Source organism: Culex pipiens, chromosome 2 (assembly GCF_016801865.2).
Source record: "Culex pipiens pallens isolate TS chromosome 2, TS_CPP_V2, whole genome shotgun sequence".
In the NCBI taxonomy this organism is placed as follows: domain Eukaryota; kingdom Metazoa; phylum Arthropoda; class Insecta; order Diptera; family Culicidae; genus Culex; species Culex pipiens.
In genome coordinates, this window is record NC_068938.1 from 118,434,024 (window position 1) to 118,560,309 (window position 126,286).

Sequence of the window (126,286 nt, forward strand, 5' to 3'; positions counted from 1 at the left end):
TACAACACTTAATTTTATAAAACATATTAAAAATAGAAGCTGAAAACTTGGTGAAAACTTTGCTCGGTTTCTATTTTTAAGGATTTCACGAGAAATTTGTAATATTTGTTTTGATCCTTTTTAACATTAGTACAAAACTCAGCATTAATTTGTGAGTCATTATCAAAAAATTTACTGAAAATTCAGTAAAAATATTGCTAACAACAGCTAATTATTGACTACATGTACGAATATTTTTCTGTATTCAAGTAAGAAATTAGTTAAAATAAAGCTAGAAAATCGGCCCAGCCTATATCGTTAGATTATTAAAGAAAATATATATCAACACATACATAAATTATGCCTAATTAAGAAATATTTTGTTATAAACCACTAATAATTTGCTGCATGCAAAAATATTTCGGTTGATACAACGAAAAAAAAATGGTTAAAAAATAGTTGAAAAATATGTCCCAGCCAGTTTTTAACAGAATATTCCACAATATTTCAGCTGAAAACAAGAATTTTTTAGTTAATTTTCGGAAAAAAATATTCTAGCAGTCGACTGCTAGAATTTTTTTCAGCCATTTAACCAACAAAAATGGCAATTCCAACTTTTTTTTAGTTAATTTTAGTAACTGGCGTTCAACAATTTCGGGTTAACAAAATCAACAATCGATTGTTGAAAAAAAGCTGTGTAAAAAATTAACCCATACTTGTAGTTAAATTAACCAAAATTTTCTTAGATTTGCCCCGGCCGGTCTCTCCGTGTGGTTGGTTTTTCCTCGGTTGCTGTCTGAAGCCAGGAGGTGTTGTGTTCTCTGCAACTTTTTGTCGCTGATTCAACGGCAATGGCTGCAGATTTGGAACCACTCGAACAGATCCCGCTCCAGGTGACGCCAAAGCAGGAAAATCCACGTCCGTGAAAGTTGGTAGTGTTTTGCGACGATTTGGTTGGTGCCTCGTCGTCGCCTGCTGCCGAATTTTTACAAACTCAGCTCGTTTTGGGCAGCTACGATTCTTGGTAGAATGGTCGCCGCCGCAATTGAAGCATTTCGCTTCGATGTTCTCGTTGATTGTGTTGCAAGCTTGAGTTTTGTTCTCACCTCCGCAGGTTGCACAACGACTCTTGATGAAACAGTTCCTTCCACCATGTCCAAACTGCAAACAGTTCGAACACTATGTCACGTCACGGTGCACTAGACGATAACGTTCCCAAGACACGATGATGTTGAAAATTGCCCGAACTGCCTTCAGCTCCGACGGCGTTGTCGATCCTTTCTCGAAATGAACCAGGTACAGTTGATCACGATACTTGATGTCCTTGTTGTGTCTCGTCATCTTGAAGACTTCAATCACGTTCAACTTCAGAGATGTGAGCTCTTCTTTCAAAACATTCACATCCATGTCGTACAGACCTCGGAGGACCAGTTTCATGGGGCGTTTACCTGGATCGTCATGGCTGTAGTATTCGATCTTTGTGTTGTTCAGGAAATCCCGAACGTAGTTGTAATCCTTTCTGTCAGGTAGCAGAATTTTGAGTCCATCAGCACACAAGTGAATGGAAGCTCGTAAAGCACCAGATTTGATAAATCCGGTCAGCCACTTTCGCACCGAGTCCGATGACGATGTTTTCACAAAAATAAGTGGCAAATTTTCCCGTCGTTCAAATTCTTCCTTTTCGCTCACGTCCACATGGAGGGTAGCAAACTGGTTTCCAGACGAATTTTGAGCGTCCTTGCCCAAACTGCCTGGCTTTGCAGGTAGCGCTTCGGCATTCTTTAGCTTTTTCAAATCTGCCGATCCTGCTGGTGAGGACCGCCTCTTTTTCTTGCCCTGAGGCATTTTTGCACTTTTTAGCATTTTTCTGGTGTGCGAGGGACGCACGTCTGACTCGCTGCTCTGTCAACCACAGACTTAATTCATGCGTTCCAAACTGTCAAAATTCCAAAACCGTCATTGCCAATCTTCGGTTCGCTGCTTTTGTTCGTGTTTGAAGTTTCGGACCGAGACTCTGCGTTTGACGGATGACGCAGTATTCCAGGGCCTTCGGCCCGAGTTTTTAGGAATGGCACCCCAGTACCTTCGAGTAAGACGTAGTCTACGTCAAAACACTGTGATTTTTTAAATAAATGGTAGGGGAACTATACCCTTTTCGGCCTATTTCTTTTATCGGCCTATCAGCACTTTGATCATGAATTACAGCTTTCATAAAGCGTTTTTGACGGTTCCAAAGTAATAAATAGCTCAAATAAAAGTGAGCAAGTAATTCTCCATTGTAAATACATCTGAAAATATTGATTTAATAGCGGAAAACGGCAAAAGTGATGAGAATTGGTCGAACGGCTTAGAGTGATTAAAAAAGGTATATTTCCCCTACATGAATCTTGTAGGGGGACAGTTTTCAAAATATGTTTTTTTTAATCAAATTATTGATGAAGGTTTTCTAGAATACATACTGGACGTGGACACTTTATGAGGGGGGGGGGGATCCAAGGGAAAGGGGGGGGGGGGAGGTTGAGATTACCAAAAAAAAAGTGTCCGCGTGGTTATTATTTTTTATCAATCAACATATTTTTTAGCCATAGCTGATAATATCCAAAACATTCTGTCACTATTTACTGATGTGCTTAAGTGGTACAGCAGGGGGATTTCAAGTCAGTCAACATTATAATTATACATTTGAATATCGCCATTTCATAAGTATAGTGATAACAGCATATCATTAATGTGTTGCTTTTTGTTTTGGCAGTGAGATAAAACGAAAGCCGTGCAAAACGACCCCGAGTGCTGTACGTGATAAATTATGACTCGCTTCTTTCCACCTATTCATAGAAAAACTTTTATTTGCTTGTCCTTGACTCTGGAAAGTACATTGTTACTTCTGCCAGCTGTCGGATAGATAAAATTCAAAAAGATACCAACACTACTTTTCCGTCGCATGTGTGGGAAACATTTGGTCAGGTGAAAGTTTTGCTTTTCTAATTGAAATGGGGACACTTTAATGTAAATTTGATCTATTTAGCATATGCCCTTTCGATCGCAATGAATGGAGGCTTCTAAATTGTTCTCACTTATAGCTCTTTTCCACTCATTTCTGGTTTACCTACAGAAAATTTCCCGTAGCCGTAAATCATATGTGCTTATGAATTTTATAATCGCCCAAAATATTTTTAGGCTGTGCTTCGATGGTTTCGGTTGTAATCTTAAATTCAGGTACCGTAAAACGGGGTGATTTTGATAGGTTTGAATTTTTTCCGCAAAATGAAGAGTTCGAGTTAAATTGCAGGCCAAGGGTGCACATGATACTGATGATACTCGTCGGTTGACACACCTAGGCGAGGAACATCCCGGAAAGAGCCCAACTACATCCGTAGTGCTGTTTGGACAAAACAGCATGGCTCTGGTTCCTTGCAAGTGTCCTATTTTCTTACCTCCACGTTGGCTTGGTTTAGTCATCATGATGACAAGGTGTAACCTAGCTGGTGGCCTGTGGAAACGACTCGTAAACCTTTGACCAGCGAGGGTCAGAGTAGAGACGGCTAGAAGAAAGGGGCGCGTCAATGTGGGAAAGGGAAGTAATTTGTGATTGTAGACGGTATTGTTTTGATTCGCAGTATGTTGAGTCAACTGCTGTGGATGTACCTGAGCATCGCAGAACGGGGTTTCTCTTCTTTCCATTTCAGCTAACAGCTATCTTCTGTTTATTTTGTTTCACTGTTTTTCTAAAAAGGCTTCTGTTTACTATCCTCCATTTGATTTTGATTTTACGCATTTGATTCTCTTATTTCTCAACGCTTTTCCACTCTATTTTACCAATTGATGCTGCTGTAACAAACTATCTGCTTTCCCTTAATTTGGCAGCGATGTCAATTTTGTTTATCATGTGCCTTTTCTTTATGTATCTATTTGAATAATTTCTCATCTTCCCTGTAAATTGCCCATCATAACAATAATCTAAGCTTGTTTGTTACCTCTTTTTATTAACTTTTGTTAATTTCTATATCTACTTCATAAATTACTATCTTCCTTTTACTATTGATACTTTACAAAGTATGTTTCCTTCACTGTCCATTGTTTTGAAACTTCACCTTTTTCTTAAGCAAGTGAGGTTCGAGCCCTTGCTCAATTTATGGAATGATTAAAGGATTAACACAAATATTACTATTGTACTTTTGAAAAACTTTTCTAAGATGCTTAGGACCAAAATATTGTAACAAAACACCGCGACAAAAGAAATAGCAACAGATAAACACGACTCAACAATAGGGAAGATTTCAGGAGAAAACAATACACAGTAAAATAACAACTAGTTTTTGAATTCAAACTAAAAATAAAACAGTTTTTGCTTTAAAGAAAGTTGATAGGCACACTTTAAATGGTTAGGCGCTTATACTTACATCAAACCCTACGTAATGTACCACCCCCGGCCGAGTTAAAATGCGTAACCGGAAAAGAAGGTGTGCATGCCTGGCACGAACACTCAAAGCGTGTTCTAGCGTGCTGCTCGTACTGACTCAGAGCAAGGGTGAGATGTAGGTGTAAGGGCAGTGCGTGTTCGTCGGGAACCTGGTGCATAAGATCGGTCAAGGCCCGTTCTTACACTGAAAATTGCGAATTGCGAATTGCGAAAATGAAGAGTTCGAGTTAAATTCGTACAGAATGGTATTGAATCATATTGACCGTAGTAGAGAAGTGTTAAAAGTACCTTACTAAGAACTTTTCATAAAATTATGAAAAGTTTAAATAGATAGTTCCGGGACCGTGGTCATCCGGGACCGTGGTGTAGGGGTAAGCGTGGTTGCTTCTCACCCAGTCGGCATGGGTTCGATCCCAGACGGTCCCGGTGGCATTTTTCGAGACGAGATTTGTCTGACCACGCCTTCCGTCGGACGGGGAAGTAAATGTTGGCCCCGGTCTAACCTAGAAGGTTAGGTCGTTAGCTCAATCCAGGTGTAGGAGTCGTCTCCCTGGGTCCTGCCTCGGTGGAGTCGCTGGTAGGCAGTTGGACTAACAATCCAAAGGTCATCAGTTCGAATCCCGGGGTGGATGGAAGCTTAGGTGTAAAAAGAGGTTTGCAATTGCCTCAACAATCAAGCCTTCGGACACCTAGTTTCGAGTAGGAATCTCGCAATCGAGAACGCCAAGGCAATGCTGTAGAGCGAATAATTTGATTTTTTTTTTGAAATAGATAGTTAGGGACCATCCATAAACCACGTGGACACTTTTTTGGGAATCTGTTACCCCCCCCCCCTTCGTGGACAATTATCCATACAAAAAAAATCTTTTTTGTATGGATCGTGGACATTCGCCATACCCCCCCCCCCCTAAAGTGTCCACGTGGTTTATGGATGGTCCCTTATCGATAATTAAGAAAATTTTGGTGAATAGCAAAGTGTCATGAACATGATTTTGAATCGGAAAACGGAATGCAAAATTCTTTGGTCAATTTTCACTAGGAGAAGCTAAAATAAGTTTGTAAATAATAAATAATATGGGTTTCTGAAACATAGTTCAAAAAAATCTTCAATTAATAGACATCTAAATGTTTGACCTAACTTTTGATTCGTGCTTCAAATTCAGTTTAAAATGCAATATAAATCGATAATTTTATAAACCAAACTAGTTTTAAACGAATTTCAGGCAAAATTCTTACTTTTCAACAATTTTACCTAACATTTTTATATATTTTGTTAAAAAGCTCATAAACCTAGTTAACTAAATAAAAACATTGAGTTTTCTTCTTAAAAACTATACCAGCAACCTTGATACATTTGACGTAAAAATAAAGTTAGAACACCTTAAATCTGTTTTTACAAAGAAAAACTATCCCGAAATTTAAACTAAGAATTTTTAACGTAACTGTAACTAGTGCTTGGACTTTGAATAGCCTACTCTAGTACATGTTTAAAAATAATAATCTTGAGAAAAACCTTATCAGTTTAAAAAATATTCCAAAAATAAATTGAAATCCTATCAATGTCACCCCGGTTTACGGTATCTATTTTCCAAAAAAAAACAATCAAGCACTCATTCCAAAAATATATTTCACGGTGTTTTCACAAACTCCTCGTGAACTCAAATATACGCGAAAGCAGGGTGAGAACAACCGGTAGAATATGCATGAATTGCCTCGAGGATGCTTTCGATCTTCCTTTGAAACATTGTATTAATCATCCGGTTAGGAGAGATGTTCATTTTGTCGCCATACAAATATTGTGCAGAAACTCTTGATAACGTATTTCGTCAGTTCTGATCGTAGTATCAATTTCAAATCATCTTACAGTAATTTGTATTTGATATTTCGGTTATTATAGTTTTCGTCACCAATTTGGTGACGATAAGTATTTCAATCAGTAGCCACAAGTTCAGGACGATGGGACATAGGAGTCCTGAAGAAGGGGGTTGAGGATCGCTGGGAAAACCCCGCCATTACAACGGTCACTTTGCCTGGTATTTTGAAGAGGACGGTCGATACCCGTGAAAATCGCCGTTACGTACGTTAAGTTTTGTGGAAGTGAAGAGGAAGATCTGGTAGACGCCATCCCGGAGGAAAGCCGTCCGACGATCTGGAGATCCGGACGCAAGCAGGAGGATCCTGCGTTGATTTGTGGACATCCAGGTAAATGTCGTCGCTTCCCCGATCTAGCGCCGTCTAACCTCCCTCCGCCATCGCTAATTTCCGTCCCATTGTGACCACAGAACCCCTCGGTGTTCGTACGCTTCGCGTACAGGCCGGCACAGACGCATCCGTCCGCCGTAAGCCACCCGACACCCGCGGTATTCCCCGCGCGGTACATCGTACCGCCGAGCACGATCGCTCACGCACGAGGATCGCCCGCGACACCGTTCCGGTGTGGGAACCGCCCTCGCGACGCCGCCATTTTGGTCTGCGGACCAACCGTCGCAAGATAAGACGCCAGCCTCGCCATCCGTTACAACAACCGACGCCGGAAACCAGGCAGACCGGTGGATTCATCCGCCGTAGTCCCAGAGTCCGTCAACATACTCGGGAGCGTCGAGGCAGGTGGCGCAGAAGAGGGTCGAGTACGAGAACAGCAGCTGACCGCCCATAGTTGTCGCCGAACGTGAGAGGAAGACGTGTCCCGCCCCGGTTGACCGAGTCCCGGAGGTCGGTGGAGGCGTGTAGCCGTTGTTCCAGGAACGCGAGCTGAGAGTGGAGAGAAAGCGGAAGCAGCAGTTCCGGAAAGGGCCCGAAGAAGAAGGAAGAAGGACGTGTGAGGTAGGAGTAGATAGTAAGAAAGTGGGAGATCGAGGTACGAAGAACGCGCAGCTTTATGGTATGTTCGTTTGATGGCTAGTGCCACACTGAGTGCCGTACTCAGAGCTGTCAAAGTGTTTCTTTGAAGAAACTCGCGCTAGTTCCGCACGAGTTTCGCCGCCATCCTGGAACTGAAACTCTAGTGCCGCACTCGATATTTTTTCAGTTTCATGCGAGTTCCACGCGCACTGACAAATGACGTTCGATTGAACCAAAACTGACACCGACTAGTGCGGCACTCAGTGCCGTACCGGCTCTTCAAACGAACGTACCATTAGTCTGCCGAATAAAATACGAGTTTTCGGAATAAAGTGGGTTTGTTTTGTCCGTAGGTCCAATCGAGTGTTTCCCTTTCCGATTCCGGATTAACATGCCGACCCTGAAGCAAAAAGAGGGGGGTCTCACTAATGCTGGAGTAGCCCACCATTTGTTACATGTTGGAGACGGTGGAGCCGAGTCTCGGCGGAGCTAGAGTCAGAGTCAGAGTCGACGTAACTAAATCTCTAGAAGCCAGAGTCGGATTCGGTGTCACAAAATCGGAGTCGGAGTAACTTCACTGTAAGAGGTACCCGACTCCACTGTCCTCATAGGAATCATACTGAACATGGTAAAAAAGGTGTTCATTGGAAAATAGTGTACAAGTTGCCGGACTGTGATGTCACGCAACGTACAGTATAAAAAAGTATTTTAATATTCACTTTTTTACAGAGGCACCTAACTTTTTTACAAGATGCAAAAAAACAGAAAATATTTCAAATAACAGGTAAGGTTCCTTGGTATTTAATAGGAGTCTTGGTGTGTGATTTAAGAAAATGTTCTATGTTTGAAATATGCCAAATTTAAGAATTAAATTTCAACCTGATGATGCTACAGCCCACAGATTCTGCACTTAACGATGTCAGCAAGATGATGGCTGGTTTCTGGTAAAACGATAAAAAACAAGGGACTAGTTCTTCAAACTCTCTTTCATTGTTAGTCGGAGAAACGGCGGTCGTTAATAATTAAAGTTGGCTAGTGACTTTTTTTTTCTCGAATTTGCCACTTTCCTCGCTTTTTTCTAGCGCATGGTGGTAAAATTGACATTCATTCATTTACTGCTGTTGTTCTTTTACATTCACGGGCAGTGTTGAAAATCCGATGTCTATGATCAATTTTGCAAATAATCGCTGCCATTTACTGCCCACGAATAAGACTGCTGAGAATAGTCTTTATTTTCAAATTGCCACGACTAGCCGACTGCTGACTGTTGGCGGTAAATGGGGAAAATTCGGGAAATGGGAAAAATCACTCAAATTTTTATTCGAGAGATCAAAGCATACTCAGGGGAATTTCTTCAGGCAATCATTATTCGCTTGAAGAGATTTTTTTTCAGCCTTGTTCACGGGTACCCTCCATGTGCAACAGGACTGCTGTTTCATCCGTTACGAAAAGAAGTTGCTAATAATGGCCGGCGGAAGTACGACATGTTCGGCCCATACCGGTGTCGGCGCCGGAATAAGACAGAGGAGAGCAGATAGCTCACAATGCACAGATAAAACATAGTTTCAGCTTTTGTTTACCAAGACATTTGAACTAAGTTATAATTCTAGTGTTGCTTTCATTTACATGTGGCAAACAAAATAATTCATTGAGATAACTTCTACATAAAATGCATATTTGACAATATCATTTAACTCAAACAAGTGCAAAAATACTTTTTTTTTTTGCAGTGGGAAAAGTTGCGCATGACACCCACTGGTTCGGGGTGACGAAAATGTGGTTGGGCTTGAACTTGGTGTAAAAACTCACCGTTCCAAAGTGGTTGTCCTCATTCGGTTCATCAGCTCCAGGGAACGTTGTTGGCTCCCACAACTTGCAAAGAAATATATCAACGTTGACGAAAACGGCAGTTGATCACAGAATTTCCAAGTGCTCGTGGCCTCGAGGCATTTTCAAAAGTCGTTTTGTCTGAGAGCCGTTTTCTTTTAGACCGGTAAGTATTGTTCCCAACTTTCTAAGAATAGACAACCCTGAAGTGTTAAAATTAGATGACAACGGTGCAAGTTTTCCAGTGAAGAACTTTTTTGAAAAGTGTAGTTTAAAAAATTGCTGAAGAAATCTAGATTAAATTTCAAAAGGTCCTATCTGCATAGGAAACCCATAGGTTGTTATGAAAATTTACTCTATAAATAATATATGGTTTTTGTGTAAATTGCTTAACATTCCAACGCCCAAGGCTCCAAAAAAGTTGGAACGGTAACTTCAACTCAATGGTTCTCGGGCATAACTCAACCAATCAAGATGATTCTTCTTTCCAGTGATTTGTAAGGATGTCTAGATGATTCTAGACCTTTGCAGAACTTAATTTGATCAAATCTGTAATTTTTGCGATCAAAAAGATCGTTCCAACTTTTTTTTGCGTGTAAAAAAAAATTCGCCGAAAATTCCGCGGGCAGTCGTTTAAAAAAAGTTGGACGATGTTTTCGGTCGCAGAAATTACAGATTTGTTCAAATCAAGTTCTGCAAAATTTTAGGATCTTCTAGACATTCTTACAAATCACTGGGAACAAGAATCGTCCCGATTGGTTGAGTTATGCCCGAGAACGGGCGTGTTGAAGTTACCGTTCCAACTTTTTTGGGAGGCTTGGGCGTCCGTGTAAGTTGGACATGCGTTGGGCGTTCCAGTGTTAATCATTACAAATCGTAAAGGACTGGTGCATAGATGTTTGCTAAATAAAAACTAAAGTTGTTTAAAATTGCAAAAAATCCGTTACGATTCTCATTTAGTACATATTGCCTCTTTTAGAGTATGTGAGTAAATTGATGTTATTTGGATGTAGTGTGGCCCGCGAGGTGATTTTTTGTGGCCCGCGGAGCCAGTTTAAATGATAATGTAAAATGGCTCTTTGACGCATTTGTAAGTGATTTTATAATTCCTAAAAATTAAGATTATTCATTCAGCAATTCCATTTGAAAAGAGCCTAAACCGAAAAAAAAAGTTTTCCGATCGGGCTCAAAAAATTTCTGGGGGTTCCTTGGCCAAAATAATTAGACCCGTATTTTTTTGTTTGGCCATTAGGGTGACCTACGCCGTATTAGGGTGGTCTGAAAAATTGCCATTTTCGTCATTTTTTTGCAAAAACCTCTTTTTTTCGAAAAATCATATCTCCGCGCCATTTCATCCGATTTTAGCTGTCTTAGACGCAAAAGAAAGGTGATGAGTTTGGCTATTTGGGAAAAATAGTAAGAAGTTTCAAAAATCTAGCTTAACATTTGAAAAAGTCGTATGAAAACTTAAAATGGCGTTTTGACCGTGTCTGGACCAAAGAGCCTATGTCTCAAAATATTTTTATCGGATTCCTCGGAAAATTTCACATAACATATCAAAAAATGGCGATGTCAAACCGTACGTTTCAGAGATATGATTTTTTGAGAACAAAAATTCATATCTCTGAAACGTACGTTTCGACATAGCCATTTTTTTTTACATGTTACGTGAAATTTTCCGAGGAATCCGATAAAAATATTCCCAGACATAGGCTCTTTGGTCCAGACACGGTTAAAACGACATTTTAAATTTTCATGCGACTTTTTCAAATGGTAAGCTAGATTTTTGAAACTTCTTACTATTTTTTCCAAATAGCCAAACTCATCACTTTTCTTTTGCGTCTAAGACAGCTGAAATCGGATGAAATGGCGTGGAGATATGATTTTTCGAAAAAAGAGGTTTTTGTAAAAAAAATAACGAAAATGGCAATTTTTCAGACCACCCTAATACGGCGTAGGTCAACAAAAAAATACGGGTCTAATTATTTTGGCCAAGGAACCCCCAGAAAATTTTAGGTATTTTTTGTGGCCCCCGGACCCATTTTGAATGATCATGAAAATGGCTCTGTGGACCACCTGTAATGTGATTTTATAATTCTTGAGCAATTCTCTACCAAAACCGGAAATGGATTTTATTTGTATTTTTTGATTTGGCTCAAACTTTGTGGGGGCCTTCCCAAAATAACCAAATAAGCTATTTTGCGTCATTGGTTCACCCATACAAGTCTCCATACAATTGTGGCTGCTGTCCATACAAAAATTGTACGTAAATATTCAAAAAACTGTAACTTTTGAGTGAATTTTCTGATCAATTTGGTTTCGTCGGCAAAGTTGTAGGTATTGTTGAGGACTTTTGAGAAAAAAATAGGTATACGAAAAAAAAATTGCAGTTTTTTTAATCAACTTTTTTTTTCATTAAAACTCAATTTCTCAAAATACGTATTTTTTTTTATTTTCGAGATTTTTTTTATATGTTTTAGGGGACAAAAATCCGCAACTTTTGAGCCATAGAGAAACATGGTCAAAAAATCTGCCGCCGAGTTATGAATTTTTGAAAAAATAGTGATTTTTGGAAAAAATGGAAGTTTCATGCAAAAACAAATTTGACATTATTTTTTAATGCAAAATTGAATTTGCAATCGAAAAGTACTTTACAGATTTTTTGATAAAGGGCTCCGTTTTCAAGATATAGCCACCGAAAGTTTGATTTTAGCGAAATATTTGCAGCTTTTTAATTTTTAAAAATAGTGACCATAAGTGACCATTTCTAAAAATATTGTTTTTGAGAAGTTCAGAAAATTTGCAATAAAGTTGTCTAAGAGACATTGAAGATTGAACCTCGGGTTGCTGAGATAGAACCGCTTTGAGAAAAAGAAACAGGAAAATTGAAGTTTAAATGGGCCTAATATTCAATGTTTGGCCCTTTTTAAAATGTTAGTCTTGATTTAAAAATGTTCAAAATATTTTTTTTTCGAAAAGATCGGAAAATTTTACGAATGTTTTGCCTTCCTCACTGAGGTAAGGCTATAATCCTGCTCTAAAAATGAACTTTGTATAAAAACGTCGTAGACCCACCTTCATGTATACCTATCGACTCAGAATCGAAAACTGAACAAATGTGTGTGTGTATGTGTGTGTGTGTATATATGTATGCGACCAACAAACTAGCTCATGTTTCTCGGTACTGGCTGAACCGATTTGACCCGAACCTGTTGCATTCGACTTGGTTTACGGTCCCATTTTGAAAACTTTTCATTTTTTTTGACTTGGTTTAGGGTCCCATTTTGAAAACTTTTCATTTTTTTGGGACGGTCTACTGCACAAGCGTGTTTATATTTTAATTATTGAACAAGTGTCATCAAATTTGGTCAATTGTTCTCATTTTGATCAAAAAACTATTGTTCAACATGGTTGTGTAACACAAATGCCAAATCTAGCAACAGATTACGAATAGTTCATTTCGAAGTTTATTCTGACTCAAATGGAACATGCTTGTAGAACTCGAAAAGTAAAATGACATTTGCAGACATGATGTTTCATTTCAGTTTGCTAAACATGATAACATAGTACACTCAACCCCCGGTGGTTGGTCACTTTTTCGTTTGACACTTTTTTAGTTTGTACCCCGTTGGTTGGTCAAAGTCAAACTAAAAAGTGACGAACTGTCACTTTTTACACGGCGCTCACGCACACTATCAAAACAAACGTTTGGTAGTGTGTGTGAACTCCGTGTAGAAGGGGTGTCAAACTAAAAAGTGACCCCGTTCGTTTGACAACAGTTGGTGTCAAACCATCGGGGTTTGAGTGTAGAATTGACCTCTGGCTTCGGATGGGATTTTACGTAACCAAGTTGTTTATGTGTAGTTCGCGTTCGTGTTTTAAAAATCGAGCAAGAACATGTTGACGAAACAAGCACAGATAGTTCTAAAAATAGAAACAGCTTATGTTCAAAAGAAGTTTTGGCAAATAGTTAGTGAACTTCTTATTGACGTTAAGGCTTGCTCATCCAATATAACCCCTCGTGGAAAGTAGCGGACGCGCGCCCGGACTTGACATTTGGAGTGATCTTGGGTTCGATACTTGCCCTGAGCATTCTTCATCAAAAAGGAAAACTGAAAATGCAGAACCGGAAACCAGCAGCAGTAGTAGAGTAGTAGTAGCAAGCGATGTTAATTAGCACTTAAACATAATTGAAAAAAATCCCCAAAGGCATAATTAGGAAATTGAATGATTTTTATGGTTGATAATTTTTATTCTCCATCATTCATATTATTATCATTCATAAATTGCGTATCCCTGTCCAACTAATAAATTACAATAAACTAGTAGTTAAAGTATCGTAAAGCGACATTACTCACAAATAAAGGATTAAATTAAGAAAAAGAAAACTTTTGAGCGAACACCTTGAACATATTTAATGAAAAGCCTGTTTAACATTCTTATCTGCCACGATATGTTCTTGGACGGTTATAAAAACGTTTGCCTAACTCCCTCCTGAATCTTAAAGGCAGAATGTTTTTAAACGGTTCTAACGACGTCATCCAACCCGGTTCAGAATCTTATAGTCAAGAGTTCTTATGACATGTTCAACAAACGTTATCTATGCAAGAAGGACGTGCGCTGGTAAAACCACGCACGTTTCTAACAGGTTAAGAGATGTTCAACAACAGAAAAACGTGCGCTTTTTCCAGCGTTCAAGAGTTCTCAGGGACGTTGGCAAACATAGTAAATGAGTTGAACAACAAGTTCGGAAATCTTTTGGCGAACAAAGTGTGCTACTTGGGAAGCTAACTAATTGACACTTTGGCCACTCTGGAATCAATTCCGGAGCATCGGCAAATTGTATGGAGAAAGTTACGTAAAATCATATTTTGATCACAGGAGGCTGAAAAAACGTCAACAAACGAAAAAAGGCAGAACGAATTTCGTCGGGTACGGCTTGTTTTGTATAAGAATCGATCAATTTACCACCTTTTTTTTTTAAAATCATAACTCCGCACCATTTCAACCAATTTTAGCTGTCTTAGATGCAAATGAAAGGTGGTTAGTTGGCCTTTCAAGGAAAAATTATTTGAGGACCGATAAAACTACCCAAAAATTTTAATAACTCGTATTAAAACTTCAAACGGCATTTTGACCGTGTCTGAACCAAAAAGCCTATGTCTGAAAACATTTTTATCGTATTGCGTCTTTTAAGTACCCAAAAATGTATAGGTCGTCACTTAAAAAAAAATCCCGTCCCGTGCGCGGCGCGCCGAAAATCCCACTTTTCATTTTCCAAAAATCATATCTCGGAATCATGTAAATGAACACCTCCAGTTTTTGAGTATGTTACGTAATTTTTTTTTGAGAAATCCGATAAAAATATTTTCAGACATAGGTTCTTTGGTTCAGACACGGTCAAAACACCATTTAAAGTTTTCGTAAGACTTTTTCAAATATTTGGCTAGTTTCATCGGTCATCAAATTATTTTTCTTGAAAGGCCAACTAACCACCTTTCATTTGCATCTAAGACAGCTAAAATCGGTTGAAATGGAGCGGAGTTGTAATTTTTTGAAAGAGGAGGTTTTTGCGAAAATTGACGAAAATTACAATTTTTGGGACCACCTTATTTCAAGGGCACCGACCGGGATTTGATCCCTGAACCTTTCGCTTGTGAGACAGAAACCGCAACTATTAAACCACTATGCTAGTTCAAGAAATGAAATATGTATAATATCTGAAAATAAATTAAAAAAAATAACTTTTAAAATGAAATGTTTGCTTTTTTATAAATATCTATGAAAAAAAAACAAAACTATCAAAACTAGGTTTGCACATTTATCACAAAAATACAACAATAAAATATGAAATATCAGACTCTATAGGGCAGCGAATGACCAAGAAGGTTAAAGCTGCCAGAAATAAATGAATTAATAACAACAACATCAGACTCTGCCCAGAAAGTATTTAAAAATGTATGCAAAGAAAAAATAATCTCCTCCTCCCCTACGTTTTTGATTGTAAAGCATAAGCTTGGGAAAATATAATTCTATTATAAATTGCGACCCTGATCTATTATTGTGCCTGCAATTCCAATGATATGCAGTTTTAATACTGAGCAATAAATTGATATCGATGCAAGACTTGTTTATTTATACTTTTCGATTTATTTTTTTTAAGTTGTCGACATTTTTCTAGAGCAAACAAACGTCGAACGTGACTATGGAAGGATTATCGGAAACGAAATTAAAATTAAATACAACGAGTAAATTGTTTCATGGACGCTTGTTTAATAAACACAATCACTGTGAAAATTGTTCGAAATTTATACCTAGCCTTTATTGGTGGAAAGCAAAAATCCTCAGAGAAATTGTACAATAGAAAGAATTCATTCATGCATTTTAAATGATTTAAACACGAAGAACAAACGTAAACATTGCCCTATATGGGCCATCAATAAATCATGTGTTAGCAAAAGACTCTTTAAAAAGAATTAGGTGTATTTACCTCATTTACACTCTCCATTTAAATCCGGCTTCAAAATTTTATAAATTAAAAAACGTTTTAGCAATTTGATTGTTTTACGTGCAAATGTTTTGAAAACAAAAACAGAGTTTTGTCGTGTTTTTTACTAACATAATGCATATGCATACATGCAACTAAAAATATTTAAATGAGAGAAAAAAACAATACTAGGAGCTACAGAAAATGTCTAAAATCACCAAGCCAGGAAACATGTATACCTTTTTCTTTGGTCCTGATTATCGTGGTATAAAACATGTATTTCTAATCATATTTAAAAAAAAAAATCTTCCAGAAAATGAATCCGTTAGGCTTGTTTGTAACAATATGCAGCTTGCATATAATTTTGGCCATTCCTGAAAGTTTTGATGCAGTTGATCCAGAGGTAATTGATTGTTACATTTCTTCAAGCCTATAAAAAAATGCTTTGTTTAAAATGCAGGACACTTACGCGAAAAAAATTGCAGCGGAATATCCAGGCTTTTTGTTTAAACGAGCTCCTTCTGGCTTTTTCGGAATGAGAGGCAAGAAACAAAACAACGAAGGAATAAAACGTGCTCCATATGGCTTTACAGGTAAATAAAAAATATAATTAAATTCATGCTTCAGATATTTTGGTACTACCGTTAATTCTTTATTTGGACAGGTTAAAATTTTATTATTTTTTTCTACAATAAAATAGTAGCATCAAAAATTCATTGCTGTAATTCCAAATTATTGTTTTTTTTTATAATATTTGGAACAGTTTACATTCAATTTTAACAATTTCAATTGTTTTCAGGCATGCGTGGTAAAAAAGCCGAAACATTTGAGGAAGGTTATCATTATCCTACTAATGAAGCGGATTTTTATGAGTTACTGATGAAATGGCAAAACCAATTGAATTTAATTAGCTATGCAAACCAGCCCTACGATACTGAATCAGACACAATCGGAAAACGTGCACCATCTGGTTTTATGGGAATGCGTGGCAAAAAGACATACGATTGAAATAAAAATGTTAAATAATAATGAAGAGTAGGCGGGTAGGTTGGAGGCAAAATGAATAATTAAACATGAATTACTGCAGTGGGTGCAATTTATTTCTAATTTAAAATATTTGTTTAAAAAACATTCCAGCCTTTAGAGTGTAAAAATGTATCAGTAATTTTGATTTGTACCAGTTGAAATAACAGAAATATTAACATAACAGAAAAAGAGAAAAACGTAAAAAAATAATTCCATCGAATAATTCTTACAAGAATGCACGAGAATATTTCGCAATGGAGCACCCGATTCGAGTAGAGACCCTAAATAGGGAGTTTGCTAAATATATCTGGCAACGTATGTTTTGAGCTTGGCAACACTGATAAGTTTTGCTGGGCGTAAAGGCAAATGCTCGTTTGGATACGTCAAACTCGTGTCTGTTTGGGTACGTCAAATTCACTTCGACCAGTCTCCCAGGTTCTCCCGTAAGAAATACATTGTAGAAAAAAGAAAAAAAACTGCTCGAATGGAAATGCTCCATTGTCCTAGTTAAAAAATGATGTCACATATCAGAATAATTTACTATCTATTATTTGCAATACAACATACCATAAGGATCTAGATACAATGTTTATAGTTTTTGAACTGTTTGTAGTCCTGATAATAATCACCAATTGTCAATAACATTTCAGAATAAAAATAAACGAATATAAAAAAAAACAGTCCTCCTAAGCACCAGACATATTTTAACTGCAAAAATGTGTTCGACAACCATAATTTTGAATTTCCGATGATCCCTTTTCTAATCTAATCTAATCTAATCTAATCAGACCCTAGCGCAGCCAATCTTTCGAAGGGATCCTGGAGAATGCCTTAGGTTAGATGAAGCCTAGCACTCTTTTTGTCATTTATTAACATTTGTAGTGCGCCATTGCATCGGAATGCATTAAAACATTATAAGCGTTAAAGCGGCCAGGCCTACTGCGTAAAGCCGTATCGCAGAGATGATTCGTAATTGGATTGAGTTTGAGCATTGAGTGTTCGAACAACAACACAAATCTGAATCGACAGGGGAGGAAGAAGCGTGGGGACACACCACCATACGCTCCGAGATTTGGTTGTAGTCGTTCGTTGGGAGCACCATGCTAAGAAGGTTTGGTACTCCGGGACCCTCTGGGATGGGACATTGTACTTCCACGAATGCCTTGGACACTATATGCCGTGGTTATAGCGCCACATCTCGTTCGAATTTCCGATGATCCCTTTTCTAAAATTTAAAAGTCATATCTCCAGTTAGTTTTTAAAAGGAAGCAAGAGACATCCTGACCTCTTCGTTAAAATCCCAACAGCGGTCAGTATGATTCCATACCAATCCGTACGTATTTCATTGGAGTTTTTCGAAGGTTCGAGACGGAATTAACTTGAGAATAACATTTTTTTACATTGAATAATAACCTAGAAATGTCGGTCCTTGTTTTTGCAAAATCATCGACTCTATAGTTTTTTTTAAAGGTTCCATAGCAGCTGGCTACTTTTGTGGCTAAGTTGTTGAACGGTGAAGTCGACTCTCCGAATCTGCTCTCTCTTATCAACTTCCGCACACCACAAAGAACGCTTCGTGACTCAACGCTACTAGCCCACAGATTCCATCGTATAGCCTATGGTTTCAACGAACCAGTTTCCAGCATGGTCCGAGCCTTCACAGCAGTAGAAGATTTGTTTGAATTTGGTGAATCGTCTGTCCGTTTTCGTGATAAAATCAACCGTACTCAAACTTTTATTCATTAAGACAAACATTGTCAGATGAATGTAAATAAACAATTAAACAATTAATCTAACACAAACGCAGCCAGTCCGATGAAAGCATGATGGAAAGTCTTGTGATTAGATTATGCCCCAAGCACTTTTCTTGTCATTATTGATAATTGCAGTACATCCGAGAAAAAAATTATAAATAATATTACAATTTTAGCAAATATTAAAACGAAAAAAGTGCGGAGCAGAATTCATAAACGTAAACACGCGCGCGCTCGATCTCCGTTTTTTAAAGGTCCTATATGAACACATTTGTTATGATGGTGTGAGTTCATAGCATTATTCTTTCGATTTTATCACTGAGCACTCAACATTTTTTTGAGGGAACGACTCTGAATTTTGGGTGTATAAGCGGTATACGCACTTCGGAAGAAACCGGTCAAGAAAAAAATCAAATGGGCAGCAGCAGCAGCGCAAGCGAGTCAGAGAGGGTGAAGAAAAGCCCCAAGAAATTGCTCCCTCTCTTTGTTCTGCTGTTCGTAAAGCTGTTTCTCGGCCCCTTTCCTTCCGATCTGCATACTAGCCTATAAACATATTAAATACAATACCGTCTGTGGGGGTGACATTGGGTCTGGGGGGTGAGATTGAGTCAAAGTATTTTTTACGGATTTTACCATTTCTCAGGTACTTCTCAATAAAACTAAATTATGTTAAAAAGGTTGTGCAAGGGACATCTTAAGATGACTTTTCTGAAAAAAATCTCGTTCCTAGATCAAAATCTGTCATTTTAGTAGCTGTCTAAAGTTGAGGTACAATTTTGGCCAAAAATGACCTCTCGAAAAATCAACTTTTTAAATTTTTTGTTGGAATTGATCAAAAAGTACCCAAATGTTTGAAAATCTCTACTTCAAATATTTTAGCATGTCAATACGATTCCCTCGAACAAGAAACACTGTTGGATGACTTGTTTTTACTATATCTTTGTATTTGAGCATCATTTTAGTTACATTTGACCCAATGTCACCCCCTCAAAGGGGTGTTATTTTCCCGAGGCCATCGAATAATCGTGTCTGGACTGCATTCGCACATTTTATTGTAAAATAAGTTTGTAGTTTTTTTCTCGTGAAATCAACTATGACTTAACATTATTCTTGGAAAGCTATTATTTACAAATTAAAGCAAAAAAGCTGAAATCGATAAAGGAGAAAACTAAATTAAACATGTTTAACGGTTAATGGAAAATTAAACAAGTAAAATACTTTATCTCAGGCTCAAGTTCTACTTACCTTCTACATTCACAGATCCCTTGGGACTTTAAATAACACTCATAACCTAGCTCATAACTCATAACGCTCATAACTTTGATAGGATTTCAGATCTTTATCCTTTTTAAAAATGTAGAACAAATATGATGGGTTATACTCTTACGAAATTAGGCGAAATCATTTTAAACAAAACTTTTCAAAAACTTTGCTCAGAATTTGAGTTTTTCGAGGGATGTTCGGAAAAAGGTGTTTCAATAGCAAAATTTATATATATATGGGTAAGGCTACCAACCGTACGGATTTTCGACCCTCTCCGCGGATTTTAAACAGGCCGGATTTTTTGTACGGAATTTTTCGCATAATACGGATTTGTACGGAATTTTCCCAACTTTAAAAAAAAATCATTGCTTGTATGATTGGGTCAAAGCTTTTGCTAATTAGACATTTTTATTTAACTGTCAGTTTGATTTTAAAGAGATAACTTACATAACTTTCCTCAGTGCAAACTTGATTGTCCATAATTGTTCTTTTCAAATTCCTTACAAAACTTATTTATCAAATTAAATAAAAGATCAAAAGGCTTTCTAAAGCTTGTGGAAAACCTTCCCTGATAGACTGGAGTCCCGCGGTCGTGCGATTCGAAGCGTGATCTGCTCGATGTCGATTGAGTCCTGCCATTTTCGAGCGATTGTCGTGCGTTTTTCAGCGTTTGCCAAAAACTAGGCAAGCGATGACACAGTTATGACCTTGACAGTTCATTATATATGGGTTGCCATTGTGATGAGTTTTTTTTTCGGTGTGACATTGTTTCAATTTTATTATAAAATGAGTGCAGCTTTGCGGAATACACTCAAACCCCGATGGTTTGACACCAACTGTTGTCAAACGAACGGGGTCACTTTTTAGTTTGACACCCCTTCTACACGGAGTTCACACACACTACCAAACGTTTGTTTTGATAGTGTGCGTGAGCGCCGTGTAAAAAGAGACAGTTCGTCACTTTTCAGTTTGACTTTGACCAACCAACGGGGTACAAACTAAAAAAGTGTCAAACGAAAAAGTGACCAACCACCGGGGGTTGAGTGTAATGGAAGAGGTAAATCAGCGTACAATTTTTGATTACATTTTCCTCAATCAACATTCTCTTTCAGACAAAATCAAAACATGCAACTTTTGTCACCGAAGACAAATTCTGAGTAGTCTGAGATCTTGAAGGCACGCCTCTGCACTTATAACGCCTATTATAATGTTGACAATTAATTGTTTAATTTATGATGAGAAATAAAAAAAAAATGCTGTTGTAAAATGTAAATGTATATCTGTTTTGTAAACATCTAATTATCGCAAAAATTCGAAAATCGAACGTCAGACAATGGCAGGACAATCTGAATAACAAAGTCACCCGAAAACGGCCCGTCAACGTCGATTTTCTCAAACGTCGATTTCGACGATCGTCGAAAAAAGTGTTGCAAATACGCACGAAAAGGGCCCGAATTCCGTCGGACAAACCGTCGGCATTCGGGCCGTTTTGTCGAGCCGTCGGCCGGATTTCACTATGGTACATTGGGTGGCCAAGTTTCAAAAAAGTGACCTTCTCCAAATATTTTTTGGTATTTTTTTCTCGAAAGTAAACATTCTAACTAAGAAAAATCCAAATTTTCAAAGCTCTAAGTTTGTTCATTACGGAGATACGCAAGCTGAAAGTCAAAAAATGGAGTAAAAAACTAGCGTTTTTCGTAAAAAGGCTGATTGTTTAATTTTAACATAGCTCAGCATTTTAAATATTTTATTAGGACAATTATACATCGTTGGAAAGGTAATGAGATAAGCTTAAAAAATGTTAATAGATAAAATGTTGTTTGCAAACCAAAAACTGAAGTTTTCATCGAATAACTGGAGCATTTTTTTGTCAAAACTTATTTTTTTGTGTTTGTTAATCGAGTACTTTTTTTTGCTAACCGATGCTAAACATGAAACTAAGATCACTTGAAAGATTGGATCATAATCTAACATTGCTGAAATTTCCAACCTGCGATTTTTTGCGTTTTCGGAGATATGCCATTTTGAACATTTACGTTTTATCAAAATTTGCTGCAATCTACATATGCGCCCGTTTATTTCACTTGCTTTGCTACCTACTCCGTGGGCATCGTCGCTTCAAAAATCAATACCTGGTTTCAAGAAGTTCGAAATCACTTTATTGGAATTTTCTGTTGCCTATATTTAAAATTGAGTAACTTAGTCAAAATAAGGTATTCGTACCGAAGTTTCTCAAGCGAAACTGGAGAATCTCAGTTTGATACCGAAAAAAGTATTCAGCAAAATATTGACTTAGCATGATGAATTTCTGCGATCAATCCATGAAACTGATCCACATTTAAGTTCTATGTTGGTTAGTACAAAACATCATAAAAAGTACCTTTAACATATCCTAAAGCCGTCAGAAACTCTAAAATCAAATGAATTTCCATGAACAAGAACATTAGGATTATTAAGAATATGTTTTGTATTTTATCGTTTTACTTCATAATTAATATTTTAAATAAAATTAATTTTTCTGTTATTTGATTTAACAATTAAAATTTTCGCAATTTATGCCCGTAAAGGCCCCCCCCCCGTAATGGGTCTCAAATTACATGGCATGGACTCACAAAAAGAAACACACAGCAGTAAATAATAAATATTTGACTTAAAATGAATTTATTACGCTAAACAAAATTTTGTTGGAGGGGAGGAGGGGAGGGGGGGGGGAGGGGTGAAAGAAAGAGGAGGGAGGGGTTGTGTCCTTAAAGTGGCGATGTATTAGCTTATCCATAATTTAATAATATAAACTTGCAATACAATGTATACGCAATTCTGTCGTACTTGCAAATATATGAAAAGACTATTTATTATAAACAATCAACTATTGAAAAACATGAAAAGTCATAAAAATCGACGTATATCATTTCAATACCATACAATTACCCAAATTTGTATGAAAAAAACATTTAAAAAGCAAAAAAATAATTTGGCCGCCTGTTTGTATGGAGATGGCCCATAGTGCGTTGTCGGCCCTGTCCTAGAGATCCTAAATAGGGAGACTGGACGAAGTGAGTCTCCCTATTTAGGGTCTCTACCCTGTCCGTCTGTCAGGGTTGTGATGTGCTTGTATTTAAAGGACCTTTCCAATAAAATCTCTAGAAATGTTTTCGTGAAAACACTGACAACGATATTATTCGTAAAAGCAAACTTGATATTTCGTAAGCTTTTGAACGTTTGACAAAAATATTTCTATTTCTAAAATTCCAAATTTATCTAAATAATTCCTTGACATTTTTTGTTATAAACGGTGTATGCATTTCGGAAGGAATCGGTCAAGAAAAATTTCAAATGGGCAGCAGCGGCAGCGGAAGCAAGCCAGAGAGGGTGAAGAAAAGCCCCAAGAAAACGCTTCCCCTCCTTTGCTCTGCTGTTCGTAAAGCTGTTTCTTGACCCCTTTCCTTCCGATCTCCATACTAGCCTATACCATAGTGTCATGTCGGTAAAGTATACGGATTTTTGCTCAACAAGAGTTGGTAGCCTTATATATGGGCATTACAAGCAATATTTTACTGTTGATTTAATAGTCACGATTTATTCATCTTATAGCGATTCACAATGGTTTCCTTACTTAAAGTATATTTGTTAAAGATATTCACATTTATGGCCCTACAGCTTAATTCGAGATTGCAACGAAGCCCTACCTTTAGTACATATGAGGATCAATTCTTAAAATCAACTTAATAATTTACAAAACACAGACACAAATACTTAGCCAAATCACACCAGCTGAGCTATTCAGCAGTATTCCTATATGACTACATTGGGTATAACTCCCGCGCCCACACCGCCTCCATGATGACGCATCGGTGCTACAAAAGTCCATGTATCCGTTTTCGGGTCATAAACCTGAAAAAAACAACGACATTGAATCAATTTAATAGTTTCCGATGGTCCAATAAATCTTCCGAATTGTGGCATTTTTGGCGAATCCTACTTTAATAACACTGATTACTTACTTCTACTGTAGATAAGTTCGATTCTCCATCGTATCCTCCAATAGCCCAAAGTTTACCTACACAGAAATAATGAAACTTGAATTCTCGAATAATACAGACAATATTTATTTATTTATTTATCTATTTATTTATTAAAAATCATCCGACCACATGGTCGCCATAGCATACCCATGTTGGCGGCCAAAGCAACTCTGCTGCGTTTCACGTTCATCGGAGCTATAAGCTGCCACTGATCGTTTTCTGGAGTGTAAACTTCAACAGATCGTAGGAAACAGCTACCATCGTATCCTGCAAAAAGAAAGCAAATCTTATATTCTTGTTTCTCTGAAGCAGACCAACCGCAAAGCTACCTCCACACGCGTACAGCTTTCCGTTAAGAGTTGCAACACCAAGGCGACACCGTCGGCTTAACATAGAACGAACCTGCAGGTGAAAGTAAGAAGTTATAATAAAAGCAATTTTGTCAATAATTTTACAATTACCTTGGTCCATGTGTTGTTCGCTACGTCATATCGTTCCACAGAATCAAAAATTGACAGTCCATCATGTCCACCTTTAAACAAATAATTTGTTAAAATATCAATTACAAAAATTACAAAAAAAAACGGAGCTATTACCTAACGCATAGACATACCCACCAAGTGGAGCTACCCCGCCTGAAAAAAATAGAACTTTTGTAAATTATTTTTAACATGTATAAATACCCTTGGCCCTCACCTGCAGACCGGTATTTCATCATGGGTGCAACTGTCGTCCACGAGTCCGTTTTTGGAGAGTAGCATTCAACCTAAGTTGTAAAGAATTGAAAAAAAGAGACAAAATGCAATAGCCGTTTTATGCATAATTAGGGTAGGGTAGTCATCAATGACACACGTTTGGTTTTCAACTTTCAACGATTTTTGTATTTTATTTCATCAGCTTTTTGTTGCATTTTCTTTCTTTTAATGTGTTCTAACATTGACCAAAATATGAGATCGATCCGATCTGTACAGCCAGAGCTATTCAACTATCTCGCACTTGACAGGAACAACGAGACAGCTGGGGAACAATGAGACACTCTACGAAAATCAATACTTTTCTACAAAACATCATATTTTTGCAATGTTCCAATGCAGGTGACTTGCCTTGAACATTTTAAAGCAATTTTGCCAACATTTAACTTTAATTAATAAAAGTTACACTAAAAAGTATTGGTTTTTTTTTTTAAATCCATATATTTATACCATTTTTTATATATTTTTGGTTAAATGAATTTAAAATTCAATAAATATGCCAAAAATCACTTCCAGTTCATGTTTTGAAAGTTTTCAAATGATTTTAAAAAAGTTTAATGAAGCAAAATCATTGAGTGTCTCATTGTTACCCATGGGCTGAAATGAGTGGAGAACATTGAGACAGCCCTGGATTCTGGGTACATTCTAAATTTTGGGTCAAACCTTATAAAAGCCCACCTCATTCCCTGTGGAACGTCGAAAGAAATTTGAAGAAATGTTGGTTTTGGTGTTAATGGCAGACTACGGGTGAAAAAGTTATGTTTGTCCATAATTGACTTTTACACCCCAGAATCAAACATCTCATTGATGACTACTCTGAATTTCATAGAATGGGACACTCATAATTACCGTGCTCAAGCTAGTAACTCCGTCATATCCTCCGCACACATACACCAAGTCATCAAGCCCAGCCACTCCGACGGCACTACGCTTGCATCGCATTGCCTTCCCTGAAAACAAAAATTATTTATTTTAAAAACGCAAATTAAATTTACTGCAACATGCTTATAACCTTGGCTCCACTTTTTCTGCATGGGATCGTACACTTCAACAGTAGACAATCTGTAAAATTGTATTAAATTATAGTACAATATCCAGGTTTTTAAGCGAAGATGGCGTTTGAATGGTGAACATCCGAAATGTCAAAATCACGCAGTGGTACCATTATTCCGAAAAAGTGTGCCATGGCATGACAGCCACATTTGTTTTCTAATGTTGGTGCTACTGCGCGACTTTGACATTTTGGCTGTTTGCCATTCGAACGCCATCTTTGCTTAAAAACCTGGATAGCTCACCCGCTTGACAGCCGATTTGACTCACCGCTCTGTTCCGTTAAATCCTCCGAATGCATACAGCTTGCCATCCATCACAGCTACTCCTACCCTGGATCGTAACATTGACATTGCCTCTCCCATTTTCCACTCTTTGGTGATAGGATCGTAGATTTCCACTGTGCTTACCGATTCACCATTTTTGGTCAATCCTGTAAATAGTTTTGAGGTGGAAAATGTTTCAAAACTACAACATTTTAAAACGTTCAATTGTTTGATAGAACTAGGGAACATCCACAAACCACGTGGACACTTTTTTGGAATTCTCAACCCCCCCCCCCCCCCCATCGTGGACAATTTCCATACAAATAAAATCTTTTTTGTATGGAGCGTGGACAATCGCCGAACCCCCCCCCCCCTAAGTTGTCCACGTGGTTTATGGATGGTCCCCTATAGTTTAAGAAAAAAAATATGCGTCGGCGGCGTCGGTCCTTTTTGGATAGCTGGAGCTGTAATCGAATTCACTAAATCTTCAGCAGCCGGAATCGAAGTTTGAGTCGACTAATTATGTATTGAAATTTGGAAGTAGTTTTTGGAGTCGGAGTCGAGTCTTTTTTAGTAGCTGGAGAGTAGCAGTATCAGAAGCCGGAGTCAATGTAGGAGTCAGCTAGGCCCCAAAAATTCTATGCATTTATATGGACTGGATTTTCAATATGGAATCAACTTTGTACGGGAGTCATTGTTGGAGGTGGTATATCATAAAGCTGGAGTCGGAATCACATTTTTTCAAAAGCCGGAGTCGATGTCGCTACAAAAGCTACCCGACAAAATCAAGAACCTACCTCCTACGGCGTATATTTGCCCCACGACATAATCACAGCAGCGCGGCCTGGTTCGGCAAGCCGACACGAGTGCCCTGCGCTCCGGCATCAGGTGAAAATCGCGAGCCTCGTCCAGCAAATCCCGACATTTGTGCGAAGTCCGTATAAGCTCTTCGGTGGCGACATTATCTGCTAGAAACTGGGGCGGCAACAGGGGCAAACGTACGTTTGCCAGAATGTTTGGCAAATATCCAGAGCGAGTCTCTTGGTCTACTTTAACCCACTTCATACAGGCTTCAAAAATGCGCTCTTCGGAATCGTTGAGCTCGTCACGCCGCACAATGTCGATAAGCTCCTCAAATTTGAGCGCGAGAAACTCGTCCGAAGTGGCAACCTTGGAAAAATACTGATGAATGTAGCGGTCGGCCGAGGTCATCAATTGGGAGCAGCCAAGGGTATCGGCAAAGTGTCGTATTCCGAGTACGTTTTGCGGATGGAATCTAAAAAAATAAGAAAACAATTTTATATGTATTCTTCTTTTCTATGTGGCATGTCTCCTGGTCATAAATTCCAACCGAAACACATGACCGAGGCACATCCATCCTCTCTTTCGATAGTTTTGCACCTCCCAAATCATAGATCTCCATTTTATAACCGATCTTTGCCAGTGACCCTATAGAGTTATCTAAGACCGATCTCACGCACACTAGAACGCCATTTGTTTTTGCTGGCGGGTACAAATTTTAACCTAAAAACCCTTCGTATACAAACACGCAATACATGCGCACGTAGATAACTCTATTGTTCTTCAGTTTCCTGGTCTCCATCTTCATTTAAACTTAGCTTGTTGCGATGTCCCGTTGACCAAACCGTGACAAGTTGACCTTCTTGTAGAACTTCCACGTTTCGTTCCAATCAACACACCTGCACAACTCCGGCAGAATATCCATCTTCTTACTTGCACTTCTTCAGCGTTAACTTTCGTACCATATGGTAGCCGAAATACCAACTCACCTGCTCTTCAGGAAATCCGCACACGCGTCACGGACTTTACTTAGCTGCAGAAAGGATGCTCCAACCATAAGACCTTGAACGTTTTGGTTGTCGATTTTGACCACCCCGCTGTAGGCAAAATTTATCAAACTTTCTAAAGCACTGAGAAACGGAAAAAAGGGTTTAATTGTAAAATAACATATTATTATGAAAGTTGAATACTTACTGTGGCTCAATTTCTTTCATTGTGATTTCTTTGATCCTGCTTTCAGCCATGTTGTGAGTAAACATTGCATAAAAGTAAGGAATTGTAGCTGCCAACACAATTCGGTGGGCGGAGAAGGAATGATTATCAACCTATTGGAATTAATATTAACATTAAATGTATTGCTTAATTTTTTTAAACTAGGCATAAGTTTATTTTGCTATTTAAATTTTAGAGGAATTTCCTCTGCAAACTTGAGCTGTTATTCAAATACTGCTTTTTAACGTGGAGGTACCCCATATAATAAAACAAACCTGAGTTTATTAATACAATACTAAAACAATTAATATTCACATTCTCACCTTCAGAGTAACATCACACAGTTTTCCCTGACGTCGGATCTCCTTCATCAAAGGAAAACTTTCCGCAAACAGACTGTCCTGCTTGAACAGGACATAATTTTCCTCCGGAGATACATCGCAAGCAGTGTCCATTGCTGTAGGCTCGAATATATCTAACTCTCCTTGATTTTACTCCATACAAAAGCCAGAAATTGTCATTGCTCAACTAAATTTATTCACAATCGATCTTTGAAAGTTTCAGCCAAACATGACGGCCAAGGTGACAGAGCACGAGCACTGAAAAAACTTGGCGCGTTTGCTTTACGTAATGCTACACTTCTATATCTCACGCATTGAAGGAGCAGCGTTTCCAGTGAAAGTTGAGAGATAATTCAACCCCATTGGTTTTAACTATACTCCTCAAGATCGAGAAACAATAGAGCTTTATGACGTTTCGCGTACGCACACTAGCGCACCATTTGGTTTTGCTGGCTGACAAAATTTAACCTCACTTTATTTTCGTGTACGTACACGCAATACATACGCACGTAGAATGCTCTATTGCCACGCTTGAATTCTTTTTTGGTGCGGTATATCCACGCATCGTTCCCTCTTTGAAATGTAATCCTTTCACAAAACATCATGCAGAAAAATGTTTTGTAGAATCAGCCTGTTCGAGGTTTGATTGAACAAAATATTTTATTGAATATAATCAACAAAATGTTTGCATTGAATCAACCCTCAAATTTTGTTGTTTCAAATAGGGGTACTTTGTTGAACCTATTCTAATTTTTTTTTATTAAAATTTGACAGAAATCGCATTTAAATCAGATTTAGAAAAAAAGTGTGGCTGTCATGCTTTGTTCATATTGACTATTTGTATACAACATTTTAAGTCGTAGGGGCGCTTCCAGTCAAATTTCCATATTGACAAATTGTAAACATTTTTTTAAGTCGCGCCCAGTCAAACTTAAAAAAAAAACAGCTCTCAGGTTGGCTTTCCAGAAAAGTACAAATGACTTTAAACAATTTAAAAGGGCGCTTCATCATTGAGACAAGAAGTTGCTGGTGCAAGCGCTTTTCTGGTCAAAAATATTTTTTAATTTGTTTTTTTTTCCTTAAAAAATAAATAAAATAAAGCAAACAGCTAGGTACAGTCATCCCACACATTCGAAACACCCACATATACGGAACACTTTTGTGGTAATTTCAAGCAAAACAATGTAAAAGGTTCTAAGTCAAAAATGTAAACGAATCGGATTATTGAATAAAATACATAAGAATAAACATCCTTTACACATAAAAAATACAACATCCCTCAATACTTCACAAAATTTGTATGGTATTTAATTTTTTGATAAGGGCCATATTCGTTGTTGGTTTGTTGTTGTTTATTACTTCGTGTTAGTCTTCCACCACAAGAGGCCGAATACGTAAATAAACACCATCATTAGGTCAACTGAGTTAGGGCTAACTTGGTTAGGGCTTTGTGTTCTGAGGACCTATATGGAAAATGAAACGGCTGCTGTCAAAAAAGTGTTTTGCACCTTATGTAAACTGTCATTTGAGGGAAAGGGATACACTATTGTTTACAAAAGTTATGTGCCCTTTTGAAATGTTAGGCTCCATTTAGCAATTTTGATTTGCTGCCATAGCTGCTTATAGTGGCTTCCGAAGTATCTACCTAAAGATTACTGCGGATGACGACAAAGATCCTAAAATTATCAAGGTGTTCCGGATTGTGCACCGGAACCAAGGTTCGTCGATCGCCCGAAAAGTTAATTTTAACGTGTGAAGTCGAAATGTGATGTGAAAAAGTGAAATGTTGGTTTAGGAGACCTAAAATATAATTTGCATTTAAAAAATAAAAGCTAACAATGTATGTACTGTATGAAACGTATTTTTCTTCAAAAAAAAAACAATCCGCTCTTTTTTAACTATTCACTTGAAAAACAAAAGAAAATCATTAGATTTGAATGTGAAATCCATTTAATTTTCATCAGCATTTCATGTGATAATCATGTGCGATGACAAATGAAGCTAACATGATTTTCACTTGGTTTGAATATGTATCATGGTTGAAATTTTCTATGTGATTTGCACATGACATTCACATGCTAAACCGTATGGGGCAGATTCACGTGTGAGACATGTGATATTACTATGTGCCTTTCTTTCAGTGTACTAGGTAAGATTAGAGATCCTAAATAGGGAGACTGGACTAGAGATCCTAAATAGGGAGACTGGACGAAGTGAATTTGACGTACACTCAGCCAAAACACTTCATACCAGCCATAAGGATACCTTATAGATTTTTTCCATACACAAACCATATAGATTTTATAGGATCAATAAATGGATTATTTTCATATGATAATCTTATAAATGTAATATATGGTAAATTGTTGCTTTCATATGAAAACCGTATATAATTTAAATATGAGAGCCCATATAGTTTTTGGTGGATATATGGCAAACTTATGATTTTATCCACGTTTAAATGTTACAAAATTTAATTTGCCACAGTTTCAAAATTTATTTAAATGAAATTAACTATAATACATAACAGCATTCGCTGCATCTCTTCTGGCTAGGTTTCGTGGTCGTAACAGCTTTTTTCAGGCAGGACAGCGTAGGCAGGACGGCCGGTTTGCGTCCCGGGAACACTCGCCGCGACTGGCTCAAGTGAAGACTGAACTTCGTGGTCAAAGTTGCCTTCCTAGCGGGTGATGCATTCCGCGCCGGATGCCGCCTTTGCAGCCCTCCAACCTTCATCGGCTTTGATGTCGTGCACTTTTTTCACGCTGTTGGGCAGCTAGCGGCGATGTCGGCAGTGCTGTTTTCTGCGTTTTCAACGACTGCCTGTCCGCAGCCCCATGAGAAAGGTTTCTGAAGTGGTGGTTTAGGGGCTTGAGATGCTACCGATGACTGTAAATAAATGAAAAGAAACGGTAATTTAAAAGTTCTAAGCTAATTTGATTGAACTCACCGATCTACTTTTCCGCACTCTGCTACTGCAGCTCTTTCTTCCAACAAACTTGAAGCTCATCCCGGGTGACGTTGGTACCAGCGGCCGTGGACACACTGACTCTCCACCAGATTTGACTGTCGCATTTGTACACTGTTCCGGTGGGTCATGGGTTGAGCCGTCTGATGTGTAACGAAGACTTCCGGTGAGGCACGACCTTGGGCACGACGATCATCGAACATCCTCCGCGACGGACTGAACTTTCTTGAAAGCTTGGTCAAGTTGATGCTTTAATCGGTGGATTTCGGACACCACTCGACCGCCGGCCCGGGAACAACGGCGAACGATTTTTGATGCTGCTACAGATGATTTTTCTCGCATTCCCCGACGAACTTTCAACCGGTCCACTTCCAGGCGGAGGTGTTTATTTCTGAAAACTTGAAAACAAACCGAATTGAAAATTAAAAACAAACGAAGAACATAAAAACTTTTCAACAAACCTGAGATATGCTGAAACCTGCTTTGCCAACTGTTTGATGTGCTCCGCCATAGTACATTTACTGTTTATATGGTTTACCATATGACTTTTTCACATAAACAACATTAATAAATGTCATATGTGAACCTTATAAATTAAATAAAATCTCTCATATGCCATATGTTAAGCATATGAAATGTAAAAATGACAATGTTTTTGGCGTATATATGGTTTGCCATATGAATTTCAAAAGATATTTTGGCTGAGTGTACCCAAACAGACGCGAGTTTGACGTATCCAAACGAGCATTTGCCTTTACGCCCAGCAAAACTTATCAGTGTTGCCAAGCTCAAAACATACGTTGCCAGATCGATTTAGGAAGCTTAGACCAGTCTCCCTATTTAGGATCTCTAGTTGTCATCCACTCAAATCTAGAGACCCTAAATAGGGAGACTGGTCTAAGCTTCCTAAATCGATCTGGCAACGTATGTTTTGAGCTTGGCAACACTGATAAGTTTTGCTGGGCGTAAAGGCAAATGCTCGTTTGGATACGTCAAACTCGCGTCTGTTTGGGTACGTCAAATTCACTTCGTCCAGTCTCCCTATTTAGGATCTCTACTCAAATCTCCCAAAAGCACACCCCTGCTCTATAAATATACTTTTTGCAATTCCGCTGTGAAACTGTCAACTTTTCCTGTCCTTCTGAAGAAATGAAACGGCCTACTTTTTCCTACCAAAAATAACACTTTTCAAAATAAATGCTGAAAAGTTCTACTTTTCAGCACTGAAATGAGTGCTGAAAAGTTGAACTTTTCAGCACTTGTTTCGAAAATTAAAACTTTTCAACATTTTTTTTATTTAAACGATTTATTGGAAAAATACATGAAAATTTTACATAAAATTTCACTCAATGGGTGTTTTTCGGAATTGCAAAAAAATTGCATGGAACTCGTTGCAAAACTTGATTTTTCAACACTCGTCGTATTTATCCAACTCGGTGAACCTCGTTGGATAAATGTACGACTCGTGCTGAAAAAATCCTCTTTTTGCAACTTGTTGCATAAACTACTATTTCACCACGCAGAAAAATAAGGCATATTTGAATCAACAGAACATTTTGTTGAACCATATGGAATTGAGAAAATCAAGATTTGTTTCAACGCAAAATCGGCGTTGATTATATTCAACAAAAATTTTGTTGAATCAAACCTCGTACCCAGTCACGACGTTCTAGCAGGATTCTAGCAGAGTTCTCACAGAGCTGGATATTCTTACAGTATTCTAGAAAAAATGTTCAACCGTTCTAGCAGGATTCTGGCAGAACCAGCTCTGCTAGAATATTTCGTGACTGGGACAGGCTGATCGTACAAAATATTTTTCAGCATGACCTTACGTCTCTTCATTGCGTAACGTAGTCTGTGAATTGTTAGCCTGTCTCTTATAAAAACTGACAGAATATATTCTGTCAGTTTTTTGTCAGCGTTGCTTTTCGCGGGTGTTTGTAAACATGCGTTGAGACGAGGTTCAAAATTAGCTTGGTGATTGATTTCCATGATTGGCAATAGTTATTGATTTAATGCAGAAAATATGATTTTTTGTCGCGTTTTTGTCTTTACGATTTGTCTAGCGTTTTCTGATGCACTTTTTGATCCATTTTCGTTGGCTGCCATTGGCGGGGCAGTTGGAGCCGGGTGGTTCAAATATGATTATTTGAAGGAAAATACATATTGCCGCTTTCGTGAGTGTTGCATTGCTCCGTACTTGAAGCACGATGTTTCCGGTAAGTGAGATTACGTGGTTTTGTTAGATGACTTAATTATTAAGCTCAATTGCAAATTTCAGAACTGCAGCGTTTGCTGAGTGCTAACCTTTATGGTCAGCACATTGTGCAAACAGTGCTTTTTAATGCAATCGGTGCCCACTTGAAGAACATCCAATCGTCACGAAAACCACTTGTAATGAGGTAATAAAATAAATAATATTGTTTGAATTATAGATATACAGAGTTTTTAATAGTCTGATTGAATTATTTTTGTTGGTTTCAGTTTCCATGGAACATCGGGTAAGTTGATCATTTTACAAGTTAAATTTATTTAATTTGTATCTTTCTGATTTAGAAGAGTTAGCCAAAAATGTAATACTTTTATTCTAACACAGGTACTGGCAAAAACTTTGTTTCTGACTTCGTTGCTCAGGCCCTCTATCAAAAAGGGATTGAAAGTAACTATGTGCACAAATTCACTGCCGACATAATCATATTCGACGAGCTTGTGATGAACCAAGTATGTAACATACTTCGACAATTTCGTTACGTTTTTTTTTTCAATCTGATTACAACATTTCAGTTCTCACTGGCTGCGGGAATAAAGAAAGCCATCAAGGATTGTCCTTACTCTCTATTTATTTTCGATGAAATTGAAAAGTTAAAACCCGGAGTGTTTGATGCTATCGTCAATCTGTTGGATCATCATTCATCACTCAAAGGATACGACTTTTCAAAGGCCATATTCATATTTCTTTCCAACAGTGCAGGTAGTTTGCTCTGTAATTGCTAGTTACTCACGAAAAACTAATATATAATTTTGTTTCAGGCACTGAAATTGCAGTAAAGTTGAAATCAATCACCGATTCGGGCCGCTTTCGAGATGAAACAACCTTGGTGGACTTTGAACGTATTGCTGAGTTGGGTGCTTATAATGTGGTCGGAGGGTTACAAGATAGCAAACTAATCGAATCGCATGTGATCGACCATTTTGTACCATTTTTACCACTGGAACAAAGACATGTTGAACAGTGCATCAAGAAAGAGTTTAACAAAATATGTCACAGAAGCACAAGCGATAAAATCATAAGGTAAAATATTAACATGCACGTATATGTTGAATATTACTCATTCATCTAAATTTTGAAACCATTTTCAGTGATATTATGAAAGCGGCTGTTACATTTGATGAAACTCACGTGTATTCGAATAATGGGTGTAAACGGTTGAGCAAAAAAGTTGAGGCCTATTGTTATATGAACACGTGATAAATAAAAAGAAGTCATGTATTTTGACACAATAAATAATCATCTTTTTAAGCAGGGAGTCCGTTTGTCTGTAAAAGGAAGATGTTCGATCGGTCCTCGATAATTTTACTTTTTGGCGTGTTTTTCGCGGATTTAAATGTTTTCATTGTGAAGTAAGGATTTAAATTGACATAAAGAAGAAAAATCAAGTGAAATCTAGAGCAAACAGTTGACATTTTACTATTTTTAACTGGACCTGGACATCATTATCATATATGGCAGAAAAACTAGAGGAAGCTGCTTCACGAATTCGGAAAGATCAGTCCATATTGGACATTTTGTAACTAGATATATTTTTTCTTGCTATTTACTAAATACGCGCCAATAAATGTTTGCCTGATGGGAAAGGAAGTTTAAAGACAGGTCGAGGACCCGTCTGGTTAGAGCGAGTTGTGGCGCTGTGGCCACGGCATTTGTGGTAATACAATGTCCCATCCTCGAGGGTCCCGGAGCACCAAAACTTCTTAGCATGGTGCCATACATGGCTTTCCTTGGGTGCCATAGACTACCCAGTGGGCACTGAACCATGACTCAACAATTTTAAGACTTCTTGGCACGATCGGTTCACTGTCACTGTTCACTTAACTGATACTTATTTGACATTGTGCTTTTTTGTTTTCGAAAATCTAAACAAAAACTCAAAGTGACCTTGCAAATTTCGAAAAAAAAAATCCACGGCCAATTTGTCCTCTTACGATCCCCGGAGGAAACTTACAACCCACGTCTGAAGGACCGAGGTTGAAAGCTCAAGCTGGAGGAACGACCATAGAAGTGGATGTATCGTGACTGGAACTTAATCCGCCTGGCCAGAACGAGACATGACCTTAAGAGACTCGGACGTGGATTTATGAAGAAGGTGCTGCGGAGAATTGGACATTTCATGGAGAACGTCGACATAGTCGATTTGCTGTCTGTTTTGGGATTAAGGTTAGATTATTTTGTCTTTCGTCAAATTTTATTGATTTGCTTTCTCCCCTTTTCCGAGTGCTGACACCGGGATCGAAGCCGCCCCTCATCCTCATAATCGTCATGCAGGTTGGGACAAACATACCCATCCCTGCCCTCAACAAACCAACATCCTGAGTGTGGTCCTGCTACCGCTTCCGGAATTATAAAGCGCAATGATGCAACTTTGAGTACAGCATCAAGAAACTACTGCAGTGCTATCGTGACGGCGTGTCGTTGCAACAAATCTTGGAGATCATGATGATCGAATATTACGCCATCCAGAGTGCGGCCGTCACGACGTGGCCAAGAAAAATCCGGCTTTACAGGATGTAGTCAAAAATAAATATTAAACATTGAATTCAACGAAGTTTTTATTTTACGAAATGTAAAGAAAATTACGTCTACAACTGAATTGCTAACTGTATTATTTGAAAACATTTCAGTGATAATGATACGAAATATATTTTTATTTTTGTTTTGTTGAGGCGACCGGAATTGCGGGTTGTAAAATGTTTCATATTTAAGATGAGCTTTGTTGCAGGCCAAGGATTGATACCTAAGAGCATGCAATGGCACTGATCTTGTTGCGTGCTCTTTGGTTGACGTCCAGGTAAGGAACATCCTGGATGGAGCGCAACTAACTACATCCGTAGTTCTGTTAGATCATCCGAATTATCTTGATCAGAACAGTATGTTGATCAGAAGCAGTATGTTGAGTTAACTGCTGTGGATGTACCTGAAACATCGCACAACGGGGTTTCTTTACTTTTCATTCTCAGCTCCTATTTTTATTTTGCTCTACTGATTCTCACTTCTTCACTGATTCTTCTATTTAATATCCATCATTTGATTTTGATTTTACTAACTTTTGATTCTCTTATCTCTCAAAGCTTTCCACTCTTTTTTACAAACTGATACTGCTGTAACAAACTTAGTTTTTTTTTCCTTAAAAATATACTTTTCCTTAATGTACTAATAATATCAAGTCTATTTATCATTTACCTAATCTTTTTTGATTTCATTGCAAATATTATTTATTTATTTAAATAATTCTTTATCTGTCCTATAAATTACCACTACTATAATCTAAGCTTGTTTTTTATCTCTATTTATTATTGTCTAATTTTACATCTAATACATCCAGCTTCTAATTTTTATTCTTTAAAATACAATCATCATTCTATTGATTCTTGATTTTTTTATAAAATATATTCTCTTTTACGGTCTATTGTTCACCCTTTTTTAAACAAGTGATGTTTGAGCCCATACCTACTCAATTTATGGAATAGTTAAAGGATTAACACGGGAACCTGGTGCATAAGACCGGTCAAGGCCCGTTCTTACAATGAAAATTGCGAATTTTGCTGAACTTAAATCAGCCAAATTGTGAAAAATATGGTCTTATTTTGAGCTTCTTTGAAATAGGAATTATTTTAACACTGAAACATATACCTTTCTTTTGAAATTTGGACATTCTGGAGTTTAAAAAAATGGCCTTTGAAATATTTTCAGCACGATTTCCACTTTTAAGCAACTTCATGCATTTAAATTTACATGCGCTTTTTCAAAATACTACAGTTTTAAAATAGGAAAACTGCTGTAAATTTTCACCAACATGACCAATATTATTACAGAACACAAGTTGTTCTGAACATCACTTTTTTAGTTTTAGCTTAACCGGTGTTGTTAACTTTTTAAATTCAAACAAAAAAAAATTATATTAATATTTTAGGTTGAAAACAGGTTTGCTTTATGCAAAAAACAATTTACTAGAAATTAAAATTTAATTTAACAAATTAAGAATAAATAAACAAAAATACTGATGAACAAAAATGCAAAACATAAAAAAAATCAAAACATAAAATTATGAAAAATATTCTCAAGCATCGTATGGGCAAATCACTAAAAATGATTGAAAATGTCTTATCTTCATATTTTTGTACCAAATGTAATGCTCTTATTATTATGATTAAAATATGTTTCATAATGAATTGCGCTAGATTTTTAATGATCTTCATTGTTCTGACGAAATGTGGCTGCATGTTGAAAAATTGTACTTCGATGCCGGGATGCTCTTTTGTACTAAGCTTGCTGGGATCTAGATCTAGATCTAGATCTAGATCTAGATAGATAGATAGAACAAGAGAGCACACGGGCATCGACTTATTTTTTTAATTTTGAAGAGGATTTTTTTTTCTTTTTTCTTATTCACTGAAATCAAAACAAAATCAGCTAATTATTTTACAAATCTGGGAATGTTCTTTGTTTATACAATTAAATTAATACTAGATCATATCAAATTAAGCAGGCCGAAAATATAAAATTTGTTAACAAGTTATAGCAAAATTTATCATGATTGAGCATTCTGTGCATGTATCTGAAAAATAAATTAAAGAAAAAAACAAAACCCTGATATAATCATCGATTTTATGAAATCTGAGAAAATATTCTGCCAACTTAATTCCTACAATAATTTTCAATTCAACCTATCTCATATTATTTGAAAAAAAAATTGTGTTTCTGAATTTATCCATAAGGTCTCCAAATCCAATACAAAATCAAAACTCATTGAAGCAATCATTGAAAATTAACTTGTAAATTTGGGAGGGGCGCCAAATTGATGTTTCGCCAAGTTCGCCGTGGACCCAATGTACGGCTCTGCCCAAACATCTAGGTTTTCTATAAAACCCACGTTTTTAAATACCTGAGCAAAAAGTAAGTTTGATCCACGAGAACAAAAATTACGAAATTCCATACATTTTTGGCAGGTTGCTCAAACGAAACCATAACAACGTTTTTACCTAGGTATTTAAAAACGGGGGTTTTAAAGAAAACCTAGATGTTTGGGTATCAAAAGAACGAAAATTTTGGGCACTTTCCGATTCCACCTTCTTTGACCGAGTTATTTTTGAATTTATTTACTTACTTTTTTAAGGCAGGAAAAACCACCAAATCAGTGGCACCAAAAACCTACTTCTTTTTGTAAACACATAATACAAAACATAAATACATGAGTAACAAAATACAAATAACACGGCTGGACCCAAAGCTCCATCTTCACGAGGAGCTCGGTTGATGTTTTATGCTAAAAACTGATAAATTTGAAAATTCGTCACTTTTTGTTTACTAAAATGCAAAATATCTCGGCTTTGCGTGGACATAATATGAATGTTAAAAAAAGAAAAAAGAACTCCGTAAAATTTCCTATAAGCTGAATGCAAAATTTTTTTGGCTCGTTTTGGGGAGTAATTTTTGACATTATTTAGCTAAAAAATACAATTTTTTTCTCACTAAAACGCCCTACCATGCCCCAACACAAGCTATTATGGACTTTGTTTGTACAAGAATTTGTTCAGGGGACATTAAACTATAACTTGAAGCCCAAGGCGACCAAATTTGAAAGACTTTAGTATGATTGTTAAGGTAAGAACAAGATTGTCCGTCAGACCTGGACGCAAACGCAAAATTTTGCGCCTGTCATCATAGCCTGCCAGTCATCGACCATTGAACAAAGCAACCCCTGCAGATTGTTCGACTGACAGCTGATGGAAAAATCGAACTGGCACAGCGTTCTGCGTTCACCACTGCGTCGAACGGACAATCTTGTTTTTATTTGTAGACAACCCCTACCCCTTCGTATCAAATTTTCCATACAAATTTTGATTTTTTTTTATTGTCGTAACATGGCATCCGACCCCCCCTCCCCAACTGCGTTACGTAATAAAAGAACGCTCCCTATATATAGTTCGAAGCGAAGCAAAGTAATCCACTTTAACGACCCCCGGGTCTTTTATGGTCTCTGTTGCAAGTTTCTGCTCATTTCTAGGCGTCCGAAGGTTATGTGTGGTGAGTCACCCAAAACCTCTTTTACGTTAATGGACCGACGTTTTACTTCCCCATCCGATAGAAGGCGTGGTCAGGCCAATCTCGTCTCGAAAAATGCCACCGGGTCCGTCTGGGATTGAACCCAGGTCATATTGGGGTGAGAGGCTACCACGCTAACCACTGCGCCACCAGACCCGGCGAAGCGCCAACGCGTAAAAAAGTTTAACAAAAAGTTTAGTGTTTTATTTTTTTTCTCTTTTATGCAAACATAAATTACTATATACAAAAAACAACCCAAATAAAAAAAACAACTAAGTTTTTCTTGTTATGCTTCAAGGACGTGGTTTAAATATGCAATGTAACATATAGCAAGTTTCAAGATTTCGATCTTCGAAAGCTTTTTATCGGGAGGTAAGGTTGGTAACAATTTCCTTAGTTCTGTGAACGCCACGTTGAACGCTTCCACTCGAACACGCTCTCCTACAATAAACAAATAGGTTTTATTCTGAAACAAAGCCACAAATATTTCAACTTACTGGTCGCATGTGCTGTTCGGTATTTTAAAGTTGCTCTCCGGCGTCTTCTTCGTTCCTCACGGGACAGCGTCGCAAGCTCTGGTTGGGTGGAGCTGTTTTGTTTCCGTTTGTTGCCACTGCTAACCACGTTTGGTGCAGCCATTATACTCATCGACTCACAAGACAGCTCAGCTAACGAATCCATATCGATTCCAAGCGAGTTGTGTTCATTTCCATACACCATCTAGAATACGAGCATAATTCAAACATAAATAGAGAGTTTATCCAAAATATATGGGTCAAAATCGCGAATCAGGCCTATACAACTAAAAATGGAACTGGACAAAATTCATTAACAAATGTTACATTGCTTACAGCAGCGGTTCTCAACCTGGGATACATGTACTCCTGGGGGTACCACGAGCGGTCTCAGAGAAGAAAGACAAACACTGTAATGACGGACATTTGAAAAATATCCACAACACATTTTTTCAACTATGGGTGATTCCATCTGAAACGGAACAGCACGAAACATATTCCTTTTTGTCGATACCGTAATCTGGGGTGAATCGGGACTACAGTCTGAATAGGGACAACAGTTTTTAGATCACTTAAAGCTTTTTAATTTGGAAATGGATGTACACATTTTGTTGGCCTGAGTCTGCTCTAACCGAAACCAACCAGAAAAATCAAAATATTGTGCTCCAACATGGTTAAAACTGCTGTCCCAATTCGCCCATGTGTCCCGATTGACCCCAGTTTACGGTAAGTGATTCTTATGTAAAATTGGCCGGGAATACGATGGTGAGGTCAAATTTGAAAAATGAATAGGGCTGTTTTGAGCTACGGCCATTTAAAGTTTTCAATTGCGCAATACAGGTAGAACAAATATTTTAATCTAAATTTTGATCACGGAAATGGATTCTACGTCCAATTTCCTTCAAAATTGAGTCTAAGACCGACCCTCTAAGATTTGTGGTTCCTGAGTTATCGTCGTTTGAAGATAGGGGTTTCGCTCAAAAATCGCCAAAAAGTCTATTTTTTGGGAGGGTACAAAAATAGAGGGGGTGGTCCAATTTGGATGAAATTCGGGATTTTTTCATGTTTTGATAGTCTCAACAGCTCTGCAAAATTTGAGCAGAGTCGGAGATGGTAATTATCAAATTTGCATTTTTTCTTGCACACTTCAGGTGGAATGACCCCTATGCATTTAATTCTTTTAATTCTTCAAACTTTGCCAGCAAATCTCGAAGGTTTTTTTTTATTTTTTCCTTCTCTTGCCGCATCCATTGTTAGAATATCCAATTACATCTAAATGAATTATAGTGTAAACCATAGTTGAAAGGAACACCAAAACTCTATTAGGTTATAAGAAACACGAAATTGTTTTTAATTCAATGCATTTCTGTTTATTTCTTCAGTTGTCGGTTAACAATAGTTTTTGTAAGTGCAGTAGGTACAGAGTTTTGGAGGATCCTTACAGCTGTGACTAATACATTTATCTCAATGGACGGAAATAAAGTTGGTTGAAAAATCGAAATGGAAAACAGGAAAACACTCGCAAAAAACCTGTTGCTATTGCTGGCATACCTAGTAAGGGAGGAGGAAAGTATTTCTTAAAAAACTATATCACAGTATCACGGCACCAAACTCGATATCAGATCGTTTTCCGACATCGTGCAACTAGTCCAAAATCGTTGTAGCAGCTTGCTGGTCCAGGTGTCCAGCGATTCCGTGTTAGCCACCTCCTCGAGCTCGTCCGTCGGGAAGTTAAACGGCAAGTCCAGCATCATTTTAAGGATCTTGTTTTGGCGCGTCTGCAGCTTTTTGCGGCGAGTGGAAACAACACGAAATTGTAAATTCTAGAGTACTTTTTCAAAAGGTCCTATGTGCAAAAACCTCGATCTGAGAAATTTGGAGATAAAGTTTTGGTGCACATTTTTAAATCCCATTTAAACACGCTTGGGTATTTTTCGATTCTGAAAACGCCCAAATGGGTCTGGAGTAATGCTTTTCAAGTATACATTTCGGAATTATATGAAAGACAAGATGACACTTAGTTCTGACGCAATTTGGTTCATACAACCTGTGAGTGCACATAGAACACGTTGATAGAACAATTTTTGCACATAAGACTTAACGCATTGGACTATATTCATATGGCATTGCGCATAAAACTTTATCAAATAAAATTTAAATCTTGATTAAAAAAAAAACAACATTTTTGTGATAATAATGTATGTCCAACTCTCTCGCAACGTGTAGGCAACAGCTGACGAAGAGCATGAAATATTTCAATGCTTCCAGCGCGAGAGGAGAGAGAAGCCGTTATTTCCCAATGAGCCTTCTGTCAGATGGGTGGCGGGTAGGATAATTTACGATGCCAAATTAACCAATGCGCCAATGTAAACAATCATTATTGTTTACTTTGGCGCATAGGATAATTTGACATGGTAAATTATCTTATCCGCCTATCGTGCTGTTAGCGCACATACTACATTTTTTAATCTATCGTTTTTTAAAGTTTTCGGTAAAAATATTATTTAACGGTTATAAACAAGTGTTTCGATAGCCCCCCAGCAGCACTGCATGCGCACAACTTTTATTCCAAAGTGGCGGATTATCTGGAGGCGGGCTAGCGCGGATTCCCGGAGATGTACATCATGCGCGAGCGGGACCGCACCGAGGACGCGTATGGGTTGCTGAACGAATATGCCGACGATGGAAGGAATACTATTGCCGACGCCGGCTCTCTGTTTGATCGTTTTTTTGTGAGGGAAGCAAAAACGTTCGTGATCATCTTCAACCGGCGATTAAATAACAGACTGGAACGCAAGAGCGTCATCACCTAACGGGAAGTAGTCTGGTGAGAAGGTTACTGCTAAAGAGGTTGAGACAAAGGTTGGAGAGGAGAAAAGTGCAGCAAAGGACGGGAAAGGTTCGCAGAAGGAACCGGAACCGGAGGATGTTCAAAACCCATAAGATGATGCTGTCCCGAATGAAAAGGCTTAGTCTGAGCAAATATATTCACCATTTTTGACTGTATTTTTCGTAAGGTTATGATTTACAAAATGTATAACTAAATTTATTGACTTTATTTCATGTTGACGCAACATATTGTACATGTGTTGTCGCCATTTTTGCACTGGAAATCTGAAAGAGACCCGTTGGATGTTTCAGCCGGACTTCCGCTTCCTTTTGACACGAGATGGTCATTCCCAGCTTTGAAGATGTCCAGACGAGTTTCGGTGACCGCGTTCGGGTTGGTTGCGTTGTATCTGCTCTTCGCCAAAGAATTATTCCGGTCTCAGGGGTTGGATCTTCGAACGGGTTCTACGGCTGTTGCTTGGCCGACGGGTGAGGTCAGCTGGGGATTTGAAGAGCGCGAGTCGCACAAAACTGGAATCAATTGCGTTGATCGAGGAGCTTATGCGGCGTTCCGAATCGCGCGCATTTACCACCTCCAGCATCTTCGAGTTGACGAACGCCTCGTAGTCATGTCTCCGAGCAAGTCCAGGATCTCGTCCGAGTACTGGGTAAGTGCTCGTATGAATCGAACGCCGCAAACTGCCAGGGCGCATGAACGAGTCTGTTAGGTTGCCGACTTGATGCCGTTTGGGAGGAGTCTAGAAAAACGGAAAACATCGGGTCACAAAGAAAACAGGCGCAGAAGAAAATCACTTGTAACGTGCTGTGCTGTGGATGTGCTGTTGGTAGCAAGAATTGGAAGTCTATCAGCGGGACTTTTTACGGAGGGCCTCGCGGCGCGGTGGTTAGCGGCTTCGGCTGCCGATCCCTAAGTTGCTATGGGGCGCGGGTTAGATTCCCGCCTTATCCTCCTGGCCTTCTATCGGATGGGGAAGTAAAACGTCGGTCCATTTGCGAAAAGAGGTTTTGGGTGACTCACCACACATAACCTTCGGACGCCTACAAATGAGTTGAAACTTGCAACAGAGCCCACAAAAGACCCAGGGGTTGTTAAAGTGGATTGCTTTGCTTTACAGCGAGACTTTGCCGGACACCTCCAGATGCTGCAGGCAGGTCAAATCATACGACGAGTACGCCCAATGGACGTAATCCTAAAGCGTAGCATTGCAAACTGCACGATAAGAGAGGTAGAAAGGTAGTCGTGCGGAATATCCAAGTTTTGAACATCCGAAAAGATCAACCACTGCAGAACCACTGTGGAAGTCGTGCTCTCAGACAGACAGATGGACTTTATCTGGTTGTAGGGGCAGTGGGGGTAGAATGGCCCATGGGGGCAGAATGGGCCACCCTTGGTTTTGGGCTTTAGAATGGATTTTAACCAAACTGAAGGCAAGGGTCTAATAAAGGACGTTAAATAACATCACCACACCGAAAACCACGTTTGAATTCATTGTATTTTTCGAATTATGAGCAAAAATGTAAATTTATTGACAAAACCACGCAAATGTTGTTAATTTCAAGTTTCTTAAATAAGTTTTCCCGAAAGTTAGATTGTTTGAAAAAGTTTTTCAATGTTTATAATGTTACCAGGAGCTATTACGAAGGTAATCAAACAACATCGGAACCTCAAATCAATTTAGAGGCTTGGTGGTGGAAGTGTTAAATTAAAATCCACTTAAGGACAGAATGGACCACCCTTTTCCTGCCTTATAAAAACAATCAAAAGTTATGAAATTTTGGTTAAATGGATTATGTCGCTCCTGATAGGTTCACAAATCACGCTAAATGCAATATAGTTGATTTTTTAGTTGTTTTGATGCTTATTTAAAAAATAGTGTCTTATTTCAACATATTATGATGATGATGATGATGGTCCCACCTCTTACCCCTACAATGGTTTGAGCTGGACGAGTTATCGTTATGATAATTTTGATTGAACATTTGAATCAGTTATGCAAAGAAAAACGAACTGATTTTCCATAGCAGATATAAAATAGCCTTCAGGTAACTCCGTTCTTCAGATTTCTATTGACGATTACTAGTTCATAAGCCTGTAACAGTATTAGCTACGCATCTGGTACTAACTTTCTTTCGGTGCACATATAGTTTTACTTGTATCTATCTGAACTGGGTCTCTACTAAGTGACTACTTTGGCATTGCACGAGATCGCACCCTACTGTTTTAGCTGACAGAGTGTACGTCACGACCTTTGACTACAAACATAGTACGTTTCGAGACCCTATCATTCGACCGCCAAAACCTACTAGATTAGCTTTCCCTTTTGCCTTCCGAGCTCTCCCGTCTTCAGAGCAACTACCAATTTTCATCATACTTAGAAATAACTATTACATATCTTCATCATCACCTTTTAAGGCACATATATTTGCATACCGCGCGCGATTCTCAAACCTTTGTAGACTACTCATTTATCTTTTTTTAACTTTACTTTAAACCAACATTTGAAAACAAAAAAAAATCCATCATCATCACGTGGTCAAACTGAGCAATTAACTTGTGCGTTCATTTCAGAAATCTGTCAAAATATAGCTATACAAAGTAAACTTAAAATACTAATTTAATGTGCGAGCAACACTGTCTTTTAAACTCTGCTATTGTCGTTGACTGTTTGATTTGTGAGGGCATCGAGTTAAATATATTCACACCTTTATAAAACAGGGAATTCTGGGCAGCTCCAAATAAAAAATTCGGAGTGCGAGGTTCATTTGCATTTCTCGTAAAGTGGTCATGAAGATCACTGCCTCTTAAAATTCGATCACATAAGTATCTTGGCAACAGACCATTGACTAATTTAAATACAAAAATCATAGTCGAAAAAATTATTCTTTGCTTCACAGATAGCCATTGCAGAACATCTAACATCCAGGTCGATGAAGTGAATCTGTTACATTTTAAAATTAAACGCATGATTTTATTTTGTAAGCGTTGAAGCCTAGATAATTGTGTTTCATTAGCCAAAAATAATATAGATGAACAAAAGTCCAGGTGTGGTGAGATTATAGATTTATAAAGTTGAATTTTGCTTTGAAAGTTAAGGTCATTTCTCAAACGACACATAACTCCATATTTTTTTGCAATTTTTTTAATTGTGTTATCAATATGAATATTAAATTTCAAGTTTTCGTCTATAGTTACCCCTAAATATTTTATTGACTTAACCCTATCAATTTGCTCACCATCAATTGAAATTTGTACATCTTGTATGTTTTGATGTTTTGATGAGATAATCATGTATTTGGTTTTTTTTATATTTAATTTTAACTGTTTGAATTTAAGCCATTTGGATAAAGCATCTAAATCCTCATTCAATCGCTGCACAGCGTCAATCGGGTTTTTCGCTGCTACAAAAATAACAGTGTCATCTGCGAAAAGATTTATGTCACAATGTTTCAAAACTAGTTTCATATCGTTAGGGGAGCTGGGGGTAAGACGGCCAGGCGGGGTAAGACGGCCACCCCACTGTTTTACTAAGTATACTAATGAATATTACTAAAATGTTTAGCTATACTGTTCCTCATGCTAAATAATGCATATGGAGTCACCTTTGCAAAAAATATTGTTTGAAATAGTATAAAAATAGCTCAAAATAAACAAATAATTTTTGAACTTGAAACTGGATGTAATTTTCATGAATTACAACTTAGGCATTTTTGTTAGATAACAATATGTTTTCCTGTCTTCAAATATTTTTTCATGTTAAATTGAAGTTTTCCCTAGATTATGTCCCTCGAAAAAGTTTAAAAAATGCGATGAGCTATTTACAAAAAATGTTTAAAAAAATAATTTATTTGGGGGCAAGACGGCCACCTCCTCCGGGGGTAAGACGGCCACCCGTAATTTGTAAATTTTATTTGATATAGGTTATATTTTTGACGGTTTTTGACTATTAAGACATATTTGTAGATAAGGAAAAGCATTTTCAATAAAACTATCCATTTTTAATCAAAATGCTGTTAACTACCGTTTCGACAACATTCTTTACTGTGATATAGCAAAACTCATTGAATAGTATGAAATGCTATCAAACTTTTCATGAAAATCGCTAATTTAATATTGTTTAAATAATTTTGATTTACTTATTTTAATCGAAATACACAAACTAATTATTTTGCATCAAATTGTGTTTGTTTTGTAGTAAAAATTCACAGTTTTTCATAAAATGTGGTCGCAATAATATGAAATTCACTGAGCCAAAATATGAAATTTTTTAAACAGCATTTTTCTTCACATTTGAAACCTGATTTTTTTCAACCAAAATAGTTATGATGTTCAGAGAAGTCTGTTCAACCAACCATGTAGGTATTTGGGTGGATTTAGCAAAGTTATTAAGTTAATTTATAGCACTGGCCGTCTTACCCCACATGGGTGGCCGTCTTACCCCGCGTATTTCATATATATACGATTTCAATTATTTTTTTAAAATTGCTGAAAAGTATTGATAATTGGTTTTTAGACCAACTAATTTATGTCATTTCTATAATGGACTAGTAGTAGAACAATATGTACGTAATTTGAGATCAAAATAATCTGTTGTGTAAATTTTATTAGACTTCTCCCTTAGGGTGGCCGTCTTACCCCCATCTCCCCTAATGTACATTATAAACAATATAGGCCCTAGTACACTTCCCTGAGGAACACCAAGGTTGTTTTCCCTAGACTCTGAAAAAGATTCATTGAAAATCGTACGCTGAGTTCTACCATTCAAATAGTTTTTAAACCAATTGAAAGCTGCACCCCCGATACCAAAATGTTGTAGTGTCTGTAACAGTAAGGGCCTAGAAATTGTCTCGAATGCTCGTTTTAAGTCCAAAAATACTGCCAGCGTCGAGTTTCTGATTTCAAAATATTGCTTCCTTTTTGCCAGAACCAAATTCAATGCTGTTTCACAAGAGTGGCCTTCTCGATATCCCGACTGTTCTGATATTAATAATTTATTAATGTTCAAATATTCAAGCAATTGAGATTTCACAACTGTTTCTAACACTTTTTCTAACGTATGTAGCATGTTGATAGGACGAAATTCTTCTGATTTTTTAGTACCAGTAACTTTTTGAATTGGAATAACTAAAGATTCTTTCCAGATTTTTGGAATTTGACCTGACAAAAGTGATGCATTTATAATTTCGAGCAAAGTGTGACCAATGACATGATAACAATCTTTTAAAACTTTTGCATTAACGTTGTCAATCCCGGCAGAATTTCCTAAATCAAAACAATTTTTTTTAAGTTGAACATAGGTTATAGGATTGAAGATTTCTAGTCTGCAGTTTACTTTCCTCATATTCCTGATTTCAACAGGTTCGTCAGTTTTCTGTATGCTTTCGTTTATTTCAACTACACTCTCAATAAAATATTCATTAAATTTACTGGCAATTACATTTTCGGTACATTCTTCAATATCTCCAAAAAGAATAGTTCTTGGAAGACTATCTTTAGATTTCATTAATTTTTTCAATATTTTCCAAAGTTCTTTGCTATTATTTTTATTTAATTCAATATTGTTTTGAATGTGAGAACTCCGGGTTGTTTTTAAACATTTTGTATACTTGTTTCTAATAACTGTGTATTTATTCCAATGTCTAGGATTATTAGTTCTGCAGAATTTGTTGTAAACTATTTTCAAAAATGTTTGTTTTGGTAAGTGACTATTTTCATAAAAGTAGTCTAACTTCATGGAAACTATGTTAGAAAGGTCCCTTTAATCGTTTATTATCTCCCTTCAACGTTTTATTAGACAAAATGGCTTGTTTTCTAAGGTGGCCCATTCTGCCCCGCACCCAGAAAAGTGTGGCTAAAATTAGTTTTTAACTAAACATTTTCATCAACCAGGTATACAACATTGAAGGGAACATCCCAAAGCATAAGCCTACTACTCTGAATTCATAAATTTGTATGTTTTTCTATGGTTTTAGGGGCATTTTACTTAGGCGGGCCATTCTGCCCCCCCTTCCCTGCCCCTAACGCAGTTCTTAAGCTGGCTGATGAGCAGCTATTAGGACCTGTAGAGCGCGGAGAGTCACAAGCGATTCTTCAGCGAGGTAATTTCGCTCAGATCACCAGCCAAATCTTCCGTAAAACCAGGTTGTTTGTGGCTGGCTGTAAGAAAAGATCGTCCCGACGACGAAGCCGCAACGCACTTGTCGTAGTGTCCATTCTGGAACTGAAAAAAACAACGGCGTGCACGGCCGCCATGCGACCGCGTATTCCGTTACGGTGGCGCTGCTCCAGCAGGACGATGCCCTGCGTAGTCAGGAACAACACGTCGTGATCGGAGCGCTTCTGCAGAGCCTTTGTAACCCAGAATAATGTACGGTTTGTCCGACTGGATCCACTTGGTGATCAATTCTTCATGAAACTGATCGTCTCCTGCGTGACCAGATATTTCTGCGTCGTACGGAAATCACCACGAATCGAGAGTTCCTTGAGTGCAATTTGTAAGGTTTCGCCCCACAAGAAACAATGACCAAATTGGGAATCAGCAAGCTCGTTCAGTTTACTGGAAGCGGCCACACTGGAGTGCCCCGCACCTTAGACCAACTTCATTACAAAAATCAACGAACCAGGCACTTCAACTTGCACCTCGACGGAAATGCGCCGGGAACTAAACCGCCGCAACCTATATGTTTCCGCCCGCTCCGGCGGCCCCAGAAACACTAGTCTCAGCAGCTCGTGCATTTTTGGATTCTCGTACACCTTGTCCCAAGCGGCCCGGACGATCTGCACCTGCGTGCGTCATTGTGAGCTCGTCGTTGGCGAAGTTGTTGATAGCCGATCCGCCCGGCAATCTTAATGTATTTAACGTTCGTCTTGAGGATCTCTGACGAGACCATGACCACGAAGCAAATGGCTTTTTTAAGGTTTCTAAAAGCGTCCTCTGTACCACGTCCGCCGCCGTTTGGTTGGTCGTTGTCGGGGGACCAGGTACCGTAAAACAGTGCTGCGGGTGATTAAAAAAATAGTTTAAGGTTAAGGTTTATGAAATTTAACAGGATAACATTTCCCTCCTGGCCAAAAGGGGGGATGTTTTCTGGCCTTCCGGATGTTTTTGTCGGTTCCGTGGCCATCCGGAAGGCTTCCCTGCGCAAGAGGATGATGCTTTTTGGCCATCCGGATGGCCACGAAACCGTCAAAATTCATCCAGGCGGCCAAAAAGCATCCTCCCTTTTGCACAGGGACACCTTCCAGATAGCCACGGAACCAAGAAAACCCATCCGGAAAGCCAAATAATAACAAATAATAATAATAGGCCAACCAAATATTCGCCCTCTTGCACACGCCCTCTTGGGACGCCTTTCGGAGCCGATCCCATGGTCCAGGAATCATCTTTGGGAATCACGGTAATTTTCCACCCTACTTACCTTTTTTTTTTGTTGCCGCAATCCTTCGCCCTCCGACACTTTTCTTTTAAAACTCAAACAGTCCACAACAATGATCTGTCCGCGATCCTATGAACCAAAACAAAAAACATATTTTATGCTGTTTTATGAGTTGTTTTGGTATGTCATGCTGGGAGTCGTATCCGCCAGATTCGGGAGAGAGAGCTCATTTGTTAAATTTCGCTCTTCTCTTTTGCTGTGTCAGGCATTGAAACATTTCATACTCTCTTACAGCTGACGTCTACACGTTAACCGGATCCTAGACAAACATTATTTTTAAAAAGATATATGGATATAAAAAAAAATCTATCATTAATTTCTAATTATTCAATAAAATGCGTACATACGTCGTTATTATATTAGCGTATGTGCATAATGATTGAAATATATTTAAAATTGTACATAGGTTGATTTGTTATTGTCGTATGTGCATCATTTTACTGAATGCACATAGGACACTGAGAGGTAAAACGACGTAAATTATTTTGTATAAAAATTTAAGAGAATGCTCATAGGTTATTTTGCATTTCGCAGATATTTTTAAAAATTAAATACTTAGAAGAAATCGGGTTTGAGGATAGTGTAGTTTCGGATATGCAGAACGTCATGCATTGAATAACTCAGTTTGTTTACTTTTGGCGCATAGGACCTTTTGAAAAAGTACTCTAGAATTGATTATTTACAAATAAAAACTAATTGAATTGATATTGAATTGAACTTTGCCTATCGATTTCAAAGGCCCAAATTAGCTATTTTGCATAATTGCTTACTGCATAAAACATTTGGGCTGTTCCCCACGACATGTTTAAGGGTTATTTTTATCGAACTTTCATGAACAGCACTAATTCTCCCTTGGAGCTTGTTGGGGGGACTGTCTCGAGTCAGGGAAACTGTTTTTCAAAATCATCTATCGGTGAAAATTGTTTTTTTTTTTCATTTCAAAGTTTTTGTACCATATGTATTAGCTAAAATCTCCAAAAAGTATCTCATACCTTACTGAAATTAAGATATTGTTTGGTCTTATTTCATCAAAACATTAGAAAAAAATATACCTTGGTCGTCAGGTTTGATAATAGCTGCAAAATAGGTCAATAATAAGCATACGTTGATAACCAGAATTTGGAAGTTTTAGTTTAGAAAATCTCCCTGTATCTTCACCCAAAGCAAATATTTTTATCAAAATCTGCAACAGTGGATTTGCTGCAGAAAATGTTACATTTTATTAAAAAATTGCAGCAAATCCGTAAATCATTTTTGCGCGTGCGTAAACATGTCAGCGATCTGCATTTCTCACCAACACAAATAATGCTGGTGCGTCCCCGAGCAACACTTCAGAAAGTAAAATATATTGGCGCTCTGTCCCTCGAAATTCATCTAGCGTCCATGGCGCGGTGGTAGCGTTTTGGATCAGCAACCAAGAAGTTGATGGTTCAATCCTCGTTTCGGAAGATTTTTTTTGCAATAGGGGCAGTGGGGGCAGAATGGACCATGGGGGCAGAATGGACCACCCTTGGTTTTGGGCTTTCGAATGGATTTGGACTAAGGCTACCAACTGTACGGATTTTTTCCTTACCGTACGGATTTTCGACCCTCTCCGCGGATTTTAAACAGGCCGGATTTTTTGTACGGAATTTTTCGCATAATACGGACTTGTACGGAATTTCAACAACATTTAAAAAAAAACATTGCTTTTTTGATTGGGTCAAAGCTTTTGCTAATTAGACATTTTTATTTAACTGTCAGTTTGATTTTAAAGAGATAATTTAGATAATCTACATAATTTTCCGGGTTTTCCTCAGTTCAAACTTGATTGTCAACAATTGTTCTTTTCAAATTCCTTACAAAACATATTTATCAAATAAAAGATCAAAAGGCTTTGTAAAGCTTGTGAAAACCTAGTGTTGAGCTTGTATTTATAGGACCTTTCCAATAAAAGCTCTTGAAATATTTTCGTGAAAACACTGACAACGATATTATTCGTAAAAGCAAACTTGATATTTCGTAATTTTTTAAACGTTTAACAAAAATATTTCTATTTCTAAAATTCCAAATTTATCTAAATAATTCCTTGACATTTTTTGTTATACCATGGTGTCATGTCGGTAAAGTATACGGATTTTTTCTCAGCAAGAGTTGGTAGCCTTAATTTAGACCAACTGTAAGGCAAGGGTCTTATAAAGGACGTCAAATAACATCACCATATCGAAAACGACGTTTGAATTCATTGTATTTTTCGAATAATTATGAGCAAAAATGTAAATTTATTGAAAAACCACGCAATTGTTGTTTATTTCGAGGTTCTTAAATAAGCTTTCTCGAAAGTTAGATTGTTTGAAAAAGTTTGTTCAATGTTTATAATGTTACCAGGAGCTATTACAAAGGTAATCAAACAAAAACGGAACCTTCAAATCATTTAGTGGTTGGTAGTGGAAGTGTTAAATTAAAATCCACTAGGGGGCAGAATGGACCACCCTTTTCCTGCCTTATAAAAACAATCAAATGTAGCGAAATTTGAGCTAAATGGATTATTTCACTCCTGGTAGATTCAAAATCACGTTTAATGCAACATTAGTTGAATTTTGAATTGTTTTGACGCTTATTTGTAAAAATAGTGTCTTATTTCGACATATTTACACTATTTTCAAAAATGTGTGTTTTGTTAAGTGACTATTTTTACAAAAGTGATCAAACTTCATGGAAACTATGTTGGAAAGGTTACTTAAGCCATTTCTTATCAACCTTCGACGTTGTATTAGACGGAATGGCTTGTTTTCTAAGGTGGCCCATTCTGCCCCGCAGAGTGGTCCATTTAGCCCCGAACCTTGGAAAAAGTAGTCGAAAAACACATTTTTTTTAAATAGCAACAAAATAGTTTTAAGCTGAAAATTTTTATCAATCAGGTATACAATATTGAAGGGAACATCCCAAAGCATAAGCCTACTAGACTGGATTCATATATTTGAAAGTTTTTGTTAGGTTTTCGGTACATTTTACTTAGGCGGACCATTCTGCCAAAGTTTTGCGATTTTCGTCATTTTTTCAAAAAAAAAACTCTTTTCTCGAATGGCCATATCTCAGGAACAAAGAATAATAGAGCAAAACATGAAAATTATGTTTAAAGGAAATTTGACTCTGCATCGAATGGCGTCATTAGATTTTCGATTGGAATCAAACTATGATGCACTTTGCGCAATTGAAAACTTTACACACAATTTTCTCAATAAACATGCGATTCAATTTTGAATTAAACTTTACCATCGTGTTCCCCAGACAATTTTACATAAGAATCAATTTTTCGAATGTTGAGCGAATTGAAATCTCTTGAATTTTTAAAGCTTGCAGTTTCACCTACCACGCGATGAATTTTGAGCTGAAATGTGAATAAAACGTACCTGGCGCATGGTGTTAGGTAAACATGGGACGATGTGCTTGATCGTTTTTTAGCCAAAATGCATCGCGTTTTTGTACGGCGTGCGTGCGTTTCGATTATTCGACTGTATTAGATTTTTGTACAAAAGTTAAAATTGTTTATATCAAACAACGATACAAAACCGCATTTACAATCTTTTCCTATGAGGCAACCATAAATATTAAGTGAAAGAATATATAAATACTGGAGTAAAATAACATAAAGCCATTTGAAAACGGAACCGACGTAACACCGTATAATGTGGCCCTCTTAAACCTTGTGGTTTCGTGTATCGTTCTTTTTGCGACAAGACTCCGCCTCCCGGGTCTCCTAAGTGTGAAGGTATGGCACGGGGAGAGGGCACCGAAAACCTATATTTACACTTAGAATTTTTGCGTCCGCCTCGGGATTCGAACCGGCGACCTCTGGATTGTAAGTCCAGTGCGCGATCCGATTGATCCACACAGGCAGAGCCATTTGAAACATTCAATAATTTTTTTTTAATTCCTCTTTTAAAAACAGAAAAATATTTTTATCTTTTGTTTTCAAATACACTTTTTGAAAATCGTCTTTCGTCATGCACCGGTTTAATGAGTCTTCACAAAAATTTTGTGCCGATTTCGTCTAAGCAGTGTTGAGATATCGTGTCACCCGCAGTGGTGTCACGGTTCGCTCACTCGAATCGTGGTTCAAACGATACGTCATGACGCTCAAGCGTGGTTCGCTCATGATTGCGAACCAAGCACGAGCGAACCACGATCCGAACGTCTGCCGTGGTTCGCATGAACCTTTGCTCTCTCATCGCGAATGAGAGTGAGAGGGACCATCAATGAGCGGTTCGCAAGAAGAGCTAAAAAACAGCACTCAGAGAAAAACATTTCATGATTTTGTCAACAGATGGTGACTATGGAGGGCTACAGAGCATGGCTTCAACAACTCATTGGGATGTCCTGGGTCTTCCAATGACTCCCTGGATTTATTATCCCTGGATTTATTATCCCTGGATTTATTATCGTAACAAGCAAGAGGTCTGCGGTTTATGACTGCAGATCATACCCGCATAGCTCCAGTGAGTATGGTAGACTTTTTTATACTATGTTTTTATGTCCTGGGTCAACAGAGGACTCCCTGGTTCCTTGGGGACCATCCACAAACGTGGACACTTTTTTGGAAATCTCACCCCCCCCCCCCCCCCCATCGTGGACAATTTCCATTCAAATTAAATCTTTTTTCTATGGAGCGTGGTTAATCGCCATAGACCCCCCCCCCACTCCTTACCCTAAGGTTACCACGTAGTTTATGGATGGTTCCTTGATAACTTTATCGTTAACAAATTTGAACAATTTTTCATGGAGTGAAGAATAAAAACAAATAAGTTTTTCTATCAGTGCCTACATTCTCCGTTGGCGAACCGTTCGCTGAACGCTCTCTTTACTCCGTTCAGAGCGGAGCGGCAAGCGAGCAGAGAAATGATGATCGAAATTTTGGTTCGCGAACCGTTCAAACCCGCCGCTCTGAGCGTTCGATAAGCGCTCACCCGATAGGTTTGTCGATTGAGTGGCTATGATACGCTCAAAAGCGAACCGTGACACCACTGGTCACCCGTTTTTTGAAACTGCTAACTTCAAATAAATATATCTCTGCAATGATGCAACCAAAATCAAATCAAATTCAAATTCTCCGCTCTACAGCATTGCCTTGATTGTTGACCAAACCTCTTTTTATACCTAAGCTTCCATCCACCCCGGAATTCGAACTGACGACTTTTGGATTGTGAGTTAAACTGCCTACTGTGGGGCATAATATTGAGCAATCACTGTGAGGGCTCTACTGTTGTGTGCCAGGAGCGAGCTCTACTGCCTAATGTCACAACTGAGTGACACTCACTGTGAGAGCCAGTCTTTGGCTCTCAGCAAACGGTGGCTCTCACTCAACCGCGACGTGTGTCGGGCGAGCAAGCAATCGGCCTCTTTCGTACGACGGTGCTCGCGAGGTAAGCACACGCGCTGGGAGCTTCTCGTCTCGAGCCGGAAGCACAAATGGCGACCGTGACAGTGTTTTCTTTTTCGTTGACCATTCAGCGTAAAAGATTGTATCTTTACGAGAAGCTCCCACCTAAAAGAAAATCGTGTTGATTTAGTGTTGTGCCCAGAGAAAGCAGTGAAAATTAAGTGCCTGGAAAAAGGGGGACAGCTAATTCGTTTTCTTCAACCTCTTCCGAGGGTTTGTGTGCGCCTGTGTGCGTGTCAGGAAATCAAAGGATACTGCGGCCGAGTACAAATTCAATTTCTGCAATTTTAAACATGTGAGTGTGTGAGTGTGTATAAGGGTGTGTGCGTGCGTATGTGTGCGTGTTAGGGACGCTGCGGCCGAGTACAAATTCAATTTGTAACTTTAATATGTGTGTGTGTATGAGGGTGTGTGTGTGTGTGTGTGTGTGTGCGTGTTAGGAGATCAAGGGACGCTGCGGCCGAGTACAAATTCAATTTCTGCAACTTTTAACATGTGTGTGTATGAGGGAGTGTGTGTGGGCGCGATTTTGTTGCGCAAGCTTGACCAAAACGATGAGCAAAATTCCGCAAACTCCAACGCTTGGGGCACGTTTAGCTTGTGCAACAAGCAGAAAACGGGTGGAATCCCGCAAACCCCAAGTGAGACGCTTGGGGCAGATCCTGCTTGTGTGGCGTTCCTCGGAGGAACGCCAACAAGTAGAAAACGGGTGAAATCCCGCAAACCCCAAGTGAGACGCTTGGGGCAGATCCTGCTTGTGTGGCGTTCCTCGGAGGAACGCCAACAAGTAGAAAACGGGTGGAATCCCGCAAACCCCAAGTGAGACGCTTGGGGCAGATCCTGCTTGTGTGGCGTTCCTCGGAGGAACGCCAACAAGTAGAAAACGGGTGGAATCCCGTAAACCCCAAGTGAGACGCTTGGGGCAGATCCTACTTGTGTGGCGTTCCTCGGAGGAACGCCAACAAGTAGAAAACTGATGGAATCCTGAAATTTCCAGGCGAATATGAAAGGATGTCCTTAAGCACAAGTGCGTTGATTTTCAATGATTCTCTGGACAGGCACATCTACCACGGAAGAGTTTGTTTAAGGGTCTTAACAAATCTTTCTTACTTTGCCACAGAAAATGTCTGGCCGGTACGTACGTGTCCGCCCCGTGGACGATGAAGACGGCGCTTCCGTCTCGTCCCGGTCGTCAGACTCGGACACTGACGATTACTTCTCGCAATTCGATGATGACGAGGACTATCAGGAAACGTCCGAGAGTGACAGAAGTGGGGCCGAAGAGGAGATCATTGCGCCGCCAGGAGTGGTAAGCGCAAGCGGAAGTGACCAAAACTCGCCCGGGGTCAACGCTGATGCTAATGGAGGAGAAACTTTGAAGGCGGTTGGCGACAACGAACATGACCAAGGCAATCATCGCAATCCACCAACGGACCTGGAGTCCAGGATCACCCAGATGGAAAAGACGCTGGCGACCATCGCAGCCGCGTTAGGCAGCCCTCGTCCAACAGAGCAACGCGTCCTCCCAGGCGCACCACTGCAACCGCCGGCAAGTCCCGTCGTGCCAGCTGACGCAGGCCGTTCGAGGGCCCCGCAGGGAGCGCCTATCAGTCTGGAACACATTCCAAAGTTTCCGGACAACGTGCCAGCCAGCAAAATGTGGGCTGAACTCTTCACATACCTCGACCAGTTCAACATGGCGCTGTCGCTGAACAATGTGGAGGAGCCAAGGAAGAAGACTGAGCTGCTGTACCTGGCGCTGGGATCACAAACCCAAGAAGTGATCAGGGCGGCGGGTCTCCGCCCGAGTAATTATGATGATCCGAATTGCTACAACACGTTCGTGACTGAAATCGAGGCTTACTTTAAGTCTATGACTGACCCTACCGCTGAACTGCTGGAATTCAGTTCCCTGAAGCAAAGACCAGGCGAGTCTACAATACAGTTTTTCTCAAGAGTGACGGCTCGTGCCCGGCTTTGTGGTCACTCTGCCGACGAGGAGAAGCGTTACGTTCGAGTGCAGCTGCTTAAAGGAATGACCAACCAGGAACTCGCTGGTCAAGCCAGGACGCTGGGTTACGCAACAGAGCTTGTACTGCAAGCGGCTACCAGGAGCGAAGCCTTCGCAGCCACGCCGACGGCTGGGCCATCTAACGCTGTTATGGAGGTCAAAGGAAGTAAGCGTCCAGGACACCGAAGCTCGGACAGATCTAGCAGTGGAAAGGGCGATCGAGGTGGAAAGGGCGATCGTGGTGGAAAGTACGAACGCGGTGGAGGGAGCGATCGAGGTCGGCCGCCCCCGGCCAAGCGATATCGCAACATGAAGTTCGAAGCAATTCCGAAGTGCTCCCGATGCGGCCGTCGTAATCACAACGGTCTGGGGTGCCCGGCAATTGGACGCAAGTGCATCAAATGTGGACAGCCGGATCACTTCGCGGTCGTCTGCCGGGAGAAGGAAATCAGCAACGTCGATGACGATGTCGACGCCAACAAAGAACAGAAAGAAGAGGTATGAATTCTTAAAATATTCATTCTTATTCGGTTGAACTGTTATCATACTATTGTTTTGTCTTAATTTCTAATAAAATGGATAAAGTTATCCTTTGGTTTTGTTGAACTCTGGAATTGCATTTTGTTTTCCTTCCTTTCTGACAGATGGTCAACACCCTGACCATGGAAGATGTGTTGGTTGATTGCCAGATCGGCTCATCCAGACCAATCCGGTTCCTAATAGACACGGGAGCCGACGCAAACATCATCGGTGGCAAAGACTGGCTTGAGTTACAGAGCGATTCGGAAAAGGGACTGGTTGTGTTCAACGGGTTGAAGACGACGGGCTGGACAAGCTTGCGAGCGTACGCCGCCGAGAACCCCCTGAAGGTCGAATGTCGGTTCCGCGCGATTATTTCTACCTGTGACCGTGATAATAACACCCAGGCTGAACCCGAATTTGTCGTGGTGCCAAGAGGACAGCGTTCGCTCATGGGGCGAAGCACCGCAGCTGACCTATCCTTGTTAAGAATCGCGCCAACTGTGAACGCTTGTGAATCTGCTTACTCGGAAGGTATCTTCCCGAAAATGCCAGGTGTGAAAGTCAGATTCAGTTTGGACGAGTCGGTACCGCCGGAAAGGAACGCATACTACAACGTTCCGGCGGCGTTTCGCGACGCGGCAAGATTAAGACTGCAGGAGATGGAAAACCGTGGGATCATCGAAAAGGTCACCACCGCGCCGAACTGGATAAGCGGCATGTCCGCCGTTGCTAAAGGTAACACAGCTAGTTCTTGGATTGGGCGGCCCGTCCTTCAACACCGTTCCTTTTTTTTCTTTTATTTAAAGGGAAGGATGACTTCCGTCTTGTGGTCAACATGAAGGGCCCCAATAAGGCCATCAAGCGGGAGTATTTCCGACTTCCTCTGATCCAGGAAATGAAGTCCAAACTAAGCGGAGCTAAAGTCTTCACGAAGCTTGATCTGACCAGCGCCTTTTATCATCTCGAGTTGGCCAAGGAGTCCAGGGACCTAACCACTTTTCTGTCGGAATGTGGGATGTACAGATTCACTCGTTTGATGTTTGGCGTCAACTGCGCCCCGGAGGTTTTCCAGCGTGAAATGGTGCGGATATTCAAAGAGATTTGCAACGTAATTATCTATATCGACGATATTTTGATTTACGGCGAGAGTCTGGAGGAGCTGCACAAGACGGTTTCGGAGGTGCTTCGAGTGCTAAGGGCGAACAACTTGACTCTCAACGAGGCCAAGTGCGAATTTGATAAGGTGCGTGTGAAGTTCTTGGGTCATGAGTTGGACGAAAATGGCTTTCACATTGATGAGGCCAAGATCAAGCACATCAACCAGTTCCGTCAGCCAAAAACCTCATCTGAGCTCCGAAGCTTCCTTGGTCTAGCCTCGTTTGATAGCCCTTACATTCAAAACTTCGCTGAATTGACAAGCTCGCTGTGGAAGGTCGCGACAACGAAGACCTGGAAGTGGGAAGCGGAGCAATCTGAGGCTTTTGAGGCAACGAAATCGCGCATCGCCGACTGTACGCTAGCGCTGGGCTACTTTTGCGAATCGGACAGAACCGTTCTCTACACGGACGCATCCCCGGTAGCGCTTGGGGCGGTTTTAGTGCAGGAGAATTCGGAACGAACCCCACGGATCATCAGTTTTGCATCGAAAGCGTTGACGCCAGCAGAAAAACGATACGCCCAGAATCAACGAGAAGCATTGGGCGCGGTCTGGGCGGTTGAATACTTCTCGTATTATCTGCTGGGAAGAAGTTTCACCTTGCGTACAGACGCAAAAGGTGTCGCTTTCATACTGAACAGGTCAAGGGAAGACTCGAAGCGAGCACTAACGCGTGCGGACGGCTGGGCGTTGCGTCTCAGCCCATACAGAATCACGGTCGAGTACGTCGAGGGTAAGTTTAACATCGCTGATCCGTCATCTCGATTATACGAAGGCCTAGACGATCCCTTTGACGGGTCCGCCAATCCCTGGGAAATCGCAGCAATCGAATCCAGCAACGCCGGATTTCTGACAGAAGATGCGATTAAGATCGCAACCGCACAGGATCCTACGTTGACCAAGGTGATGCGTGCTCTCGAGACCGGAGATTGGCCTAAACAGTTGCGCAGATTTCAAGCAGTCGGTGATGACCTTCACGTGAAGAATGGTTTGCTAATCAAGACAGGATGCGTCGTCATGCCGGAGTCACTGCGGAATCAAACTCTGGAAGTGGCGCACGAGGGTCATCCATCATCAGCAAAGCTGAAAAGCATTTTGCGAGCTCGCGTCTGGTGGCCAGGGATGGCAAAGGAGGCTGAGGATTGGGCCGAGTCATGTGCAACATGCGTGACCAACGGACGACCAGAAAAACCTACACCGATGGAGAGAATCGCTATTCCATCTGCCGTGTGGGACACAGTTGCCCTCGACTTCAATGGACCGTATCTGAAATTTGGAGGTATCTACATACTTCTGCTAGTCGACTACAGATCGCGGTACTTGATCGCTCGAGGTGTTAGATCGACCAGCTTCGACTACACCAAAAAGGTCCTCGACGAGATTTTCGACAGAGAGGGGTTTCCAAAGAACATCAAGTCGGACAACGGCCCCCCCTTCAATGGCGAAGATTATAAACGTTACTGCACGGACCACGGAATCAATGCCATCTTCTCAACACCGCTGTTCCCTCAGCAAAATGGTATGGTGGAATGCTATATGAAACTCGTGAATAAGGCCATGGCCTCCGCTGTAGCGAACCAAACGAACTACATGGTTGAGCTGCAGGCCGCGATTAATGCTCACAACTCCGCTCAGCACGCCGTGACAAAGGTTCCTCCAGAGGAGGTTATGAATGGACGCAAGATACGCCGGGGTCTACCATTGCTGGACAGCACCGTTGCGCGCAACGATGAGCTCATCGAGGAGCGCGATCAAAGAGCGAAGCAGATGGCGAAACATCGTGAGGACAACCGTAGGGGTGCCAGGGAGTGCCGCGTAATGCCTGGTGATACCGTGGTCGTCGAAAGGCAAAACCGTGCCAAAGGCGACAGTCGGTTCGATCCGACCAGATACACTGTCCACAAGCAGTCAAACGGGAACCTCGTGTTGTCGGACGAGAAAGGTAAGCTCCTTAAGCGACATGTATCGCTCACTCGGAAGGTGAAGGTCTGGCGGGATCCGAAGTCTGGTTCTAGGTTGTCAGGACCGGTGCCACAGGAACCGACCGTACAGTTGCAGCCTTCTGAAACGCTAGAAGAACAGGCGGATGTCCAGACGCGCTCAAAACGAGCCACAAAAGTTCCAGCTTATCTCCAGGATTACGTCCGCCTGATCGAAATGGAATACGGGAAGTAATTATTTCGCACCAATTTCTATCCTCTTTGAATTATATTATACTTTGATTGAACTTTTCTTACATTTCCCTGGTTGACCGACAGAATTCCTTCATTTTTTTTAATAAATACATAAATAGCAAGCCGTGAGTTTATTTTTAAATGACGAAGGGGGATGTGGGGCATAATATTGAGCAATCACTGTGAGGGCTCTACTGTTGTGTGCCAGGAGCGAGCTCTACTGCCTAATGTCACAACTGAGTGACACTCACTGTGAGAGCCAGTCTTTGGCTCTCAGCAAACGGTGGCTCTCACTCAACCGCGACGTGTGTCGGGCGAGCAAGCAATCGGCCTCTTTCGTACGACGGTGCTCGCGAGGTAAGCACACGCGCTGGGAGCTTCTCGTCTCGAGCCGGAAGCACACCTACCAGCGACTCCACCGAGGCAGCACCCAGGGAGACGACTCCTACACCTGGATTGAGCTAACGACCTAACCTCTAGGTTAGACCGGGGCCAACGTTTACTTCCCCGTCCGCGGGAGGCTTGATCAGACAAATCTCGTCTCTTAAAATGCCACCGGAACCGTCTGGAATTTAACCCAAGCCAACTGGGTGAGAGACAACCACGCTTACCCCTACACAACGGGTCCCAGCAATGATGCAACCAAATGTCTTCAAATTCATGTTGGTAATAATTGAAAATGTTTATTTTAATGCCCTGAAAACAAGTTTGAGTGTGTGCTCATACCAACCCTTGACATTTTTGTCCCTTTAAACAAAATTTTACCATTTCTGTGAAGTGAAGTCAGTTTGTTTAGGTGATAAAATCCTAAACAAACTGAATTCACTTTCCCTTTCTATTACTTATTTCGAAAATTCTTTGTGTAAATATGGGTATTCGGCGCCGTCGCTCCGTGCCATATTTTCATACACTTAGGAGCCCAGGGCGGCGAAGTCCTTGTAGATAAAAAAGAAGACACTGGTTGGTCGACAGCTATAAAGTTAACTTCGACTTATTTCGAAATCCACTGCACAACACTTTTCCTAAATATTTTTCAGTAAAATTTCAGAACACAATTGGTCATGAATCTGCATTAGGGACCATCCATAAACCACATGGACGCTTTAGGGGGGGGGGGGGGGTGGTTATGGCGATTGTCCACGATCCATACAAAAAAGTTTTTTTTTTGTATGGACAATTGTCCACGAGGGGGAGGGGGGGGGTTAACAGATTCCCAAAAAGTGTCCACGTGGTTTATGGATGGTCCCTTACCCAAATTCAAATCGATAACTTTCTTGGTTAAAGCTGAGTACAAATGCACCACAGATTTTAAAAACATCAACTGAGAGCACATCTGGTTTTTACCTTCAGTCACTAGCACTGGAAATATATATATTTCCTTATCCTTTTCCATGAGCAAATTTTCGCTGGAGTATTTGGAAAGAACTTCGCACTTTCACGTTCTCCTGCAGACTGATGTAAAAACGAAAAAGGGAAGATAAAACTGGCTGATAGCTATCGAGCCAGACCACGCCTTCTGATTTTACCATCCAATCAGCGAATACGTTGGTTGAATGGCGTCGAATAATGCCATGTAACGTAAAAAATAGGGTGTATCATTATTTACCATATGCTACTTTATAACTTATTGATGAATAACTACATGTTGTCAAGAGTTTCGAAGAAATTATGTACCTAATTGATTTCATAAGAATTTTTATTGTAGACTGGATTATTTCACAATGAAATAAAAATTTAGTTTATCACAACCTCTACCATCTAATTTTATACAGACTCCATTATCCGAAACCTCGATTATCAAAAGTTACGATTATCCGATAGCTTGTATGGAACTTCAAATAATCGAATCATGAACATTTATTTTTACTTTTAACATCAAATTTGAGTTTTGCAACTTCATTTAAGTCAAATTATACTGGTCAATTGCCTACACCCGAAATTCAGAGTCGAGAGAATCGTTCCCTCAAAATTTATTGAGGGCTCAGTACCAAAATCGAAAGAATAATGCTAACAACTCACACCATCATAACAAATGTGTTCTTTCGTTAATTGATACAATAAATCTCCAATAAGTGTCATACATCGCCATCTGACCACACCTTAGTCACCAAGCTGAGATGGCCGATGCAGATAGGTAAGTCTGTCAAAGGTCTCTAGTTCGATTCCCGTAGGCGAAATTTTTGGTTTTATTGTTTTGACGGATTAAACCTTTTTTTCAAGAACATAATTCTTTCGCCCATTCTCTGTGTCCGTAAATGGTACCACTATTCTCTTGACTCAAAACCATTATTCTCTCGGGCGAGCCCTGCCCGACACTTTTTTTTTGAAATTAAATAAGTCTTTATTGAACTTTCTTATAATAATTACATTTTTTTAGCATGCTAAGTGGTATGGCCTAATGCTCTTAATATTTGTTGTATTTTTCGTTTTATTATTAACTGATCACATTTATTTTATTAACTTCAAATTGTTGTACATTATTGCATTGAATCGAATACATTTGGGTAAAAAAGAAAAAAAATCACTTTAACAACTAATCCTAACTTAAAACTAAAAAAAAAACAAAATCATTGAAATATTCAAAATCACTAGAACGAGTAAACTACGAACTGTATTTTAAGATAAATCCTCCAAGCGTTCTTACTTGTTCCTGGCGAGTTTTGCAACCACGCAGTGTTGTTGTCATCTCGATGAAAATGTTCAGAAGTTCTTGTGGTGAAAACAGGTCACTGCTGCCTTCATCCGTTGGTGCTGGTTGGTTTTCCCTCGGTTGCTGACTGAAGCCTGGAGGTGTTGTATTCTCTGCAACTTTTTGCCGCTGATTCAACGGCAATGGCTGCAGATTTGGAACCACTCGAACAGAACCTGCTACTGGCGACGCCAAAGCAGAAAAATCCGCGTCCGTGTATGCTGGTGGTGTTTTGCGACGATTTGGTTGGTGCCTCGTCGTCGCTTGCTGCCGAATTTTTACTAACTCAGCACGTTTTGGGCAGATTCGATTCTTGGTAGAATGGTCGCCGCCGCAATTGAAGCATTTCGCTTCGATGTTCTCGTTGATTGTTTCGCAAGCTTGAGTTTTGTGCTCACCTCCGCAGGTTGCACAACGACTCTTGATGAAACAGTTCCTTCCACCATGTCCAAACTGCAAACAGTTTGAACATTGTGTCACGTCACGGTGCACTGGACGATAACGTTCCCAAGTCACGATGATGTTGAAAATTGCCCGAACTGCTTTCAGCTCAGACGGCGTTGTCGATCCTTTCTCGAGATGAACCAGGTACAGTTGATCACGATACTTGATGTCCTTGTTGTGTCTCGTCATCTTGAAGACTTCGATCACGTTCAACTTAAGAGTTTTGAGCTCTTCTTTCAGCACACTCACATCCATGTCGTACAGGCCTCGGAGGACCTGTTTCATGGGGCGTTTACCTGGATCGTCATGGCTGTAGTATGCAATCTTTGTGTTGTTCAGGAAATCCCGAACGTAGTTGTAATCCTTTCTGGTAGGTAGCATAATTTTGAGTCCATCAACACACAAGCGAATGGAAGCTCGTAAAGCACCAGATTTGATGAACCCGGTTAGCCATTGTCGCACCAAATCCGATGACGATGTTTTCACAAAAAATGGGTGGCAACTTTACCCGTCGTTCAAATTCTTCCTTCTCGCTCACGTCCACAGGGAGGGTAGCGAACTGGTTTCCAGACAATTTTTGAGCGTCCTTGCTCAAACTGCCTGGCTTTGCAGGTAGCGCTTCGGCATTCTTTAGCTTCTTCAAATCTGCCGATCCTGCTGGTGAGGACCGCCTCTTTTTCTTGCCGTGAGGCATTTTTTGCACTTTTAAAGCACTTTTCAGGAGCTAATATCCAGGAGTACCTCACTGATCGGTGGTCCACAAGGGAATCTTGGCGAGCCCTGCCTAGTTTTGGGTAAGCAAAGCAATCCACTTTAACGACCCCCGGGTCTTTTGTGGTCTCTGTTGCAAGTTTCTGCTAATTTCTAAGCGTCCGAAGGTTATGTGAGGTGAGTCACTCAAAACCTCTTTTACGCTAATGGACCGACCGCCTAGTTTATTTTAGGGAGCGTTCTTTTATTACGTAACGCAAAATTTGGGATTTTTGACCCCCCCCCCCCCTTCTTAACAAATCGTAACAGATGAGCGATACCCCCTACCCCCTGTAACGAGTAACACAAGGTTTTTTGCAAATTTTTATAAGTGCTTATATGCAAATTGTGCGTTACGTGACATGATTTTCATGATAACGAATTTTCATAATAACGAATTTTCAGCCACGAATTCCCACCCTACACTGAAAGAAAGGCACATAGCAATATCACATGTTTTACACATGAATCTACCCCATTCGACTTAGCATGTGAATGTCATGTGCAAATCACATAGAAAATTTTAATCCCGCTGCATATTCAAACCAAGTGAAAATCACGTTAGCTTCATGTGTCATCGCACATGATTATCACATGAAATACTGATGAAAATGAAATGGATTGCACATTCAAATCAAATGATTTTCTATTCCTTTTCAAATGAATAGTTAAAAAAAGTGATTTTCTTTGTTGAAGAAAAATTCTTTTTATATATTCTATATCGTTTATTGCAACAAAAAAAAATCACGAATACACCAATACATCACATTTTCGAGACCAGAACTTCGGGTGATCAGCGAACCGTGGCTACAATAACACAATCCGGAACTATTGCGAGGTCTCCATGGAAATTTTCGTATCCTCGCGGGGAGCCACTATAGTATACGAGCAGTGGCAGCAGGATGCGGACGATGGAAACTTTTCTGCCCGAAACAAGTTTACCAGGAATTCAAAACCTTGAAAATAAAATGAAGAAAAATCCTGTTTATCACTTATTTTTCAAAAAAATAATCAGAAAATGCTTACCACAGTTTAGAAGCATAGTTTTAACAATTAAAACACACTTTACCAGCCAAAAACACAATTTTAACGAGCGAGCTCTCAACTCGAACTTTTTGTAGAAAGCCATCTTGCTTTAAGACTAATTTTCACCATTTCAACTTCAATATCTAAAACATTTGACATTCACGTGAATTCCACTTGAAAACCAAAGGATAAGTCAATTGGGGCAAATCAAAGTGCAATTCATGTGAATCAGACATGAAAATCCCATGAAAAAAAGGGGGATCAATATGGGTTGAACTAACGTGGGTTTCACGTCCATTAGGCATGTTAAACATGTGTAGGTCTAATGAAAAGCATGTAATTTTACCATGTTGATTTTTGGAGACACTCACGTGAAAAAACACATGAATTTACTATGTTGGATTCTTTCAGTGTAGTAAAGCATCTTAGTTTTGACAGCACGAGAAGTTGTTGTTGTTTACTATAGGGTAGCAAATTTGCAGCCAAAACAATCCCACTGCGGGAAACAGATGTGTTTTTTTGCATTTTTTGCTCTGGTTTATATTCAAATCAATAATTATGCGTTGATTCATGCCAAGAAATTATAATAATTTATAAAAGTTTGTGTTATATAATGTATTTTTTCTTATACGATAGATTTATTATCTGTTTTAATTTGTTGTAGATGTATATTTATTTTTAATTCCCTTTGAATTTTGTTTTATCTACGGTTTTTGCCTTCCTCACCTTACTGAGGAAAGGCTATAAAATCACTCGAAAACTGAACTTCTCAATTAGACCTCCTAGACCCACCTTCATGTATACCTATCGACTCAGAATCGAATTCTGAGCAAATGTCTGTGTGTGTGTGTGTGTGTTTGTGTGTAGGGATGTGGGTCTGTGCACCAAAAAATATGCACTCGATTATCGCAGCACTGGCTTAACCGATTTGGACCGTTTTGGTCTCATTCGATTCGTCTTGGGGTCCCATAAGTCCCTATTGAAAATTATGAAGTTTAGTAAAGTACTTCAAAAGTAATGCTAAAAAAACGATTTTGACTAAAGTCCGAAAGATTGTAAAAAGGGTGGTTTTTGTAAGAAACACCAGCATGTTATACATTTTAAGAAAGGTATTTAAAAGTCCTTTCCAACGCGACCAATACATTGAAGATCTGACAACCCTATCAAAAGTTATTAGCAATTAAGTGTTATTTATGCACTTTTTGGAAGCCGGATCTCAAATATCACGATGAAAACGTTGTCCGGATCTATCATGCAACCCGTCGTTGAACAGGTTATCAAAAGACCTTTCCAACGCGTCCAAAACATTGAAGGTCTGACAACCCTATCAAAAGTTATAAGCACTTAAGAGTTATTGATACACTTTTTGGAGGCTAGTTCTCAGATATTTAGATGAAAACGTATTCCAAATATATCATGCGACCTATCTTTGGATAGGTAATTTAAAGACCTTCCCACGAGCGTGTCTATTTTGGATAGCATTACCCTTTGAATGAGAGGAAGGCACCAACCACCTACGGGTGGATTAAGTAACGTTTTTATTTTAAAGGCACACCTCAAGTAAAATACTTGTCTGTTATTGATTAAAAAGAACATGTTTCTGTGGCTTAATTTTATTGATAAGTACATAATTTGTCGACAAAGATGATGTTTCAAAACATTTTGAGAGATTGTTTTTTGTGCATAACAAATTTTTTCATTATAAGCATTTTGTAGAATTGATTCTCGATTCTAAAAAAGTTTTTCAAAATACAATGGAAGGCTATTTAAAATAAAAATAAATCAAGATCCAAATTTGTTCTAATATAGTCTGGATTAGATACAGCAATGCGAAAAATAATAATTAATCAGCCTGAAAAATATGTCGAAGTATTAGTTTTTCTTGAAATTCTTACATTCAAAAATCCTTTGGTCAAGTTTCGATGAGTGTTGGAAATTAATAAATATTCGCATTCGCATTCGCATGGAGTGTTGGAAATTAATAAATATGCCTTCATAATCAAATCAACCAAAAATTTTATAAGTTAGTTAAACACAGTCTAAACCAGGGGTGACCAAAGCATGGCCCGGGGGCAAACGTGGCCCGCGAGGAAGTTTTTTGTGGAACGCGGGCCCTTTTTGCAAGAACATGTAAAGTGACCCTTTGACTAATCAGCAATATGATTTTATAGTTCTTAAAAATTTAGCTTATATTTATTCTTGAACAACTTTATTTATTGTTCATATTAAAAAAATGTTTTATCCACACTTTGATCCCGACTATACGATACAAATATTTTGTTGAAAAATCTATCTTAATGAAAGTTTAAATGTGATTGAAATTTCGTTTTACTTAAAGGCTAGTATGGAGATCGGAAGAAAAGAGGTCAAGAAACAGCTTTACGAACAGCAGAACAAAGGAGATGGAGCGTTTTCTTGAGGCTTTTCTTCACCCTCTCTGGCTTGCTTCACTGCCGCTGCTGCCCATTTAAAATTTGTCTTGACCGATTCTTTCCGAAGTGCATACACCGCTTCAGAAAAAAACTGTAAAAATATCAAAAACATAGGTTTTCCATACATATTCAAAAGTACAATGCACATTTATTTCTGGCTTGAGCCTTAAAGTTATTTTGCACTTAGAAACTTTTCACCTCGGGATTCGAACTTATGTCATTTGGGTTATTAATCTAACTGACTAACATCTTATTCAGGCATACGAAGATTTATTGAAATTTTAAGGAAATTGAAAGAATAATGGTTGAAAAATGCTTTTACAATGATTTAACATATTTTTTGTTTTCTGCTTGCGAAAAGCTGGCTCGGCCAGCGGAAAGCTTTTCGTCCTGAAGGAGTCTTCGGAGGTTGCGGCTGTAGCTGGAGGAAGCTGCCACACGCTAAACTGCCACCATACGTGGCATCGGAGACTCGGACATCGCGACGTAGCAGTGCTCGATCGCATGAAGAAGGAAGATTTAGTGTCCGGAGTGAAGATGGTTGACTGTGGAGGCAGAGGAAAGTGTGAGGAGTGCTTGGAAGGCAAGTCAGCCCGATTGCCTTTCCCTCAAGTGTCCGTGAAGAAGACGACGCAGCCGCTGCAGCTGGTCCATACGGATCTGTGCGGACCGATGCCGGACGTGACTCCAGGCGGGAACCGGTACTTTATGTGCATCGTCGACGACTACAGCCGGTTCGTGAAGCTGTATCTGCTGAAGGACAAGGCAGAGGCGAAGTAGTACATCAAGAACTACGGGCGGATGGCAGAGAACCAGTTTGGTCGGAAGCCGGCCATCATTCGCTCTGACCGGGGCGGAGAGTTCGTGAACAAGGAGCTAGCGCAGTTCTACCGGGAGGAGGGGATCCAGTCTCAGCTGACAGCTGGATATTCTCCGCAGCAGAACGGGACTGCAGAGCGTCGGAACCGCTACACCAACGACATGGCGGTGTGTATGCTGCTGGACGCGGAACTGCACATGTGCTACTGGGGAGAGGCCGTTCAACCGCAGCGTACATCCAGAACCGTACGCCGTCTCGGGTTGTCGAGAAAACTCCCTACGAACTCTGGTACGGCCAGAAGCCAGTTTTGAGCAACCTCAAGATCTTCGGCTGTGAGGCGTACGTGCACATCCCGGATGAGAAGCGCGGCAAGTTCGACAGCAAGGCGGAAAAGCTAACCTTCGTTGGCTACGACTGCAAGGCGAAGGCTTATCGTTTCCTGAACAAGCGAACCGGAAAGATCATCATCAGCAGGGATACAAGATTCCTGGAAATCGGAGCAGGGCTTCAGGAGGAGCCTCACGACAGAACCTTTGAGGTGGAGCCGCCGATGACCGATGCTGATGATAAGTCGCTGGTGGGGGACGATGCCAAAGGGAATCGCAGCTTGGACGAGGAACCACTCTTCGAAGGTTTCCTCGACGAGTCGTTGTTCGAGGGTGAAGAACCGGGCCAGCCAGCACCAAGAAGGACGCAGCGCTCGAACGCTTTGGAGGATTACGTCGTCGGCAGCGCGAAGCTCGAAGTGGTGGAACCGAGCAACTACAAAGGAGCGGTCACCAGTGCGGAAAAGGACAAAAGGCGGTTGGCCATGGACGAAGAGTACGAGTCGCTGTTGTCTAACGACACTTGGACGCTCGTACCGCTACCCCCTGGACGTCAAGCCATCGGATCAAAGTGGGTGTTCAAGCAGAAGAGAGACTCGGCTGGGCAGGTCGTGCGCTACAAGGCAAGACTTGTTTCTCAGGGATACGCTCAGCGGTACGGTGTCGACTTCAATGAAGTGTTCGCGCCGGTCGCGATGCAGCAGACGTTCCGGGTGCTACTCACTGTGGCTGGACATCGCAAACTTCGAGTCTGGCACATTGACGTCAAGAACGCATATCTGAGCAGCACATGCGACAGCCTCCCGGATACGCGGTGCCTGGAAAGGAAGCCCTGGTGTGCAAACTTAACCGTTGCCTTTACGGACTCAAGCAGGCGGCGCGGGTTTGCAACACTACGGTGAAGCGGATTTTGCTGAGCTTGGGATTCATGCAGTCTACCTCGGACGCGTGCCTGTTCTTGAAGCCGCTGGAAACTGGTGAGTGGATCTACCTGCTGATCTACCTGGACGATATGATCGTGGTGTGCAAGGACAAGAAGCACATCGTCAAGCTGGAGGAGGAACTCAAGAAGCAATTCGAAATTTCGTCGCTGGGCGAAGTCAGTCAGTTCCTCGGGATTAAAGTCAGCAAGAACGCGGATGGCTACTTCTCGATCAGCCAGCGCGCGTTCATTCGGGACATCGCACAGCGGTTCGAAGGAGCAAAAGGAAGCCGTTGGATGCCGGCTACTACAAGCTGTCCAGTGAAACCTTGGCCAGTACCACAGCTTGGTCGGAGCGCTACTCTACATGGCGATGAACTCGCGTCCGGGTTCTGGCTAGTCCGTTCAAAAAGTCAGTTTTCATAATGTTCATATGTTATTTTGAAAATTGTGAAGTTTGGCACCAATTTTGCTCATACGGTGCTGCCAATGTCCCTTCAACGGAACATCCCCCGGGGAACCAGGATGCGGCCAATCTAGTTTTTTTTTTTCTGGAAATAATTACTTCTGCTTTTGAAGATTTTGGAAAATTGGTCATGTCAATAAATTTAAACAAATTTTATTTCGAAACGTCAAAATAAGCTGATACTCACCCCCGGTGGGGATGGCAGTGACTATATTACCAACCCGTTTTATCAACGACCGGTGTGGGAAGGGTGACTAAACTAAAATAGTAGCGCTGTGGGTGAACAAAATAGTCACTCAGTTATGTACGCACCGGTAGAGACCCTAAATAGGGAGACTGCACAGAAAAAAAAATGATGGTAATATTCATCAGGAAATGGTGACAGATTTTGTGGCAAAATAAATGATTAATTTTACCCCAGAAAATGATGAATTTTCATCAGTTTTTGATGAATATTCATCAGGTTCACATTTTTACACATTTTTTATGTAATATTACACAAAAAAGAGGTAATATTCAACCTATAAAATTTTTCAAAACTCCAAAACTCAACTTTTTTTTTTCTGTGTGGTCTAAGTTTGCTAAATGGATGTTTTGAGCTTGGCACCACCGATAAGTTTTGCTGGGCATAAAGGCAAATGCTCGTTTGGATACGTCAAACTCGTGTCTGTTTGGGTACGTCAAATTCACTTCGACTAGTCTCCCTATTTAGGATCTCTACGCACCGTTGGAGATGCTCTTATATGTTTAATTTGAAAAGAAAGTGATAAATGGTTGAAAATATCATTTGTGGTGTGCAGTCTATATTGTGGTGAAGTTAAAGAATGTACACATTGTACACTCAACCCCCGGTGGTTGGTCACTTTTTCGTTTGACACTTTTTAAGTTTGTACGAACTGTCACTTTTTACACGGCGCTCACGCACACTATCAAAACAAACGTTTGGTAGTGCGTGTGAACTCCGTGTAAAACTAAAAAGTGACCCCGTTCGTTTGACAACAGTTAGTGTCAAATCATCGGGGTTTGAGTGTAATAGCAACAAAATAGTGAAAGTAGCTGCTTTTGAAGGCAGTGTCCAACCCACCTTCACTGTTTATAGTTTGGTCATTGACTTGTGTTTAGTGACCGAGTTTGTGCTTTTTCAGTTGTTATATCGATGCCAACATTTCAAAAAGCATCATGTAGGGGACATATACCCATTTTAATCACACTAAGCCGAGGGGCGTGACAAAGGCCTTAATGTATTGAATGCTCGCATTTAATATATTAAGGAATTAAATACCTCTTGCAATTTGACATTTGACAGCGCCAAACCTGCTTTGTTGAAAACTTTGTTTTTGCTTTTGCGTGCGACTGTCAAATTTGTTTTTATTTTTGTTTTGAACCCAATTTCGCTTCCAAAACAAACTTTCATCTTTTCTGGAATCTGGCCACTTCAAAAGTTATCGCCCACCAAAGACTCAAACTCTCGCTCCAACTCCAACATCACCTTCAAACGAGGTACACGTTCTACGTATGGTTCCAACTCGACGGCGGAAGCAGTGACCACAGGAAAATTGTTGCAATCCAATCTATAAAGTCACCCAGTGAGCAACGATCACCCCCCAAGATATTCGTCCCGCTGGAAGCGTCTCCGGTCCAAGTCAAAACGGTCCATTCAATGACCACCGCAGTTACTACCTCCTCGGAACCAGATTACGTCTACACCATTATTCTCAATGCAGAGTGCGCAAATACGGACGACCCGTCCGCGGCGGTGGCCACGGAACACAGACCGGAACAAGTCCTCACGGAACACGAACCAGACCAAGAAGCCGACTACCCTGCCTACTACGTTGAAGACCAAACCTACGACAAATTGAGCAAGAAAGTACATAGAGTTTCCTTCTACGGAAGTTGACATCCTCAAGGACGGCGGAGAAAGCTTTCTCCGGTGCATTCGGAACGCTGTTGGTAAGAGTTTCTTCAAACGGCAGTATGCCGTGAGTATTTTAAATTAATTTAAAAAAAACGCAGTCAGCAAATTACTGTTTATTTCAGGCGTCTTCATTTGAGCTTCACGACTGATCCAGAGTTGTGCGATGAATTTATTGAGATGTGCCTCGGAATGAGTGCCCCCAAGACCAGTCCGGATTACGATTCGAAGAATGACGACGTCAGCAGGCGTCGTCACCTGTCGTTCATTTCTATCTTCATGAAGATGGATTCATCTGCGGAAATCACGGTGAATTCACAGGAATGGTGATTCGACTCTAGGAAGATCGTCAAGACGTCAACCCGATGGTGATTACTATCTGTTCGCGTTTCACAAACCGCCACAAAGCACCGTCCCGACAAGCATGCTCAATTTGATTTAAGTGGTCTGGGTCCTTTTGGCAATTGTTTATTGATTATAATTAATTTGTTTTTCATTATAATTGAAACCATTTAAATAAATATATAAACTTGTTTTCTAACTGTCTAACAAATGTTGCTGGACCGCCGGGCTCAAGGTCGTACCGGTGATGGTGGTCATCACGGGGCCAGAGGGTGTCACGGATTGAACGGTGGTAAGCACTACTGCAAGCCTACGTAATTTGCCGGTCCAATTGATCGGATCTGGGACGATGTGTTTCACGGCTAACCCGCTCGGCGGTTGACCCGACTGATGTGGATGTATGATGACGTTCTGCTCGTTTGGCGACGTGTACCTACGGTCCGGACTGAGCTGCTGGTGTTGTTGTTGTCGCATGTGTGACTGTTGAGACTGCTGTGATTGTTGTTACTGTTACTTCTGCTAAGATGTGAACTTCTGGAAGGTGGTGTCGTCTAGTTGCTTGATGCTTTGGAGCTGATGAGAAACATAAAACAAGAAACTTTTTAACTCGTGAAACTCCACATAATCACTAACTTATCCTACATGCATCGGTTCGTTCTCAAGCTCCGGCAACGCCATTTGATCCGCCGGGTTCGTGTCCTTAACCCCGACCTCCTCCGACTTGTTGCGCCTGATAGTGGTGGTGTGTCCCTCTGTGATGCCCCCACCAACTACACCGTGATTAATTGTGACATAGATAACACTGTGATGATACTGGGCACCACTTCCGCCGCATCCTGCACCATCACTCTCAGGCCACTGGTTGCTGCCCTACGAATCGTTAAACTCGTGCCCTTGCGCATTCGCGTGAAGGTTGTTGTTGATCTTGGACTCCACTTGCTGGGCGATGACCGCTACTGCCGCTGAAGAGGAAGAAGCGGACGAGATTGTTATTCCGCTGTCGATTGGACCAGCGCTGCTGTAATGATGACGCGAGCAGAAAGTTTTCCGATCGGGATGATTGAACAGCTTGAGCCGGATCCGATCAGGACGTTGGAGTTGTTGCCAAAGGCTAATCCATCCCAGCCATCTATACCAGGGAGCAAAAGAAGCTTGCTTGCTGGGCGCTTGAATGCAATCGGATAAATCACGATGCGGTCCTCACCGATCAACTACACTGTCCGAAAAAACGAAGGACTTTTCCTCCCAGATCGATCCTCTGGCCAGCATCTCCTGTTTCAGCAACATTTCCTGATCTCCTGCGCCACACGGAGAAAAAAGAGTTCCCAAAATCGTGAACAAGCGTTCATGAAAATGGGAACCTCGAACAAAGTGTTCAAATCCCATGGTACGATTTTGAAAAACGTACCATGAAATTTGAACACTTTGTTCGTGGTTCCCATTTTCATGAACGCTTGTTCACGTTTTTAGGAACTCTTTTTTCTCCGTGCACCTGAATTCTCCTGCTTATTTTTTTTTTTTTTGCGACAGTTCAAAACAAAAACAAATTCGCGTGAGATCAAACTGTCAAACCAATGTGGTGTAAGAAGAGGTGGCGATGATTGGATCGTAAACAAAATTAACTTCTCGTTAATTAATTAATTTCGGCAGTTAATTAATTTAATTTATTTAATTTCTTACTATTGTCTCGGCCCTCGCACTAAGCCGTTCGATCAATTCTAATCACTTTTGCCGTTTTCCACTATTAAATCAACATTTTCAGATGTATCAACAATGAAAAGTTGCTTGCTCACTTTTATTTGAGCTTTTTAATACTTTGGAACAGTCAAAAACACTTTATGAAAGCTTTAATTCATGTTCAAAGTGCTGATAGGCCGATAATAGAAATAGGCTGAGAAAGGGTATAGTTCCCCTACAAACTATGCGTTTTGAGAAAAACGCATTTGAATGTTGAGCATCCATTTTCAATTCCCATTTTAATATAAAAGCAAAATATGATGTTCTAATGATAACAAACGATGAAAAACGTTACTTTTATTGATACTTGATCATCCAAATTCAATAAAGCATTATTTCCGTAAGGTGGCAGTGCGTGGCCGAATGGTTACGCTGTCCGCTTTGTAAGCGGATGATTCTGGGTTCGATTCCCATCTGCTGCAACCTTCCATCGGATGAGGAAGTAAAATGTCGGTCCCGGCCTTGGTTGTTAGGCCGTTAAGTCATTCCAGGAGTAGGGGTTGTCTCCATGCCATAAGTACAAACAACACACCAAACCAAGCCTACTCCGGTGGAATCGCTGGCGGCGGTTGGACTCGCAATCCAAAGGTCGTCAGTTCAAACACTGGGGTGGAAGGTTCCTTGGAGTAAAAAGAGGTTTGGGTGCTCTCCCCATTCAAGCCTTCGGACTCCTAGGTTCGAGCAGAAACTTGCAATAGAGACCACAAAAGACCCGGGGGTCGTTAATGTGGATGGTTTGATTTGATTTGATTATTTCCGTAATTTTTTTTGAGAAAAACAAACATAACTTCTTTTGAAATCACCAACGTCTACACAGAAAAAAATATTCCTGTAAATATACATTATTTATCATGTACCAAAAGGTATCATGATAAATGATGTATATTTACATAAGGTGCATTAGAAATTAACATTAGATTCATTGGAAATTTACATTAGTTCAATGAGAATGAGAAGCTCGACTTGGATTGCAGTAGGAAAAGGGTGTGGCCTACGTTCTGTTTTAAAATGATTGAAGCGGGCAGCAAAATGAAATTCTGATTTTAAAAAGTTGTTTCACAGGTACACACAAAACAATATTTCCGGATGTTACATCATTTATGATGTAACACTTTGGCACGTCATTAAACATTTAAATTTAAATTCAATCTGATGTAAATTTGCAACAAATTATACGTAAAAACATTATTTTACGTGTGATTCAACCGTTTACGTCGAATCTCAAGTTTACGTCAACTGAGTTTACATGTGATTCATTTTTTCCGTGTCGAGTAAATTCACATATTTTTTTCTGTGTAGGGGCGCTTTTTCGTCGACGGTCAAGTGGAATGACGCTGGACTGGAATCGAACGGACGACGGGTAGGATGTTCGGTGTTACTACTGCTACCCGCTGCCGACTGAGCCATCTTCGCCTTTTATAAACGAGCGGCTAAAGCATCAACTTGCTCAGGTCGAGGCTCAGGCAGTGTGCCAGCGAAATATGAGAGCGATAGAAAGAGAATCAAATATAACTATTTTTAGTTCGGGTAGTTTTGAAGTCAACGTTTGGCAGAAATTCATTGGATATATGATTTACATTAAATAGGAATTTACAGGAAGCCAAACACGGGTAGAAATTCATCACATTTGAGTTTCCATGCTCAACGTTTCCATTAGATTCATCATTTACATTAGATTTAGATTCACATTGGAGTAATTTCCATGACTTTTTACTCTTTACATTATATTTCAACATTACATTGAGTGAGTTTACATAAGAAACAGTAATTACGTGCTGTGTAAATTTACATATTTTTTTTTCTGTGTAGAGGTAAGGTAACCACAAGCACTTAATTGAAGTATTAATTCAGTACTAAATCAGCACTGGAATGTTTTGAAGTAGTAAATAAGCTTTGCGAATGCCTCAAAGTACCAAGACTTTGCAGCATTGCAACTGGCATTAAATCAGCATTTACGACCTTGAAAATGTGCTTCAAAGCATTTGATGTTTATCAACAAAGTAACCCATCGATACGGGAAACATTTCAGCCTGGCACGCTCTTATTGACTTTTATCCTTCTCCCGTCATACCGTTCCAGTAAGCGTACGGGCTAAGGCGCAATATCCCAGTGTGCATCAGTTTTTTTATTTTTGCGTGAACTGGGTTCAATTCCCGCTGGTTGAAGTGTTTTGTTGTTTTTTTTGTGTGGAAAACTGCAGCCTGCAATGAAGCCAAATTTTTCAAAACATATGCCCATAGCACAAAGGACATTATCAAAAGTTCTCTGGTAAATTGAATGATTGTTCTCGCACGCAAAAAGCTGCTTTCCGGAAGTCTGATACACTTTGCGAAATTTTGCCAACCGTGGACCAAGCACTCCTCGGAAAAACAGGTCCCGTTAGCCGTTAGCCAGTACTTGTCCCTAATAACATCAAGGTTTCCGTAATTGATAGCACTGCACTTACTGGTTGGCCGCAATTTGCTGAGTGACTCGTCAGTCAGCAGAAAGAAAGTCTTCATTAATGTTCGATGTATCAACCACATCGATCAAAAATTTCAAAACAAACACTCATTTCAGAATACATCAGTTGGCTGGCGCGCATCCTGGAGATCGACGAGAAAAATGCAAGAATAACATCAAAGTGTCACACTCACACATGAAACGCAACAGGAGAAAAAAACAAAGGATGCCCACCACCAAGTGGTGTGGAGCAGCTGTTCTTTTTTCCCCCCAGCCTTGACGTCGATAAAGCAGTTTTTTTTGTTTGAGCTTTCGATGAAGTATTAAATCAGCATCACTGTGCGCCACTTGAAATATTTCTCAAGGGAAAAGTGCTGATTAAATGTTTTGCAGCATTATTTGCTGGTATTAAATTCCAATATAATGCTGAAACGATACGTCATGACGCTCAAGTATGGTTCGCTCATGATTGCGAAACAAGCACGAGCGAACCACGATCCGAACGCCTGCCGTGGTTCACATGAACCCTTGCTCTCTCATCGCGAATGAGAGTGAGAGGGACCATCAATGAGCGGTTCACATGAAGAGCTTAAAAAACAGCACTCAGAGAAAAACATTTCATGATTTTGGTAACAGAAGGTGACTATGGACGGCTACAGAGCATGCCCAGTCACGACGTTGTAACCTATGGTATTTGCATCCCAAGATTAGTGCGATCGTTTGTTCCGCGGCACGTTACGGAGGGAGCACTTGAGCAGGCTTGCGGGCATAACGACCTACTAGCGTAGCTGTCCAGCCCCTACGGACGCTACCAACGCTGCACCGCTAGTTGCGCTAGTCACCGCCAGGAGCGCACGAGATCATCGCAAACGCCCGCCTTGGGTAGCGGCGATGATCAGGACGATGGGACGATGGGACAAAGGAGTCCAGAAGGGGGAGGTTGAGGATCGCTGGGAAAACCCCGCCATTGCAACGGTCACTTTGCCTGGTATCTGTAACCGTTGGTTACAATTCTGGATAATTGAAGCTTCGCCTCAGAATTTTATACCACTTACACTACACTACAACAGTTTTGAGGGGGCGAAGCGTATCAGTGTAAGCGAGGCTGATGTCCACCAATTTCCTGCGGGCGCATTTGCTTACGTCAGAAAGGAAATGGTGGAAAAATGGACTTGGAAAAACAAATAAGGGAAGTCGATTTGGGGAAAATCGCTCTCTTCCAAACAGGCGTCCGAGTGGACAAGTCGTGCTCCCGCGAAGGGTCGTCAATCGCCCTTCCCATCGGCGGAACCAGGAGGTTTCCGCGAGCAGCTCGTCCATCTCGGATTGGTCGGCCTGGGTTGCGTAAATCCCGTGCTGGTAGCTTCCCACGTCTAATCCGTAATAGGACCACCCCCGTCGTCTGGCGCCTCCCCGCGCCATCACCGTCAAGGACGACCACCCTCAGGCCGCTGGCCTTAACCGCAAAGGAGGGTCCCCTCTCGGCACGTCCGCATCAGTGGACTCTGGGGCTGCCGATCCGCCAATGAGGGAAGACGCCTGCCCACCGGAACCAGCAACGCCCGCTGGTCGTCCATCATCCCGGCACGGAAGCCGGAAGAACCGACGCCGCCCAAGGAGGCCGGCGAACAACGCTGCATCTGGCGCCGAAGTCCAGACTCGCAGCCAAGAACAAAGGGCCGCCGCATCCGTCAGCAACAACAATACCCCCCCCCCCCCTTGGGGCAGTTCCCGCCGCAGAGTGGAGGTTGGACGAACTCCTCTGCCGGCCCGCAATCGCCGGAGGCGAACCATCAGCTGAGCGGATCACGGTATGTTAGCCCCTGAAAAACCCACACTTTACACACCCACACCCACACGAACCAAAACCCCAAATTAAGTGCTGTTGAAAAGTGGAAATCCTTCCGTGTTTTTCTGTTGTAACCGATCCTCCCTTGAATCACCTAGTAGTTTGCCGACCCTGGGATTACCCGGTTTGAGTCTTGTGCTACGCTGACCAAGCCATGACTTTCATATCTTGAAGAGAACGGTCGATATCCGTGAAAATCACCGTCACGAAAGAGTGAAGTTTGGAAGTGAAGTGGAAGCAGATCCGGTAGACGATATCCCGGAGGAAAGCCGTCCGACGATCGGAGATCCGGACGCAAGCAGGAGGAGCCTGCGTTGATTTGTGGACATCCAGGTAAATGTCGTTGCTTCCGCGATCTATCGCCGTCCAACCTCCCACCGCCATCGCTAATTTCCGTCCCATTGTGCCCACAGAACCCCTCGGTGTTCGTACGCTTCGCGTACAGGCCGGCACAGACGCATCCGTCCGCCGTAAGCCAACCGACACCCGCGGTATTCCCCGTGCGGTACATCGTACCACCGAGCACGATCGCTCACGCACGAGGATCGCCCGCGACACCGTTCCGGTGTGGGAACCGCCCTCGCGACGCCGCCATTTTGGTCTGCAGACCAACCGTCGCGAGATAAGACGCCAGCCTCGCCAGCCGTTACACCAACCGAAGCCGGAAACCAGGCAGACCGGAGCCGGAAACCAACATACTCGGGAGCGTCGAGGCAGGTGGCGCAGAAGAGGGTCGAGTACGAGAGTAGCAGCTGACCGCCCATAGTGGCCGCACAACGAGAGAGGAAGACGTGTCCCGCCCCGGTTGACCGAGTCCCGGAGGTCGGTGGAGGCGTGTAGCCGTTGTTCCAGGAACGCGAGCTGAGAGTGGAGAGAAAGCGGAAGCAGCAGTTCCGGAAAGAGCCCGAAGAAGAAGGAAGAAGGACGTGTGAGGTAGGAGTAGCTAGTAAGAAAGTGGGAGAACTAGGAAGTGAGGTACCTACGCAGCCAATAAACCGCTGGTAACCTGAATTAAGTGGGTTTGTTTTGTCTAATAGTCTAATTAAGTGTTTCCCTACCGATTCCGGATTAACATGCCGAACCTGAGGCAAAGAGGGGGGTCTCATTAATGCTGGGGTAGCCCACCATTAGTTACAACGTTCTAGCAGGATTCTAGCAGGGTTCTTACAGAGCTGGATATTCTTACAGCATACTAGCAGAAATGTTTCACCGTTCTAGCAGGATTCTGAGAGAACCAGCTCTGCTAGAATATTTCGTGACTGGGTGACTGCAATAACTCATTGGGATGTCCTGGGTCTTATAATGACTCCCTGGATTTATTATCGGTGGGTCCACCGCCGTAACTAGCAAGAGGTCTGCGGTTTATGACTGCAGATCATACCCGCATAGCTCCAGTGAGTATGGTAGACTTTTTTATATTATGTTGTTATGTCCTGGGTCAACAGAGGACTCCCTGGTTCCTTGGGGACCATCCACAAACGTGAACACTTTTTTGGAAATCTCCCTTGATAACTTGATCGTTAACAAATTTGAACAATTTTATGGGAGTGAAGAAAAAAAACAAATAAGTTTTTCTATCAGTGCCTACATTCTCCTTTGGCGAACCGTTCGCTGAACGCTCTCTTTACTCCGTTCAGAGCGGAGCGGCAAGCGAGCAGAGAAATGATGATCGAAATTTTGGTTCGCGAAGCGTTCAAACCCGCCGCTCTGAGCGTTCGATAAGCGCTCACCCGATAGGTTCGTCGATTGAGTGGCTATGATACGCTCAAAAGCGAACCATGACACCACTGGCATTCGGACACCTAGTTTCGAATAAGAATCTCGCAATCGAGAACGCCAAGGCAATGCTGTAGAGCGAATAATTTAAAGCCATGCGCTACGTTCCCAGACTTGTGCAATTTAATCTTGGTTAAGACCACGATAAAGCATTGTGAGCCTGTTTTAAACCGTAATAAATCCTTTTTAAATCAGGTTATTCCTAGCTAGTTTCGGGAAAGAGTCTTTGAAGAAGCAATGAATTTAAAATAGACTTAGAAAAGAACATCAATATCTAAAGCAAAGCAATCCACTTTAACGACCCCCAGGTCTTTTGTAGGCTCTATTGCAAGTTTCTACTCATTTCTAGGCATCCGAAGGTTATGTGTGGTGAGTCACTCGAAACCTCTTTTACGCTAATAGACCGACGTTTTACTTCCCCATCCGATAGAAGGCGTGGTCAGGCCAATCTCGTCTCGAAAAATGCCACCGGGTCCGTCTGGGATTGAACCCAGGTCATATTGGGGTGAGAGGCTACCACGCTAACCACTGCGCCACCAGACCCGGCGATATTTATAGATTTTCGCCAAATTGCCAAAACAAATCGAGGTGCTAAAAACCGTAGACATGTTGAATTTTGGGGCAACAACCGGCGAAAAAAGGTTTAGTTCTTTTTGTGAAAATTTTAAATGTCCGTTTATTTTTTCGAGCTATCTTAAAAAAATGTTCCGTAATTTTTTTGGCACTACTGTTACGGTACATTTCACTGGAAAATTGCAAGTGCTTAAATATATTTATAAAATTATATTCAGATGAATTATCTACAGCCATAAGTTTTGTGTACTCGACTTGAGTGAACGAGGTGGTGATGGTCGAGGCACAAAAACAATAATTACACATTAAAACTACATTTAGGTATTAAACAAATAACTAAACAGTACAACGAATTAAAACCAGCTGCGCCAAACGCGCTGGCTGCGCGCAATGGCGGCTGGAATTCTTTTGGTGGATGTCGAGCTCTTGTGACATCATCTGTGTGGTAGCTTCACTACCACCAGTGATGGCCTATCTACAGTCACTTAGCTTAGAATAGTTAAGTAAAGTAAAACTTAGAAAATGTACACAACTTACGGCCGTCATCCTGGGCTGATATACGTTGCTATGCAGTTGTTTGTTTACCTTTGATATGGAAACGTCAACTTACCGAAGATTTTGAAATTTTCCAAACCATACGTCAAGTTTCTAATTTTATTCCTTTTCATTGTAGAAGATCAGATTCATTTCCATTGATTCAAACTCCTAAGCTAAGTGAAATTTTCTAAGTTAAGTGATTGTAGATAGGCCATGAGTCTAGCTGACGAGGGATGTCCATTTCTTGCGTATGCAACAATAAGCCTTTAAGAATTGGGTACTAAACTGCCCATGTTCGCATAAATGTCCCATATGCAAAAACAGCAAGCTGAGAAAAACGCATTTGAAGTTTGTCCCATACATAAGGCTACGTGTTAAGTTTTTGCGAAAAAAAAATGATTTCTGGAACAAAGTACTGGATGTTATAGGCTCTTTTGAAAGAGCACGCACTTTTGAAGAAAACTGCATCAATAACTCGAAATCGAGAAAAAAAGGCATATGGGACATTTATGCGATCAGGGGCAGTAAAGCCCTATGTAAATTTTTATGTACAACGGTAAAAAACACGATCAAAAACCATTTCTGATCACTTTTTTTCATTTTAATGCAAAAAAAATAATGACAAGACAACATTTTTTTGATGGATCAACTATGGTCCCCTAGGAACGAGCTGTCAAGTAGAAACTTTTCTGTCAAGAAGGACCGCGAGGTTAATTTTCCAAAGTTGATTTAAATATCCATTTTAAACTCTTTGTGGTCGTACAAAGGGTCATTGTACTCAGAAAAATAAGCTTTATCGCTGTTAACAAAAATATCAGCAATCTATGCTTCATTTTTGAACCCAATTCCATTTCGCATAACAATATTTGTCTTCAATCAAGTTTTTTTTTTTTTTTTTTTGTTCGATGCCACTATCCACTGCGACCAGGAATTAGATCTATTGCGGACTTGCAATTCTATTTATAGGATCACAAAGGCTTCTTCTGTTATTAGGCAGATGGGACACGCACACACGCTATTGTTGAGCGAGTGTGTCGAGCGATCCACTGCCGTAACTTCGCCGCCGAAGAGGTTTGAATGTTTTTTCGATCCTCTTTGGCTCTGCCTTTTCCACTCTGTACTGTCCAAATGTATCGCTAGAACCGAAGTGCACATTTTACGTTTACTTATACCCAGCTAGCCCTTAAATTCTGGTTTCTGAAAAACTCGTCCCTTCAAAGCACTTTTTGCGATCGGGCCGTGGAGCTCTGCAGGGCCATTATACAGAGAACAGTTGGTCCTTATACATGTGAAGAGTACAGGGGAAAGGATGTGCCGAGCCATGTGGGTTTGAAACCACGACCTTCCGCTCATAAAGCGAAACCTGTAACCATTAGACCACAGGAGCTCGGCCTCGGCGGCTGGAATTCTTTTGGTGGATGTCGAGCTCTTGTGACATCATCTGTGTGGTAGCTTCACTACCACCAGTGATGGCCTATCTACAGTCACTTAGCTTAGAATAGTTAAGTAAAGTAAAACTTAGAAAATGTACACAACTTACGGCCGTCATCCTGGGCTGATATACGTTGCTATGCAGTTGTTTGTTTACCTTTGATATGGAAACGTCAACTTACCGAAGATTTTGAAATTTTCCAAACCATACGTCAAGTTTCTAATTTTATTCCTTTTCATTGTAGAAGATCAGATTCATTTCCATTGATTCAAACTCCTAAGCTAAGTGAAATTTTCTAAGTTAAGTGATTGTAGATAGGCCATGAGTCTAGCTGACGAGGGATGTCCATTTCTTGCGTATGCAACAATAAGCCTTTAAGAATTGGGTACTAAACTGCCCATGTTCGCATAAATGTCCCATATGCAAAAACAGCAAGCTGAGAAAAACGCATTTGAAGTTTGTCCCATACATAAGGCTACGTGTTAAGTTTTTGCGAAAAAAAAATGATTTCTGGAACAAAGTACTGGATGTTATAGGCTCTTTTGAAAGAGCACGCACTTTTGAAGAAAACTGCATCAATAACTCGAAATCGAGAAAAAAAAGGCATATGGGACATTTATGCGATCAGGGGCAGTAAAGCCCTATGTAAATTTTTATGTACAACGGTAAAAAACACGATCAAAAACCATTTCTGATCACTTTTTTTCATTTTAATGCAAAAAAAATAATGACAAGACAACATTTTTTTGATGGATCAACTATGGTCCCCTAGGAACGAGCTGTCAAGTAGAAACTTTTCTGTCAAGAAGGACCGCGAGGTTCATTTTCCAAAGTTGATTTAAATATCCATTTTAAACTCTTTGTGGTCGTACAAAGGGTCATTGTACTCAGAAAAATAAGCTTTATCGCTGTTAACAAAAATATCAGCAATCTATGCTTCATTTTTGAACCCAATTCCATTTCGCATAACAATATTTGTCTTCAATCAAGTTTTTTTTTTTTTTTTTTGTTCGATGCCACTATCCACTGCGACCAGGAATTAGATCTATTGCGGACTTGCAATTCTATTTATAGGATCACAAAGGCTTCTTCTGTTATTAGGCAGATGGGACACGCACACACGCTATTGTTGAGCGAGTGTGTCGAGCGATCCACTGCCGTAACTTCGCCGCCGAAGAGGTTTGAATGTTTTTTCGATCCTCTTTGGCTCTGCCTTTTCCACTCTGTACTGTCCAAATGTATCGCTAGAACCGAAGTGCACATTTTACGTTTACTTATACCCAGCTAGCCCTTAAATTCTGGTTTCTGAAAAACTCGTCCCTTCAAAGCACTTTTTGCGATCGGGCCGTGGAGCTCTGCAGGGCCATTATACAGAGAACAGTTGGTCCTTATACATGTGAAGAGTACAGGGGAAAGGATGTGCCGAGCCATGTGGGTTTGAAACCACGACCTTCCGCTCATAAAGCGAAACCTGTAACCATTAGACCACAGGAGCTCGGCCTTCAATCAAGTAAATCAGGCTTTTGATTCTCTTTAAGAGAAAATTTCTAGAGTTTTTTTCAATAGGTCCTATAAACATATGAAAGACAATAGTTTATAGGTCCTTTTCAAAAATAACTCTGGATTTATAAATGCTTCAAGCTTTGTTATAATTTTCAGGAGTTCCTACAGGTTGCTACAAAAATCTTTTCCTAACTAGAAAGTTTTATTCGAGCATTGTAGAGCTTTATAAAGTATTTATAAGGTACACCCAAAATTCCGAGACGAGAGAATCGTTCCCTCAAAATTTATTGAGGGCTCAGCGCCAAAATCGAATAGTGCTACCAACGCACACCACCATAACAAATGAGTTCATTCGTTAATTGAAACAATAAATCTCCAACAAGTGCCATACATTGACATCTGACCACTCCTTGTTCACCAAGCTGTGGTGGCCGAGGCAGTTAAGTCATTGAGTTAGTGTGTCAAAGGTCTCTGGTTCGATTCCCGTAGTCGACACTTTTGGTTTTTTGTTTTGACGGATGAACTTTTTTTGCAAATGAACCTCGATAGAATAATTCTCTCGCCAATTTCGAGCTGTGTTCTCTGTGTCCGTGGGTGGTACCACTATTCTATCGACTCGAGGCCATTATTCTCTCGGACAAGCGCTGCCCAGTTTTGGGTGTACACAATCAAATTATAATGTCTTATGATACTCTTAATTTTTGCTCTGGCTAACCTCCTAAAGTGGTCCCCCCCTGGCATACTTTATGGATGACGTCTAAGCGCCTAAAACAAAGTGTGTAAGCGAGATGGTACCACTGCTTTTTTAAAATGTGTTTTTTTTTTTGCTTGATGTATTTATTTAACTAGTGTACTTTTTCCCAAAGATTTTACCTCATTGAATTTTGTTTTTATGTAGAAAACTTAAAAAAATTGATTAAAAATAAGCCAGCTCAAAGCTGTAGAAAAATATGTTTAACACTCTGTTATTTTCCGGTGCCAGTCTTATCGATTTTTATTAGCAATTTCCAGGGCAACAAGAACTCTGTTGATTTTACTGACTTTGTTGAGTTATTTCTATTCTTTAAGGTTTGATGCAGATTTAAATTCCAGCTGAAAAATATCGTTTTCCTTAAGCAAATATAGAGCCAATGCGACGTTTTTAACGATACTATAAACCGGAAACACAAACAGTTAAGGCAACAGAAGTGCAACGTGGCTGATTGATCGGTAAATTAAAAATTATGGTGAAAATGTGATATTTTTTTTGTTGTAACTATGAAACAAGTGCTTAAAATGTAGGAGGAAAACACAACATTAGGATTTCAAAAAAGATGTTCAAAAACAAATCGCCCGATAGAATATCTTTTTACATCGTGTCATTGAAATGTCATTGATAAGTTGTGGGTATGATTACGACAGTGCATAAGAATTTGTGGCCTCCTAGATTATAACAGTTAATGCAAACGTCGTTACCATGGTAACCAACGTCATTGCCTATTTGGGGCAAGTGTTCAAATAAGAATGAGCTGATTTGTGAGTGTCCAGAAATCGAAAACTTTGCATTTAAATTGCTCCATTTTACAACAAGTGTAGTAGCTATTCAAAAATGGATAATTTATTTTCATTAATTGTACAAAGTATTAAAAGCCAAGTGTCCAGTAATAGACATTTTAAAACATTCATATTCCTGAGTAAACTCCTAATGCTGTTGAAAAAATCGATTATCTAGTTTAAAAGGGAAACTAGACAGATAGTGTTCTAAATTCATTTCTTCGAACAGCAACGGTTTGTCAATTGATTTTTAGTTAAATTTTCTACAATTTTCGTAGTGTAACGAACACCTGCGACTAATTATTACAAGAGCTTGTTAACTTGTCCTTATTCCACTGTGAATAGCCACGTGGTTTTATAAATTACATGCCTCATCAAAACATTCAACTGGTGCGGGTACAATTTAAATTCAATCAGAAAGTAACACTTGTGCCAAATGCTGCGCATCTAATCCAGCGGCAACAGTCCACCCCTCCCGGCATTGTGCAGCCGACTCGACAAATTCCGTAGTGCTGGCGGTGTTCTGCACGTGTTCGTTGAAGTCACCCCCTTTCGGGTGGGATAAATTAAATAGACACTCATCACTCGTGAGGAGGGTGTGAAATCTATGTTTATATTGATATCTTGTTGTACTACTCGGTAATGAAATAAAAGATTACTTTTTGTTTAACAAAGATATTTTGCAGATTAGTTTAGTTCGCTCAAAATGGAAATCATTTAGTGGCTCTTAAGACAATGTTGTTTTCAGTTAAATAATCTGAATTTAAAAAAAAAAATATTGCATTTGATCAAAAAATTTGTTGCTGTCGATGGCACATTTTGTCCAAACACAAATAAACTCGCACTGATCCCGGGATTAATAATGGAAAATGATTTCGGTGGAATAAACTGTGATAAATTGTTCCCTTGATACTCTCCGCAAACACCCCTTGCTCTATTTAAACACATGTACCTACCCATAGCTAAGAGCCACGGTCTGTCCAGCCAAACTAATTCGGCATCTTTCAAGCAGCTCGGAGAGTAAAAAGGGGCGTAATTGACATTGAAGAAGATTTGGACATGTTTTTGCGGCGGTATGTTAAAATATGCGAGCCTCGTGAGGGTGGGTGGCAAATTGACAATATGCTTATTCTTTTGTTCAGTTAGAACACGTGTTGATTCAGGTGGCTGGTAAACAAGGGATTTTTTTTTGATGATTATAATTTTCTTTCTTTTTTTTACTGCTTTGCATGTGTGACTTTGCTTAAATTCTGAATAGTCTTCAAAGATTTAGAATCACTTTGTCTTCTTCGGTGAAGATTTTGGGAACTTCTGCGTCAACTAGCTGTTTCGAAATTGTGGGATAACCGCTAGACATTTTTTTAAATTAATGTTTATTCAGTTTTCTCAGTTCATGTACATTCATTCAGTTTAAATATTATTGAGTGTCCAATCACAATCGGTAACTTTTCACAAAAAAATAAAAACAATGGAGAATGGGGAAATTTTTATGGGAGCTGTTCCAAGGATGTACACGAACGGGAGAGACTTTATTCGAAATATCTCGCCGAGACATGAAAAAAGTCTTCTGGACGAACTCTCTAAACCCCGGAGTTCAAAAGTTACAAGCTGTTCTGCCCATGTTCGCATAAATGTCCCATATGCAAAAACAGTAAGCTGAGAAAAACGCATTTGAAGTTTGTCCCCCGCATAAGGGTACGTGTTATGTTTTCACGAAAAAACTGGATTTACTCCTGATTTCTAGAACAAAGTACTGGATGCTATAGGCTCTTTTGAAAGAGCACACGATTTTGAACCAAACCGCATTAATAACTCAAAAGTTATGAAAATGCATATGGGACATTTATGCGATCATGGGCTGTGTTGAAGTTTTAGTATTTTGGGTTAAAATGTACAAAAAAAACGTATTTTTGCTATTTCTAAAATCACTCTTAAAATCCTTATTTTATTATGGATTTCAATCATCTTGACTTCATTCGACGCGTATCAACAAAAACTATAAGTTCTGATATGTTTTAGCATGATTGGAACATAACTTCTCTTGCCTTCATACGTTTGAGCCGTTTGTGCAAGAGACTTACCATAGAAACGAGTAGAATTCAAGGGTCATCCTAGGACTCCCTGCAGTTATGATCTGTGGGTCTACTACCGTAACTAGCAAGATGTCTAGTTGTTTTGACCACTGATCATACCCGCATAGCTTCAGTCAGTATGGTAGACTGCTTTTTAATGTGTTGCGATATCTTGGGTCATCCCAGGACTCACTGGAGTTAACAGCCACTTATCATAACTCCAGGGAGTCCTTAGGTGATCCAAGACAGCCCAAGTCATTAACAAAGTAGTCTACCATACTCACTGAAGCTATACGGTTATTATCTGAACAGCAAAAAATCCGATGGTAATATCGCATGCAAAAGCATGCACATCACCTTTGTGAGCAAAAGCATGTAATATTGTATGAGAAAACGTGTACACAAAAAGCATGTACCGAAGAAAAAAAATCAGGTCTGCTCACCCCAAAAATAACATCAATCCGGCGAGAGTCATATTCAGATTACCAAGTCCGCGCCCCAACCCTCTCGGCTATCTCGCCGCTGTGGAAATGATTGGATCAATGTCAATGTAACAGTAGGTTTTCCGTACGTTGTATACTGTGTTAACTGCATACGATGTATGGGGAACCTACAGCTACATCGGTGAAGATCTAAATATATTTATAGCGGCGAGATAGCCGAGAGGGTTGGGGCGCGGGCTTGGTAATCTGAATATGACTCTCGCCGGAATGATGTTATTTTTGGGATAAGCAGACCTGATCTTTTTTTTCTTCGGTACATGCTTTTTGTGTACACGTTTTCTCATACAATATTACATGCTTTTGCTCACAAAGGTGATGTGCATGCTTTTGCATGCGATTTTACACAGATATTTTTTACTGTGTGTGGTAAAAAAATCACTGACCTCTTGTTTGTTACGGCGGTAGACCCACCGGTCTTAACTCCAAGAAGTTCTTGGATGACCCAGAACATCTCAATAAGTTGTTACAACAATGCACTGTAGCCTTCCATACTAACTGAAGCAGTCTGGGTAGGATCCGTATTAGGATGTAACAAAATTGATTTTTTGGCGGGCATTCAAGGGTTTGTTCCGGTGGGCATACTGAGCCCAAATCCCAAATATGAGCTCGATTGGACGTAACAGGAGCTGGCGCTTCGCCCTTCAATTTTAAATGGGATTTAACTCGTAAAAATACTTTTTTTTTCAAAATGTCTATTTTTGAGGCACTTTGGCCACCAATGCGTTTACCAAAAACATTACAGGCGTGTAGGCCAGATCCTTGCGCATCTTTTGGTATAAATAACATTTATGTTTGGAGCTCCCTAGAGCTTGGTACAAAGTTTGGCATTTTTTCAAAAAATCGGCCCCGGCAAAAAAGATATGCGTTGCACCTCGCGACGCCCGAGACGCCATTTATTTGGGATTTGGGCTCAGTATGCCCACCGGAACAAACCCCTGAATGCCCGCCAAAAAGTCAATTTTGTTACACTCTAATCCGTATTCAAAATCTTCAAGTTTCTACTCGTTTCTATGGCAAGCCTCTTGCATAACCGGTTCAAACGTATGAAGACAAGAGAAGTCATGTTTCAATCATGCTAAAACATATCAGAACTTATAGTTTTTGTTGATGCGCGTCGAATGAAGTTAAGATGATCGAAATCCATAATAAAATAAGGATTTTATGAGTGATTTTAGAAATACGATTTTCTTGTACATTTTAACCCAAAATACTCAAACTTCAACAACTTGTAACTTTTGAACCCCAGGGTTTAGAGAGTTCGTCCAGAAGACTTTTTTTCATGTCTCGGCGAGATCTTTCGAATAAAGTTTCTCCCGTTCGTGTACATCTTGTGTACATCCTTGGACCAAATCCGCCCATTCTTCTTTTATTTAATGAATCAACCGCTTACGGCTAACTTCATAAGTTTTTGTATATATTTTCCTTTTGACATTTTAATAGATTTTTTACTGCTGAGCAATTCTCTCCAATTTCCGGAAATGGATTTTATTTGTGTTTTTTTTTATTTGACTTAACCTATTAGGGGCCTTCACTATGATCAAAGAAACATTTTTTTTTTCATTGATACACCCATACCGTAAGCGGATGATTGATACACCCATAACGTAAGCGGATGACTCTGGGTTCGATTCCCATCTGCTCCAACCTTCCATCGGATGAGGAAGTAAAATGTCGGTCCCGGCCTTGGTTTTTTTTTTAATCTTTGTCCTCTACCCTAAGAGCAACCTTACCAGCGTGAGTATTAGGCAGGTTTTAAGGTTTTGTAACGCGTGATAGTAACTTTGCTCGCACACCGGTCGTTGCCAAATGCGTTGCTAAACTAAAACGTAACGCCTCGGTTGGGAGCGAGTTACCATATTTGGCAACACGCTAGCAACGCAACTAAAACTTTGAACTGTCAAAGTTCAAAACAAACTAGATAGAGTTTGGCTTGATTTTTTTCGGGTTTTGTCGGTGATTGCGGATTGAAGTGTTCCGGCGGAAAAATATTACTTGGTTCGACGGAATATGCAGTTTGAATTGTCCGTGCGTGACTTCGGTGGCCCCAGCTCCTGGAACCAACAGGATGAGGTGGAATAAGCAGCTATTTTGAACCGGCCGCAGCGGATTCAACTTCTCACCTGGCAGGGCACTTCCGTGTTTTCAAATCACGCAGCGAGTTGAACACAATAACGGCCACGCAGCGCAGAATGAAGGACCGCAGAGGTGGGGTACGTACGCCGACGAAAACATCTGGAGGTACGGCGGTCGGGACCGGTACTGGCCGCAACGTTAGAGTTTGCTCCGACCGGAGCAGATTTGTGACGAATGCCATCTTGGACGTGAAACGCGAGTTTGCTTCCAGGTTCCAGATCGTTCCAGATTTCTATGACCCAGAAATGTTTTTGGCTGCCAATATTCGGAATCTTGACCGATTTTGGATGTCTTGGCCGCAAATGAAAGGTTAGAACGTCTACTTTGCGATTCCGACTGGCAGAACCGTTTTTGGGCACTGTGGCCACCGGGAACCTGCTACAACCGAAAAAAGTCCTTTTTGTGGCCCCGACTTTGAGGACCTGTATCTCCGGAACGATAACACATAGCGGGTTGCTTCCAGTTGCATTTGACGGGTAATAACCTCAACTTTAAGCTCCCGTAGAGATGATTTGTCAAAAGTGGACACCGGTTCCGTTAACCCGGAACATCCGAAAAACATGATTTTTACAGCTTTTGTTATAAAATCAACACATTAGTAATTTTTTTCAACCGGATTTTTTGTAAATTATTACATACGTACACAACAAACTACCCCTGACTGTTTGGGATCGTTCCGGCCAACTGTGGCCAATCCGGAACCGGTTCCAGGGTACCACCAAAACGGTTCCAATAATGGTATCGCTAGAAATCCATCATGTTGCATATCAAACTTCATGAAATTGAAAATTATGACCATCTAAGGTCATGCCGATATCCTCTGACCCAACCTGGTTACACCGGAAGCGGTTACCAGTGGCCAGTGGGGGACACTTCCGGAGTATGCAAAGAACCCTACCATGCGACGTATCAAACTTCATGCAATTGAAAATTATGACCATCTAATGTCATGCCGCTATCCTCTGACCCAACCTGTTCACGCCGGAACCGGTTACCGGTGGCCACGGGGGGACACTTCCGGAGTATGCAGGGAAGCATATCATGCGACATATCAAACTTCATGAAATTGAAAATTACGACCATCTGAGGTCATGCCGATATCCTATGACCCAACCTGGTCACGCCGGAATCGGTTACCGGTGGCCACTGGGGGACACTTCCTGAGTATGCAGGGAAGCAAATCATGCGACATATCTGTTGTATCCGAGGGTGGCGGAGGCAAGGCGGGACGGATGGCAGCAAAGATTAACAAGCAACTAACTATTAATACATTTATTAAACTAGGTTTAAGTATAAAGAGTAAATTCCACGTTGTTGCTCTGCTTGTGGTTGTTGTGAGAATGACGTTTGTCAGCGCGGCAACTCGGTCGCGGAGCGCACCGTCAAGGTGGTGTCAAACTGGTGGTGACACTCCCGGCGCACAGTGTTGCCAGAGTATGACAATATCAAACTTCATGAAATAGCAAATAATGACCATCTAAGGTCATGCCGCTATCCTGTGACCCAGCCTGGTTACGCTGGAACCAGTTGCCGCTGGCCACTGGGGGACAATTCCGGAGTATGCAAGGAAGCATATCATGTGACATATCAAACTTCATGAAATTGCAAATTATGACCACCAAAGGTCTTGCTCACGTCCAAGCTTCCTTGCACCGTGCGGTACACGCGGTTCACTTGTACCTCGGTTTTGCTTTGCGCCTGCTTTGTTCGGTTTACACCCGTACCCGACTCTCTCGAGCCGAGGGTATTTTGGTTCAACGTACCAGCGCACCACGACAATCTCGGCTCGTCGCCTCGGTTGTGTGTCTGGCACTCACCCGAGGCATGAACCCAACGTATGAACCAAGGTGCTTCACTCGGCACGAGCCGAGGTACGTGCCGTGGTACGCGCTGGCGGTACAAACCGGTTTCAATACCACGGCGCGTACCACGGCACGCTGGGTTCATGAGATTGTCGTGGTGCGCTGGTACGATGAATCGAAATACCAACATACAATGGGATCAGGCTCGTACCGAAGCTAGAAAACCAAACCCGCGGTGTGCGTTGGCACTGGCGCATGGGAAGATTGCCCACGTCTTTTAATCCAACCTGGCCGCTGGGAAACAATTGCTGATGGCGATGTCCTCCGTCCCATCCTGATTAATTTGGAACCGAAAATGGGTTGGGAATGGAGGAAATTTGTGGAATATGCTGTTGCGTTTAGAATTTTTGTATCCAAATTTGAGTCAAATTAAATCTAAGCAAAGACGAGCGCGCTCCAAGCAATCATTGTTTTGGCCAAAATGCCGAAGTGCGTCCAAACGTGCAAAAGAAACTCACCACTTCGCTCTTGCTCGCGCTGTCAAGCTGCCCGCTAAGCGCGTCGCTTGTGAAGAGAGGGAGAGAAAGGAAAAATCTAAGCAGCTCGGGGTCGAGGCATCGTGCACAACCACGGCTCGGCCATTGCTCTCTCGCCTGGTCCGGCGGACGGATCGTCCCGTGACGGCCGGCAGGAAAAGTCCGTAACCTTGAAATCAAAACCGCGTGTGTGACCAGCGGCTGTCGCGGAACAACTTGGCGTCTACGATCCGCAGCCAAGCTCGCGGGGCAACGAAACCGGCAGCCAACAACGCCGGATTGGACGTCGCGCAAAATAACGGGACTGCGGACCGGAGGAGGAAACACCCCCAGCACGAACGGGGTAAGCTGCAAGATCTTCAATCCGTGGAATCGAAAATCACAACGCCATTCCACAGGGTGTTTTTGACGAGGGCGAACTCATCCCAGTCGGTTTGGATATCGGGCCGCTTGCGGAAGCCCGACAATGGTCCGACATCGGGTCGACACGTGGAGTTTAGAGGCGGAAGGTTCGGGGAACGATTCGGGCTGGCCCGTGCGGACCGGTCAAACCGGTCAGAGACAGCGAAAGCTGCTGGAGTCGGCGTGTGGCTGCGCGGCACGATCGGGGACCGCGGAAACCTGGTGGTCGCCGGCGGAGAATGCGGAAGAGGACGCGGAAGCAGCCGCAGAGCGGCGCACGTGGAGGATGCTGTAGCGGGCGAGCGTGAGTAGCGAGGGTGAAAGGAGGAAGAGCGCTAAGAAGAGCGTGAAGAAGAGCGCGAAGAAGAGCGCAAAGAAAAGCACAAGGAAGAGCGCAGAGAAGAGGGCAACAAGAAGAAGAAGAGTTGTGGGTAGAAATTTTGGGTTGAATAGATGTTTTTGCTCAAAATAACGCCTTTTTACTTCGCCTTCAGCGATCAGAGTTGGACGAGAAAGATTTCTTTGTTACAAAATGGCGCCCAACTAAAAAACCCACACAAGCTTAGGCATTTTAGTCTTGATTGTGCTGTAATGTAGTTTAATTGTCGGGAAAAGCAAGCTATGACAACAGACGCGGTCTGTGAACAAGAATTTAAACAAAACACGCAGGACGGTAAAGTTTTGGAGGAGTCTTCCAGTTAGTTGTGGTAGATTAGCTGACAAGGTCGAAAGGTGGCCATTGGGGGAGTATAGCTGGAGACGTTTTGGGTCATGCAGGAGATGACCATCTGACCAAATGTTTGAGCAGAATACGCTGCTGTGTATCGTTTAGTACCGTGATGTTTCGATCAAAACAATCTGGGGAGCCTTGGGCTTCCGCACTTTAGTATTGTTGAGTTTTTGTTAGTTTAATTATGTGGCGTAGGCCACGGGTCAGTCGGTCTCCAGCGTGCTTCCGAAGGAAGTAGGATCTCTAGAATTTTCCGTGTGGAACTTTTGTCCCACACGGAAAATTCTGCCTAAAGGTCAAGGTTGTGTTGCGTTTAGAATTTTTGTATCCAAATTTGAGTCAAATTAAATCTAAGCAAAGACGAGCGCGCTCCAAGCAATCATTGTTTTGGCCAAAATGCCGAAGTGCGTCCAAACGTGCAAAAGAAACTCACCACTTCGCTCTTGCTCGCGCTGTCAAGCTGCCCGCTAAGCGCGTCGCTTGTGAAGAGAGGGAGAGAAAGGAAAAATCTAAGCAGCTCGGGGGTCGAGGCATCGTGCACAACCACGGCTCGGCCATTGCTCTCTCGCCTGGTCCGGCGGACGGATCGTCCCGTGACGGCCGGCAGGAAAAGTCCGTAACCTTGAAATCAAAACCGCGTGTGTGACCAGCGGCTGTCGCGGAACAACTTGGCGTCTACGATCCGCAGCCAAGCTCGCGGGGCAACGAAACCGGCAGCCAACAACGCCGGATTGGACGTCGCGCAAAATAACGGGACTGCGGACCGGAGGAGGAAACACCCCCAGCACGAACGGGGTAAGCTGCAAGATCTTCAATCCGTGGAATCGAAAATCACAACGCCATTCCACAGGGTGTTTTTGACGAGGGCGAACTCATCCCAGTCGGTTTGGATATCGGGCCGCTTGCGGAAGCCCGACAATGGTCCGACATCGGGTCGACACGTGGAGTTTAGAGGCGGAAGGTTCGGGGAACGATTCGGGCTGGCCCGTGCGGACCGGTCAAACCGGTCAGAGACAGCGAAAGCTGCTGGAGTCGGCGTGTGGCTGCGCGGCACGATCGGGGACCGCGGAAACCTGGTGGTCGCCGGCGGAGAATGCGGAAGAGGACGCGGAAGCAGCCGCAGAGCGGCGCACGTGGAGGATGCTGTAGCGGGCGAGCGTGAGTAGCGAGGGTGAAAGGAGGAAGAGCGCTAAGAAGAGCGTGAAGAAGAGCGCGAAGAAGAGCGCAAAGAAAAGCACAAGGAAGAGCGCAGAGAAGAGGGCAACAAGAAGAAGAAGAGTTGTGGGTAGAAATTTTGGGTTGAATAGATGTTTTTGCTCAAAATAACGCCTTTTTACTTCGCCTTCAGCGATCAGAGTTGGACGAGAAAGATTTCTTTGTTACAATGCAAGGAACCAAGTTTGAAGTTTCTTCTCGAACCTAAGATTTAAAAGGTTTCAATGGGAAGAGCTCAAAATCCTTCTTATTTTCCAAGGAACCTTCCATCCCAGGGTTCGGACTGACGACCTTTGGATTGGGAGTCCAACCGCCGCCAGGGACTACACCGGAGGAGGCTTGGTTTGGAGTGTTGTTTGTACTTATAGCAGGGAGAAAACTCCTAAATCTGGAATGATCAAATGACCGTACAACAACTGAGGCTGGAACCGACGTTCTACTTCCCCATCCGATAGAAGGTGTGATGACACATTACTCGTCTTAAGAAATGTGAACGGGGTCGGGGACTGGGATCGAACCCAGGCCGGCTGGGTGAGAGCAATCACACTAGCAGCTACACAACCGAGCCCGATTACCATTCCGGAACCATTTCATTGATGGCGGTTTGAATTTTCTGTAGTAGATAAATTTAGTTGAACCTTCCAAAATTACCTAACTTACAGACCCTCCGGAAGTGTCCCCCAGTGGAAACCCGCATCCGGTTCCGGAGTGACCAAGTTGGGTTATAGGATATCGGTATGACCTTAGATGCTGATAATTTTTAATTTCATGATGTTTGATACGTCGCGTGATATGTTTCCTTGAATTCTCCGGAAGTGTCCCCCACTGGCCACCGGTAACCGGTTACGGAGTGACCAGGTTGAGTCAGAGGATATCGTCATGACCTTAGATGGTCATAATTTTCAATTTCATGAAGTTTGATATGCAACATGATGGGTTTCTAGCGATACCATAATTGGAACCGTTTTGGTGGTACCCTGGAACCGGTTCCGGATTGGCCACAGTTGGCCGGAACGATCCCAAACAGTCAGGGGTAGTATGTAGTGTACGTATGTAATAATTTACAAAAAATCCGGTTGAAAAAATGTACTAATGTGTTGATTTTATAACAAAATCTGTAAAAATCATGTTTTTCGGATGTTCCGGGTTAACGGAACCGGTGTCCAATTTTGACAAATCATCTCTACGGGAGCATAAAGTTGAGGTTATTGTAGGGATTATGGGTTGCAGGATTGAATATGTAATAAATTATTAAATGAGTATTTATTATAACATTGATATAATTCATAAATAATAGTTAAGAGCGCAACAAAAAGTGCAAACCTTCATGAATATTGCCTTGTTAGCTGATTGCGGATGGAGTGCGAGAGCGCGCTAGCGAGCTGCGAGAGAGAACAACAAGCGAGAAAACAACGAGATGCGCGCGGCTGGCGAAAGAGAGAATGAAGATTGTCAAATCAGTTTTGTGGTTAATTTCTGTGGAATAAGACGTGTTGTTTGTTAATTGCAAAATATCTGTGTTTTTATTATAAAAGAAAGTCCCCGATCACGACAATGGCACAGTCCGGTAAGTCGAATCTTTTGATTCATGAAGGATCATTTGTTTTGCTTGAATTGTTGTGTTGTGAAATCCAACAGTTTTGTTTACCTGCCAGGATGCAGGTCCAAAGTTTCGCTTTGGTGTTTTGCCTGTGTTTTGAAACAGGTAGATGTTTGCTTGAACTTGTTATTTGAAATTGATAAAAGGCATAAAACTATCTGCGATAATTGACGGTCTTGAATTTAATGAATGATTTGCTTGTTGTTGTGATATTGGGAACGAATGTTTTGTTTTGAAGTTGTAAGTTTGGCTTTTCGTTGTGATAATTGAAAACCAATGTTTTATTCTAAGTTAATGGTGGAATTTGAAGGCAAATAATTTGTTCGAAATTTGATTGTTTTTGTACAATCACATTTTTGCTTTAGATTTGATTGTTGTTGTTTTGATTGACGACCAATGTTTTGTTTTAATTTGATGCAATGTTTAATTGTTGTTGTGGAAATTGAACTCCAATGTTTTGTTACGAATTAGACTTAATTTTTTTTTTCTTATTTTTGTGATTGATGAAAATCAATATTTTGTTTATAATTTGACAAAAGATTTGACAAGATTGTGGAAATTGAAAATCAATATTTCTTTTTGAATTTGATGGAGGATTAGTTTGTGATTGAAGGTAGATAATTTGTTTTTAATTTAGTTGTTGTTTTGGTAATTGAAATCAAATTTGTTGTTTGAATTTTATAGTTGTTATTATAATTGACGACCAATGTTTTGTTTTGAATTTGATGCAAAATTTGATTGTTATGGATTGTTGTTATTATTGATGATCATTATTTTTATTTTGGATTGGATGCTGGTTATTTTGGTAATTGAAGACCAATGTTTATTTTTGAATAAGATAAATATTTGCTTCTTGTTAGTTTTGTTTTAAATTTAATGAAAGATATGCTTGTTGTGGCAATAACTTGATGCAAAGTACAATAAAATCACAAATTACAAAATTTACAGGTTTAATTTTGATTGAAAGAGTTGATTGTTGATGAGGGAATTAAAGACCAATGTTTTGTTATGATAAGATGACAAATTTGCTTATTTTTGCGATAAATGAAAACCAATATTTTGTTTCGATTAAGATACGAGGTTTGATTGATATTGTGGTAATCGAAAACCAGTTATTATTTTGAATATGATGATAGATTTCCTTTTTGTTGCGGCAATCGAAGGCCAAGATTTGTTTTCAGAATTTGAGTTTTGTTATTATAGAAAGGTATTTTTTTTTCGATTTCAAATTTCATGCAATATTTGATTGTGGTTTTATGATGGGCAATTTTGAGTTTTAAATTTGACGCAATATTTGATTGTTCATATGGTAATTGATGACCAATGTTTTGTTTTGAGGTTGATGCTAAATTTGATTATTAATTTTATGGTTAATGAAAAAATGTATAGTTCTCATTTGAATGAAGATTTGATTGTTGTTATTATTGACGATAAATTTTTAATGTGAATTTGATGCAATATTAGATTGTTGCTTGATGCTGTGGAAATTGAAAACTATCGTTTTAGAATTCTAATGAAAATTTTATAGATTTATGCAGAAATTGACAATCAATGTTTTGCTTTGAAATTTGATTTGAGCAACGTTTTTTGCCGTTATAATTGATTAGTCATAGTTAATTTTGAAGTCTCTTCTGTGTTGGAGACTGACAAACCTCTGCGATGGTAGTCAGAAAAAAAGTCTCCTCTGTGTTGGAGCCTGACAGACCTCTGCGATGGTAGTCAGAAAAAAAAGTCTCCTCTGTGTTGGAGCCTGACAGACCTCTGCGATGGTAGTCAGAAAAAAGTCTTCTCTGTGTTGGAGCCTGACAGACCTCTGCGATGGTAGTTAGAAAAAAGTCTCCTCTGTGTTGGAGCCTGACAGACCTCTGCGATGGTAGTCAGAAAAAAAAGTCTCCTCTGTGTTGGAGCCTGACAGACCTCTGCGATGGTAGTCAGAAAAAAAGTCTCTTCTGTGTTGGAGCCTGACAGACCTCTGCGATGGTAGTCAGAAAAAAAAGTCTCCTCTGTGTTGGAGCCTGACAGACCTCTGCGATGGTAGTCAGAAAAAAAGTCTCCTCTGTGTTGGAGCCTGACAGACCTCTGCGATGGTAGTCAGAAAAAAGTCTTCTCTGTGTTGGAGCCTGACAGACCTCTGCGATGGTAGTTAGAAAAAAAAAGTCTCCTCTGTGTTGGAGCCTGACAGACCTCTGCGATGGTAGTCAGAAAAAAAAGTCTCCTCTGTGTTGGAGCCTGACAGACCTCTGCGATGGTAGTCAGAAAAAAGTCTCCTCTGTGTTGGAGCCTGACAAACCTCTGCGATGGTAGTCAGAAAAAAAAAAGTCTCCTCTGTGTTGGAGCCTGACAGACCTCTGCGATGGTAGTCAGAAAAAAAAAGTCTCCTCTGTGTTGGAGCCTGACAGACCTCTGCGATGGTAGTCAGAAAAAAAGTCTTCTCTGTGTTGGAGCCTGACAGACCTCTGTGATGGTAGTCAGATTAAAAAAAATGAATGATCTGTGCTGGTGTTCTTTGCGAAAGCAGTCAGATAACAATCTCCTCGATAAAGGAACCCGACAGACTTTTGTGATGATTTTTTTTTAAATAACTTCGCAGAAGGAGCCTTATGGATTTTAGAAATATATTGTTCAGCAAATCTTTTCATTCAATTAAGAACCGTCTCTAACATCACAAAAGAAATTGACCTAAGAAAATGAATAAATAAATTTAAATGTGAAAGTGAGCACTTTTTGGTATCCACAGATAAAGCAATATGTATTTTGGAGTTATGTCTGTGAACTACCCAAAAAAAATGATTTTAAATTCATCGAATAGGACTAAAACGGTTGTCACTTGATATAACACTGGAGTTGTCCTCTCTTGAAAGATAAACCTCTAAATTGAAAGACGTTAATGATTAAGTATTCCATATTGATAGTAGTTATGGTTAATTGTTACTTTAATCGATTTACTCAGCTGTGATACAAAAGTTGCTTGAAACCCAACATTATTTCAAAGGGAAGTAAAAATTTAAGTAATTGTTAACACGAACAATACATTATTAGTTAAAAAAGGTAAAATAATTCACTTAATAATTAATTTGATGCATTTTTAAATAATAAATAAAGGAATGATTAATCATCAGAAATTCTTAAAATATAATTTAAAGTGTGAGAGCGTTGCGTCACAAGAGAAAATAATACAAATATTTAAATATTAATTTTGAATTTGAGAAGTAGGAGTGACAATTTGAGCAACGAAAAAAAAAGCATAATTAAAAAAACTAGGAAACATTTATATTTATTATATAAATTTTTATTTTTCAATGCAATATCTGTGATTTGTATCAAAATAGTTCAAAATCATTCATTAATTTCGATAGAAATTATATTTTAACAATGTATCATTTTATTGAGTTAAAAAAACACTTTCAGAATTTTTGTAAAGTAAATATATCAAAATTAAATTAAAAGAAACATTATTTTAAAATAAATTAAAGAAACTTTGGGGTTCTTTAATCGATTGTACTTAAATATGAAACCAAACTTTTTCAAATTACATAACAGGAGTTTATCAGCAAAGAAAAAGTTAAAATTTTAAATAAGAAAAGAAACCATTGACAGGGATCGTAAAGATCGTGATTAAAAAAAAATAAGTTTCTGTGAACAATCTACTCAAGTAATATATCAAAGTTGCTTGGAACCCATTTTACATTACGAGAAAAATAAAACCAAATATTTAAAAATAAAACATTAAAAAAATCTTTCAGCTGTTTTTAAGGTAAGCAAGATACGTTTTGAAGGAATTTATGGTTAGGATATTGTCTCCTCCGTGTTGGAGCCTGACAGACCTCTGCGGTGGTAGTTTGAAAAATGTTTCGCCTGAGCTGGAACCCTTTGAGAAAGTAGTCAGATTGCAATCTATACATCTATGCATTACAAGAATAATTGAATAAAATATTTTTTTTTGTTGTTATCTGATAAGCACAGTACATTTTGAAGGTATTTATAAATAAAATGACCTTAAACATTGTTTTGATCATGATTAAATGTAACATTAAATAATCTAATCTACGGTAATATCAAAAGTGCTTGGATCCATACCTTTAGCTACTTTAAATACAATTTGAAGAGAAAATTAATTTGACATATAATAGAAATCGAATATAGCGGAACGGCATTTATTTCAATTTATATATTTTATTTTTATTGCAACAATTTACCACATGATTTTGTTTTATTCATTAGAATAATATTTTCTGAACTATGTTTTGTTTCAAGATAAAAAAAAATATTATTAAGTAGACATAACAGAGAAAAAAAACTATTCGGTAAAAACTATCGTTTGTTTGGTTAAAAGATCGCGTAAGTGAATATTAATAGAAAGTTCAAAATTTTTAATATAAAAGTTGAAAAATGTTGATACTACCATGCATTTACAGATCAAAATCGTTAAATCGGTAAAAAAAATATTTAAGAAAGCTTTTTTGGCAAGAATAAACAACATTTGATTTTATTTTTTTTATAAAAAAATGTATTTTGTGCAGCAAAGCACATTTTGAGCATTAATTGAATTATTTATATTATTTTTGCAATTTGCTTCATTTATTGAGATTGCTTTTTAAGAAATCATCCTAAACTGAAATACGGACTATTTTTTATTTTATGAAAGTGTACCGGTACTGATGAAAACAAATTCTTTAAAAATATTACTGATTTTGCATTTTAGTAATTTTTGCCATGATTTATTAACAGTTTCAAACTTACTTAAAATGTGGTAATTTTTGATACAATGTTAAGCGGTGTATGTACATCAGAAGGAACCGGTCAAGAAAAAAATCAAATGGGCAGCAGTAGAAGCGAAAGCAAGCCAGATAGGGTGAAGAAAAGCCCCAAGAAAACGCTCCCTCTCCTTTGTTCTGCTGTTCGTAAACCTTCCTTTCCTTCCGATCTCCATATTAGTCTTTATATACAAAAAAAAGTTGTTTGTTTTAGCAGTACAGCTTGGCTGGGAATAAATTACAGAAAAGTACAGATAAAAATATTGAAAATGAGGAAGGAATAAGCTTGCTTGTGGATCCATTTTGGGTGTTTTTGGGTATTAATTACAAACATATACCTTTCGTCACGACTGCATTTGTATGTATGTATGTATGTATGTATGTATGATCCCCATACCCGCAGGCAACTTGGTCCTGGAACACATGTGAGCGCTAGGTGAACAATTCGATCATCTTTTACTCCGTAATCTGTACACCCACGTGCATAAGTTTTTTTGCACGAATTTTTATGCTACAAATACCGGCGCATAAAATACAATGGTTTCCCTCTTCCCACCCCAAGCGCCGGAAATTTGTAGCGGGTGTAGGGACACTTTGCATAGACGCCCTTGCTCCCATCACGTCACTGAGGGTATGGAGCGACGAGAAATTAATAAGCATGCCCCCTCAGTCGAACCTTCATTAGAGAAGCAGGCAATCCACAACTCACAGCGAACGACCAAGGGAACACCCTACCGCGTATATAGTAAGATTGGCGTGGTTGGTCTTTAGTGAAATGTATGGATGTTAGAGTGGATGGAAGTGTCAATTGAAAATAAAAATGGAAAGCTCTCACCAAATACGAAGAATCTTCGAAACCAGCTCATTTCCGATCGTTTCGCCACATGTCACATGAATCTTGACTTTTCTTGAATCCCTGTCTTAATCAGAAGAGCTTCCGGCAGCAATCCTGATACCGCACGATTCACTGCAAGCGACCCACTTTAATGAGGATGAATGATGATCACCACCCACATCTGCTTCGACAATTCTTGAAAAACGACGTCGCCATTCTGGAATTTATGTTGTCGAACTGGAACCACTGGCAACGCTCTAGCTGATGGCCACTTCGTGAAGTTACCCAGGTCCTGATCTTCTTGTTGCTGCTGAAATCTCCTCCCGGTGGAGCAACTCTGCCGAGTCGAGAAAGTCGTATTTCAAAAATATCACCGAAAAAGTCTACCTTTCACTTCCATCACTTCAACTACAAATGTCTTGAACCGAAAATTATAAAGAGATCTCCGTATTTTAAGAAATTTTACACTTTTAAAGACGATTAAATGGAAAAAAACCTTTCGTCACGACTGCATTTAATATTAAAATCAGTTTATGTTTAACTTCAAGTCCCGTCTGGTGGATCAATCGGACGTGGCACTGGGCTGATCGATTTGAACTCCGTGGCGGGCGCACATAAATTCAAAGTGTAAATTTGAGTAAAAACAATATCTGTGCCTGTCATAGTTTTTGTTTCAGATTTTTTTAAAATAAATAAAATAAATTACCACATTGTATATATTTTTAGAAATGTTTATTCTTTGTTTTATATGGTACACATGAATTTAAAACTTTAAAAACGCCAGGATTATGCTTCATTTGTTAATTAAGTCAGCAACATGTTAGATTTTTGAATTTAGAACACATTGTTTTATATTTCATATTCACAAAATGATAATAAAGAAAAATAATTTGATTCCATTTAATTCGAAATGTTTAAAAAAAAAATATTGCATTTGAATTTGAATTATTATTTTTTTAAATCGTGTTGTGTTGCTTCAGCAATGTTTGTAAAATTTGCTTTTTAATTTTAAATTACATAAAATTTAAAGAAAATCAGGTAAACAATCACTAATCTCGTATTGCATAAAAAATTGATAAACCTGCGTTTATTCGAGAAATATTTGTGGTTTTTGTTTTTCTCCTCGTTTTTTTTCTTTTTCTTATATTTTCAGGTGTTTTAAATTTTCAACCTCATCAGTGCATTCCATTTTCTACAACTCCTGCGATCGGATGTCAGTCTCTTGGACAACATAGATGAAACATTTCGAAGACTGCGCTTTCGTATTTAGATCAGCATGAAAACAAAGTCGAGGAACCCGACGAAAATCTTTTAGGAAATTTAAAAAAAAACATTGATTGATTTAGCATTCATGCAATTTTTCTGTTAGGAATTATGATTGATATTCGTCATCTTGAGAGTAGAAAAGAGGGAGAATGTAGGGATTATGGGTTGCAGGATTGAATATGTAATAAATTATTAAATGAGTATTTATTATAACATTGATATAATTCATAAATAATAGTTAAGAGCGCAACAAAAAGTGCAAACCTTCATGAATATTGCCTTGTTAGCTGATTGCGGATGGAGTGCGAGAGCGCGCTAGCGAGCTGCGAGAGAGAACAACAAGCGAGAAAACAACGAGATGCGCGCGGCTGGCGAAAGAGAGAATGAAGATTGTCAAATCAGTTTTGTGGTTAATTTCTGTGGAATAAGACGTGTTGTTTGTTAATTGCAAAATATCTGTGTTTTTATTATAAAAGAAAGTCCCCGATCACGACAGTTATAACCCGTCAAATGCAACTGGAAGCAACCCGCTACACAGAAAAAAATATTCCTGTAAATTTACATTATTTATCATGTACCAAAAGGTATCATGATAAATGATGTATATTTACATTAGATTCATCGGAAATTTACATGTTTTTCATTGTAAACGATTCAATCCAAAAAATGAGAAATCGTGTAATTTTCCAATGAAACTAATGTAAACTTACCAAACAAAAAATTTTTTTTTGCTCCGTTGAATCCAGAATCTAGTACACTATCGTTGCGTGTGTGCTCCCTTGTACTATGGTTGTTGAAATTCCGACTTTGATGCTACAAGTGAGCACACAAACATCGATATTCAGATTCAAGATTCAACGGAGCAATGAAATCCAAATTCAACTATAAATCAGATTGATTATTAAAGTGACATTAAGACTGGGGAACACACTTACAAGGATACTACTGTAGAAATGCTGCACCTTCAAATTAATGTGCTGTACAGAGTACATGCCGATATGTCGTCCAGCGTGCGGTTCTGAAAGCTCGAGAAAACTTAGTTCTTCAGCAGCAGGTTGTCCTTAGGTTTGTTCTCCACCAGTTAAACTAATTATGCCTGGGTAAGAAAAGAACGGACGTGGCCTGGTCGCCATTGCGGAACATGAATAATCATGTTGTGCAACGTCGACTGAGGTATCGCAAGAAGGCACAACTCAATTAAACAAACTTACTAACCTTAATTAACTCTGCAGGTGTTACTGACGCCGAAGACGTCGTAAGATCTGGTCCCCGATGACGTACAGGGAGGTCCTACGATTGACTTCCGGCGCGAGCCTTCTGACCACCAAACCAGTCCTCCATTTTGATGGTGTGCACGCTACTGGACTATCCGAACGTTCCGTTCGTTTTCAGATTTGTCGTACTTTGTCGTTACCCGTCCTTGCGGTACACGACAGGAAAGTTGACTAATTGTTGGTTCAATGCCAAAGTAGGAATTTACAGCGACTACTGTCCAGGATGTTGATGATTTCTGTAAAATCAACAGTTATTATTGTTGAGAAGATCAATAGAATTTAACATACTTACGTCATAACCCTTAAACTGGTGGCTGCAGTGGTAGCGAATAAAGGAGGCTCGACAAATCCGGAAGTAAACCTGCAACTTGGCCATTATCTCAACCGGTATGTTGTGTTTTCGTTGGACTTCTAGGACTTTGCTGTTTCCGGGCGAATCTTTGAGCATCAGCAACGTCGGTTCCAGGAAGAGTGCGCTGATCGCTCACCAAACCCTCGAAATGTTCGTGACACGGGACTACAGCCTGTCGAAATCGCAAACAGCAAACATTAAAAACAGCTCTCGGAAACCCCTCCTAATCACTTCACTAAGCAGTGAAAAGTCCTAAATTAAACGTTATTCTTTAACCATTTTCAAATTGATTCCAATTTCAACAGCAAACTTACCTTTTTTTGAAGATAAACTACAAAAACCATAAAAAAACTGATGCGCACAAGATTTTTCGATTGCTTTGTTGAGATTGCGGTTTGTTTTGACGTTTCCCGGCCGTAGCGGACGCCGCGGCTGGGTTCATCCAGTTCATCGTGTCAGCAAAGTCTGCAAGTCTGGCAGATATTTTTTTTTTTTAGAAAAAGTCTGTAGGCTACTTTAAGCCAAACAATGTGAATAGGCAGAAAAATATGTGTCTCTTGTTATATTTTTAAAACGATGGCAAATTATTTTGAATACATTTTAGAAGTAAATTCAAGCTAAACAATGTTATGAGGCTAAAGCCGAAGTGTAAACAAATAGTCCATCCAACTCGCTCCTACTGACGTGAGAAGGATAGACTGATTGTTTACACTCTTGGTCTTTGGCCCAATTACATTATTTAGCTTAAATTAGTTCAATAATAAGTTTTTAACGCCCTACTTCATTCAAGCCAAATTAGTTTTTTTTAGACTTTATGTATTTTTTATGCATGCAAAAAATGCTTTTAGAAATCAAAACTTGCTGGGCATGCCAATTCAGTACTGCTCTAAACAAGGGCGGTTAGTGAGTTGGTGTGAAGCGCATTTCTGGAGTTTTTTTTGAAAAGGTCCAATAAACCAAATTTCCAGTTTTTGCTTTTTGGGTGTTTTTGAAACCGCCTTGAGTCAGGGGTATCAAAAAACACCCAAAAAGCAAAAACTGAAAATTTGATTTATTGGACCTTTTCAAAAAAAACTCCAGATTTGAATCTGTCAAGCATTGGCCAATCTTTAACTCATGCAATACATTGTAATGGCGCCGAAGCCGAAATGTAAACAAAGAGTCTATCCTGCTCACATCAGTTGATGTTTACATTAGGAACAAGGGAATGATGGAAAGAGAGGAATCACAAATCCGTATAAATAATTTCAAGATTGTTCAGGTGTAAACCGAAAACGCGATCAAAAATTAAATTAGAAGAATAAGGCCTTTAACTGCTTATTTAATTGTCAGTGTACAGGCCGCCGCACGTTTGAATCATTTTCTGACGTACATTCAATTTTGCAGTCCAAAACCAGTAACTAAAATGAAAAAAATAAATTCTTTTTTCAAATTTTCTTTTCTTGATTTGTGTGCACCTACGACGAGGACCAAGATTGTTTACTTTTTGCTCTTTGGTCTGACAGTCTTGGTCTGACAGATTTGGTCTGACAGCTTTATCATGGATTTTGGTCTGGTCTAGGCGAGGGATAGGACACAGCACCTTCCTGATTAGGAACGAGCAGTATAGATTCTTTGTTTACACTTCGGCTTCGGCCTATTACAATGTTTTGCTAGAACTGGACATTCCGCGGTTTGATTTGCTGCAGATTTTGGTCTTGACAGTTTCAGTCACAGGGAAGTTGGCCTTGCGCACCCAGCTCGAACTGTCAAGCAAGTGTTAAAATCTAGCAGGAACAAAATGCTGCCGTGCAAAGAACATAATTTAAAAAGTTTTTCTGAAACAATTCCATAAAGCAGAAAATTTTAAAGAACCAATTAACTGTCAAGCTGGTCATGCGTCATGCCAGACTTGACATTGCCATAAGAGATTCCATCCGTAAACCGATTTTTACCGAGAAGAATCTGAACTCACAATTATGGTCCATCTAGCTTTACCGGAAGAAACTGATCGAGAAGTGTCGCTGCTCTTGGTGAATCTTTTCCGGCGGACATGCATGCATGCTGAATATCCAAACAAATGCCGCTGGAATTGCACATCAGCTGTTGGGAGTGGACGTTCCGGTGGTCACAGAAAACGGTTCATCTGATCTGATAAGTTTGGTGTAGACTTCCTCTACGGTAAGAAGACGCTTATTAAATTTCAATTTGTGAAGCATTTGCTCAAAGCCGACACTTTCTTAACTTCAATCTTTTCAACACTTACCAAACATCTAATTGTCCTAAACCGGAGCTCAAGAACACTGTGGACCAGAAACATTCCCGATTACCGTATTAATGCAAGCGCATTCAATTAAAACCACTTTAAAACGACCGCTCCCTAACAGCAACTGTTTTGTTTTGATTTGCTGTCACTCGATAAACAACAATTATTTGGGAAATTTACATATGTTTCAAAATTACATTGATACATTTTTAACATCTTATTCAAGATTTACATGATTCAGATCTTTTTATAATTTGCAAAATCTATTGTATTTACATGAGATTTGTTAATTACATGCAAATAGATTTTACATGATCGCTTTTTACATCTGATTTGGCAATTTACATACAATTTCAATTCTACAGATTCGAAGTTTACATTGAAAACATAGTTTACATGACGTGGAAATTTACATATTTTTTTCTGTGTATGTGTTATCGTTCCGGAGATACAGGTCCTCAAAGTCGGGGCCTCAAAAAGGACTTTTTTCGGTTGTAGCAGGTTCCCGGTGGCCACAGTGCCCAAAACCGGTTCTGCCAGTCGGAATCGCAAAGTAGACATTCTAACATTTTATTTTCGTGATATTTGATATGGGAAAACTTTTATTAAAATCACCAAACAAAATAATTCAGTAACCACCGGTAAGGTCAACGACATCTGCCAAAGGTTGCAGTCTCAAAAACTGCTGTATGCTGATGACTTGAAGATCTTCCGTACCGTGGCGTCCACCATTGATTACGTCGCTCTTCAACAGGACATTGACGCGATTCAGGAGTGGTGTAATCTCAACGGAATGAAGGTGAACCCCAGCAAATGTAAAAGCATCAGCTTCACCAGATCACCCGCTCCAATTCGGTACGATTACACCTTCGACCGCCACGAAATGGACCGAGTCTGCTCAATCAGGGATCTCGGTCTGCTGATCGATCGCAAGCTGAGCTTCTCGGAGCATGTCTCTTCCACAACAGCTAAGGCGTTCGCGTTGCTTGGATTTCTGCGTCGCAACACTGCTGAGTTCGAGAACATCAATGCCCTTAAAACGCTCTACATCACCATGATTCGAAGCATCTTGGAGTACGCTGTGCAGGTGTGGGCGCCGCACCACGCTAATCAACGTGATCGCTTGGAGAAAGTTCAGCGCCGTTTCACTCTTTATGCCCTTCGCCGTCTGCCTTGGAGGAACGGCGTTTGGCGGTCGAGCTACAGCGACAGATGCACCTTGCTGGAAATGGTGTCACTAGAAAAGCGGCGAACCTTCCTTCAACGGATGTTCGTCTTCGATGTTCTGACCGGTCGCATCGACTGCCCGCAACTCCAAGAAGAAATCACGGTGCATAGACCAACGCGGACGCTGAGGAACCAGCCCCTTCTGAGGATTCCCTTCCATCGTACTCTATATGGATACAACCGACCAATTGACCGATGCTGCCGAATTTTCAACTCCGTATCTGACGAGTACGAGCCTAGCATGACCAGAGAACGTTTCAAACGAAAAATTCTAGCTCTTTGATGCGATGTGATATTTTTATGTTATTTGACTGTTTAATTCTATGTTAGTTTTTAAGATATTCAGTCTGTGCGACTCTGGTCGAAGACGGTGAACAATAAACATGTGTGTGTGTGGTAATTAATTACCGTGTATCTGATGCTCCCAGAGGGAGCAGGGGGTTCAAGTTGCCACCGAAAAATCGGTGGCGAGGTGACCGGGCGGGATTCGATCCCTGATCGTCTGCTTGAAAGGCAGATCGCTTAACCATTCGGCTAAGTACCCAGATTGCCGGCCTTGGTTGTTAGGCCGTTAAGTCATTCCAGGTGTAGGAGTCGTCTCCATGCCATAAGTACAAACAACACACCAAACCAAACCTATTCCGGTGGAATCGCTGGCGACGGTTGGACTCGCAATCCAAAGGTCGTCAGTTCAAACAATGGGGTGGAAGGTTCCTTGGAGTAGAAAGAGGTTTGGGTGCTCTCCCCATTCAAGCCTACGGACTCCTAGGTTCGAGCAGAAACTTGCAATAGAGACCAGAAAAGACCCGGGGGTCGTTAATGTGGATGGTTTGATTTTTTTGACACCCATACAAGTTTCCATACAATTTTGGTAGCTGTCCATCTAAAATAACGTAAAGATTCAATTTTTTTTATCGTTTTAGTGTTACACCTCTTGTAATTTCCTAATAACAAAAACAATTTAAATAACATCGAAAATCTTTCAACGTAGATTTGTTCTTAGATAGTTTACTAACATTTTCCCAAAATATGAGGGATTTTGATTAACACTACCTTTAATGCCAATAGTTTGAAAATTGACCCAATCTCACCCCTTAGAGGGGGTGACATTGGGTCAAATGAAACTAAAATGATGCTCAAATACAACGATATGGTAAAAACAAGTCATCCAACAGTGTTTCTTGTTCGAATGAATCGTATTGACATGCTACAATGTTTGAAGTGGAGATTCTCAAACATTTGGGTAGTTTTCGAGCAATTCCAACAAAAATATTAGAAAAATGATTTTTCAAGAGGTCATTTTTGGCCAAAAACGTACCACAAATTTGGACAGCTGCCAAAATAACAGGATTTGTTCTAGGAACGAGATTTTTTTTCAGCGAAGTCATCTTTAGATGTCCCCTACACAACCCTTTTAGCAGAATTCAGTTTCATTGAGAAGAATCTGAGAAATGGTAAAATCCGTAAAATAATCACTTTGACCCAATCTCACCCCCCAGACCCAATGTCACCCCCACTGACGGTATCAGAAAAAATGCCGATTTTGAAATTAACTTATTTTTTTTAATCAGTATATCTGTTTTTGGGGACAAATCCCCAACTTTTGAACCATAGAGAAATATGGGCAAACATTTTGCAGCCGAGTCATACATTTTTGAAAAAATAATGTTTTTTTTTTTGTTGAACCTTACCTAAAATATATTTTTGTCTACAGTCTTTATGTTAAATCGAATTTGCAGTCGAAAGAATAAGTGCACCGTTTTCGAGATATGGTCAATTAAAGTTCGATTTTAACAAAAAAAAATGCTGTTTTCGGATTACAAATTTTCTGAGATAAAGGTAGAGATTCAATACAACAAAATGGTACTTAATTAAAATATATAACTGATAGAGTAATAATAACAATAAACTAATACAAAGAATACATTTTAAATCTCAGACCTCCTAACTGGTGAAACTTACCAGCATTATGGATACTGCATATTCAGCCGAAATAATTAACAAATTCAGCAACATGAATCTGCAAAACAAGCCAAGGAACGCCCCACAATATGGAATGCTCACACCAGAACAGATATCTGATGCGCACAAGCCTCTGGACATCCGACCACAGTCTTCGTTCATTCCTGCGATTTGTAATTTTCAAACTGCTAGGAAAATGGCCCAGGAAAACTTAGAGCATCAACCATTGCCAGATGCGGTTATGGACATTGCATTTCGGAAGGCTCAGGTAGCGGGTTCGGCAAATCCTGGGATCGCACTGGAAGTGGGTCCGTACGCGACCGGTGAGTTTGATTTTTAAAGAGGCTTGATAAAATTAATTGACTTAAACATTTTCAAGGCGTTGGGAGCAAAAACTACAAAGCAGGTCCAACAAAGTGTACAAAATACAGAGTTTATCGACCAAAAACATGTGGAGTTATTCCAAAACCTTTGAGCGCGTCCGGCATTAAGGAAATTGTACCCGAATTCAAGAAACGGTCAAAGGTCGGCGCGATGGATCTTGCTATTGGGTGGGATTATCGAACAAAGCAAGAGCCTCGACGGGCACTCTATATGGACGGTTCAAAGGCTTCGGTAGCACCACCAATATTCGAGGTATTTTTTTCTTGAATTATGTTCTATGTTTCCTCATCATTTATCATCTCGAACAAACAGGTGGTCGAAGCGCCGAAAGAGCTTAATTTGCCCAACGGTAAGTATTTATTTGAAATATTGTTGTAAACTAAAACCCTCTTTTTGATGCAGTTGTACACTCTGGTGGAGTATTTTCAAACACGCTGGGTGAGGAAGATTTCTTCGATCGGGATATTATCCGGCAGCACGATGAGTACACTAAAAATTACACGCTGGCTAATCGCTGCAAATGTAACAAAAATGATAAACCAAAAACACCAACTTCCGGAAACAAACAGGCCAAGTCTCCACGGCCAGAGGCCCAAAGTGATGAGAATGTTGCCAACGCTTTACCGGAAATGGCCGAGTTACCGGAGCTGGTTCCGCAACGCAGCAAGAGCACTCCGAACATGACTCAATTACTGGACCAAGAAGTTAACATGCCAAGCAGCAGACAACGGTCTCCGAATGAAAAGCAAAGGGACAACAAAATACCCCGCCTGTGTCACTCCAACCAGGACGACGAGTTTACCTATAAGGTCCAGCACGAGTTCCGGTGCGCGTTTAAGGCCGGCATACCGCAAAGTAATTCGTCCGGAACAGTTGCTAGCTTTGACAGTGGCATCGGGAACTGTTTACCAAAAAATGAACCCAAGAAGCTTACGGTCCCCAGACCAAGGGATCCGTACACTAAAAAGAATTATATAATAAACACGCTGGCCCCTCCCTTTGCTTTTTGGAAAAAGGGCTCTGGATATCCAGACTATTGGCGTTTAGTGAGTGGTGAGTTTCGTTACTCGTTTAGTGTGATAGTCAATTTAATAATACATACGTATATTTTTAGTTTATCAACATGCTTATAAACCAGCGGATAAAAGGAAGTACCCGTTGATAAAGACGGTTTATCAATAGTATACAAACTTTAGTGAACTTGATGAACTGGATTACATTGATGGTTTTAAAAATTTCAACTTCCTTTCAACAGTCATGTAATTAGCGAAAATAAATGTTTGATTCAAAAATGCGGTTAAGGCTACCAACTCTTTCTGAGCAAAAATCCGTATACTTTACCGACATGACACCATGGTATAACAAAAAATGTCAAGGAATTATTTAGATAATTTTGGAATTTGGGAATTAGACATATTTTTGTTAAACGTTTAAAAGTTTACGAAATATCAAGTTTTTTCTAGAGTTTTTATTGGAAAGGTCCTATAAATACAAGCACATCACAAGGTTTTCACAAGCTTTAGAAAGCCTTTTGATCTTTTATTTGATAAATATGTTTAGTAAGGAATTTGAAAAGAACAATTATTGACAATCAAGTTTGAACTGAGGAAAACCCCAAACTGACAGTTAAATAAAAATATCAAATTAGCAAAAGCTTTGACCCAATCAAAAAAGCAATGGATTTTTTAAAAAGTTGTTAAAATTCCGTACAAATCCGTACTATGCGAAAAATTCCGTACAAAAATTCCGGCCTGTTTAAAATCCCATCTGCTGCAACCTTCCATCGGATGAGGAAGTAAAATGTCGGTCCCGGCCTTGGTTGTTAGGCCGTTAAGTCATTCCAGGTGTAGGAGTCGTCTCCATGCCATAAGTACAAACAACACACCAAACCAAGCCTACTCCGGTGGAATCGCTGGCGGCGGTTGGACTCGCAATCCAAAGGTCGTCAGTTCAAACACTGGGGTGGAAGGTTCCTCGGAGTAAAAAGAGGTTTGGGTGCTCTCCCCATTCAAGCCTTCGGACTCCTAGGTTCGAGCAGAAACTTGCAATAGAGGCCACAAAAGACCCGGGGGTCGTTAATGTGGATGGTTTGATTTTTGAAAATCCGCGGAGAGGGTTGAAAATCCGTACGGTAAGGAAAAAATCCGTACAGTTGGTAGCCTTAGGTATAATGGAAAAAACTAACCGAGCTCATATTTGGGCTATTGTCCCAGTAAATTCATACAAATTCATCCCTGTTATGGACGGTTAAAATTGCAAATTTGCATCACTACTATAAAATACAAATTTCAACCATACAAATTTGTGCCGGAAATGTTCCGAATCGCCTCTGTTACTGCTTGCAAACGCCCATAAGGATCCGCATTCTTGAACCAATATTCAATATAGGTACTAACAGTACTTGTTCGGTAACTGGCCGTTGTCTTCTAGACTGCTTTTTATCAAGGCGATCGATAACCAGTTAAGGTCGTAAATGGTAACATGTATATTTTATGTATTAAACTGCCTTACCCAAAGCGTTATCAGCCACAGATAGTACTCCAGATGTCCCCTACAAGCTCCAGGTCGAATCAAGTTGATATCTTGAGTTTTTTTTTTTTTTTGAAAAGGTCCAATAAGCTATTGTCTTCCATATGTTTATAGGACCTATTCAAAAAAAAACTCTGGATATGATGATGGAACACTTTTTTATTTTAGTTTGAAAATTGTGTTATTGTTTCATTAAAATGCCAATACCTTGCTTTATATTTAACCAATTGGGATGCTCCACCCTGCATTTTGTTGGGTTTTTCAAGAGTTTCAAGTTACAGCCTTTTTAAGATTTTTGACGTTTTTGATCCATAAAACCTTGTGTCCTGATTTACCCCACTTCCATTTGACCTCGAGTGCTTATACTTTGGCAAGATGCTAGTTTCATATGTACAAACAATCCCTGAAAATTTCAGTCGATGCGAGATGGGTATGCTTTGCTCGTGGAATAGCTCTTAAAGTTTACATGGAAATTATTATGGGATTATTGTGCTTTTCCTTCAACCGTTCCTACAGGTCTGGGGACAACATGGATTCACTCGTAATGAAGACAGGTGTGACAGGTGAACACATTTCAGAAGGAATTTGGGTTGTCTGGTGCGCATTGGATCGACATGTGGTGTCTCCAGAACCAACGATTCGCCCTTCAAAAGCATCGCATTCTCCTTAGTATGCTATGACGGCAAGATGAAAACCACGACGCCACATATTAGACGGTGAACACGTGTAGAGGCGTGTACTGCCCACCATTGAAAAAACGGCTAATATCCACTTTTGGCAAAACGAGATATAAGCACCAGGCGGTAGAGGATGTTCCAACGCATCTCCTGCAACTTGAATTGCACTGAAATAGTGTTTAGACTTGGCTGCCGATGCGAAAAACCAAACGGCTAATATGCCACTCTTATGGGAAATTGCCTTGACGGAGATTTTGTGACAAACACTAAAACGCGTTTTTCTCGGAATACTTGATTTGGCATAATAGCCGAATTTTCAATTATGGGCAGTGTAGAGGCATCGATTGCATTATTATCACAAAATCAACATTTTTTTTTGTTGAGCCTTATGACCACTGCGACCAATTAGAGGAAAATTGTGGTGTGACTCTTTTTTTGTAGCAAATCAGGTTAACCCAACACCATGGAACGATGAGAGGCAGCTCCTGTTTACTGCATGTTGTCCCAGTTAGGGTCGACTTGTTTTATAAAATCTATCACCCTACTAGTACGGAAATGGTTGATATTGGAGGGAAGTAAGATCCCTTTCCCAAAAAATAATTGTTTGAAAATGATATTTGTGTAAGTTGCGCCTTTTGCCCGATTATTATAGCACTTATTAGATTGGATTGAAGATCATTCGCGAGAGAGAAATTGAAGAGAAGAGAGACCGTACGGGAGAGCCCGACGGGTCTGATTTGTTTACTTTGAGACAATAAAGTTAAGTCTTCAGCCAACACCCAACCGGCTCGGTTCGCAGAACCCCCCGCGTACTTTGTACTCCGCCCGATCGCGCCGCGTAATAAACGTCCCTCCGCACAACAAATTGTGTTCTATTTCGATCCGTGTTGTGAAGAAAGTTCGTTGACCCCGTGAGCTCTGGACGAGCAGAAAACCCCCCCAAATACAGTCCACTGAAGTTGAAGGGCTCGATCCGGAACAATAATATTCTAGTTTGAATTAGGGCACCACAATTACACAAAAGGTGCTCTGATGTTTCATTCTCAATATTACAAAATCTACAATTTGCGTTTGGAATTTTTCTCATATTAAATAAGTGGTATTTGCATGGGCAAACCAGTTATCACCCTTAAATTTTTTTTATCTAGTTTTAATAGTTCCCGAGATAGTTTCCCACCTGGAAAGATAAATCTTTTTGCTTGTCTGGAAGTATCTGTAGAATTCCAGATTGAATTGATTGTTAATTGTTAATAGCTCCATTTTCAGGGAGCAATCTGGAACACCAAAGAAAGGTTCTGGGCCAATGAAGTCAGTTTCAGATCCTTTCCCTGCAAGACTGTCCGCATTTTCGTTTCCTAAAATTCCACAATGCCCTGGAACCCAGTAAAGATTGACCGAGTTCTTTTGGGACAATTGCTTTAGTAATTTGATTCCTTCCCATACTAGTCTTGACTGGCAGGTATACCCTTTCAGAGCATTCAGTGCTGCCAAGCTGTCGGAAAAGATACAAATATTAGCTAATCTATAATTGAAAAACTTGAAAAACTGTTGGAAATTGTCCCATTGGAACAGATGTCTTAATGCCTGGTCCAAACACTCCAGCTCCTGTTTTATTATTCATTCTAGAACCATCCGTGTAAAACAGAATAGAGCCTGGACGAAGATTAGGCCCACCATTATCCCACTCGTACACACAAAGAAAAATTACTCTAAATTTAAAAAGATCGTTCGTTGGATTAAAAGTTTGCGTTGGTGAATATTCGTAGAAAGTCCAAACTTTTCAATTTAAAAGTTGGAAAGTTTTTGATACTACCATGCATTGGAACAAAATCTTTGTATTGGTAAAAGTATTTTACTATTAATTGGAAAAGAAACCTTTTATGGAAAGAATACTCAACATTTAGCACAACAGGGCTAATTTCAGAAAAATGTGCTTGGTTTTTAACATTTATTTAAAAAAAATTAAACAGTAAGTTAGAAAAACATTTTTTTGTATTTAATGCTTCTCCACTCCACTTGTGGCAGTGCGTGGCCGAATGGTTACGCTATCCGCTTTGTAAGCGGATGATTCTGGGTTCGATTCCCATCTGCTACAACCTTCCATCGGATGAGGAAGTAAAATGTCGGTCCCAGCCTTGGTTGTTAGGCCGTTAAGTCATTCCAGGTGTAGGAGTCGTCTCCATGCCATAAGTACAAACAACACACCAAACCAAACCTATTCCGGTGGAATCGCTGGTGACGGTTGGACTCGCAATCCAAAGGTCGTCAGTTCAAACAATGGGGTGGAAGGTTCCTTGGAGTAGAAAGAGGTTTGGGTGCTCTCCCCATTCAAGCCTTCGGACTCCTAGGTTCGAGCAGAAACTTGCAATAGAGACCACAACAGACCCGGGGGTCGTTAATGTAGATGGTTTGATTTTTTTTTATATTTGATTTTGCTTCTCCACTAGCTTCTGTTTCATACGGTACGCCACCGGTCACTTCCGAATACCCCAGGCTGGACAGTTCCGGATGGAGGCTTCGAAGCGCGACAGCAGTTTAACACGATGGTCACGTTTCCGGCCTCAATCAGGACAGTCTTGGAGGAGTTGGCCATTGATTCGGGAAGGATGGTCGACGTTTCCCGGCTGGAAAGTAAAGTGCCTGAACGGGGAGTTCCTGATGCTGGAAGTGCATCCGGAACATGGAGTTGATGAGGCCCTCGGAACGGAGTTCGATTTTGAGCACGTAATCCTACTTCGAGAATGACACAGATTTTTTTTGGCTCACTGTCCAGATTCATTCGGCTGAAGCTGCGCCGTCGCGACGTGAGTGTTTGTGGGCGGGAAATTGCTATAAGAGATGGAAAGTAAGTGAAGTTGGCTAGCCACTGCACACATTCTCAATACTCACCGGTGCTTTAAACCACCGGCACCGAGTGCAACATCTGCACTGACCACCTCCAATTATTGCGCGTATTCCCGAAAAAGACACGCGGCATACCAGCCTCGAAACGACGCGCCGCACTTTCGGCAAATGCGCGCTGTCAAATCCCATAGAGTTATCTACGTGCGCATGTATTGCGTGTACGTACACGAAAAAAGTGAGGTTAAATTTTGTACCAGCCAGCAAAACAAATGGTGTGTTAGTGGTTGTGAGATCGGGCTTAGATAGCTTTATACTATGCGTTTTGTTTTTATTAATCTTCTTCTTCGAATTGCATGGCATTGTTGCCGGGAATGTTTTTATTGGACCAAAAGTGCAGAAAATCGCTGGCAACAGTGTCTGCGGCACATTCTGAAATGCCGCGCGGCGTATACCTTCGAGAGAAACGGACAATATGTAGCTTTTCGTCGTCCTCCTCTTCGTCGGAGGCCCATCGTGAAAATAAACTTTCGCGAACTTGTCCAAAACCAGAAGTTAATCTTCTTCAACGAAATCTCGTTGTTCACGCAACGCTTCGGCAGCGCCATCTCCTCGATGATCTCGCCCCAGTCCTCCCGCGAATTGACCTTCAATCCCGGGCCACCACCACCCAATACAACCGGTGCGAATCCACATTCCTACCTCTCATCCTACAAAAACAAACAAAATCAATCACAAACCCCGCTAAACACCCAAGCTTCGTTCTTACGCATTCCGGCCGTGGAACAGCTGCAGTTCCTGCAGGAAGCTGGTTTTGTCCTTTCCGAGCACTCGACCTCGTCCCGCTCCTGCACTACCCTCCTTCGAAGGCGTTCCGCTGCTGCTGTTTGGCTCACGAAGGTTTCCGCTTCCGAATCCTGGCTGCTGCCACGGTCGGCTTTGCTTTGCGTCCTAGACTCACCAGCACCACCAAAGTGTTTGTTTACATTTGCGACTAAGGCGTACACGGTTACACGAGAACGTCAAAATGAATGAAATTTTACAGTCGAATTAAAAGTAAAAACTTTTAAATCAGTGAGCAATGAGATTTTCAAAAACTGTAGCATTAAATGTTTTCATTTTCAAAACAAGAAAAAGACTTTTAATGTAGCAAATTTTAACAACTTTTTAATTCAAAAGTAAGTTACTTTTGTCATTACCGTAATATTTTTTTGTGTGTAGCGACTTTTAGCGTCCACTGTGAACGGAATGTCATAGTTAGCCTTTGTCGGCATCCAGTCTACTATTGAGTTTAACGCCGGATTCAAGGTCAAGTTTTTAAGGACTTTTAGGTGCCCTGTCAAATCTTCATCATTCATGCTTAGCTCCAGTTATTGAAATGGTGGCTAATCTTTGCAGCTAAGCTAATTTATTTTGTGCAATTGTTTCTTCAACTTTTGGCCACCACACAAGTGACGCATACGTAATTCTTGTTCTAACTATCCAGGTTTTTAAGCGAAGATGGCGTTCGAATGGTGAACACCCGAAATGTCAAAATCGCGCAGTAGCACCAACATTAGAAAAAAAATATGGCTGTCATGTCATGGCACACTTGTTCCGTAATGTTGGTACCACTGCGTGATTTTGACATTTCGGGCGTTCACTATTCGAACGACATCTTCGCTTAAAAACCTCGATACATGTATTTATCCTATAAATCATTTTAGGGCGGAGACCCCACTTTTTTCCAAAAGTTTTTTTACTCAGCCATAGAGAATTAATTCCTTTGTTTAATACATTATTCAGGTGAGCATTCCAATTAAGTTTCCTATCTAAAGTAATACCAAGATATTTCACTTCGTTAGAATACTCAATGGTTGTCCCACGAATAGCAAGATTAGGTAGTGCTAGTGTCCTTCGTCTTGTGAACGGTATTATAACTGTTTTAGAGGGATTTATACCAAGACCCCCATTTTGAGATAAAAATTCAAGGCCGATTGCATTCGGTTACAAATTTCGCTACCTATTTTTCCCCGAACTATTATACAGATGTCATCCGCATAGCTGATCAGTTCAAAGCCGAGACTCGCCAACTTTTTCAGAAGATCGTCGACTACTAATGACCATAGCAGAGGTGATAGAACTCCACCTTGTGGACATCCCCTCCGTGGTCTGATTACCAATTGTTCTCCTCCAAGGTAGGCAGATATCTCCCTTTCAATAAGCATTGTTACAATTCATTTGATAATCCATGAGCCAAAGCCCCTTGATTCCATGGCGGAACGCATAGAGCTGTGAGATGCATTATCAAAAGCTCCTTCAATGTCTAGGAAAGCAGCCAGAGCTACTTCCTTGGCTTTGAGGGACTTCTCAATTTTAGAAACTAAACAGTTTAAAGCAGATTTAGATTTACCACTTTGGTATGCAAATTGGCTATTACTAAGAGGAAATTTAATCATGAACGTTTTTTTTACAAAATCATCAAGAATTTTATCCAGGTTTTTAAGCAAAGATGGCGTTCGAATGGTGAACGTCCCAAATGTCAAAATCGCGCAGTAGCACCAACATTAGAAAATAAAATGTAGATGTCATACATGGCACACTTTTTTCGTAATGTTGGCACCACTGCGTGATTTTGACATTTCGGGCGTTTATCATTCGAACGCCATTTTCGCTTAAAAATCTGGATAGAATAGAAGAGAGACTAATTGGACGGAAGAATTTTGGACTTGTTTTGTCCCTTTTCCCAACTTTTGGAATAAATATGACCCGTACCTCTCTCCAAGCTTTTGGGATATAGCTAAGAGCGATACTGGCTCGAAAAATGTCTGTTAATTTAGCATTGATAATATCTTTACCCTGCTGGAGAAGAGCAGGAAAGATGCCATCCATCCCTGCGGATTTAATTGGTTTGAAAGAGCTCACCGCCCAGTCAACCTTGAAACGAGTAAATATTTCACAGGCTTGATTATGGGCAAGTACAAACCAATCTTTTGTCAGTCTTTCGCCCACGGCCTGATCTATACAACTTATTACCTTGGTCGAGCCAGGAAAGTGAGATTCCATCATTAAATTCAGAGTTTCGGATGCATTTTTTGTAAAACACCCATCTGCCTTTTTAAGATTTCCTAGACCGTTTGAATGATCTTTGGAAAGAGCTTTTTGTAATCTTGCGACTATTGGAGTTTCCTCGATTTTTTCACACGAACGTCTCCAGTCGTTGCATTTAGAACGTTTTATTTCTTAATTGTATTCAGTCAGGGCTTTTTTATATGAGTCCCAATCTCCAGATTTTTTTTGCTCTGTTGAACAACCTTCTAGATTTTTTCCTTAACGCAGCTAATTTTTCATTCCACCAAGATACCTCACGATTTGAAGATCTGTGCTGAACTGGACAACTAGCGGAGTAAGAATTGGTTATAGCAATAATTAATTCAGACGAAGCCTTCTCCAACTGATCAACAGTACGGATTTCGGCTTCGGAATTGAAATCGTAGTCATTTAGAAGAAGTTTATAGGAGTCCCAATTGGTTTTCTTGGGATTTCTATAACTTCCAACTATCATTTCACCTGCATTGTATTCGAATTCAATTTGTTTATGGTCTGAGAGTGATATTTCATCAGAAACCTTCCAATTTATAACTCTTTCAGAAATAACTTCGCTACAAAACGTGAGGTCAAGAACCTCCTGTCTTGTTGTTGTAACAAAAGTGGGATTATCACCATTGTTACAAATGTCAATATTGTTAGTTGTTATGTAATCGAGCAAATTATCACCTCTATTGTTAATGTTAGCGCTACCCCATACTGTGTGATGAGCATTAGCGTCACACCCAACAATAAATTGTTTTTTTTTTTTTTTTTTTTTTGCAGAACGCAGATGCAATACACACCCAGGTACTTTATCTGACCGTAGGGACCTCCATTTGAATTGCAACAATGTCTCTGGAAATAAATTCGGTTATTGGAATAAAATTTGTATCATTTTTTACAATCATAGCTGCTCTAGGGTTGGGAGAACTATTATCATATAATAGTTTACCCATTTGAGCTGAAATTCCTTTAATTTTACCCTTATTTATCCAGGGTTCTTGAATGAGCCCTACGTCAATATTATTTGTACTAAACCTTCTGCTAAGAACGGCTGACGCTCCTTTGGCATGATGAAGATTAATTTGAATAAATCGTTTCATTGTTGAATTTTTTTCACCTTTTTTCGGAAAGGTGGTCTCCCTTTATTATTTGATTTATTATTAGGTCTATTCCCGTACTTGCAGAATTGCAAAATTTCTGCAGCTTCTGCAGAATTCTGCAGCCAGCATAAGTCACTTTTTTGCAGCACGTTCCCGTACTTTTCAGCTCGCTCTCTTCATCTCTCTCTTTTGCAGAAGTTCTGCAAGGAGAGAAGCGGCAAAAATTTTGCCTGGGTAGCGCGTTCCAGTACTTTTTCTGTAACATTGTACACAGTTGAGTGGATTTACTCAAATTGGGTATTATTTTTTTTTATTACTTCAAAATATTTAAAAATTGTTGGCAAAAAATGTAATTGAAAGAAGTTTACCTCTAGAACTGGGACATTATTGTTTTATGCAGCACAACATTTTATTTAAAAAATCAAGGATATATTATTTATTAAGTTACTAGAAATTAATTATGCTTTGGTAGCAATTAATATTAGAAACAACTCAAATTTTGTACATTAGGTAAACAATTTTACAAATGAGAGTGGCAGTTACGTTAAATAAATAGGATAAAAAAACAAAGGTTTTATATAGAACCATAAATACATGTTTAATAGCAGAATGTTTGAAAGATTATTCAGGATAACATAAATAAATTATGACTGGATGTCACATAAAAGAACAACGTAAAAACAAAAAAATTGATCACAAACTCAAAAATTAATTAAGCAATCTGGAAATTAAGAAATCCACACTTAAAAATATAAAAACTTAAAAAAAAACATTAAATCAGATATTTGAGAAATAAAAAAAACTCAAAGAAATTATAATTTCAAATACAAGTAAAATTAAAAAATTCTGTAAATCAAAATTTTTAAAGCTAAAAAATAAATAAAATAGGAACAGTCAAAATTTTCATTCTCTAACTCCTCTAAATTTGAGTTTCTAACCTAAAATATGATTAAAAAAAATGTGTGTTTATTATGATTCAAGATGGCGTTGGAATTTAAGAATTTAAGAATTGAAGAATTGAAGAATTTAAAAATTTAAGAATTTAAGTATTTAAGTATTAAAGAATTTAAAAAATTAAGAATTTTAATTTGGACAAATAACACTTTATTTGTTCATATAAGAATACAAATTGGTAGCACCGTTAAAGGTTTAATTTATTATTTGCCAATTAAATTTACCTGTTATTTAACACACATATTTAGTATATTTCGAGGTATATTCAAAAACAATTGAAGATAAAAAAATATTCATAAACAAATATTTATTTGAAATTATTAAACTCAAAAGAAATGTGTCTTTTAAAAGTTTTTAAAAACAATTTGTTTTTATAGTACAATTTTTTGTTGGGGTAATAGCCGTGCTGTAATACTTACTATGGCTTAAGTTATCAATTTTTTATCAGGTAAAAATATAAACACTAAAAAAATCGCTATATCATTTAAACAAAGCCCGAAATCGTTTACATAAAAAATCGTTCTCAATAAAACTAGACAAAAAAAATAACTCAAAAATATTTTTTACTATGTAAGCGTGTAGTCAACATCCATCACACCAAATTGCAGAAACTTTTCAACAAGAAAGAGAAGAGAGAGCTTGCAGAAAAGTACGGGAACGGTTTTGCTGCAACTTCTACCTCTCTCACTGCAGAAGTTCTGCCTGAGAGAAAAGTTACTTTTGTTGCAGAAAAGTACGGGAACGCTCTGCTGCCGTTTTTGTGCAGAATTGCAGAATTCTGCAGTACGGGAATAGACCTATTATTTCAAGTCTGTAAGAACCGTCTTCAGAACCCTGTGCGATCAACGCCCTGGGGTTCGTCAGACAATCCTTAATTCGATTAAATTGTTTCATTGCTGGACTTTTCCACCTTCTATTTCGGGTTGGTGGTCTCCCTTATTTGTTTGATTTTTTATTTCAAGTCTGGAAGAACCATCTTCGGAACCCTGTGCGATCAACGCCCTGGGGTTCGTCAGACAGTCCTTGCCAGATAAATCAGTTAGTGAATTGTTTTTTTCACTGGTGTATCCATCAGAACAACCCTGTGCGCTCAACGCCCTGGGGTCCTTCCCGATGTCTACGACAGTTTGATTATTTTTCTTACCAGAAGATTCAGACGACTCGTTCTCCTGAGTCATCTCATCTCCTACCAGAGCCTCCGACGATAATCCTTCGTCAAAGTGATCCACTTCCATGTCCTCGTCCGAATCGTCATCTGCCGGATGGCTTCCGGTATCCGCCTGCTTCCTCCGGAACATGGTTTGCCCGAATTTATAGTTCACGACAAATTTCTGTTCCTCCAGCAGCTGCATCGATGCCGTGTCGACGGTGAAGGCCCACTCGACATGATCGTTTTTCCCCGAGCGACGCAGGATTCTCCAGGCCGACGTGTCGAGATTGTCATTTTGGCTTTCGAGATATCCCAGAATGGTGTCGTTCTCGTCGTTTTTGCTTCTGTAGAAGTATCCCCGAAGCACTTCTTTGCGAGGGATATCAGCCTCATCCACAGCAATGAGCACTGCATTTTCCCACGGAGAGATCGAGGACACAACCATTTTCACCCAGTTTGCTGTGCTATTTTCCTGGCATAATAGCATCACAAGTCCTGCCTTCGACATGCAGTACACGAACTTAGGTTTAAACTGCTCCTTTCGCTGCTCTAACACCTTCTTTAGCAGCACCTCTTTGACCGCATCTTGCTGTTCGGATACGACGCTGGGACAATGCCAAGCTTGATCCGACTGGCAATCTGCTGGTAGGTTGGGGCTGGAAGGATTTCTCTTCGAATTCTTTTGTTTGCACTCCCCTCTGCTGTCTCGCCGCTTTTCTTCTTCTCGACCTTCCCTCCACGAGCACCAGAGCCAGCGCCACCAGCACTACCATCTGCGCCCCCAGCTCCAGTACTAGCAGCACCAGCATCTCCGCCAGCACTAATACCTGCCATAGCACCAGCACTAGCAGAACCTCCTTCGCCACTAGCACTGACACCTGTACCAGCAACAGTACCAGCACCAGCATCTGAACTAGTACCGTCAGCACCGACATTCTTCTTCGTCTTATTATTCTTTTTCTTCTTATGGAGCTTGCCTTTACTGCCAGCAGAGCCGGATGGACCGGGCAAGCCTCCTGCTTCCTCTTCTTCCACTTCTTTGTTCTCAACATCTCCATTTGCTGATTTTTCATCCACCGTAACATCATTCATCACTACATCATCCTCTTCTTGCGCCGATACGTTCGAACCCCCATCATTCACCTTCATCGTGGCTGCCGAACCCTCAGCGCAGACCTTTTTTGGGACCGGATTGGGGACAGTGCCACCGTTGGGTGAATTCAACGAAGTGTTCCTTGACCGTTTTGGCGTCGAGGAAATAACCGAGGAACGAGCTTCTTCTTTTTTCATGCCCCCCTCGATTCTATTCTCGATCTTATTCATCTTCCTCCTCTCCGAGCCAGCTAGCTTCGGCTTGACCAGATCAGCCGACCCATCAGCAGCGACTCCCGCAGTCACAGTCTTCCTCCTCGTAGTCGAGGATCGATGACGAGCAGGAATCAATTTCCTCAAGCGATTTGCTTTGCAGACCATCCTCGAGAATTTCTTCTTGCTTCTCCATCTCGGATTGTTTTTAAGATATTCTCTTTCCTACTAGCACTACCACCGAGTTATCGCCGCACGCACACTAACGAGAGTGACTCACCGGCACTCACTCTCTCTGTTTGCCGCGGACTAACACTGCACGACCGGCACGTCCACACTACCACGCGGTGGTGGAAGTGGCACTTATACCACCAGGAAATAAGAATAATTTCGGCGCAAAATGAAAAGAACTGAATCTTTACAAAAAAAGTTTGATGGCCAG

At 40.2% G+C, this 126,286-nt stretch overlaps 5 protein-coding genes and 3 long non-coding RNA genes across 11 annotated transcripts; 3 read left to right on the forward strand and 5 right to left on the reverse strand.

The window, feature by feature from the left end:
- Window positions 1–6,586: 6,586 nt before the first annotated feature.
- On the forward strand, window positions 6,587–16,536 carry LOC120419449 (uncharacterized). Its single transcript, XR_005605725.2, has 7 exons — window positions 6,587–6,601; window positions 6,682–7,222; window positions 7,594–7,928; window positions 8,971–9,233; window positions 15,868–15,957; window positions 16,015–16,147; window positions 16,354–16,536. It is a non-coding gene; the product is annotated as an uncharacterized LOC120419449 (long non-coding RNA).
- A 6,613-nt stretch (window positions 16,537–23,149) lies between these two features.
- LOC120419441 (kelch-like protein 18) lies at window positions 23,150–28,296 on the reverse strand. The gene is made up of 14 exons (XM_039582123.2): window positions 28,024–28,296; window positions 27,683–27,813; window positions 27,478–27,618; window positions 26,485–26,963; window positions 25,692–25,854; window positions 25,384–25,433; window positions 25,221–25,321; window positions 24,316–24,385; window positions 24,216–24,254; window positions 24,081–24,151; window positions 23,949–24,021; window positions 23,767–23,886; window positions 23,599–23,654; window positions 23,150–23,488 (listed from the first exon to the last, which is right to left on the reverse strand). The coding sequence occupies exons 1-14, from the start codon at window positions 28,153–28,155 to the stop codon at window positions 23,390–23,392; spliced, it is 1,725 nt and encodes a 574-aa protein (XP_039438057.1). The 5' UTR covers window positions 28,156–28,296; the 3' UTR covers window positions 23,150–23,389.
- Window positions 28,297–32,911: 4,615 nt separating this feature from the next.
- Window positions 32,912–34,672, forward strand: LOC120419450 (torsin-like protein). Of its 2 annotated transcripts, XM_039582131.2 has the most exons (7): window positions 32,914–33,228; window positions 33,291–33,411; window positions 33,494–33,510; window positions 33,606–33,730; window positions 33,794–33,980; window positions 34,040–34,301; window positions 34,370–34,672. In XM_039582131.2, the coding sequence occupies exons 1-7, from the start codon at window positions 33,036–33,038 to the stop codon at window positions 34,476–34,478; spliced, it is 1,014 nt and encodes a 337-aa protein (XP_039438065.1). In that variant the 5' UTR covers window positions 32,914–33,035; the 3' UTR covers window positions 34,479–34,672. The 2 variants fall into 2 exon arrangements, with proteins under 2 accessions (XP_039438064.1, XP_039438065.1); XM_039582130.2 differs by having other exon boundaries at window positions 32,912–33,228; window positions 33,606–33,980.
- Window positions 34,673–38,887: 4,215 nt separating this feature from the next.
- On the reverse strand, window positions 38,888–53,545 carry LOC120419401 (helix-loop-helix protein 1). Of its 2 annotated transcripts, none has more exons than XM_039582078.2 (3): window positions 40,181–41,628; window positions 39,827–40,049; window positions 38,888–39,770 (listed from the first exon to the last, which is right to left on the reverse strand). In XM_039582078.2, exons 1-3 carry the CDS (start codon window positions 40,205–40,207, stop codon window positions 39,616–39,618), a joined length of 405 nt encoding a protein of 134 aa, XP_039438012.1. In that variant the 5' UTR covers window positions 40,208–41,628; the 3' UTR covers window positions 38,888–39,615. The 2 variants fall into 2 exon arrangements, with proteins under 2 accessions (XP_039438012.1, XP_039438013.1); XM_039582079.2 differs by lacking the exon at window positions 40,181–41,628 and adding an exon at window positions 53,521–53,545 and having other exon boundaries at window positions 39,095–39,770.
- A 20,856-nt stretch (window positions 53,546–74,401) lies between these two features.
- LOC120419403 (uncharacterized) lies at window positions 74,402–74,836 on the reverse strand. Its single transcript, XM_039582081.2, has 2 exons — window positions 74,747–74,836; window positions 74,402–74,671 (listed from the first exon to the last, which is right to left on the reverse strand). Exons 1-2 carry the CDS (start codon window positions 74,827–74,829, stop codon window positions 74,413–74,415), a joined length of 342 nt encoding a protein of 113 aa, XP_039438015.1. The 5' UTR covers window positions 74,830–74,836; the 3' UTR covers window positions 74,402–74,412.
- Window positions 74,837–86,362: 11,526 nt separating this feature from the next.
- LOC120419399 (uncharacterized) lies at window positions 86,363–113,973 on the forward strand. Its single transcript, XM_039582076.2, has 6 exons — window positions 86,363–86,600; window positions 111,810–112,155; window positions 112,212–112,468; window positions 112,529–112,565; window positions 112,619–113,269; window positions 113,331–113,973. Exons 2-6 carry the CDS (start codon window positions 111,840–111,842, stop codon window positions 113,396–113,398), a joined length of 1,329 nt encoding a protein of 442 aa, XP_039438010.1. The 5' UTR covers window positions 86,363–86,600; window positions 111,810–111,839; the 3' UTR covers window positions 113,399–113,973.
- Window positions 105,580–107,097, reverse strand: LOC120419407 (uncharacterized). Its single transcript, XR_005605710.2, has 4 exons — window positions 106,713–107,097; window positions 106,339–106,650; window positions 105,988–106,282; window positions 105,580–105,894 (listed from the first exon to the last, which is right to left on the reverse strand). It is a non-coding gene; the product is annotated as an uncharacterized LOC120419407 (long non-coding RNA).
- Window positions 113,974–117,825: 3,852 nt separating the features above from the next.
- LOC120419406 (uncharacterized) lies at window positions 117,826–122,090 on the reverse strand. Of its 2 annotated transcripts, XR_008211968.1 has the most exons (3): window positions 119,033–122,090; window positions 118,312–118,973; window positions 117,826–118,251 (listed from the first exon to the last, which is right to left on the reverse strand). It is a non-coding gene; the product is annotated as an uncharacterized LOC120419406 (long non-coding RNA). The 2 variants fall into 2 exon arrangements; XR_005605709.2 differs by having other exon boundaries at window positions 117,826–118,973.
- Window positions 122,091–126,286: the final 4,196 nt, after the last annotated feature.

Excerpts from the sequence above, each read along its gene's own strand:
- LOC120419441 (XM_039582123.2), bottom strand. The coding sequence starts at position 28,155 with ATGGACACTGCTTGCGATGTATCTCCGGAGGAAAATTATGTCCTGTTC. Across the intron at positions 23,887-23,948 it reads AAAGCTGTACGCGTGTGGAG|GATACGATGGTAGCTGTTTC; the intron begins GTAGCTTTGCGG and ends TTCTTTTTGCAG. Across the intron at positions 23,655-23,766 it reads TGCTTTGGCCGCCAACATGG|GTAAACTTTGGGCTATTGGA; the intron begins GTATGCTATGGC and ends ATTTCTGTGTAG.
- LOC120419450 (XM_039582130.2), top strand. The coding sequence starts at position 33,036 with ATGATTTTTTGTCGCGTTTTTGTCTTTACGATTTGTCTAGCGTTTTCT. Across the intron at positions 33,229-33,290 it reads CTTGAAGCACGATGTTTCCG|AACTGCAGCGTTTGCTGAGT; the intron begins GTAAGTGAGATT and ends TGCAAATTTCAG. Across the intron at positions 33,981-34,039 it reads ATTTCTTTCCAACAGTGCAG|GCACTGAAATTGCAGTAAAG; the intron begins GTAGTTTGCTCT and ends ATTTTGTTTCAG.
- LOC120419401 (XM_039582078.2), bottom strand. The coding sequence starts at position 40,207 with ATGTATCCCAGGTTGAGAACCGCTGCT. Across the intron at positions 40,050-40,180 it reads CCAGGTTGAGAACCGCTGCT|ATGGTGTATGGAAATGAACA; the intron begins GTAAGCAATGTA and ends CTCGTATTCTAG. Across the intron at positions 39,771-39,826 it reads CCGAACAGCACATGCGACCA|GAGAGCGTGTTCGAGTGGAA; the intron begins GTAAGTTGAAAT and ends TGTTTATTGTAG.
- LOC120419403 (XM_039582081.2), bottom strand. The coding sequence starts at position 74,829 with ATGTTGCTGAAACAGGAGATGCTGGCCAGAGGATCGATCTGGGAGGAA. Across the intron at positions 74,672-74,746 it reads TCGGACAGTGTAGTTGATCG|ATGGCTGGGATGGATTAGCC; the intron begins GTGAGGACCGCA and ends TCCCTGGTATAG.
- LOC120419399 (XM_039582076.2), top strand. The coding sequence starts at position 111,840 with ATGGATACTGCATATTCAGCCGAAATAATTAACAAATTCAGCAACATG. Across the intron at positions 112,469-112,528 it reads TAGCACCACCAATATTCGAG|GTGGTCGAAGCGCCGAAAGA; the intron begins GTATTTTTTTCT and ends TCGAACAAACAG. Across the intron at positions 112,566-112,618 it reads AGAGCTTAATTTGCCCAACG|TTGTACACTCTGGTGGAGTA; the intron begins GTAAGTATTTAT and ends TTTTTGATGCAG.